Genomic DNA, 129,539 nt, shown 5'->3' with positions numbered 1-129,539 from the left:
GAGTTTTCAATGTTAGGAAGTAAATCCAATAGTCCATGTTCAAAGATGAGTCCAGTCAGCCACTGTGAGACCTCAGTGTAGTCACAGAAACTACACAAAATTTGGCATCAGTGCAAAGCAAACCGTGGTGTTTACCTTCTACTCCCTGCTGATCATCACAGTGTTAGCATTTCTCTTGGGATCTTTGGTCCTCAGATGTTAGAAGAGAGGTTGGTCATTTTTAGAGTCATTCTAAAATTTGAAGAGGTTAAGCTTTTTGTTCCCAATATGCTAACTGCTTTACACAAGGTGTCAATGGTTCCCACAGCACCAATTTGCAGAACCAGATTTGGCAGAAATGGGAGTAGAAATATATTCTAACTGCTTTACACTACAAGGCCAAACTCCAACATCATAATGCAGGCAGAGTCTCATCAAGAGCTCGGCAGAGCTGTTTTCAACTGTCCTTGTCCCTCTGCAAGCCGAATTAAGAGAAGAGTTTAAATAATGGATATTCCTGGGAACACTGTGTTCCTACCGTCTTGTTTTCTTGCGTCTAGGTTGCTATGATTGCTGATTTACATACACTTTGACTTCTTGTGGCCTCATTGAGTATCCTCTCAGTCTTGTTATTGAGTCCTTTAACCATCCCCATAAACCAGTAATGAATCATGCACGTCTGCTCTCACACAGGGCCAAGAGGCCCTTCTTCCATCCTGTTCTTCTTAAACAGAGCCCGTTTACTAAGTAGGTTAGATGCTTTCAGGTTTTTTGCAGAATGGATGCTCTTAAAGTTTTTCTAATGGAGAACCAGACCACAGTGCAGCAAATTTAGGTTTATTCCCAGTAGCTATGCCTTTCCCAGTCATCTTTTGTAGGCCCTGGAAACCAGTGTATGACTCACCAACAGCCTGTGTTAGAAAAATAAAGCTGATTTAGATAAAAACATCCATACACAACCCCATACACACTGAGAAATTATTTTCCTTCTTTGATCCAGTCACATACAATAATCATAACCCGTTATACCTCACTATTCTCTACCCTTTATACAGAAATTCTTACAGGATGTGTAACACTGCTATTCAGACAATGGAAAAACTACTCCACCTCCACAGAAGATAAACGCCTTTCTCCCTGCTCCTGCTATCAGCTTGGCCTTCTAGATCAAGCAGTTATAGATCAGTGAGAGCTCTGGGGCAAAAGATTCCAGCTTCTAACTACAGATCCACAGCACTGTATCTGTATTCATGACTGTTGGTCCCTGGTCTTGGCCCTGTCCATGTCAGAGAAATGCTGAAGTATTCAGAATATATTTCTGAGGAAAGGCACTCAAAAGCAACATTTCCCTGTAGTCAGTTTGCCCAGTGAAGAAACTGGAGAGGGTCAATATTCCAGCCAGCTCTTCTGTTGTTGAAGAAATTTATGATCAGTACCTGGAGTGGTGAAGGGGAGAAATGGACTCCTTTGCTGAAGTAAGTAACTCCCAGATTAAAGAATATGAGATAAAGTAAAGATTTTACCTCCCTCTGCCAGGAACATTAAGGAGTATCCCAGCTGTTTGAGGAGCTGCTCTGTTGAAGGCTTTCACTGGTTTGACTTTAAATTTCACATGCTGAGTTTCTTTCACCACAGATTTTCTTTGTATCTGACTTCTGGGAAGCTTTACCTAACCTAATCAGTCCTCTTTAAAATATTCTCCTGCTACTTTTGAAACTTCTTGTACTTGTTTCCTTCTTAGAGACTTCTCTTTGGCTTTGAATTTTTCTCTCTTTCAACAATTTGGAAACTATTATTTTGTCCTCTTGTAGAGGCAACACAGTGCAGGTGGGAGGGTGGATTGTAGATAAAGAGATTTATATTTCTCTTGTGTCAAGCTAGACTGTTACAGAGCTCAACAAAAGCCCCCACATAATATAACCAGCCCAGAGGTCGCTTCGACATTACACCACTTTCTAAGGCAGTTTGGTAGAGCAAGCTTCAAGTGGTTGTAAAGTGCCACTGGGTGTAGCAGCTATGTCAAGGCCAGGAGATTCTTTATAGTGGCCCAGTGCAGGGTCACTATGAGATGACTTTCTGCTCATCCTCTTGCATTCTCACAGTCTGTGCACAGTCTGTGGATGCACAGATGGTGCAGAGGAGGGACGAGAGGACAAACTCAGGCAAATTATGCATGTTTCTCTCTCCCATTCCATCTCTGACAAAAATTATTTGGAAAAAAAGCTTCCTCTGCTTTGAATTCCCTCCAGTTTGTCTATTTGTATAATAAAATAATTTCCTATTCTTCAAATAATAAGTGACAGGTTACAGTATTTATATCTGTGAATATGTCTGGCAAGATTCCATCAGACAAATGTCATCTCAGATGCACATAACATTTTAGCTCAGCTGCTGGACAGCAAAGTAATGTCAGTCAGAAAGTAGAATAGTTTGTTTAGTTAGGTAATTTAGGGTCAAGTCTCTGTAGCCATCTGCCATAGGGGCTAGATTTATGAAAACACTGTGGCAAACCTGGAACAGTGTTGCCCAATATGAATTCCCCCTCCTGTATAAATATTGCTTGTGATGATTTGTGTCCTGTCTGTATTGATTTCTCTGCTTGAGCTACGCTGCATACAAACGGGCCTTTTCTGTTTGGTTAGAATAGTTAGCATTGCCACAGAACAGTTGCTGATCATCCTGCAAACTATTCCAGTTGCAGATCCTCCTGGAAACTGTGCTAGGGCACACAGAAAATACGAAAGTGATTGGTGACAGCCAACATGACTTCACTAAAGTCAATTTGTGACTGGCTAATTTGGTGGCCTTCTATGACAGGGTTATAGCACTGGTGGGTAAGGGAAGAGCAACTGACATCATCTACCTGGACCTGTGCAAAGCATTTGACACTGTGCCACACAACATCCTTGTCTCTAAATTGGAGACACATGGATTTGATGGATGGACCACTCGGTGGATAAGGAACTGGCTGGATGGTCACACTCAAAGAGTTGTGATCAACGGCTCCATGTCCAAGTGCAGAGCAGTGACAAGTGGCATTCCTCAGGGGTCGGTGTTGGACCAGTGCTGTTTAACATCTTTGTTGGTGACACAGACAGTGGGATCGAGTGCACCCTCAGCAAATTTGGTGATGACACCAAGCTGTGTGGTGCGGTCGACACGCTGGAGGGAAGGGATGTGCCATCCAGAGGGACCTGGACAGGCTGGAGAGGTGGCACCATGCAAACCTCATGGAGTTCAACAAGGCCAAGTGCAAGGTCCTGCACATGGGTCGGGGCAATCCCAAGCACAAATACAGGCTGGGTGATGAGTGGATTGAGAGCAGCCCTGCAGAGAAGGACTTGGTAGTATTAATGGATGGAAAACTGACTATGAGCCAGAAATGTGCGCTCGCAAACCAGAAAGCCAACTGTGTCCTGGGCTGCATCAAGAGAAGTGTGGCCAGCAGTCCAAGGGAGGGGATTCTCCCCCTCTATTCTGGTCTTGTGAGACCCTACCTCCAGTGTTGTGTCCAGCTCTGGGGCCCCCAACACAAGAAGGACATGGGCCTGCTCAAGTGGGTCCAGAGGAGGCCACAAAGATCATCAGGGAGCTGGAGCATCTCCCTGTGAGGACAGGCTGAGAGAGTTGGGGTTGTTCAGCCTGGAGAAGAGAAGGCTCTGGGAGACCTTATAGCAGCCTTCCAGTACTTAAAGGGGCTACAGGAAAGATGGGAAGGGACCCTTTATCAGGGAGTGTAGGGATAGGATGAGGGGTAACAGTTTTAAACTCAAAGAGGGTAGATTTAGATTAGATATAAGGAAGAAATTCTTTATTGTGAGAGTGGTGAGACACTGGCACAGGTTGCCCAGAGATTCTGTGGCTGCCCCCTCCCTGGCAGTGTTCAAGGCCAGGTTGGACGGGGCTTTGAGCAACCTGGGCTAGTGGAAGGTGTCCCTGCCTGTGGGACTAGATGAGCTTTAAAGTCCCTTCCAACCCAAACCATTCTGTGATTCTATGATTCTGTTATCATGCGGCAGGCAATACAAAATTCCCCCTTCCATTACATGGCTGCATGAATGACACTACATGACTTTGGCTTTGTTTTCAAAAGGGGAAAGAATATTCACTTTTATTAGAATGCTAATGCACATAGCAATGGCAGCTATCTTATGCTAGAGATTCTCGGTGCTCATGAAGATATTTAAAGTAGAGAATAATTTGTGGAAGGAATATGCTTACCAATAAAAGTGTGCAAGAGTTTGATATGAACGATAGTTGTGTATGTAAGACCAATAACACAGTACTTGGAAATGTGCAGTCTCAAAGGTGTCTCCTCTGTGTGTCTCTGGGTAGTTGCTTTCATTTCACTGTCCTTTCACTTCCTATCCACAGGGAGAACAGTATTTCCATTATCCACTTAGCTTGAGGCTAAGAATGCACTTGTCCCTAACACAGACAATTTTTTGAAAGTCTCTATATCCTGCCATAATAATAATGAAAATTTTACACCATTAAGGCTCCTTTCAGAGGATGTCCTCAAAGATGAATACTCAAACAGTACACCCAGTACTGCTAAGTTGCCTCAAAAAGATTAATTTGGTGCACATATGTGTGGGGTTATTACTAAAAGCACTTACAGAGTCTTGACAGGGTGCTTTGAGTGGCTGTCTATGGGCCTCTGTCAAAATCTTTTTCTTTTTTTTTTTTTGATAAAACAACAACAGAAGCAAAGAAATGAGACAACCACTTATACACTTTTTGCCTGTGCTTAGACAGCTGTAGAATCAGGGCAGCTCTCATCTTGCTCAAAATGAAGCCCAGATGTAATCCTCAGAAGGTAAAGGATCTCTCTGTTGACTGTCCTTGCCTTCAATTTCCTTTCCTTTGGGGACAGTTTTAATTTTAGAGTCCTCCAACAGACACTGAGGAAAACTTTCCTATCAGCACTTGCTAGGTGTACTGCGATGTTTCTTGACATGTTTGTAAATGGCTTGCTTTGCATCTTAAAGCAACTGAGAGCAGCCAAATTCTTCATCAGTCAGCAGTATAACTTGTTGAAACCAATTATAATCACTTTAACCAGGTATATTTGTCAGTATACACAGTCTAAGCCATGTGCCTGTAGCACATGTAGCATATTTGTACCTGTAGCTTGTTTCTGCCTGCTGCAATGTGATGCTCTGTGAGCACCTTGACTGGAGCAGTTCTACTGTAGCAGGGCTACTCAGATGCTCCCACTCAGTTCTGGGGGGAGTCAACCACTCTAAAGGGTGTTGCAGCCCACCTATGCTCTGTTGTTCAGGCAGACTTTTATTTAGAAATACAGCAATTCAAGCATCAGTGCTTGCTGGCTAAATCTTTAAAGATATGCTCCTGTTGTGGATGGTTCTTCAGGAACACCACCTCAGTCCTGCTTAGTGAATCAGCACCTTTTCCACATTGTGTTTCCTTCTTGTTGGTAGGTCCAAACACTGGGTTCATCCCTTATAAAACAGTCAAACCCAAGCCCTGAAAACAGGTTTTCACATCTCTCATGCTTTTCTGTGGTACCTGATCATTTTGGCTCAGCCTTAAACCTGAGATCTGTTGAATCTGTGATGGTCCTTATACAACCTTCTCCTGTTCTATATTCTCTCAAAGAGCCTCAAGTTGCAGCAGGGGAGATTTATATTGGACATTAGGAAAAAATCTCTTCACCGAAAGGGTTATCAAACATTGGAACAGGCTGCCCAGGGAAGTGGTTGAGTCACTATTCCTGGAAGTATTCCAAAGACATGTAGACATGGTTCTTAGGGGCATGGTTTAGTGGTGGACTTGGCAGTGTTAGGTTTACAATTGGACTTGACGATCTTAAAGGTATTTTCCAACCTAAACAGTTTTATGAATCTATGCTTCTATGTCTTCTGATCCCTGTCTCCATTTGGCTCTTTGAGTCACCTTCTTCTCATCAAGGTCTTCCCTCCTATCATCCACTCCCTGATGCCTAGTAGAAGTCCCTGGGACACAAGAGAGCTCATGTTCCCATGCTCAGCTGATGGCAGTCATGAAGAGAAAGTTCCAAAAGAAGTCTCCACACACTCCAGCAAGTCTGTGCTGGAGCACATTCTGTACTGAACAAATATTTCAGGTTTTAGTTGCCAACTATGTCTCTGCTAAGGATGTTAAATACATCTTTAAAATAATGTTTGTAAGAGCCAAAAATCGGAAAGTTTTCATTCAGCTCATAAAAAGGGATACATCAAAGCCAAGAAGGACACCCTGACAAACTCCCTCCACAGCAGAGAGGCCTTAGGTCTTTTCAACAAAAGGTTTGCTATAAAATGTTTTTTTCTTAAGCTGGGCAAAATATTCTTGTGCTGTCATTTATAGAAGCAATTGGGCTGTTCAAACTGAATTCTGTGTTTCTTGCCCCTTCTCTCCCCTGTAGGACAAGAATAACTCCACCTGAGACTGATATCCAGCATGGATATTTTCTGCTCAAACAATTCAGGATTTTATGATGCAATCACCAGCACAGTAGTACTGCTAGTACAGAAGCAGCTTTATGTACACAATGCACATACAGTGACAGGAAGACAGAGGGACGTGTTATCACCCCAAGGATTTGATGGACAGCAATGATGGTTTAACAATGTAATTTTATTTTAAATTATAAATACTGGGTTCCTTTGGTTTCTTAGCCTTTACGCTGCATTCATACACTGTATCACCCAGTTGTTCTTTGCATTCTTGATGTCTAGGCTTTGGCATGATTTGAGTGACAACTGAGATTATCTCATGATCTCCTGAATCCAGCAACCAAGATTTTAATAAAAATAGCAAAAAAAAATCAAAACTGAGATTCAGCTATGGGAAACGGCAAAACAGCTCTTTGTAGTAGGGCAGTCCCATGGGTATGCATAGCAGAGTGCAGACTGTAGCACTGACTAGCTACAGGGTGGAGCTTCTGAGGTCAGACCATTCTGTGGCATTGATATTATTATTTGCAAATACTTGGAAAAGCCTATTGATGTTGAAAGCATCTTCAGCGATCACACAAGCTGCAAGCGATGCACTTATGGTGTCAGTTCTGCTGCATTCCTGACCTTTCTCCCCCTCCTATCATTGGATGCTAAACACATCAAACACTGTTAGTTGTCCAAAATTTTAAGGATACATTGTAATTTGAATTCATAAAGGAATGACAAGTGTCCCAAGTGGCCTTTGAAGCAGAAAGAGAGTGATTGAGATGTGTAGAAAATGAGAGGAGTGGCTGAGAGGGAGTGGGTGAAGGCCTACAAGGAGCGAGTGTATGATGTCCACCAAAATTATGGTGGGGTGGGGGTTTTGGAGGCTGGGGATCATCCTGTTCTGCATGTAAAGGCTTGGGCTCGTGGAGAGAAATGTAGAGATACCTGCTTTCCTGGGAGGCTGTTTCTGACAGAAACTTTGCAAACATGAAAGCCCTATTCAGGGGCCTGGCAGGACTATTGATGGCCTGACACATGGAGCACCATGATTTCTCCCAGCATCCAAGTCCTAACCTGTAACGTGCTGTCCTGGTTTCGGCTGGGAGAGAGTTAATTTTCTTCTGTAGCTGGTACAGTGTTGTGTTTTGGATTTAGTAGGAGAATAATGTTGATAACATACAGATGTTTTCACTTGTTGCTAAGTAGTGTTTAGAGTAAGTCAAGGAATTTTCAGCTTCTCATGCCCTGCCAGCAAGAAGGCTGAAGGGGCACAAGAATTTGGGAGAGCACACAGCCAGGACAGCTAGCCCAAACTGGCCAAAGGAATATTCCATACCATATGACAACATGCCCAGTATATAAACTGGGGGGAGTTGGCTGGGTGGGGTGGATCACTGCTCAGGGACTGGCACCCAGCCAGCGGATGGTGAGCAATTGCACTGTGCATCACTTGTCTTTCTCGGGTTTTATTTCACTTTTTTTTGGTATTTTCCTTTTCATTATTTTTTTTTCAATTATTAAACTATTCTTATCTCAACCCATGAGTTTTACTTGTTTCCGATTCTCAAGTGAGCAAGCAGCTGCACGGTGTTTAGTTGCTGGCTGGGGATAAACCATGAGACATGCCCCTTGTCAAGAGATGAAGAAGTAGAAGTGAAGACAGATGCTGCATATGGAGCAAAGATAAAACAGGGTGTGGTCATGGGGAACCTGAGAAAGAGAGAGAACCAAGAGCGTCTAAACAGAGAGACAGCAGTAGCACAGATTACATATGGGCACTTTCAGCCCTAAAGAAGTAACCCTAAGAGGATGACAGAGCTCTTGACAACCCATATTCTTATTAAAGTTTCATGTACTGTTGAGTTAACAATGCCTGAAGCAATTCCTCCTCTAGGTATCTCTTTGTGTGTAAGAACAGCTAAGCAGGCAAAAATTAACTGCCCCAAACAAAAATTTTTCTAAAGTAAAGCTTAAAGTGGAAAATGCTGCAAGACCCCAAATTGAGTGCTTCAGGGCTTATACATGCTTTATCCAGAATAGAAATTGCAGTTGGAATTTCATACTGTACCATGATTCAAAATCACTCTGAGCATAGACAAACATGTAATCTCAGAATTCAGAATAAAAAAAATGTAAGTAATCTAAACCTGTTACTCCGTGAGAAAAGCATAGAGTTGAAATGGGATGTTCTGGTCTGTTGTGTAATGATACTATCCAAAACTTTGCCTTTATTAAAATTTACATGAAAATATATCAAATGGGAAAGAATACAGTACAGCAAGAAAAGATACCATATTGGTAGTGAGAAAAAAAATTTTCTGTAGAAAACGTCAGGATTATTAAGAGATTTCTCTGAGGAGGGTTTTTTTGTCCTGTTAGAAAATTGGTCTATCCATTTTTCAAACAGTCCTGGTACTAATGAACTGTTTGTAACCACAGATGAGTATTAAAAAAACTTACCTTCTACAAGTTACATTACTAAATAAACAACAACCTCCTACCCATCCATCAGAAGGTAATAGAGACCAACAGCAGGGAGCATAAGCCATCCCTGTCTGTCTGTAGTTTAATAATAATTTGTGCCAACTGTTTTGCTTGACTTTCTTAAATAATGCCATTAAATGTTTCTGTTTTTAAATAAGGTACATCCAAAAAAAGGAAGCAAATGTGGAGGATAAATAATTCTGATGATATATCTTCTATGCAAACAGTTTACCAGTGTGCTCTGTATAATGACTTCCCACAGATTTTGAGCTGTGGAATAGAATCTGCTTTGCATAATCTTTTGCCTGTATTGGTAAACTGTGTATCAGGATAGTTATCATCTTAATTTTTCCAAGAAAAGTTGTAACTGAAACTCAAGGACAAATGTGTCATTTGAACTGCATCAGCAATTCAGATTCATGGCCTTATGTTCTAAAACTCTGCTTGTATCAAAGCAAGAAACCAGTCTGAGATGACTATTGAAGCAGGACACTTTCTTCTTAATCTCAGGCAGCTAATATTTGTTATACCCTGAGTTTCTTTTTATCCAGTTGTAGCTCACCTCTGCTGGAAAAAGGGGAGCAGGGAGGGAGGCTATTTCTGTGCAGGAACAAGCCCACATTTTTCAAGCCTGTCATTTTGATCTCTGAATCCATAGTGCATTTTAAAGAGGAAGCCAGGTATTTTACTAAAAAAGAAATTTCCACCTTTGTTTAGAGCTAGACTGCCTTCTGGTAGAAATGAAGGCCTGACACCCTCACAAAAAGATTGCTGGGTTGTAAAACAGGATCTCATTCTTCCATATGGGGAAGGGCTTGATTTCTTCCTCCAGCAGCCAAGTTGCAAAAGCAAAAACGTGGCAATCATCTTTACTCACCTCATGTCAGGAGACATCCAGTCCCTTTCAGCTGACAAAATGGGGTAGGAGGAACCCCACTCAACTGGTGAAGGGGGAATTACATTCCCTTTTGCATCTTTTGGACTTCTTGCCAGGTATAGAGCAGAACTTTCAGAGGACCGGAGCATCCACAGCTCCTTGTAGCTTTGCGTGCCCCAAATCCTTTGAAAATTGTATCTTAATGTTTTCTTTCACTAGCTAGAAGGTGTTAAACAGCGTGCTCCGTTATCAGAACTCAAGGACAGCCTTGGGATACTCCTGCACATTACTCAGAGAAGACCTGGAGGAGTGTGAAAGGGTGTGAAGAACTGTGCCTACCTGCTCTTGAGCTACAACAGGTTCATGAGAAGACAAGAAGTATAGCTCTGCTTTTAGTGAAGGAGGATGGACAGAGGTATCCCACCATCTTCCAAGATCACATCTCTACACTATAATCCAAATACTGAGTCTGCAGAGGGACAGGTGATACCTGCATTCTCCCTCTGTATACGTTTCCTCTGTTCTGAGCCTACTTCAGTGCTCTGCTTGCAAACATACAACTCCTCAGTTCTTTGCCTGGTTACAACTCCCCATGCTACACAGACCTCTTGTTTCCTGTGAACTGCTAACTTGGCACTGCCCTGACACCCCTATTCTAAATGCCTGAAGTAAGATCTTTGTTCATAAAGTCTTAACCATGTTCCCCATTCTTCCTTACAAAAATACTTCTTTTTCCCTCCCACTATTACTGTCATGTGGCAGTCAAGCCTTTTACCTGTTACAAGCATAGATCTCTTCAGAGAGACCCTCTTTATGATAACACTGTCAAACCGCTTCATTGCTGTCACTTGCTGAGCAAGTGTGACTTGATATGTCCCAACTCATTCCCAAGCCAGACTAAAGCTCGAAGTGAGCCCCCCAGGTCAGCAGTAAGGATGGAGGTATGTGGTGGAGCTGCTGCAGGGAGGACATCAGAATTCTTTTGGCTGGGGCTGGTTATAAGCCCTACACCTCAGCCTGCTCACAAGCAGGAAAAGGGGGTAGATGGTCCTGTACAATATCCAGGAACCTCTGATTTAAAAATGTACAATTACTCACGAAAAAGGTTTGCAGAGGAAGACACTGGCAAAAAGCATGGCTTTCTCCTATGGAAATGCTGCTTCTGTTGTACTGTTCCCCAAGAGCTGTGCTGGTTTAAAACAGAGGCATAACAGGAGCATGTCTTCTGGGGGAGGTTGTCAGTAATCTTTATTACAGAATCATCTAGGTTGGAAAAGACCTTGAAGATCATCCAGTCCAACCATTAACCTAACATTGACAGTTCCCGACTACACCATATCCCTCAGCGCTGTGTTGACCCGCCTCTTGAACACCTCCAGGGATGGGGACTCCACCACCTCCCTGGGCAGCCCATTCCAATGACTAACAACCCGTTCTGTAAAGAAATACTTCCTAATATCCAGTCTAAACCTTCCCCGGCGCAACTTGAGGCCATTACCTCTTGTCCTATCACTTGTTACTTGGTTAAAGAGACTCATCCCCAGCTCTCTGCAACTGCCTTTCAGGGAGTTGTAGAGGGTGATGAGGTCTCCCCTCAGCCTCCTCTTCTCCAGACTAAACAACCCCAGTTCCCTCAGCCGCTCCTCATAAGACCTGTCCTCCAGACCCTGCACCAGCTTCATTGCCCTTCTCTGGACACGCTCGAGTCATTCAATGTCCTTTTTGTAGTGAGGGGCCCAAAACTGAACACAGGAATCGAGGTGCGGCCTCACCAGTGCCGAGTACAGGGGTAAGATCCCTTCCCTGTCCCTGCTGGCCACGCTATTTCTGATACAAGCCAGGATGCCACTGGCCTTCTTGGCCACCTGGGCACACTGCTGGCTCCTGTTCAGCCGGCTATTATTATTGGATGATGCTGCTGTGTAACTTGTTCTGTCTGTGCCAAGAGCTGGGGGTGGACTTTCTATCCCATGACACAATTACCTATATGCTCCCACCTGTCTGAGTCCCCTGTATACAGTGCCCCAAATTCCATAAACTTCAGTGTATGTTCAACTCCTATACAGGGTGCTCTTGCTGTGCCTTATTGCAGTGCCCTATTGTCTTCTGCTTTGTGTCTAGTGTGATCCCCTACCATTTTTTCATCAGCTCCTGGCAGAATGCAACTATTCTTCCTCAAGGTAAGTCTCCATGCTGTCTCCTGATAATGGGGATGAGGACTGGAGCAAGACCATGCCCAGTAGTCCTTCAGTGCAAGTTCAAGTGGGCTGAACTGAACACAATGTGATTGCAGGGTGGTTTTCTTGCTGTTTGGAGGCTATAGCTGTCCAAAGAGAAAGACAGTTCAGTTTTCTGTTCTTGGACAGGTGTGCTTCTCTGTCTTTCTTTGACTCAGCTAATTCCTGCAGAGCAGAGGCTGACAGCGATGTCAGTGCTCAGCTCTGAGCACTAAATGTATGCTTTTGTATAATGGAGAGGATGGTGGCCTTAGGCTCAAGAAGTTGTCTACTACACATCCAAGCTGACTGCAGAAGAATTTCTGTCCTGCTTAATCAAGTCTCTGCCCCTATACCTCAAGTTCAACAACTGGCTCCCCATGGTCCAAAATAATGCTTTTGTTTCTCACACAGTGTTTTACTTCTGCCTGGCAGCTCCATCATCATGTTGTTCTAGCCTTTGGTTTGTGACAAATCTTTTCAAAACATAATACTCCTACCCTGCAGCCCCTCTTCCACTGCTCCCACCATGACCTCACTGCGTATGCCTCCAGCACTTGCCCGAGAGTACAAAGTGCTTGAGTTCCAGCTGTCTTACTTATCTGTCACTTCACTTCTGAGCAATGGCACCCGTGAACAGTCCAGTTGCTCAAATATAGGATACCTAAGCAATGACCTCCAGCAACAAACTCTGCCAATTTAATCTGACATCCTCCAAACAGCTGCTTTGCTGAGCTATTAGAAGTGCAGCTCCCTGCTTCTCTGCCTTATGTTTATCTGCTTTCCAACACCTGATCACGTTTAATCTTGCGGATCTTCTGCGGGCTAGGCCTGGGATATTAAGAGCACGTGTCCTTCTCCCTCTGTGACAACAGATGTGAAACTCCTTACAGCTAAAGATGCAAATATCCATGAGTTCCACACTCAAACAACTTATCTTCGTAGTAGTTTACGTGCTGCAACGACCAATTCCCATAAATAGTGACATATAAATACCAGCAGGGAAAGAACAGAAGGAGAATCCAAAACTAACAATTTTCAACAAGCTGGCTGCAGTCACTCAAACACTGGTGTGATGACTTTATAGCTTTTTGTACAACTTTACAGTGGTGAATGTAACAGGATGAAATTAAGGAAAGGCAGAATATCAGGCAAATACAGATAAAGAGAAATAAAGTAGTCTTCCGGAGGCTTGTAATGAAATCCTCACCAAGAGAAACTTTGAATTATGTTGAGCAAAACACTGGGAAATCTGCTGTGGGAGCAGTAAGTAGGTAGGACTGCTTAAAATTATTTTTTCTGTTGTTCCTTCCACCTTTTTTGATATAACTGCCTTCTAGCAGAGTTCTCACTGGAATACTCAGCAGGAGGGGAAACGAGTCTTTGACACTACTATGTTCACAATATAGTGTGAGGTGGCCATCAAAGCACCTCAGCTGACTGGGACAGCAAGGGATCACCTGTCTAGAATTAACAACATCCCATCATCCCAAGGACAAGAGCATTTCATAATTCACTGGAGACATGATCCTCAGTTAGCTGGCTCCTGGATGTCAGTTGTGTACATGCATCCTCTCAGGAACAAGAAGTGAGGTGAAAGGGAGAGATGATGTCTTGAGAAACCCAAGTAGAGTGTTGACAGCTGTGTAACACATACTAGCAGAAAGCATGCCACAAACCACAGAGTGAGCCTCTTCTGCAGCCTCATGACCACAGTCTTGCCTTCTGTCTGCATCTCTTCTTCCCCCTGGGCCTAAATCTAGATTTATGGCTTTCCCCTCAGCTCTCCTCGCTGAAGACAGATGTGCTGTGTAGCTTTGATCAGTTTTCACAGCAGTCTGATACAATTCCCTGATCAAAGAATGATTATTTCAATCCAGGCTGGAGGAACATGAACTCCTTACTAGAGAACATTTGCAGAGAAGGAATCAAGACCTCCTGCCCTCACAGGCAGTATTGGCAAATCAATCCTAAACAAAATATACACTTAAGAGGCTACTGGCACACAATAGTTCTTAGTCCTAAAGCTTTCTGAAGCCCTTTCTTATTTCCCGTTTAAAGGCAAACAAACCCTGACACTCAATCAGAAGTGATGGAACTTCAACTTCTAATCACTGTCAAAAATCTGCTCTGAAATTCACATGGCAGCCTGGTAAAACATTTTCTCTGGTGGCCCCAAGCTGAGCAGTCATTTGTGCTAGGCAGACAGAAATGCAGATCAGGGAGTCCAGTAACCCTCCCCAGAAAAGCTGAAATAATAATCATCAACACAAAGTGCTTGAAACATCTTCCGAGAGCAAATGACCTTTAACAAGCACCCAAGAGAACGGCCATTCTGAAAACCACACACATCTCAGTCTAGTTTTGTGTTTCTAGGGGAAGGCAGAAATACAGATTTTTTTTTGAGTGAGACTTGTTTTGCATTTACAAAATAAAGAAACTAGCCTGCTGGGGGTATTCTGATGTTTTACACTAATTTATTATGTTTCTGACTTGTGAAGTCAGCATTTACCCATGAACAGAAGGAAAAAATATATTATTTGAAGAGGGGTTCAGTAACAACCAAGCCAAGATGGCCTGAGGAATACTGAAAAAGTCCTAATGATCACTTACTCAGGGATCACTGAAAACACATATTAGACAAGCAAAAATTGGTTGTTCATGCTATGGCCCAGCCTGAGCATGCTGCCAAAAGTGAAAGCAGTAAAGACTATACTCAGCTGTGTTCCCACAGAAGCTTTATTGAGTATGTAGATACATGAGCCATCAGTTGTCTGTAAGCAGAAGGATCAGGTCTTTTCCATGGCAATTTCCTCTCTTGATACGAGTTTTAGAGAATTGGGATGAGCTGTCCTATTGCACCAAGAGAAACATACCTTGTGTTTCCAGAGGTCACTTTCTGGTGGAAATATCAGCATTTGCTTTATAGGTTCTTTTTTACATTTTCAACTGTGTATTGTAATGAGGACAGCTTTAACCATTGAACAGAAGTCCATCTTACTGCAATAGTGACTCTACCTAGGCTTCTAGGTACATAACAATAGGACTCTGGAATCAGAAGAGCTATACAGCTTGATCCAAGGTCTTCTCCACTCCACCCTGGGAAAAGGAAGCCAAATCAACATTTTATGCTGCAGTAACATGTTTCAGTTTGACTTGAGTCACATATAGGTGATTTTTCAGGTCTTTGCCCCAGCAGCCTTCAGAACAGCCTAGACCAATGTGTTTCTGAAGTCAAAGAAGAAAAAGAAGTATTTTGGCCTCTCATCTAGGGTAAAATACAGAAGACGTGGAACATATGGACAATATTAGTCAAACCCTTTACCAGCTCAAATATTCCCATAATCCTACAAGAATAAAATTATTATTATAATTAAGGGCTAATTTAAGGAATGTACAATATTTACAGCCATTAAAACTACACAGAGGATACTAAGTAATAGGAGAACAAAGTAAAGGGAAGTAAGGACAGAGCTAGGAGGAGGTTCCCAGACTCCTTCCTATTGTACATAACTGAGGAGTACATCCATTTCCTCTGATACCTTAAGTAGCAAATGCCATTCAGGGCCTACCTAGATGTTCTCTTGATAACCTCTCTCCAGGAACTCATCTTTAGCACAAGGTTAGAGATTCTATCTTGTTCCACATAAAGTGTATTGTAGCTTAAAAAGAGAACTTATAGCAGCCAACGGGCCTGCCTCCCAGCTTAGCAGGAGTCAATAATGCCCTCTGTTCCCATGGATGTGGGAATTAGTCACAAGCAGACAGTCGTCTTGGACTATGTGACCAGATCTCAGAAGAGTAGAGTGCTTTCTGTAATATCAGAACAAGGCAAATTCATTCCTCAGGCCAGTTTACTTCAGTTCAGGTATGAGCTGAGACCAACTAATGTCCGTTCCTAAGTTTTCATCCTCAAGACCAGGAAAGCTGATATCTAGAAGGATTTTGCTCAGACTGTCATTCATTGTGTCCAGGATAAGGCCCTCCATGAGAGATCGGTTTTCAGTAAAACCAGAGGCTGGCAGTTCAACAGATGATTGCTTAGTAGACTCATGAATAAAAGCTGGAGAGCTCGTGAGGGGGGCATGCACCATGTCACTGGATTCTGTATTGAGCAGTTCCCGAGGGGACTCAAAGAGGGGATTTTTAAGGGGTGTGCTGTTAAAACCCAGCAAGTCCTGGTTCTCCCGGAGGGGCGTGAACGGCAGCTGAAGGGTTCTCACTGGACTGAAGTCCAGCTCGTGACTTCCCTTTGCTAAGGGTGCAGACTTCCAGGGGTCAAGGCCCCCTAATGGCGGGCTGGTAGTTGCTGAGACTTTGCTGGGCGTGGAAGAAACTGGTAATTTGCTGAACATCTCCTTGACTGGGGTTTTAAAGGGCCCCTCTTCACCCTGCGAGCAGTTGAGCTGTGATACATTCTCAAGAGGCTGCCCTTCCTGCAGGAAGGGGCGGTCTGCCCCTAACCGAAAAGGGTCAAAGCCGTTGCTTTCTGGCAGAACAAGGACAGGCTCTTCTGAGCAAGGCAGTGCTAGGCGTTGTTTCCTTCTGGATCTGCCTATTTCCCGCCTTTCCCTCCTCTTTATAACTAACGTGTCAGAAACACCCTTAGGTGGTGACTTCAGGATGGTGAATTGTTTCTTCTCCTTTGTGGATGCGACTGGGAGGAACAAGCCTGGCTCTTCCTTTACCATTAGGGTTGAGGCAAATGGGGTCAGCCAGTCATCCAGCTGAGAGCTTTCTTCCTCCTTTATACAGACACTCTCAGGGAAAGAAGCTGATTCCTCACCAGGCTGGGAGCTGCTCTCCTTTAGGGAATGGGTTGAGGAAAATAAACCTTCATCACATTGACTCTCCTCCTTGACAGTGGCCGTGGGTAAAGAGGATGATTCTTCTGCAGAGAGTGACATCTACAAAGAAACACAAGCGACATGTCGTCAGCAAGCAAGCATCTAACCTACCCAATATCCAAAGGACAGTGGAAGGAAGAAAAGACTGGCACTTAAGGACAGCAGAACAGGTAAGAGGAGGATTTTCAGAAAGCAGTAACTGTAACAACAGTCAGAGATTGATCTCTGCGTGAAGTTGATACAAAGGAGCCTGAAGATCACATCGGAAGGATTTTAGCTACATGACTGAAAGTCATGCCCTTCAGAGCACTTCTGCTGTAAGGAACTTCTAGGAGTACAGGCAGAAGGAGAGCTGAATATTTCTGGAAAAGTGTAATCCCTTTGATTCTTCCTTACACTACCTACATGTGAAATAACAAAGTGAATGAGGACAGATTTCCCAGAAACCAAGGAAAAAGAAAAAAATTGAGGTTATCAAACGAAAAAGAGCACAGGGAAAAGATAAATCACATCAGGAGAGAACATAAAGCAGCAGGCACACAAAGGAAAATAGGATTATGGTTAGACAGGATGGAAGAAATTAAAGCTTTACAATGTCTAAGCATCCAAGAGCAGTCAGTGAGATGCCAGGAGAATGACCTGTTTAATAGCTGTTTTGCTTGAGCCCAGAATAACTGGGAACTCCACAGAATTAGCAGACAGCAGGTACTGAAAACCTCTGGGAAGAGACTACATGCAAATAAATGCCTTTCAAAAGAAGTTCCCTATGTTACGTGTCTCTTCAGAGCTATCAAAAATCTGAACGTTTTAGAGGCAGAACAAAGTCATTTCTCCCATTTCTTCATGTCCAAGCAATAGGGAAAAATTGTCTTGACCAAATCATAGGGCCCTCTCCTCTAGTGAATTACAGTAACATCCTTAGAGCAAGTCAGCTAGCAGGTAATAGTCACCCTAGAGACAGAAAGGACAGCAAGGATTGTCACTGGCTAGTTCCTTAATATGAGCTTAGAGTTTTAGAGCACCTAATAAAGATGCATGAAGGAACCATATGAAGAACAGTGTCCATAGAAGGCAAGAGCTATAGAAAAGAAAAGACACAACCAAACAAAAATCCCCAAACGAAAACACCACCCACTCCCTCCCCCAAAAGAACAAAAAAAAAAAAAAAGACCCTCAGAAAACAAGAAACAAGAATCCAACCTTTGGAGCAATGCGCACACGCTTATTGCTCCGGAAAGTCTCTGAGCTGCTGAGGGATGCTCCCTGTGCCATGGATAGAGGAACCTTCATAGAAGGCTGCAAGACAAGAGGCTGACTCAAAGGAAACTGGATCGGAACCAGGTAGGAGTTGATGCGAGGAAGCAAAGGCTTCATCTTTCGGCCTGGAAGGGAAAAGAATGGACTTGCTAGCCTCTTACCCTTCCTCTACTACCTCTTGAAACCCAGCCATCTGCTAGGAAGTCCCTTCTAAACACCCCAAAATAAACATCCGATCAGAGATAGGCTCACTTGTCTTCGCTGCTAATTTTGAGGATACAAATCCTAAGCCAGAAGGCCTGATGAACAGGAAAAATAGTCCTTCATACAGATCTTAGCCCTCAGGATGGGGCAAGCTCTGCTCTCACTCCATTTGAGTACCCAGTCCCCTCCATCTCCCCATCACACCCTCTCTGACACAACAATACTGCCTTCGCCTCCAAACCTGACAGTAGGAAACTTAAAAGCTGGCAAACAATTTCCACTTTTATTCCTAAGGAATCTGAGAGGGCCCCAGGTTTATGGGACTGATTTTCTTTGGCCCAGGCTGATGTAGACACTCACGTGCATTTTGAGGTTCAGTTTTGCTGCTGCTGTTGCTTCCCATGTTCTTCTGGGTATCTGGAGGATATCTCTTCTGCTGCTGCAGTCATTGTGAAATAAGAGAAGGAGGAAAGAAAGAGATTTAAAGAGAAGAATCCATCTTTAGTCTGCTGCCTCACTCAGAACTGCTAATCCAGAAGCCTGTGCTGTGCTAATACAGAGAGCAGCAGTTAGCACTCAGCACTCACACCAGCTCTATCACTGTGCCACTTGCTGTTTTGCAGCCATGCCATCTCAAAGCCAGCTGCCAACCAAAAGCTGCGTAGAAAGAGATGGCATGACAGAGCTGCTCCAGCTGCGGACTCTACTGCAGAAGTGACCTGGTTTCAGTGTCCTCAGTGCCTGAGGAAAGGTGAATAGGATAGCTTTATTGTATACTGGATCTCTATACAAACCATAGACCAGATAGATGTTCAAGTGGAATAGCAGAGGCAACAGAAGAATCAGAAGTCTAAGCAGATGGAAAGAAGGCCAGAGCTGCAGTTGTGACAGAAAAGTGTTTGACTGGCTGCTTGCAAATCTGTCCTTGTTAAAACTGCTGAATGCAAGAGAGACAGCAAACAGGTTCATCCTTCTGAGAGTCGCAATGCAGCTGGGTTCCAAAATGGAAAAGGAGCACAGGGAGATCTTATTCTCTCTGGATCTGAGCCCCAGAACAGATCGGGGCTGCTGCCATGGAGATGAGGATTTTACCAGAAATCTGTGCCTGGGCTTGTTCTCTGAAGCCTGCTGGTGCCCATTGCAGCCTACTTCAGCAGCAGACTTCTAGTTGCTCAAAGCTGTACAGCTCTACCAGCTGTAGAGAGATATCATCTGAAGGCAATTAATCCCTGGCTCAAATCCTTTCCCCAGAAAGAGTGCGCATGGAGCTGTATGACTAGGTGCAGCAGTGACCTAGTCCCCCTCCCTGAGCCTCTTCTCCTTTCCTTCAGTGACTGGCAAGAGGAGAATGGAAGCCCAAGCCCCAGGCCAGAGGATAAGTCTTACTGATTCAAAGTGCTCAGGCGATGTTGGTGACCCCAAGTCCAGTGGCTGGTGGCAGCAAGGCATTGAGAGAGAGAAAAATAAGATAAAGTTATCAACCAAAAGGGGAACAAATGGGACATTTTAAACTTGTAAAGTCTGAGCAAACAAGTCAATCTGCCCACCCACTGCAGAAAACACAGAATAGTCTAAACACACCTATACCAGGCTCACAAGATCTGTTTCTCCCACAAAAAGGTACTATAAAATACCTAGCTGGGATAGGGCAATTGCATCCTATGACTGTCTAATCAAACAGCATAACAACTCCTGCTTGACTTCAGTGGAAAAATTCTCACTAGGAATTCAGAAATTCCTAGTGAGAAGGAAAGAAGTTGAACAAACTCGCTATTACATTTGGCACACCACCTGAAGAATAAACACATCCCACAGAAGCTCCAGTTCATATGCACAGCCACAGCACCTTCTCTTTCAAATACAGAGCTTGTCTACTTGTCAAGAGAAGTGTCTGAATCCAGCTTCTACAAAAAGGCTGATGTCAAAGCAGCTTAAATTTCCTGTTAAAATAAGGTGCATCTGGCTAGTGTGGCATTTAGGAACTGGATAGCCTGTCCCATTTTCTTTGCATGAGGCACTCACCTTAAATACCTGGTCCAATGTTAGGCAACGGTTTGCATCAGGGTGAATAGTCCAGAATGAGATTTTACCATTAGCAGATGTCTCACGGACAAACATATCATGAAGAGACAGGTTATGCCGGATGGAGTTCTGCAGAGAAAGGAGTGAGGGGGAGGTTGAAAAGTAGTGTTGTTTTTAGCACACCAATGCCTACCTCAGACATGACTGCCCTGACAGAGGGGTTACATTCCAAAGTGTAGACAACATGGACCTTCATATTGACTGCATACTCAGCCAACCCTGTCATCAGTCTCTTATTCTATTTACTCTTGAAATCCCTATTCTTACTCCAGTGAATATATACTGTCATCTTCCCTAAGTAGAATCCAAAAAGGGGTACAAGAAGTGGGACAAGAAACATCTGGAATGAGAGGGTATTTGGGGTGTGGTTCTTAAATTAATTTCCATCTTGCTCTGCAGGCTGGGGAACAACTTTTCATTGTCATCCAGAAGGCTTATAATTTCACCCCGTGGCCCCCAGCAACTTGAGGGCCTGCTTGTTACCTTCCAACCTGGCTTAGCCACATGCTTAAAATACGGGAAATGATCCTCAATCCAGGTATAGATGTCCTTTAGAGTCATACGCTTCTTCTCAGTGCTGTTGATGGCAAACTGGATCATGGCCATGTAGGAGTAAGGAGGTCGTTCTGATACTGAATCCTGCCATGAGGAGGCGGCGGCAGTGGTAGAAATAGCAGCAGCAGCAGAATCTTCTTCAGTCTGAGAGACAGAAGGAATGATACATGAGTGCTCAAAGTTGACAAAAAGAGCCACGGAACATCCCTGGATCCTCCAGGTTCTGCTACTCAGGTCAGTAAATGCCAAACCCAGGTTACTTAGAGATAGTGATGTCTAGTTCTTGCAGGTCTTCTGATCCACATGGATTACTTCCCTACCAAAAGTTTTAGCACATGCTCTGTTGTCTTCTCCTACTTACCTTGATTGTTTCCTGCAGAGGCATCTGGTTCTCTTTTTCCGTGTCTTGCTTCACAGAACAGGGACTTAGCCCATCAGATCTCATCTTCCCCAGCCACTGGATGTTAGTTAGACTATTGTCCAACACAGAGCTCATTGTCTCGCCACTGCCTGTTGGGATAACAAGCCCATAGCTCTGCTTACTCACAAGTAACCCTCTTCCCCCCTCATCTTGAGTGCCAGAACAAAGGCACTAGTCACACTTCTAAAAGAGGTGTCCCTGTCTCAAGATAGGGGCAAGGTGGTATTGCAATGCTAATGTTTCTTGTGGAAGGAATTCAACCCTGAATTCCTGATTTCATGTGAATCTGCCCAATTTATGAAAAAAGCTGCAGCCTTAAAAACAAACATTCAAATCAGACTATGGCTCTCAACCAAAATAGGACAATGTTGATCCAGTACTTCAAGTATTTTTAGCTAGAGGATGAATCTAGCAAGCAGAGGCCGAGGAAGGTGGTGACAAACTCCAACTGGAATACCTATCACAAGACCCAGTCAGAAACTCAGATATCTCCAGGTTTTTGAACTGCAGCCATGAAAACTAACACTGTTTTTGTTATTCCTGGTGAGGCTGGTTGTAGTGATGCAGCTATTGCAGTCATCTATGGGTTCCTGTCAGGCAGTACCATGCCGTGGGATAAGATTTACTAGAGTCCCAAAGCTACATAGCTATTTTAAGTTGCAAATACAAATTTGATCCAAGCAATGTTTCAAAGTAAAATCCATCCCCTTCTAACCTTTATTCAGCAGCTTCATGAAACAGCCAAGGAGGAAACAGACTTGCCACTTAGTTATTAAAGGATGTGAATCATCTCTTTTTCAAAGCTCTAGGCCTGTATGCTTTGTCACTGGTTAGGGTACTCTATGTTAGTCTTGAATTCAGCCACAACCCTTTTGCTAAATGAAACTTAGTCTTTTGTTCTTCTAGACTTGATTTCCTCAAGCCAGCCCTTTTTTTCCCAGCACTAAAATTTTGCTATACAACTTCATATGTCATCTCTTCCACCACAAATATATTCAACAAGATCCTTCAGTTTTCACTACATATCCACAGCTGTGTTATTAGAATCAGATCCATAGCTATTTTTGTAATTAACGGAATAGTCTTCATTACTGCGTACTGAGATCCAAGCACTACACTCATTGGCCCACTTCATATCTCTTTGTCTATCTGTCAGGACCAAAAAAAAAAAGAAAAAAAAAGGGTAAAGATTACATACTGTTGGTCTCCTGTTCTTGTCCAGCCACAGAATCAATTCCTGAATGCCAGAGCATCTTCCCTCCTGCAAGACCAGGTGTCTGTGTAACATTCTTCTCTCTTTCTTGATCATCTGCCGTCTTGGCTGCTGTACTGGGTTTCTTCTCTGATGGAAGATGCTGCGATGGCGTTGGACCTGCTGAACGGGATGTGCCCCCGCTGCTAATGAGAATGAACTTGTTGGGCCCATTGTTGCCACATTCTTTTCCTTTTGCTGTCAGTGCCTCTATGATGCTCTGGATATCAGCATTTGTAGGGATGGCCACCACTTGCGTATTGGGCATGGTAGGATGGTCAATTATCTTTATTCCTGCTGGGAATGTCTGCAGGCCACAGTCTGTTTTGTCTCTGGGTTGGCTGTTGTGTTGCTTCTCCTGGCTGTGCTCCTGCTTAGGAGTCTTTTCATCTTGACCACTGTCCTCATCTCTTGCTGAAGTACTGGATGCATTCTTCTGTGGGAGGGTCAGTTTCCGTCTTTTGAGAATTAAGGGCCTGCGAGGGCTGGTCCTCATTATTGATCTATACAGTCACTCTCCATTGAAAGGGACAAGAATAAATCCTGCAAAACAAAAGATACAGCATAAGAGTGCAGAGGGCAGGAACAGCTTGGAAAGGTGCAGCAAATCACCACAGGCCTCCCACAGAGGACACATTCTCAGGAATTGCTACAACACTAGAAACAAGGAAGGAAAAGTAAAAAAATGAAAGCATTTAATAGGGTTGACAAGGCCATTGGAAAATAGTACTGTAGCTCCTTTATCCCCACCTTGTGTAAGCAGGACAAGAGAGATATTTCCAGAGTAGATAATTTGCATCACAAGTTGGGAGCCACAGAGTACATAATAATGAGGGAAGTATGCATATGTGCTTTACAGAAAGGGAAACTAGGACTTAAGTGACTTCACCAGAATCAGACAGCAAGCTGGAGGGAGAGGAGAGAAGCTAGAGCATAGAAGTATCAGTCCTAATTCTTGTATCCTATTGCTGTAACCAGCAGATCTCACGACCTGGGAGAAAAGGGAAATTAACAGATGGTTTCAGATTTGGGAAGCAGAGATTGTCCCAAACACTAGAAAGGCACACAATAAATGCAGCATTTAGGTGCTTTAAACTAAATGTAAAGTAAATGCTTTAGTCATTCCTTCTGTAGCTTTGTCAAGAACCAGATAAATTCATCATTAGGCAGCATGAAATTTAAATGTCAAACTTTTGGACAACGATTTAGACTATAAAGCAGAAAGCAAAGGAGAAAAATCAGAGATACCACTTTCAGGGTAAGATGCAGTGTGTCCCTTCTGAAACCACCACTTATAAGATATCATGCCGTACAAGAATTAGGGGGAAGGCTGTCTCTTGCAGCAAACTATAGCAGGGCAAGAATACACAAATTGTACTTATTGTTTATCATTAGGGATGGCAGGAGGAACAGAAACAAATAAAAAGAGGCCTTTTGCATTGGTAGATTTGACTAGGCCAGCTAGTAAACAAGAAGATTCTCTGCAGGTATCACCTACATCGATACAAACCGGAAGGAGTCCAGCAGATAGAGAACTGAGTCGAGGCCCTACGTGCGAGGAGCAGGCGGCCCTGCGACCAGGGGCTGTCCAGCGGCGAGGCCACCGGCAGAAGCGTTCAGCATTACACCGGGACTGCAGCACCCAGGTGCACACATGGCCCTTCGCGATCTGCTCCGCTCCCTTAAAGAGAGATCCCCGTGACACAGCGATGAAAGAGAAGCCTTTAGCCAGCCCCCCAGAGGCTGCGATCCCTGCAGGAGCCGGCCACTTCCCAAGAGGGCCTCGAAGTGCTGCCACCGGTACAGGCCTCGGGGCAACTCCGTGCACGCACGGCCTCAGGGGTGCCAAGGGGGGCGGCACAGAAAGGCTCCTCTCTCCTTCCTCACCCGCTCTGACCCCAGCCCCACCGCGCTCGCTGCTAGCCCGGCTGCTCCCCCAGAGCCCCTCCGCCCCGGCCCGGCCCGGGCCTAGACACTTCCCTCCCCCAGCCGCCCTCCGCTCCTAGCGCAGCTCTCCGGAGGACGCCAGCCCCTGCCTCCAACGGGGAGGCACCGGGAGGCTGCGGCGGGTGCCGGGCGCGAGTCGCGACTCACCACCTCCCCGGCCGGGCAAGGGGTACGGCGGGAGGCGACACCACCAGCGCTTCCGGGCTCCGCCGCCACTCGCGGCAGAGAGCGTTTCCCGGTTTGAATTTGGCGCCCGGCGACGCGTTGGCGTCACGTGCCGGCCTGGGCCAATGAGATGGGGCGGGGGCGGGGCGGGGCGGATCGGACCAATCGGCTGCGGCGGCGGGGGATACGGATGTGCCGGCAGCCCCTCCCACCGGCGGGGCTCGACCGCGGCCTGTGGGCTCTGTCCCGGGAGAGCCGCTCGCATCCCGGCGGGGGCAGCCCCCAGAGCTTCCCTCAGCTGCCTCGCCTCGGGCCGAGAGCTCTGCCCGGTCACCGGTCCCCCGTGAGGAGCCGTGGAGTGCCACTGTTGAGCGGGTGTTAGGGTTGTGTCCGGCTCGGGGGGCTGGCGGGGCTCGCTCAGTAACCAGCCAGGCTGCTGCCGTCTTGTGCGTTTGGTAAGGGAAGGCATTTCTCGGAAAATGTGCTCTTTAAGAGTCCTGATCTGTCCTAATCCGTGTTTGAACGGGAAATTAAATTCAACATCATTTCGCTTAATTTACTATTCACTTAGCCACTTTATGTAAGAGATGTAGAATACAGGAGGGAAATGCCAAGTATGTTTTGCTTTGAAAAACTTTAAAATTCTGAAATTAAAAAATATAAGTAATTAGCAACTAGAAACTGAAAGACTCTGGTTATCTTGGCGTCACATACCAGTTTTATGGATTAAATTAAAAAACCCAAGTTTTTCAGACTTTGAATTCCTAAACCATTCTTTGACTCGACTAGGTATTGAGCTAATGTTAAATTGTTTTTCTGATAGCTGACTTGACATAGCTGCTTCAGTAGGTCAGCTACTCCCATACCATTTTTTTTCTTCTCCCAGTGGTTTGAATTTCCTTAAAGTTTTAGTGACCAAGCCTATTTAAATATAGTTTGTTCTGTATTTCAGTATTTTAGTCAGGCCTTATCATAAATGGGTGTCTTTCAAATTACTTCTAAAATATTTTTATGAAGATAAATATCTATGTGAGTTTGCCTGTCTTATGTATTTAAAAAATGCATTTTCATAAGAAACTATTTTTTCTAATAATGTTGAGTCTTGCCCAAAGGTCAGTTCAGAACTCCTGTAGCTGGGACATTTGTTTTGTTTGTGTCTCTGTCTCCTCCAATGTATTTCGCTATCAGCTTCGGAGAGTTTATCTATTCTGCTCTGCATTTCTAAATCTACCTGAAATTCAACAGAAGGTTCAAAACCTGCTGGTAGGAAAAAGTCCGTATAGAGATGTGTAAGCTGTACTGTTGCATAAATGTTTTACTTCTGCTAAATGCTAGATTTGAGGTTTCCAAACAAGTTTGTCTTCAAGTCCATTTATTTGTCTTCTACAGGTTTAAGAGCACTTTGGCATCTCCCTGGGGTGCTTTCCTCTTTGTCCAATTGGCTCTAGCAAGCATCATGAGGTTTTTCAGTGGTTTTACCATATCTTTTGATGCCTCCGAAGAAGAAATGTACCCACAAGGCCAGGAAGGCAGAGCTGATATTCCTTGAAAGGCCGCGAGAGGGACCCGTCCAATGCTACGAAACTCCACTACATTCGGCGGAGAATCCAAGACGTGCTCCTGCAAAACCTGTAGACCAGAACACCTCTGCTGCCTGGGTTGGTAGAGATTATCCTTCCCCCTGCGTCCCACAGCAATGGTTTTCAGGTTTCTCACGCATGTCTCGAGAGAAAGCTCTCTGTTCTGGATTCTGAAAGTTAGTAGCACAGACCTGGATTCATTGTGACTGCCTAAAGCATAAGTAACTACTTCTGAATTGCTTCCCATTCTAACTACAACCATTGAGGTCTTGCTTATTTGAAGTCATAAAACTGTGTGCAGTGTGTACTGATTAATATGACTATTTTCCTTCTGAAAAACTAATTCTGATCAGGAAAACGCTGTTTTCTATGGCAACTGAAAAGCCTGCATGTAATAAACATTAGAGGGAATTTTTTAATTGGGTTGCTGCTTGAAACAACTGCTGAACTCCAAGTGTAACATGTTAAAAGTACTAGGTGTTTTGTTTAAATCTGGCACTGCTGAATTTAGAGAACATGGGCTTTCACTTCAGGATTATTTGTTCTAACCTGCCCTCTTTTCCATTCTGTGCATTTTGAATAGTTTCTTTCCATATCGCTCTTCTGATGGACTCCTTTTCTGGTCTGAAAAAATATTCCAGGGACTGTTCAGTGTCCCAAGATAATCCTTATATAATGTAATGTAAAGATTTTTTTTTTTTTTTAAGCAAACAGGCGCTGCAGAGGCAGACTGTTCCCATACAACATTAGACATCACCTAGGGGAGCTCTGTTGAAGCATTTTTGCTGCTTGACACTCTGTTCTTCACAAAGCAGGCTCAGGAAGCGTGGTTTCAAACCTGCGTGAAACATTCCTTTGTTCCTGGTGACCTGCAGTTACTTTTATGATGCCTTAACCTTGAAGTAGAACATGTTCAATTTTTTCCTCTTCATTTTTTTTTAATGTGCTTGAGGCAGTTAGCTCTATGGTTTCTGAAACACTAAGTAAAACAACTGCTGAGAATAAGCGTTCCTTTTGTTTGGAAGAGGTGGAAATACACACACTGGTACTCGGCTCTTTGATTCCAAACATACAATGATTCTAAAATTCGAAGCTATCAGCACCAAAATGGTTAGATATTTTTCCATTTGAAAATCCTGGTAGGTTTGTAACTTCCTGAAGCATCCTCTGCAGAGTTTCTGTCAACTTGTTTCAGTGGCAACTGATTTTCTGCTCCTCTCTTCATGATGTTATCTAAGTTTTTCATACCTTCTTGACTGCTAGGTGCCTGCATTGGTAAAGCCTGCCCTACATGTTCTCTGAAGCCAGGAAGTCATAGCCTCAAAGTCAGTGGTTCACCTATGATCTTTTAAGTATGTGCCAGGATACAATTATCAGGGAATCATTTCTCCCTTTTCCGACATGAAGGCTTTGCATTCAAACAGTTCAGTTGTACGGCAGACAATCACTGTCCTTAATTAAATTGCACTTAAATTTTTTGAGGGACTATGGAATGCTGAAAGGGATCTGCAGTTATCGTAGCTAGAACCCAGTTTGGTGTGCTCTAGGGAAAAGCAAATTGCAAGAAATGGAACCTGACTCTTTGTTGATACTCAGGAAGATTAAAGAATACTGTAATAGAAGGATTTCCAGGTTTTGAGTAAGAGTCCAGAATCTTTCAAAGAAATATAGGTTGTTGAGCCTTGACCCTCTTCTATAGAAAGCCAATTTTAGAAGTGGCTTTTGGGTGATCTGTTACTCCAGAATACAGATATTAACTATGTTTTGAAGTAAAGATGTTCAGGAGGAACAGTGTGAAAGCCGTATTAATATAATCTAAGGTGACGGAGCTAAGTGGGCATCCTTTAAATAATTTTGTATTGCTCTCAGTTCAACCTCTACTTGTACAGGGAGACTGAGAATGTAGTTCACTGAATGTATTCAGAGTTATACTAAGACACAGAAATAAACAGGATCCAGCTCTGAACTCTTTTAAATCTGCAGGGGTTACAGGAGTAGACACCAGTTAGACTTTTCTTTAAAACCCAGATCTTGAATTCTTTTGAAGTTGTCAGAGAATACAGCTCACTTACACCCCAATCACTTTTCAGAGAAGAATGGCAGAACATGATGTTGAAGTTCAGAGGCATCTCCTGCTTAGTAGCTTAGTTAGTGACTGATTTATTTGCTGCAGACCAGATTACCTACTTAATGAACACACTGAAAAAAGATGGGATAGATGGGGGAGTAGAATCAGGTTGACATTCCTTTGTCTGGAGAAAATTGTTGGTTTTTTTCTTATTATTACATCTTTCCATTCAGGTGTGCCCACAATTTGAAACAACTAACTCAGTGGTGTTGAAAACATGCCAGAAGAAGCATTATGGTCCTCAGAAACCCCATAATCAGGATGCCGACCACAGTTTGCTCCATGCAGGAGGAGCTTGTCGAAGAGCTACAGTCCGCAAACTTCCTTCTTTGACTTTTGAGAATCCAGAAGGATATGCAGTCCACCCCTCGGATCATCCGAGTCGCTCCAGGAAGAACACACAGCGCTCTCACAGCCAGCCCAAGAAAGGGACAGCAGCGACAGCTGACATCCAGGTGAAGAGCCTGGGGGGCTGTAGAGAAATACCTTCGGCACCTGCTCCTCAGCCTGTGGAGCCAGAAGTCTTTACTCCAGACACTCCACAGGTGCCTTCTGTAAGGAACTGGAGATGCAGCAGCAGTGCCTGGCATCCAGAAACAGAGCTGGCATCGGGGACAGATCCCTGTGGGAGCGGGGAGGCAGCTGCAGTACTGGTTACAGATACTCCTGAGCATGAGTACGGAGTAAAGGTTACTTGGAGGCAGCGGCCTCATCTCATGAAATACCTGCAGGAGAGGGGGAAGCTGAGTGCTGCCGACATACTGGTGAAGGCGAACCCCGAGCTCTCAAGGAGACAGGCCAACGTCTGACTTGGCGGCAGCAGTAGTTTTGTTACGTTCAAAGACACGTCCAGAGCGACCATGTCGCTTCCAAGGATGAGGAGGGGAGAGGATTCAAGCCAAGCCCTGCGCTGCGGCCGGCTGAGCCTCCCGAGGAACGCCGCAGAGACACGGGGGGTGTTTTCTGGGGGATGCGGGTGTGTCTGGGGGACTGGGGGGCTCTGACAGGCGCTTTCTGACCTGCGCGGTTCCTCGGCGGGACTGTGGCTCCCAGCCCGGCGGAGGCGCGGGGCGGGGCGGGCAGGGCAGCGCGTCCTGCGCATGCGCGTGTCTCGCCCCGCCCCGCTGAGGGGCGGTGCTGGCCAATGGGCGGGCCGGGTGCTGCGCCCTCCACCAATGGCGTCGCGCCTCAGTGCCGAGTTCCGTTGCCAGGGGTAGCGGCGGGGCCGGGCGTGGCGACCGGGGCCCCATAGCAACGGCGGGACCAGAGATGGAGACCGCCAGGGGCCGGAGCGGCCCCGCCGGCGACAGGTGAGAAAGGCCCGGCGGGGCGGTGGGCGGCCCGGTGCGGCTTCCCCAGTCCGGTTCCGCCTTCTGACGGGCGGGCGCGGTTTCGGGTAGGCGGCGCCTCCGGGGGCAAGCCGACCTGGGCCGGGGCTGCCTCCCCCCCCCCCCCGCCTCCCCTCGCCTCCCCCTCGCCTCAGAAACGGCGCCCTGGGCTGCGCAGCGCCCGGGGCTGGGTTGAGCGGGGGCTGGGCGGGCAGAACCGCGGGCGACCCGCCGTGCGAGCCCCCGACCCGCGTGGTAACGTCGCGCCGCTCGGCCGGGAGTTGTGGCTCCTCTGCCCTGGTAACCACTTCCAGCAGGCGCCCAACAGCTGTGTAAAACCCGGCTGCATTTTGTGTGCTTAACTCTTCAACATGACATCATGCGTCATCTAAATACTTGTAGATTAAACTGGTTTTGTGGGGTCTTGGTCCACGCTGGTTGTTTCCAGGTGTTGCTGTGAAGCATTTTTTGAAGTGTTTTTCAGCCTTTCAGTTCCTAATGAAAGTCTTGGTGCATGTTGGTAACATACTCTGTACGCCGTTGCAAGAAAAAGAGAGGAATAACTGAAAGGAACTTAACTGATGTAATACAGAAAAACAACCGTGAACTTGGGAGAAGAGATTTTTGGAAAGAGATGATTCCCGTGGCACCTGAATAGCTCAAAACAGAAATTATTTGAAATTAAATGTGAGGATGCAGACAGGCAGCGAAAATGAGTTCTGACAGAATTAGTGTGATTGTAAAAACACAGGAAAAAAATACCTTTTGTGCCTCTGATGTTCGGATGGGGTAAGGAGAAGCAAGTAAAGAGAGAAACCTAAACTTCTAGCAGCTGGATTATAATGAGCACAGCGGAGAAGAAAACCAGTATTTGTTTATGACATACGCTTGGTAATTTTAGTTGAGGGTGAAAAGAGGCCATAGAGTTAGAAGGGGTCCCATAATCTCTTGAGTCCACCAAATATGCCATGAAAAATTAGAAGATGACTTCTTTACCCAGACTTTAACGGCTGAGGTTCGTGTACCAATTCTGGAAACAATGTTTGAAAAACTGAGGACCAGATGCACATAAACTTCCTTGCATAGATATTAGATTGTTTAAGTTTCACAGAGTTGAAGCTACAGGAAATTATGCTCCTTTTCTGATAACAATTGTACTAGTATAATTTCTTTCTGTGAAGAAACTTGTTTTGCATACTTTTATGGGTGCCTCACAGAAATAGCCTAACAATAATGACAGTTCATGGGATAGCTGCTTCCCTCCCACCCCCAGTTTATTAAACAAACAATCCATTTCCTTCACTTTCTTAGTCTCCATGTTAAAGTAAAAAAACTAGAATACATGAACCTAAAGAAAAGTACGTAGTTTTTAAATAGCTACTACAGGCCTATTATTTTTAGGGGTCTGACTCTGAACTTAGAATGTTCAGCAGCATTATAATAAATTGCAGGAAGGCAAAAGATGGTATTCTTAAGAAGGATCTTCTTTTACTGAGAAGAGAATAGTAAAATTATCCATAAATCACTAGTTTAGTCATTAGAACTCTTATTTGGTAAAGTAATTGTCAGTTGTCCAAACAGTGGTTTGTATAGAAGTAAACGTGATACATGATAACTGGCAGTTCATAGCAATGAAGATACTGCTTGTAAAGTTTAAAAACGCTGTACCTGAGAACCAGTTGGCAGCTTTTTTTTTTGCTTTTTATTTTTTCTTTTCCTGAGGTTGAATACTTTCACTATTGAGCAATATGTAAAATACACATTAAGATATAAAAAGTATTTTATTTCTCATGGACAGAGGTGAAGGAAACAAGTCAAAAAGAAATGTCTATATTTTTATAAATGTGCTGGGATACTTGATGATGAATAGACATCTGAGATCTTGGCTTTAGGCCATCTCTGAAAAGGGTTGTCCCTTGAAACTATGGCACTGTGTTAACCTATCTTCCATTTGAGGTGGCTGCGACTGAAAGTGCTCCAGTTTGTTTTGAAGTTTGATTGACTTTCAGGTAGACATGGCACAACTGTCTTAATGCTTTTGAAAATGATAAAGTTGATAGTGCTATTTCATACTTTCAGTAAGTGCTATACCTTCTCTCTTCATTTGGGAAAGTCCATTTTGAGACTTAGCATGAAATTAATAATGTTGAATGCAGTAGAAACAGTCAGATAAAAATTATTCCAAATCACTGTAAGCTTTTAAAATATTGAGAAGGGAATTTGGTTCATACAGTGGTATGTATTTTAGAATCTTGGAGACTGAGGAACTTCACCTTGTTGCGCACTAATTATACAATATACAGGAATACTTAAAGCTTCCCACATGCTGCCGTCCAAATGTGCTTCAGCTTCTGACTTGCAAATGTCGTGTATAAAGAACAGAATTTTCAAGGTGCAAAAATCTTGACTGAGTCTGCAAAGACTACAAAACTGGGTGTCAACTACAGTGGTCTATCCCATAATTTGGATGCTTCTTGGGTGACTAGACATGTATGAGTTAGTGGTTTTCAGTTTGTGAACTCAGGAACTCTGGGATACTTCCTCGGGGTCTTCAAAGGTTAATGAAGAAAAAGGTCTGATTGACAATAAGCTCAATTTTCAGAAGATTATGAGCCCACAGACTGAAAAATGTTCAAAAGTCATTTCATATATTGTTGTCCAGCCAAGAGCCCTCTCGATATTTGAAAAACCTCAGTGTGGTTGAGATTGTTAGGAATCTTGGTGGCTGCTGAGCTTGACTGTTTTGTATAGATGCACCTTAATTATAATTTTGGGGAAAAAAGACACACTTTTCTAATCATTTTAGCTCTACTTATAGTCCAGAGAAGACAGAGAAGTTTAAATTTCCTTTTAAAAGCCTATCAGCATCTCTGTTAGTCCTTGGGTATTTTTATTTGGCCACGGGTGACCTTGAAATGAACAAGCAGTGTTTTGTAAATTCCAGGATTTATAATTCTGCCAATCTTATCCTTAGATAAGAGAATTGGTTTTCTATCTTGTTTGCTTCATTCCTTTCAAGTCTAAACATTATAACCAAGAAATCTGTCCAAAATGGGATAAATCTGTAAATATTTTATAAATGTGGTTGACATGTACTCCTAGGAGTGCAGTTTCAAAAGAAAATAAAACCCTTTGCGACTGCAATATGATGCTGTTGCTGTCAGCGAGAATGAAGGAGGAATCTCCTCGCTTCCTGTCATGTAGACAGCAGTGCCAAGAGAGAAAAAGTAGCAACGCTGTAACACCTGTCACTAAAATTTCCAAATACAGCTTGAAATGCACTTGGTAACTGCAATTGTTAGAACAATGAAAGAGTTGTCTTAAAGTTGAACCTCGTTTGAAATGTCTCTTCTTCTCCCATCTCTTACAATTTAGAATTTCAGGTATTGATCACACTTCTTTATGAAGACAACCATTATTTTTCTCTTCTGCTTTTTTTTTTTCCTCTTTTTTTTTTAAACCACTGTTGGCGTGGCATCTGTAGGAGGGACTAATGCCCTGATTTCAACATAATCATGACTTTGTATGTGTGAAAACTTTCTGCACCCAGGCTTGCACTGGGATAGCTCCAGACTTGTTTTGTCACTGAGGCACAGTTGGGTGATCTCCAAAATAAAACTTATGATTGTGTTGTAATTGGGTCATGCGATGAATTCTCTTCTAAGTGGATTTGCTCATATGCTTAGAGCTGTTGTCTTAGTCTACTGCAAGACATTTACCCTTACTCCTAGTGTTGTTTAAAGCATATATTCTGTGGGATGTTAGAACTCTAACTGCTTGTGTTATTGTTATAGAAGTCTGTGGTCACTTCTGCCCTCCTCTCCCATTTAGCATTCTTATGTGAAATCTGAGGGGAAAAAAAAAAAAAGAACAAGAATCTGAGTCTAACAGCAGTATCTTGCTGAGTCACCTAGTTTGGGATGAAAATGAAATTTTGCTGTTTCTATCTCTTTAATGGCATCCCCTTTCAATCTTCTAAAAATAAAAAAAACTGGACTGGGACTAAAAGTTCACAATCAGTTCTAGAGTGTCAGTTCAGAAAATTTCATTTATTCCTTCCCCAATTTTTAGTTTGAAAAGCTACAAAACAAGTGCAGTTTGTGGCATGAAGTGTGATACACTTATTTTCGGGGAACGTTGAGTTTTGTTACCTGGTCTGGCTTAAGCATAGTGTGTGCTATTTAACTGCTTTGTTGCTAGGAGAGAATAGCAACTGCTCCACATTTCACTGGTTTCATGTTGTAACGGGGTATGACATCAACAAAAGTGACAGGCAAGGTTTAATAATTTACAAACAGAAGATCATAGGAGTCAGAATTCTAAGCCCCATGGATCTTGCTTTGCTCTTTCCTTGGGTAGAGCAATTTCTATAAATGAAATGACCCTGGGGGTTTGGAGTGTGTAGTTGAGAGGACATTAAATAGAAAGCTGGTGTGCTGCTTATGGAATAAATGTCTCTTTCTTTTCCTTAGCAGAAACCTAAGATGCATTAAATTCACCTGAATAAACATTATTTTGGAAGCATAACATTCTGTAGTTATATTGGTGGATAAGAGCTGAAAAGTCCTTACTCAAGGAGTCACCAGGTGTGAACTCTTGAAGGAACGTACGTGGCAGAAGATTCCTTGTCTCCTTTTTCATTCAAACATTGTAAGAAAAACCCAGTTTAGAACCCCTTTTTTGGCTACACACTTAAAGATAAGTTTATGAGCATATTTTTATTCTTATGGTTGTCTTCTTCTGTGTCAACTTCCCAGCATCCATGATGGCTTTAATGGTTAATAGCCTGTGTGGATTTCTGGCTTCTCTTGGCCTTCCTTCCAGGAAAAGAATACTCCTTTCACTTTAGCTATCCTGTAACAAATTATTTGAGACTTTTCTGGCTAAGGAAAACAAGAATCTACTTTATGTTCTTCCAGTATAGTATAGTAGGGAATGACACAGGCTTTTGTTTGCACTCTTCTTTGTAGTCCAGACAGATGATCTATTAGCTTCTGTCCAGAGGGTGCTGCTTTATTTTCATTGCTCTGGTCCCTTGTTCCAAGTAGGGGGAGCTGATCTTTGGTGCTTGGTAAATCAGTTTTTGAATGGTGTATGAAGCACTAAGGAATACAGTAGTAAAAATAGTTCTGAGCTCAGAATTTAACCTTTTCACGATGCTTGTGTTCCTGTTGCATTTTCTTGTAACAGGCTGTGTATTATTTATTGTCATCTAGTTTCTCTCAGACTTGGGCTTTAAACGATCTCCATTTATCTTATGATCTCCAGAACCCAAACAGACAGAATCACAGAATCATGGAGGTTGGAAGGGGCTTCTTGAGATCATCTGGTTGAACCCCACTGCTCAAGCAGAGTCAGTTGGAGCAGGTTGCCCAGGATGATGTCCAGTCAGGTTTTGTGGAGACTCCACAACCTCTCTGGACAACCTCTCCCAGTGATTGACCACTGTCTCCGTAAAAGTTTTTTTTCTTGTGTCTGGATAGAATTTCATGTGTTTTAGTTTGTGTCCATTGCCTCTTGCCCTGTCAGTAGGCATTACTGGCTTCATCTCCTTTATGCCCTCCCATCAGGTATTTATACACCTGTATAAGATCCCCCTGAGCCTTCTCTTCTCCAGGCTGAACCATCCCAGTTCTCTCAGCCTCAACTCATGCGAAATACTCCAGTCCCTTAATCATCTTTATGGCCCTTTGATGGAGTTGTTCCAGTATGTCCATATCTTTTTTGTACTGAGGAGCCCACAACTGGACGCAGCACTTCTTGTGTGACTTCACCAGTGCTGAGCAGAGAGGTAGGGTTACCCCCCTTGACCTCAGCCCAGGATGCTGCCAGCCATCTCTGCCTTGAGGATGCATTGCTGGCTCATGGTCAACTTGTTGTCCACCAAGACAACATCAATCCATTTCTGAAAAAGGAATCTCATCAGACAGCATATGCTTTATTCTTTGTTTTGCCATAATTCAACTTTTCTCCCAATCACCCTTCAGTTCTGCATGTTCTGTTACTTTACTAGCAGGTTCCTGTTTAGTTTGCTGACAATCTTCTGACGCAGTTAGTTCTTCCTATTTCAAGGTGTGTTTGTGTAGGTATGTAATAGTGTGGAGCATATCCCGTTGCATTTGCAAGGTGATAATTTTATACTAAGGTTTTGTGCTTCCACGGATACCATTTTGAAACAGAAGATAGGGGTGATTCTTCTGAGTGGTCCTTTCACCTTGCTTACACTGTTTCATTTTACCTTAAAAAATCACTGGAACGAGCACTGTAAAGAAAAGAAAAGTTTGTGTCTTTTCTGCATTAATTTAGCTGCAGTCAGTCAGTACTAGACTGCATCATTATTTACCTAGTTACATTTGGCATGTGAACAGTCACCACAAAACGGATGCATTTTCAAAGGATCTCCTTTAGGCCAAATGAGCTCAGCTCTTGCCGAGCTGTTTTAACCTGAACAGCCTGTTACTTTCAGGTACACTGCACTGAACTATTAGGGCATTAGACGTTTAATGGCATTATTGCATTATGCAAGTATGGAGAACATGGTGCTGCAAGGATAGATTTGGATTAAAATCACTTTCTTGGTTTTAGCTAACAAAAATAATTACTTTATACCAATATTTTTCTGTAGCACAGGTGTATTGGATTGTTTTATCTTGAATTACTTTCTTCAGCATAGTATTCCTATTGCTCTGAGTTGTTGGAGCAGCTGTTTTGCCACAACAAAGGCAAAACATATCCATATATTTATATATGAAGAATATATAGATACATTCTTCATAGCGCCAGCCTTTTCAGGCTGCCTCTAGTCTTGACATGCCTCTAGTCCATGTGACTTTGAAGAAAAGTACCTAATAATTCCACAGTGAAGTTCCATTTTTAAACTCAGAGGTAGGTAGAAGCAGAAGTTTTACAGGACTAACTTGCATTTGTGTTTCTTTAGGATCTTCTTTAGTAAGTTGTAAATCGTTCAGATAGTTGCCACAAGTTATTGGCAGGAACATGCAGTGCCTAGAGGATTCAGGTGTGTTTTAAAGTGGAGTAGGACATACAGATCTAGATGCTTGTCTTGCTGGTCCCACACCCCACCCTGGTCTGGCAGTTGACTTTAGTGTTCTTAGTTCATTTTACACTTCTTTTCAAATATTTTAAGTCTTATTCAGTCTGTATCATGTGGGACATAATTTGTGTGTTAAAGCATATCCAAGACAATCTTTATTCACAGTAATACCTTCACTCATTCAGAATTACTTCCAGAATGAAGTGTTCACTGTTGCCATGTCATTGTTCCCATAATATGTCCTGTAGGTGAAAAACTTGCCACACAAATCTTGTGAAACCTGTCTCAAAACAGTACGCTATTGGCATTAGAAATCTGTGCGTGTTTCTTTTGGGTGCAGAATCAAAGGTAAAACTGATTTCACTGGAGAAGTTCATTTTTGTAAGAAAGCCAGACAGAGGCTAAAACTTGCCCTTGTTGAAATACCAACTGCTTGAAAATATAACTGAAATGTTGACGCAGCCTGAGCTGTGTCAGTTAGAAATGGGTGTGGCACTTTATGGCTGATTCGCAGCAGATCCAGGTTACCTTGGAAGACTTACTGGCAGTTAATTACGAAGGAAAGAATATCCTGTGTTTGCCAAAAAAAAAATCTCACTCTTCTGCCTTGGGGAAGGCAGAAAAATGTGATAATCCTCACTCCTATGGATGTGATGTTACACATTTTCCCAGAAATGAACAATTACAGTTGCGTCGGTTGTAAGGAAAGCAGCTGGGACTCCTCCCTTTTGTGGATTGGAAGGTGCATTACAGATAAATTTTGCTCTTCAACCAGTTTCCAGAGATGGTATTGCAATTTTGTCTGGAATATATCTTCTTCAAATGATCTCTTTTCTACAGCTTCTGTTTTCCTTCATAGCTGTAGTTCAGATGAGGAGAACAATTCCCAGGAAAGTTCTTTGGAGAGTTAAGAGTGAAAACCCTTGCATACCAGCTGACTCCACATTTCTTACAGAAGTTGCTTTTACTTGCGCTCCTACAGCTAAAAATAAAATCTAGTGGACAAAGATATGTGCCACAAGCCACGTTCTTCTCATTCCCTGATTCTTAAGTTCTGGGAGTATTGCTCAGAGGCATAACTGCTGCTACCACATTAATAAACTGTCCTGCGAAGGAAAAAGGAGTTACGTGAGCTTTGTTAGACTCCTGATGGAAGCAGCCCTCTGTAGAGTGAGAAATGGAACATAAGGTATTTGGGACACTTGTAGATGAAACTGGTGTTAGTTTATTGTGCCTTGGAGTTCCTTTAAAGGAAGCAGAGCAATGGAAACAGCTACAAATTTAAGGATCTTGATTGTTAATGTATAGGTTCATATTCCCATCAATACTGAAAGATTGTGTTTGTTAAAAGAAGGATTTATGTGTCAGACTGAAATAAAATACCAAGCTTGTTTGTAACAGGGTGCAGTAAACTCAAAACCTAGTCCACTTTAAAATAAGGTAAAAGCTTCTGCTGCACATTTTCCCTGAATCTCTCTGCCAAACTAAAGAGTATCTGAATTTTTAGTACCTTCCCTAGAGCTGTGCACAAACAGGTGATATTTCCTGAATTTCTCTCACCAAGAATTCAGTGTATATACAGTGCTAATATATGCTCTAAAGAAGCTTAGAACAGTTAAAAAGCAAAACAAGCTATCGTTCCTTCTCTTGAGTCAGATTTTCTTTTAAGGGTAGGGTGGGGTCTGTTTCTGTTAGCTAGTCTGACCTTCTGCTTAAAAGAACCTCTGCAAGAGAACCTTACTCTTTATCAAACTACTTAAATTGCAGAAATGCTTTAGCTATCTGGGAAACTTTTCAATCTGCGAGACCTTGCTGCCTTGCTTCTTTAGGAGGAAAACCTAAGTAGAGTATTCCTTTAGTGGACATATGAGGAATTTAACTATTTTGTTGAGTGCAGGAAGAACTATCATGAGGTTTTTTTCCTTTGTTCAACATATTTCAAATTTATCTTTTCAGTGAATTCAGGATCATGTAGAACATTTTCTCTCTCTGGGCTGCTCTTTCTGTGGCTTTTCTTGCTCCCTTTGCTTGTTGCTTCTCACTCACAGCTGCAACCAGTCAATTCTTTGCAAAAACTAGTCCATAATAAAGGCAACCTTCTATTTGCCTCTTTACAGCTTCAACAGACAGTATATAAAGGGGACTTAACTGGTCCATTGGTATAACTTCAAAGAAGATTGCTTAGCTCTCCCATCTGGGATAACTGCACCTGAAATCTGAGGTAGACCAAAGCCTTACTCCATGACAGCAGTTTTTAGTATAATAGTATTCAACCTTGATTAAAACCTGTCATTTTCTGTTGAAAATCCACAGCTCTGTGACATATCCCAATGGTTAGTCACAGTTTTAAATAAAAATTCTATTTGCCTTCTGAATTTGTTTATCTTCAGTTATGTCTGTCTGGATTTTGTTGTCTTCTTTCATCAATAGCCATTTGTGGCCTCAAATCCATGGAATAGAGTGGAGTGTATTGATTAGTTTTCTCTTGAGTAAACTGCAGGATGCATTCAAATCTTGCCAAGAGGAACATTTTCCAGTGCTTGGTCAAATTGTTCAGCTTTCTGCTGAACCCTCTTCAGTTCTTCAGAATCCTTTCTCTTGTGTGGACCTTGGAGAGAATGGAAAGACCATTTTCAGACTGGGTCACTGCTTTTTTGCCCTATTTTCTATGTTGTTCTGCTTCAATATCAGGGTTTTTCATTATTCTCAGAGTTATATTATACTGTGGGTTTATATTTGGCAAATTCAATGGTAATTATTGCCAAGTGCTTAGAACATAACTATTTCATTTTTTTTAAGTATAATATGTTCAGGAACACAGAGAAGTTGCAATGAAAGCAAGAGTGTTAACTCTGCCTATCGTATCTATGCTTTATGACATAGTTTGTAATTCCAAAATCTCAGTGTGTTCTTGAAAAATAATAAGTCCATTCTGAAAGAACTGTCACAGATGTAGTGTGCCATTTTTACTGAAATGAAAATAAACTGCATAAAAATGAAGCCTTAATTCCATCTATGAGCATCTGTTAAATAACTTGTGAGTTATCTCTTCGCTGTGGTTAGTTTGATATTCTGAAAATGGTTAGGAAAGACCAAATAAACACATCTATAATAAATTTGTCATTCATATTCCTATTGCAATACTGTAATTTCTGCTTATGATATGAAAACAAGGCTAATTCTGATTTCAGCAGGAAATTGAGGTGGTATCTGTTAAAAATAAAACATTTTACTTCATATTGGTCTATGTTGAATCTGGAGATGGATCTGTAAACCCCTTTATGTGTCACTGTCTTCTCCCCCATTCCGATATGCTGTTGTATCATCTCAATTGAGTGTTTTTGATAAATAGTTGTTTTCCCACTCTCATTTTTGTTCTGCATCCTGGATAATCATTAGTTTTCATGTCTATGTTACATTCTGGGTCATTTTTCCTTTGTGACATGTGTCCATTACCCGTCACACAGCTTTAGTAGGAGAGCTGGTGGATTCTGGTTAAAATTAGCAGAGGAGTTGGTGGGCAGGATCTTGCTTTATACATCTGCTCTACTGCAGCGACTGGGAAGAGGAAGATCATGACAGGCTACTTGAATATTTTCAGTTCTTTTCAGTAAATGGGTGACTGGTTTGGTGGTTGTGGGTTGGTTTTTATTTTCTGTTTTGATCTGTGTTGTTGTGGCTATGGAAATGCTGCTTATTTTTCCTGTTCCTGCTGGATATTTAATTCCACTTATTGCACATAAACCCTTCAAATAGAAAAGCATAGCAAAGAGTATAGTGGTTTTGCGTGGGCATGTCTGAAGAGCACTTGGATATACTGGTCTGTGTAGCCAGTCTATCTGAAGGAGGATTCGTGTTTGAAGCCTGCAGCTGTATTAGCACACTCCTTGCATTCCTTAGTGGTGAGCTGTGGGAGTGACTCTGGCACAGCCTTTTCCTCTAAGGTCTGTAATAACACCAACCCCGCTGTGGTGGGTAGAAAAAAGCTTGAAGTGTGTCTATGCCTGGGAAGCTCTTTTTTTGTCTGGTTATTATGTTACACTTTCACGATGACCAAGTGCTGGAAGGAAGGTTGCAGGAGGAGTTAATACCTAGTGTAGGGTTTTTTTTCTTTTAGTTACTACTTACAGTGCCACAGTGCTCATGGCTTTAATTCTTTTAATTTGCTCCTTGTGTGAATCCTTGCACTTTATAATGGAAGGATTGATGGCTGCTTTCATTTTGTGGCACTACAACGTGATTTTGGTCTGTGTTTAACAGTAAATTGTTAAAGAGAACACTCTTTTTTTGCTTTATCAAGCTGTGTGACCTGTTAGAATCCATGTATTTCAACCATGTTTGAGTCTCAGTTAAGTTGTTAGAGGTGAGGCATTGTGTAGTCTGTGTTACCGTCCTGTTCCAACAGTCTTCAGACCTGTCTTTGATGCTACCTAACTTTATTCCAGTGTGGGTAGAAAATAATCTAAAAGTACAAAGTAAATAATTTTTATCGAGGATTTCTGCAAGGTGTGTATGCAAGTCCTAATACTTCAGCATTTTGCCATCTTCCAGGTAAAAAGGAAAACCTGGAAATTACTTTCAAAATTAGTCATGTTTTTGTTTCTTTTTATTTTCTGAAGAAGGGACTCAAATTGCCAGGAATGCAATTTCTGTTAGGAAAAGCAACAAAATCACAGACAGTAGCTTGTGTCTACACAGGACACCTTTGTAGTTCTTTTTAATTATATAGCAATCTGTCCATAAATCTGATATTGATCAGAGCTACATAGATTGCTTCATAACAAATTCTTGACTGCAGTTAACAAATGTCATCTATTAAGTCAGTAGGTGTATGAAAAGGGATATTTCTCATAACACACACACGCCCTTTTTTTTTTTTGTCATTAATATTTTTACTGGAACTTTCAAGCACTTTTTGGGCTTTGCCAAAGATGGTCTATTCCATTGCCTATGCTTTAAATAAAAGCATGGCACGTTTTGACTTTATGTTGAAGTTTCATGTGGCAACTAATGTATATCTTGCTGCACTCAGTAGATATGTCTTTGCGTGTTTCTTTCTTAAATTGTGGATGTTTTCAAGAGGAGATGACTGTATTACTGTAACTGTTGCTGTGGGGACACGGAGTAGCTCTCCATCCCTTTTCAAGACAGACATTAATTTTTCCAGGCCCTGCATTGCCTTTGACTCCACGGTGCTATGTATTACTGGTCCATGTGAGGAGTAACATCAGTTTTTAGAAGCAAGGTCTTGTCAAGGTCTTAGGCCTGTTATGTGATGATACTTGAAATGCATTAGAAAAACATTATAGAAATAAGGAAAACTATAAAGTGAACAACCGTGGTAGTGATAACTTGCTTTAAAATACCATTAGTTGGGCAGTAAGCATCAATTTTAGAGTATATAAACTGTTCTATAAGATGTGCATATACAAAACTTTTTTTCTGTGCGTTTCAGCCTTCCAGAAGAGGGCCTGTGTTGGCTAGAGTAGTCTGTCTGTAAAGACCTCTGATCTGTTGTCTGCTTGCCCTGGAAGTGGAGTCACATGTAGATTCACTAGGGGTTAAGGGGACTCTGGGCCCTTTCTCCTCATTAGCTCCATGTGCTGTGATCCTATTTCCATGGCATGTGTTTTGCAGAAACCCCACCCCACCTGTGTCTCTTCATCTCTCCGGTTTTCCTGGTTAGGGTTATGTTCATCACTGTCTGCTAGCTTGTGACTTCACATCATTAGACATCTCTGCATACCTAGACCAGACAGAGAATTTCCTGTTTAAATTGAAATTTTGGCTAGCCCTGCTTTTCTGCTTGCCATCAGTAAAATATATAATGTTTATCTGTTTCCTGTATTATTCTTCCTGATGCTTTCTCACTTCTAGAGAGGTCTTTGTCAAAGCTGTGTGGAAGGAAAGTGCACAACTGTGGTAGGCAGAATATATGCTCGTTTGTCAGTTAACCTTTCCCCTTTGTAGGGTTAACTGCTCTAAATCACACTTTATGTAATAATTCATTATCATACAAAAGGAAAAGGGAAGTCTATATAGAACACAACTGGGAATGAAAAGCTAGAGTTCTTATGAAAGTTATCTATGAAAAACTTAGAGTGAAATAATTATTTTTTCATCTCCAGGAAGTAATATCAGGTGTTGCAAATACAGATTCTCTCAGGTATTGACAGTAGTTCTGGGAAGCCTGACAGGAGGAAAAAATGGTGTGGGTTTGACTCCAAGACAAAACCTAAAATTCTGAGTTAATTTGGAACTGGGTATTTTGTGAAAGAGCAGGGACTTTGCTGAATTGGTTTGAACTGTATTAAGCCTTCAAATATAAATTGTCTCATAGCCCACCTCAACAGTGGCTCATAATCCATCCGTCAGTAATGAAGCCTTTTTTGCTTACAAAATGTTTTCAGAACAGTTTATTTAAGGTAATTAAATTACAGTTTGGTCCTATTTATGATGGAATATGAAGTATGCTTTATTTTTTAATGCTATGTAACTTGGTCTTCTTGTGGGATAGAAGTTATGTCTTACAGTTGTTTTAAAGTCTTGACAGTGAAGTTGTGGTCTGTGAATATCCTGTGCTCTTACAATGCAAACTATTAACTAGCAATAATTAATTTGTTTCTTTCTCTTTCCCAGCATCTTTAAGGATGAAAGCATGAAGCTACGACAGCTGAAACTAGAGAATCAGGTAAATGCTAGTGCTTGAAGCTGATAAAAATAAGTATAGGCAAACAAACATTAGCCATCTAGAGACTTGAGAAACAGGGGTGAAATGTTAAAAATGATTGGTCTAAAGAATACAAACAAGAACTCATTGCTAACATTTTTCTTTAAAGATTTTCATGGCTTTTGTTAGTTTGTCAACCTTGCTATGGCTTGTAGGCTTGATTTCTTTGATACATTTATTTTTCATACTTATTTCATTGGGACTGAGTCACCACAGTGCAGGAATGAATCAAAAGAGAGGAAGACGGCAGGGAATTACCCATTTTAAGCATCAAAGGAAAAGAAAAAGTTTCCCTGAGCTATAGAAAGATCTCCTTAACACTGCTGTTGAGAAAGATTTCCGGCATTTTTTGGCTTTTTGTGTTTCCTACAAAGAAAACATTTACAGCCAAGCATTTGTCAAATATTAGGTCTCAGTTTTTAAAGTGTTGTTGGATGCTTACATCACCATATTCTTCAAAATAATAAAGTAACCATCCTTAATATTCTTCCTCTGTGAAATTTTAAATGCTTATGAATAGATTAGAAGATGTGAGATTATTATGATTCTCTAGCTGGCTGCTTCACATGGACCACAAATCACTGTCTTGCATTAAATTAATCTGTGTTCAAATTCAAGTATGTCTTTTAGAAAAGCTCTTTCTCAGATGAGGATCTCTAAATCCAGACATAACAGTCTTCAGGGAACTGCTGCAGTGGATAATAACCCTCTTTACCAGAACTTGTATATTATTTCTAGTCTGAGTTTGCTTAGCTTCTGACAGTGGATTTATCACCAACTTTATCTGTGTGTCTATAGGTGCTTATCTAAAATGCTTCAGAGTCAAGGAGTAAAATTTATCTTTGGTCATATTTGTGGAAGCTAGGATGATCCTTTTACCTGTAGGCTATCCAGTAACACTTGTTTAAAAAAAAAAAAAAGGCAAGCATTAGTTCAAATAATCAGTAAAAGAACATTTAGTGCCAAATGCCACTCAGTAAGAAGTTTCAAACTAAGGATGGTCTGACGGCTTGGTGTTGTACCTCAGTGTCTGTTCTAGGACTGTTGCCTTGGGTCATAAGCTGGTGGTAATCCCTGGCTCCTAGTGCTAGGCACTGTGGTCAGCGTATGCCTAGTTTCAGACCTTGTCATGGGGATGCATTGCTGTTCCACCAAAACAAAGCTGCTGGGCTGGGTGGAATTCCCTTGGAGGAGCTGTCAGTTGAATCATGAAGAAGTGAGTTTAAAGAATTTATGCCCTCTTGCAATTTTCTTTGAGGCTTTCTTGGATTTGTTTGAGATTGGTTTTGCAGATGATTGCAAAAGCTAGAAAATTTCACAAAAATGTATTTTAACACTACCATCCCTCCTTGCAAATGAGATTTGTTGAGAAATGCTAACAGTCTCTACTTTAGGATTGTATGTTTAGGTTTGGATGTTAACTTTTAAAGTCTGCTTTTAACTTTTATATGAATAGTACCATGCATTCTGAAGAAATAGAGATCAATACGAGATCACTATCAGACATGATGGGCTCATTGCTGGTTGTAGCCAATGACCCACTTGATTAATTTGTCCTAAACATTTATAGGAATTGGGATAAAAATGCAAAATGTTTTAATCCCGCAGGATCACATTTAGAACCTTTGGCCATACAGAGAATCTGGAATAAGCATTTGCCACAGCAAAGACATATGCCTGCCATCCATCTTCATGACGGGTTTGGAAACCCAGTAATTGCAGTACAACCTTATTTCTAATAATGCATGACATCAAGTTCCATCTGTGGGCCAGCTCTGCCTGACAGGCTGCTTTTATCTAGACTAGTGCCTTTTCCTTGAGGAGAGCATGTGGCTGCTTGCAGTGCTCACTTCCCCAGCAGTACAAGGTGTTCCTGCAGCTCCGGGTGCAATGCTGCCATCTCCCTGGGGGTGGGGAGCACAGAAGATGTATTTCTGAAGGCACCTGGTATGGTACTTACTCTTGACATGAAGTTTCATTAATGTCGTCATCACTAGCATTGTCACTGCTGCCTCAGCATGAACTAAGGGGGAGCTGGAAGAGTGGAAAGGATGTTTCAGAGGTAGGATCCATCCCATATGGCCTACTGAGGTAGGACTGTGCCAAATAATAATAGTATGGTATTGCACCTTCAAGGGTGGAGTGGTTGGAACATTCCTGTATACCATCTTCCTGCTCATCACAGTTGTAGGAAGAACACTAAAGTAGTTGTCTTATTAGCATGCTATGACACATCTGACTTAGCCTGTTGGAAACTCATAAGAACCAGAGTTGGTGGTTTGTGATCCTTTAATCATCCTGTATTCTGTGGTGCAAATAAAATGTTTCTGAAAGTATTTAATACTTGCAGTTTACAAAATCCTGAACAAATTATAATCTGTATCTGTTATTTAATGGGTTATGTGTTCTGGTGTCCTGTTCATGAAATATCTAACATTTTTGCTGTAATATTATATGAATTTTTACTGTAACACAGAGCTGGAGGAAAAGGCTAGTTAGTAGACAAAATTAAACAAAATACAGTTTCCTTTTTTCTACTTCATTTTAGCGGAGTAAGTCTGAGAAAACACAGTGCTGAAGGTAAGGCTGCTCTGCCACCTTATGTAGAGAAAATGAACTGCTACTGTCTGTCCTGTCAGTGGACTTGTAGATTTTTTTTCTTTCATTTTAATAAATACAGTAGTAGAGAGAATTACTGTCAAGTTTTGTCACTTTAATTATCCTGAAGTTCTTGCAAAAAGAAGATTGGTCACATCTAACAGCAGTAAAGTGTGTGTTTCAATATAAACCAATATGATCCCGTTGGATTGGTAAGTCCTAGAAACTCTTTGATGAAACAATGTACTGTAATAAGAAAAAATAAATTTCTCAACTGGTGAGCAGTGAAATGTTTAAAAAATCTCATCTAATAGAACAATCAGTTAAGTAGCTCTGAAAGTTCGTATATCCTATATTGATCCCAAATTCAATTCCCATTCTAGCAGTAGCTGTGTACTTTCGTATGTCTTTAAGATGTGTCTGGTTTATTTTTACTTGTCTGTCTATTTGTCAGGTAGAGAAGCACTGGCAACAATTTTTCTCAAATCCTTATTCAGAGTATAATGTTTGGATTCTTGTTTTCCTCTCTCTCCTTTTATTTAAACTATTAGAGACTTATAAACTGTCATTAAATTTTTTTACATTTCCTCAGCATTAATTTGAAAAACAAACAAACAACATAATCCGATGTAAATTCTTCTGGAGGGTCTGACTATCTTTCTAGAAAACAAATTTTATCTGTAATTAGCATTTTTGAAGAATTTGACTTCTACTGCTTATTTTTCTTCTCCTAGACCAATGTGATAATTTCTTTGGAATTCTATGTAATTTTTGCTCTGCAGGAAAATCCTTGCAAATAATTCTGCAGTAACAAATGCTACCTGTACTGCAGTCCAGTCTTCAAAGTGTAATTATGAGTTTAAATAAAAAAGGTTGGTTTGGTTTGGGTTTTTTGGTGCTGGATAGGGTTTTGGGGTTTTTTTTTTAGGTAAGTGCTTGAAAAGCAGAAAGAATAAAGGACCAAGGGCTGAGTTGTGTTGCAATTTCTCAGGGAGATGTTGCCTGAGAAACTAACCTCACTTGAGTTAAAAAGCCCAATAGGAGAGGAAAGAACCAACAAGAGAGAGAAAAAGCAGAACAGGAGAAGAAAGGGTTTCAGAGACGTCTGTGTCTCAAGTGGATTGAATTGTTGGTACTGTTTATCTGATGCATCCTTGGAGACTGGAAAGAATTTGGTGGAGAAAGGATTTCTGTCATCAAGAACAATTTTCAGGGGTTGTACAGATACCTAAGAAGCAGGCATGGATAAACTCCCTCTATGGCAAGGGGCTTGCACGTCTTTTGCATAGTGGTGCCTTACAGAATATCAGAAATATGATTTTTCCTCCTTCATCCATTGCCTTAACTTTTAAAGGTTAAGCATGGCTGTCTTTAAAATGGTGCAGTGTCCCCATTTGCCTTGATTTAAGTCTAGAAGTTGTTTCTGTTCTCATTTAGTAGGAAATCATAAACATCAAATGTATATGTATCTTGGAAAAGTAATGTTTTATTTTTCAACGTTTGCATTTACCGTTCTTTCCTTTCAAGCCTGAATTACATGGAAAATTTTTGCAAGGTAGATAAATTTTCCTTTTACTGGATTAGTCCTATTTTAGTGACTGTAACTTTTAGAATTCTTTTTAATTTGTTTTTTTTCCTCTCTAAGTCTTATGTCTTAACATTGGTTTCTGGGAACTATTTGTTTTGAGATCTCCTTATAAAATGATAGCTTTTGAGACAAAGACCTTTTCCTTTGCTAGTCCTGACTTTTTCATATTGGGTTATAAGTGACTGCTGAATTTGTCTATTTATATTAAGGATTGCTGCAGTTTAGATTGGATGGAAGGAGTTAAAATTATCTCCTGATGGTCTCAGGATAGATCAGAAAATAAGCAGGTGTCCACATCACCCATCAACCACTGATGGAGAATCAAAGGGAATGTCTCGCTCCAAAGACACAGTAATACCTGTGTCCAGGATTTTTGGAAGAGATTACCAGAGTATTCCAGGTTTATTGGAGATCCTGATCAGTGACATGTCATTGACAATGGCTGAGGTATGATTTCTGCGTCTCTGGATGTGATTACTCATCCTTATTTCATGCTGCTTCTTTATTTCACAGAGAGCTCTTCTAGAGAAGAAGCAGAGGAGGAAACGTCTTGACCCCTTGATGGTACAGCCAAATCCTGAGGCAAAGCTGCGTAGGCCAAAGCCCAAAGGGTGTGAGGAGCAGACTCCTTTAGTAGAAACTCCTACCCCTTTCCACGGTGATGTTATTTTACATGGTAAGTAATCAACCTGATTGCAACAACCTTCCCCAAAATGTCAGTGAGTGCATTTTAAGTCACAGATGGGCACCTACATTGCTGTGACAGTGGTCAAGTGATAACCAAGTTTGATTACATACCTTTCTATGTAACAGAAGTAGAATTGTAGTACAGTACGGTTGAGCAATACTGAACTGTAAAAACAAACAAAAACCTTAGCCTGAATTTTGTGACAGCTGAGAATCTTCATGTGCCTTTGAGTAATCTACCTTGTGTTAGGTTAAGAACTGTAGAAATGGGTTAGGAACTTCTATACAGGTAGGGAGATACAAATCCAAAGCTATAGGATAAAGAAAAAGAAATAATCCAGTAGTATCTGCGTGTACTTTTCTTCATGGTATTATGGTATACTCCATCTCAAGATGGCGTATGACCGAATGATAAAGTAGACAAGAGCAAAACAAATGTCTTATGAATACTGAATTAGGTTCTTGCTGGTTTTTACCTCATCTATTGTTTCCTCTGGGCTTCAGGGAGACAACTGAAACATGACAAACAAGCTATAGTGGTCCGGAAAGTCACAGAGCCAAAGGGAATAACTCATTGGTCTCAAAACATTGCAGTAAAATAGTGACTATTCTGTTAGGGCTGCAAAGAAATACAGTAGTGAGAGCTTTAAGACTTTCATGTCACATGGAGCAAAAAAAGAGTGGCAGTGAAACCCCTACATTCCAGTGGAAGTGTCAGGAAGTAGTTTGAGAGCTAGGATCCCATCAGCCTGTCAAGAAAGTAACAGGAAACATCCTCAGGCTTTGAGATGCATGCTATTGCAGGATGATAAAATACCACCATTATATTAATAGGGAATTAATGTGTAGAGTAGAATTTAAAAAACCCAAACAAACCAGTGTTACCTGGTTTGAAGATCACATCTAGAACTATGTTATCCCCTGTCTTTTGAGTGTTTTTCTTGTTCTCCGGATGTCTTTCAGGATTGTAGGATGGGGAGGAGAGTGGTGATGTGGATGGTAGCATTTATGTTTATAATCAGGTGGGAGAAAGCTGTTAAAATACACTTTTAAGTCAAAAAGAGAGTGAGATAAAAGACTGATGTAACTTCTAAGTTAGGAATTTTCAGTAATGCTGAAACTATAAGAAAGAAAAATGAAAACTAACTGCTCCCTCACTAGCATCCATAGTTCTGAAGCTTCCTCAGTACAAAGAAATCCTGTTAAGAAGTGATAGCAGCAGTAAATGTGTCAGAAATCTGATGGCTAGATAAAGCAGTAAAGTTTTACGAAGGAAAACAGTGGGAAAGCAAGAAATCTAAAGATGGAACTACACTTATATATTGTGTGCTACACAAAAATGTATTAAGTGTTACACCAGACCCTGCCATCAAGACATCTCCACCAATTACAAAGTGCAGTGCACAGCTGTGTTGCCTGTTTAAACGTGAAAATTTCATTTCTACCAAAAAGACAGAGGGCATCCATTTACAGGTTTTTTTTCTGCCCGTGACTATAGATATTTTTATCAAATTGATTTGTAATGTTCACTGTAGAGCACTCACTCATTGTCACAGGAGCAAAAAAGTAACCTGAAGGAAAGGAAAATAGAGTAGTTGCCCATAAATAAATTGAAGGATATCAATGTGCATGACAAGTACAACTCATTCTAATTGCTTAAGCCCTTGTAAAAAAGTAGATACAGTCACTATATTTATAAATGGAGAAACTGATGCCTGATATGTTTATAGGACTAGGCGGTCCATACCAGAGTCAGGCCTGACTCCTCCCAAGTCTTCTGACAAAAGTTGAACAAGTATACATCAGTAGTTTAAAGCAATGCTTGAGCAAGGGAAGATGAAAAGAACCACCATCCTGGGATGCATCCTTAGCTATAAAAAATAGACTTTAGCATTCTGCTTCATTTTGGCCTGCAGGCATTGATGGACCAGCTGCTTTTCTGAAATCAGAAGTGCAAGATTTGGGGACCAAGCTCCAAACTCTCTCTGCTGGATCTTCCAAAACAGAAGACAATAAAGATCAGGAAAATGATGGAGAGGCTCTAACAGACACAGCAGGCAAGCCAGATCTGCAAGAAATCTTACAGAAACGAGGTAGGAGTTGATAATGGGCAAAGGTCTTTTTCAGGGCTCTTCTTATAATTTTTTTTCCAGCCTAAAAAATATGAGGAATCATGAAACAAGTGTCTGTAGGATATTTTAAATGCAGAGCTAGTAGATTCTACAGCATGTAGAAATGCAGAACTGCAGTTCCTTCTTCTGATATTAATTGGAACATACCAGTTATGTTTTAAAGGTTTATCAATGTGGTATATAATTTCTGGCCTTTCCAAGGAAGTTGGTGACAAAATGCTATACTTCACATTTTGCTAAAGTTCAGGGTATTTTTATTCCAGATGTAATATATCTGGATATGATGCTCGAATATTTTCACAACAGCAGAATCCTCTAGAGCCAGTAATTTAACTGTTTAGGAGACTAACAGGAAAGGTGTTCTTCCTGAGTCAAAGGCTGTCCAAACTGACCGTTTTAGAGTTTTATGTTCAATAGGTATATCCTATTGAATAGTTTCCCAGTGGAGTGTCTGTCTCTGTCTGCCAAGTATCTTATAGTGCTGCCAGTACCACAGGAAACCTTTTTTTGTTGCATGCAGCCTAAGCACTTTGCAGCAAAATAATGGCTAGTGTTTAATATGGTACACAGCTTGGTTTTATTTTGCAGAGCCTGCCTCCCAGAATGTTTCCAGTACACTTTATATATAAAGGTACTACCATATGTAGAAATACTTCCATTCAATTGTCAGATGCAACAGCTGCTTACCTATGGATAGCAACATTACGCAAGAGTTAGGAAAGGAAGCAGGAGAGAATATCCAGAAACTTCAGGGGAAATTAGTGGAGGTAGAATATAAACAGTGAATTTTGAAATTGGCCAGAGTACTAGGGTTAACGCCTTTCCTCTTTCCAAATGTGCTTTGGGAAGTTTACTGACAGGTTGTTAATACTACGTTTTTATGTTTCATCTGAGACGAAGAACTTCCAGCAGTGCCCCTTCTATGCAGTAGCATGTTGGAGCACTGTTATAATATTGGCTGTCAGAAAATAATTTGGCTTAGCAGGCTGAGTGTGTTCATTTTCTATAGCACTTTATGTGCTTTTCCATTCTACAGCCAAATTAAAGAATGGAATCACAGAACAAAACGATGCAGTTCTAAGTGGAAGGAAACACCAAACAGTGATGTGTACGGAAGCTCTTTATAAACATCTTTATCCACAGTTATTTCAGTTATATACCCACAGTCATCTCTACATAACTGTGCTTAGGTTAAGATTAAATAACTAAGTCCTGGAACTACTCAGTGTGCGCTTCTGTTTTAAAAATCAAACCATTAGTAGTATTCACGAGACCTGAGTTATTGCTACTGATGTAAGAATAGGAGGGGGTCTTACTGAAAAATTATCACACTCCATTTCAGTGTGTATAAGACTAAAGGGAAATGGTAAAGGATGTAAACTGTGCATAGTCCAGTTTACAGGATAGGTGTCAGCATATTGATCTGCATTTCCTTTTTTTGTTCTTAAGGCATGGAAGGCTTTTTTACGTGAAAATAAGCAAAATTAATTCAATGACAGCTCATACTAAGCAGTATGTTACATCATGTAATATCATGTCAAATATGTATTAATAAAAGCCTGACAGCTGCTTAATTATCTACACAGTGACAGCTGCAAAATGTCAGTAGGGGTTTGAATTACAAGGCTTGGGAAGCAATTCAGCACATGAAGAAAATCAGCAGTTGAAACAACAGGTATTAACTAAAAGAGCGAATAGCTATGCAAGAGTCTATATGTATTAGTGATGCCATGAACTCATGACACCTTCTTTCAGAAGTTATCTGCTTGATTCTGTATTCTGACAGGAATTTCAGGCAGTTTGAATTTCGATGAGGAGGACACAGAAGAGGAAGAGGCTGGTAAGAAACCAGCATCTCATTCACCGTATCCTGAATCTGAGAGGCCTCATTCTGCAACCAGCCTGAAATCTTCTGCGGTAAGTGTCTTGAAAACCATTTCTGATAAGGGCTGGGCATGTGCTTCATTTTAGTACTAACCCCTTGAGCACTGGGTTAAGTTGCACCTACCGTAGCTAGCATATTAATCCCCGAAGGCAGGGGAAGGTCATGATTGTCAGGTTATGTGACTGTCGGGCACAGAGTTAAACACAAAGACCTAGTAATGATCAAAGGAACAATGGTGGGCGGAGGAACCCAAGTAGCCTAATCAGTGAGGATGGGAACACAATGAATCAGCTACTCCTTGTGTCCCTCAAAGGACACAGATTAGGCCATTATCTCTGGTGTAAAATCCACCAAGATGACTCAGAGAAAATCCGAAATGCCATTCAAGTTTAAGAGGGATCACTGCCTGAAGGTTTATAGCATTTATTGTGGGGTGCAAGGGGGAAGAGAACCTTCGGATAGAACAGAGAATTCTGGGATGGGACAAAACTTTTTATGGGGTGTTTAGGGGAAGGGACTCAAGAGGGAAAAGAAAGGGGTCAAGGTGGATCAGGGAGTAATAAACATGGGAAAATAGGGAGTAAAGGGGGTAAAAGGCACCAAATGCACATAAACAGCTGCAAGAAAATATGCTTGTCTGTCCAAGCCTTGTGCCTGATTACTGCAGCATGTCCTACTAGCTTCTAAAACTTTATTTCCTGTGTGAATGTGTTCTCCTGTGTGTGTGTGAGACAGACAGACATACATACAAACTATATGCTGGGTTAGCCAGTGAGTTGGAAGAGATGGGTGTCAGGAAGACCCAGGGGCTGAGCTAGTGACCAAGTGAAGGGCATAGGGTTTGGTCATGGATGCTGGACAGCCTTAAAAGTCCATGCTACGATTCAAAAGACCCACCTGAGTGTATTTGTGAGGTGATTGTGTGTATGTTGTGCTACCTTAGTGGGTGAGTAGTACAAGAGGTCTGGGTGTTAGCTACTTGGGAGACTGGGCTATGGATGCCAACTGCTGGAGATATGGGATGGGGGGTGCTTGAGGCGGGAAGGGGTGAGAGCCACTAGTGAATTTTGATTCTGTGTGTGTGCCTCCATGTGTATTCACTCAGACTTCCTACTGGCTGTACCTGAGAATGGGGATAAACCAGCAACCTCATCTCTAAGGCCCAGTAAGGGAGGAATCTCCTGGGTTCTACAATCCACAGGATTCAGCTACCGCGAAGAAAAAATGCCATTAGAATTCCAGTTCCTTTGCTGACCATAACTTGCATCCTGACTGTATACATTGTTCTAAGGTTCTTCCAGTATTTAGTTGAGATGGTTCCACTGTCACTTTCTTCTGTTTCTGCTACTGTTCTGAATCTCAGTGCTCGTTTCAGTCACAAAAATCCCAGCCTGGCTTACTGCAGCATCCATCAGTCCTGCTTATCATGCTGCCTTATCTCACACAGAGTGTTTGAAGTTCTAAAAATGGAGAGGCTCTTTGCTTAGAATATTTACAGTGTCTCATTCTGTTTTCCCCTTCCTAGCAATTCACTCATCTCTGGTTAATGAGTACTTTTTCTCCCCTTCCCTTGGAGGGCTAGTCTTTCCTCAGAGTAAAAGTCTTCTACCACTTTCTTCAGAGAAACCCAGGTGGTCTCTTATTTAACTTCCCTTTCTCAAATACCTTCTTGAGACATGAGATCTTCTGTTTCAACACACCTTTCTTTTCTTGGGGAATACCAGAACCTCTGATCTGATATTAATTTGCTAATATGATGCTGCTTCTTACAGGAAACAGGTGCTTCCTGTAGTCCATCCTCTCAGGCAGATGCACAGCTGGGAGAAGTAGAGAACTTGGAGGATTTTGTATTACGCCCTGCACCCCGTGGTGTTACAGTCAAGTGTCGAATCACTAGAGATAAGAAGGGAATGGACCGAGGCCTCTTCCCTACTTATTACATGCATCTGGAAAGAGATGACAACAGAAAGGTATTGGAAACAGCACACAGTATCTTGATTATTGTGCTCTTACCACAGAATATTTTTGGTGTAAGAGAGAGCTTCTGGTAAGAAACCAGAAGCTGAGGAGAGCCAGCACGCAGATGAGGACAGCTTATATTTGGCCAAGGCACTAAGGGGGGAATTGTCAGGTTTAAAAGCCATAACACAATAAAAGATTAAATTTAAAAAGGATAAAAATTTCATGGATAAAGAGCAGCAGGGAAACTGAGCTGTTCCAGAAGAAAAGGAGGGAACACTAGAAAGGACAGTTGCATTAAATCTAGACTGCCAAGTGAGCTGATTGGAGGAATAGGATTTCAGGGTGTGTACTTGTGGAAGAGATCAAAATTGTGGAGACAGTAACAACAGCACAGAACAAAAAGGGGAATGGATGTGGGAAACGGAGAGATCACAGTTTGGATAGCAATGCCTAGCAATGTCTCTGCGTTCTTACAAAGTTCCAGTCTTGATCAAAGTTTTGTATTTCCAGACATTCCTTCTTGCAGGGAGAAAACGAAAAAAGAGCAAAACATCCAATTACCTCATATCAGTTGACCCGACTGATTTATCCCGGGAAGGGGAAAGTTTCATTGGAAAACTCAGGTGAGAACCACAGACAAAAACTACAGACAGACAGGAGAGATTGGATTTTCCTTTTTGTTGAGTTGGGGTTATGAATAGCAATCTGGTATCAATTCAGAGAGAATGAACTCGCATTGTCCTGCTTAATGTAATCTGTATTCACCTGGGTTGGCAACCTTCCTTCAGCGTTACCGTTCACCATGGCAATTCAGAGAAGGAATTCTAGCCTGATGCTTTTCCAGGATAGGTTACAGACTCAGTTCACCGTGGGAACTTTGTGGAAGCTCCTTACTGAGCTGGAAATTGGAAGATTCAGATGGCAGGAGATGTGTGTTTTCACTGTGCTGTACAAACACCTTCATGAGATGACAAAACTTTCCACTGATGCGTCTCTCTTTCTCTGTCTTTCCATAACCTGACATTAGGTCAAACCTCATGGGAACTAAATTTACAGTCTATGACAATGGAGTTAGCCCACTCAAGGCACGAAGTCTAGCGGAAAAGGCTCGTACAAGACAGGAGCTTGCAGCTATTTGTTATGTAAGTAGTGCCTCTCCCCTTTTGTTCCTTTCTTTTTTGTCACCTGGTTATTGAGGAAACAGGGCTTGCAAAGCCATGCTGCCTGGCAGCCTTCCCCACTTAACTTGGGTTGAAATTGGTCAGCTGGTTCCAGATACAACAATGGGCAGAGGCCTCAAGGGTAAGTTCTTACAAGTTTAATAAAAAAAAAAGTATTTAAAAAATCAATGCCAGGGGAGGGAGAGAGACCCAAACTAACATCCTGATGACCTTCTTACCTGGCCTGTCATTTGGCATGTGGCCAGTCAGCATATCCTTTACGTGGAGCCAGCCACAGCATGAACTGCCTCTTGCCCAGCTGGTATCTGGTGGACAGTAAGAAGGAACTGGGAGTACCCTGTGAAATTTTTTGCAGAATCAAAGGCATTTTGGTGGATAGGGAGGAGCTGGTATTATTTCAGCAGCAGCTTGTTGTTGGTAAGGATGTGGTTCTAGGGGAAATTGTGATTTGCTAGCTCTGTCCTAGAGATGTTTTCTACTTCTGGTCTTGTATATCACCTCAGTCTAGGCTTCAGAGTAAGGAGACGCTTGTGGACACTAGAATTATGTGAGGGTTCTCACATCACATCGTTTCATGTTCCAGTCTTAAAGTTTGAGTAAAGTTTGAGGTTCCTTACAAAATGATGACCAGTCAAGTGGAAGGATTTTACTTTTATCACAGGGACAGCAGCAGAAATTTAAAGGTGCATTAGTCTACTGGAGCATGATCTTGATTTTTTTGGTGTTGATCTTAATGGCACTTGGGAAAAAAATTGATGTAATAATTCCAGTACTAGCCTGTTTACAGAAGTATCACTGGATATTGACTTTGTTTACAGTATTCTTCAGTTCCCTACCTAATTGTACAGAGCAAGGTGTTAAAATGAGTACAGCAGATAATAAAAAGTCAACTTTTCAGTTTATGAACTTCTTGTAGATGAAAGTTCAGAAAAGCTTATGTATGAATAAAATCAGTACCCTCATTCTCAGATGTGCCCCTAGAATTTCTGAAGTGAAATAGAGGTTGCAACTCCAAAGACCTTTGTTCTGTGTCTGCAGAATGCACTAGCGTATTAGGAGAAGCTGTATCACTTCTATCCATCAATTCAGTACTTTTAAAAGATTTTGGCTTTTTAGTTGGTCTTCGGGAATTTTAAAGGTTATCACTGATGTTGTTACAGAACACTTTAAATGGACCCTTGGATTTTGGTTGACTTTATTAAATGGATGGTCTGAGAATGCCAAGACTTTTTTTCCTTTGCTTTTTATACTCGATCCACTTTGGAGCAGTCTCCTGCAGTACTCTGGAAAAATCTGCTTGTCTTAAGATTGAAGCTTGGACAGATGCTGAATACTTTGCCTTCTGGGTCTGTTCTTAATCATTTATAAATGAGCATGATTTGAGAGAAAATTGTAGGTATGCTCTTAAACACAAATAACAGCACCTAAAGAAGAATGTCATTTATTCTTCAGGAACATTTTAGCCTATATGGTGATATACAGGTAACATAGACTCAGGCCAAAGGTATTTTTGCCTTTTATCATACTTGTTTACTAGCAAGATTTTAGCATGTTTTTTGCCTCAGATACAAAAACTTATGCCTGGAAATTGCACTTGTCTGATTTTGTTATAAAGGTTGCATTAGGGTAGCAGATGCACTCTAATCAGGTAGTACCACGTGTGTGTTTTAACGCAGTTCTCAAAATGGGAAAGTAAGCTATTCTCAGCGATTAAACACAGTTGCAGTTAGATAACTGCTACTACAGTTGTAGCTAGGAAATCTCTAAAAAACAATATAAATGTGGATTCAAGTTCACTTTTGCTGTCTTTTCTTTACTGAAAGTAATGTCTTTCCTTGTCTTTCAGGAAACCAATGTGTTAGGATTCAAGGGTCCCAGAAAAATGTCTGTGATCATTCCAGGAATGAATATGAAGCATAAGCGAATTCCAATCCGTCCACGAAACGTGAGTTATGCAGTTTGGTCATGTTTCAGATTGGCGGAAGAGGTTAAAACTTTCTTGTAGAGGTCTTGAGTGTCTGTGGTGGTCAGGGTTTTTAGAGCAAGGTTGTTAATACCCAGGACTTTAGCAAGTCTAGTGGAGAGTAAATACAGAGTAGCCTAAACGTTTTGATTAATTTGTTCTTGTCTTTTACCTAATTTGTAGCCTTCTGGATAGTGCTTGTATCCTTACTTGTCCTTTGGTCTGCCTAAATATTATTTACTTAGCTGTTGCAATGGCTAGTGGCTAGTGTATGTTGTTGCTGTTGCACCTACAACCCTTCCTCGTGGGTGGGACCACATTATGCTGAGAGCTGGGTGAACACAGAGCAAACCACCTTCTCCCAGGAGCTTACGTTCTTAGCCAGTACGTGAATTACAACAGGTAGAAAATATGGTGGTATTCTGGTGTAGTAGAAAGCAAGTAAATACATTTTTGATCAGAATGTTGTCAGTCTCATTGTAGGAATCACAGAAAAGGAGGATTCTTTAAGGACAAAGTAGGATGAGGAAAGGGATGGAGTTTTGTGTTGACTATTTAGTGAGGATTTCTCATACATACAGGGGATGCTATAGCTAAAAGCTTGCAGAACTGTATCTGAAGATACATTAAGGTGTATGATGAAAATCATTCAGTTCCCTTTACGTGGGTTTTATGTTTGGTCTGATAGAAGACCAAAAAGCAGAAAGGACGGGTGCCGCCTGAAAGACATGGTCAGTGTTTTAAGCTAGAAGATGGTATTTGTAGCCGTGTTGTGAGTGATATGAGTAGGACAAATGGGTATTTGTTGAGGTCAGAGGAAAAAAAAGTTTCAAGAGTAGAAACTGAGTCATGAGAGCCTGGAAAAGAGGTTTAATTTTGTGAATGGGCAGGAAAATTGTATCTGGAGTTGGTCATTTATTCATATCTTGGTTTTGCCATCTCCCCCGTCAGTACAGTAGTGATTCCATGGCCCTGCCTTTATTTTTCTCCCCTATTTTCTCAACTGTTTTGCTAGCAGGCAAGCATACTGACAGTGGACAAGGCTGAAACACAAAGCTGTTGTGAAAAGTCGGCAAAGCTTTCAGCGTAGGAGTTTGTCTCTGGTTTTGTCTTCTTTCTCTGTAGTGTGATGCCTCCAATTAAGCAATACTGCCCTCACTTTAAAGGAGGAAAAATTGCATCTAAATGCACTTTGGTGCCAGTTCTCAAAGTTCTTTTTGCAATAAAGTAACTAGTTTTAACTGAACAGTAAGCTTTATTTAGGTTATCCTCAAGAATCCGCTATCATATCTGTGTACAATACTAAAACAGTTACCACAGGCGTATCAGTCAGACCTCCACAACAGGTTGTTTTCTGCTCATTTTTTCCCCATTAAATAACTTAAGTTTGGATTCTTTTTCTTGGAATTTTTAACATATATTATTTCAGTTTGGATTTTATTTGTTGCAGAACTTGTAAAATTCAATCATATGTCGTGTGTTTCACTCACTACTATTTGCATGTCCTTGTAATTCAGTTTGTCAAATTTAATGTCCTGATTTACCTCCTTTTTGTATTTCTTTGGTTTTATTTCTCTCTGTTTTTCATATTGTGCATCACTTATTAGACCCAATAGGATGTCATTTAACCTACTTAAGGCATACTTACAGCCCACTGTAGCCTTTGGACTTTCTACTGAAGCACCCCAGGGCCTGGTGCTGTGCAGTTAATTGCAGATTATTTTCTTTTGTTTCAAAGTTTAGAATGTTAGAAGTGGCAGTTGGATCCAACAGGATCAGAGAAAGCTTTTGAGACTCAGAAGGGATTCCTGCCAGCAAAATGGCAGTCATCTGTGGCCTGTGAATTGCTCCCTTTCCTGTACACACACTTCCTTCTCTCTCATGCTTTTTTCTTGTTCGGGTGGAAATATGGTGCTAGCTCATTGAGTGGAAAGGAATGCTTGGACTGGGAACCCATGGAAGTATCTTCCTGGTTCTTGCAGGCAATTTTCAGTAGGACTGAGTTTAAGAGCTGTCACTGTGTTTCATTAAACAGGGAGTGACCTTCCAGTGACAGAGTGCACACACACGAGAGAGGCAGAAGTCAAAAGCAGAGCCATTCCAAATCTGATAAATATATTTCTTTCTTCTGAACAGGAACATGAGAGTCTGCTGTCAAAATGGCAAAACAAAAATTTAGAGAATGTAATTGAGTTGCACAACAAGGCTCCAGTCTGGAACGATGATACTCAATCCTATGTTTTGAATTTCCATGGGAGAGTCACTCAGGCCTCAGTGAAGAACTTCCAGATTGTCCATGACAATGACCGTAAGAGTCTGGTGGAGAGTGTGTGGGGCTTATTCAAACAGGGAGAACCCAATTTATTTAAGGAGGTTTGGGGGTAATAGGACATCCTTCCTGGAGAAGAGAGACTGGGTGAAGGAATTCAGCTGGGGACTTCTCAGCTGTCAAGAGAATTATATCAGGCCTCCCTTTTTCTGGGGTGGCTGCAGAGACTGCTGTCCATAGCTGCAGCAAAAAAGGGGGCAAATGCAAGCTTCCTGAAGGGAAAGAAAAGGATTAATACAGCACCTTCAGCCCAGCAAAAGAGTGGCTTGAGCTTTGGTTCTGATAAGGTAATCTCTAGAACAACACAGTCGCTCTAGAGAACAGATTTCAAGGCCACTCTGGTGAGAAAGGATGGATATTTGGGACTGCCAGACATGTGTGGGTTTTTGTTTGTGGTTGTTTGGTTTTTGTTTGTTTTGGGTTTTTTTTCTTTGCTTCACTGTGAAATTGTTCATCTCTGAATCTTTCTTTTCTCCCCAGCTGACTACATTGTGATGCAATTTGGTCGTGTAGCAGAAGATGTGTTCACTCTGGACTATAATTATCCTCTCTGTGCTCTTCAGGCCTTTGCTATTGGACTCTCCAGCTTTGATAGTAAATTGGCCTGTGAATGAGAGACAACAGACTCAAAACATGGAACTCACTCGCATCCCTGCATCTTGTTGTAAGAGTTCCAGTGGAAAAGCACATTGGGGATGGAAGGGAACTGGAAGACAGACTTCTGCAGGCTTATTAGAAAGCAAATACCAGGTCTTAGAGCATTATAGTAGTTGACAGTAGACATCTTAGGAGACTGTCCCAAGACAGATCAGTCTCTGTGTGCATTGTGGAAGAACAAGATATATGAGTGATGTTTTTGTTGTCGGTGTTGATTCTGCTTTCAGAATCTTTGTAACAGATGCTGCATGAGAGCAGGCTAAGGAATTTAGCCCGCTAATTAGAACCCATTGCAGCTAGGATTGGCAAAATAATGGGTTTGTGTTCATATACCTTGGAACTTCCACAGTGCCCCTGAAGATGATGCTACTGAGGAATTCAAAAAAAAAAGGAGGACGGTTATTGGCATGCGTTCTCTTTTGCCCTGTGTAGCATTTTGCTGTCTGTTAGAACAGTCAGACATGGAAGGATTCAGGTTATGGCTCTGTGCAACTGTAGGTAACGTTCAACAAATACAGAGCTGGAACGAGACATTGGCTCTAATAAAACACTTCTACTCTGTGGGATGATTCTCTGTAAAGGTTCATATTCCAGTTCCCTTTCATTATTCTAATTGCTCCATATTCCTTGACAGTTGTTTTACCAAATAAAGAACAATCCATCTCAAATGCTTCCTTTTTAGTTGGTGATGTCATATCTATTACTGTTTCTGTTATTCTTAACCATGTGAAAAATGAGACTGAATAGATGATAGAATCTGACTGAATTTGGCAGAAGGTAGTATTGTAACAATATACAGTACTATTCCTGAGAAACAGTGTTCTGATTGATTGAATCTAAACTGTAAGCTGATCGGAAATATTTTTAATTTGTCCATTGTTCGAAAAATTTGCTACATTTTTAGGAATAAGTTAGTGACCGATTTTTTTTTTTTTTTTTAAATGTGAGATTATCTCAAGTCATGACATATTAAACTAGATTTTATATAAATAATTTTAACCTGACTATAAGAAGGAGTTACCTCAAAAAGACATTACAGGTGTTTTCAAAGGATCAGTAAGTTTGAAAAATTTAATAAATGTATCACGGGGCTTTGCAATGTGTCCTTGTAGTGTTCCATTTTTAATGCTGGATGTACAATATGGAGACTGTAGGTCACAGCATGGAATGCTTCTTGATTCCTATGGCCTTGATTCATCAGAGCGAGTTGCTGCACACTGTGACATGTAAGCCTCGTAGTGTAGACATCTGCTGTGTACTACAGCAGAGAACAGTTACTGTCTTGCCTGTGTCATGGCAGTAAGGCATATTCATGATGATCCTGGAAAAAACTCTATCCCTCTACTGAGGCAAGAATAGGCGTTCTCCAACTTTGGGTATTGTCATTGTCAGCAGACTTAACTCTGTTTCAAGCTCCAAAGAGCCAGATTTATTGCTTTTGGTCTCTGGAGTCTTTGCAGTGGTAGATATCACTTGCTTTTTTGAAATAATGAAACTTTGTGAAGACATTTTCTGATATTGCCAGGAAAAAAAAATGATGGTAATCATGTGTAAACTCTGTATGTAACTGTAAGTTATGAATTGATGCTGAGAACTCCAGCTCATTTATCTCTCAGATGCCCATTCTGCTTTAGCTGGTGAGCCACTGCCTTGAGATGATCTCATCAGCAGAGCAGTCCCGAAGAGAACTTGAATCATGGATCTCTTTTGTGCCTTCACGTACTTCCTGCTCAGCAGGCTGAAGATAAAACCTGGCAGAGTTTTCCAGTTGTGCTTTTCTGAGTTCTGGGCTGGTGGCTCTGCATTCTGTCTACGCATCCAGAAAAACCAAGTCACTTTGTTACCTGTCTGATTATTTTTCTGACTAGGACTGTGTGAAAGAAACTGCCTTATGTTAGTTTGGGGTGACCTGAAGGTAGAATGCTAATTTCCAATTCAAGGTGATTTTCTCTGTTTTCAGAAGGCCACAGTAGCAATCCCTTTATTCACATTTTCAGTTAGGCTTGTCAGCAGGGGCTCTTCGAGCTGTTTGTTGACATCAGATGATCCTACCAGGGTCAGGGTCTCTGGTCTCAGCCAGATTATGCAGACAGGTGAACTGATTCAGTGCTCTTTTATCAGATACTGTTTTACATGGATTTGTATTTATAACTTTTATATCTAAATGAAAATAAACTAATTTATATATTGAAAAAAATCCTTAATTCTAAATGAGTTTTTTTGTAGGATTTTTGCTGTCACTTGTGGGTGGTCTTTGTTCCTCCTGTACTAGATACTACCTCAGTTTCTTCCTGTCTTGTATCTCATCTCTCTTGTTACTCTCTCTTTCCTTTGAAATTCTTAATTCTCTTCCTTTGTGGTGTTTTTCTGATCTGATCAGCTTGCCCAACTCCCTCTGTTTTCTGTTCTAAGCAGAATAGTTTGCTTCTACATTATGACCAGTAAAGAAAAAAAAAAAACCCAACACTTAGAAGTCTGGGAATAAATATAAGTTTGTTTCTCTAATGCATTTTTTTTTTCCCCATCAGCAGGTCTTCCTGTATAATTCTTAGTTTCCATTTGATTCTCTCTTTAAGCTAGTTGCATTTCTCCACCCCATGTTTTTAATGTTTCTCCCAGCATCCTGTTAGGGCTTTTGAGATGGTTCTTTATGCATTTTTCTACCCTCAATCTGAACCTGTTCTACTGTTGAAGTACACCACCATATATTTCTGAACCAAGAACTGAAATAATACAAGGCTGGGAGGAACACCAAGTTGAAGTGGTTATTTTTTCCTATTTCCAGTGGGAGATGTATGAACCGCAGTAAGATAATCAGAAACTGATACAGCTCTCAATGTGTAGGCTCTATTCTTCCTGCACCTCTTTTTTTCCCCACTATTTCCATCTGAGCCAAATTAGGTTTAATTTGGAGAGAAAACCAAGCAGGAAATATTACTGGGCATTTGCTCTTAGTACAATAATATTAATTGCATACATGCAAATGTAACATTCTTGAAATCCCAGAGAGCTCTTAAAACAAAGAAGGAAATATATTGAACTGTTAAATATGAAACGTAAAGGCAGGCCTAGCAGACTAAAACAGCTTCTAGGCTGCTTTGAGCTCCTCGGCTCACAAAAATAAAAGATAGTGGATAATTTCTTGCTTTTAGGGGTCAGTCCCACTCTCATTGAAGTTTTGCTTCTGAATTTGGTAGCAGTAGGACAAGGCTTTTTGTTTCTGTTGGCATAATAATTATATCTACTTGGCGTGCTCCTCTACTTGCTGGTATGAACAGCTCCGTAAATCATTTGACATTGAATCAGATTTCCTTTTCCTGGTACAGAAGACAAGCAAAGCCTTCCCTGTGATTTACAGGTCAAGAGCTAAGAGTTCGTGCAAAGTCTTGTGAAACTGAACTGCGGGCAGATTCCTTCTTCAACAGAGTTAGGAGTCTCATCTTCTCTGCCACAGTGTCAAACTGCTGTACATAACTGCAGTTTGGAACTACTACTGCTGAAACCCAAAACTAAGACAGACGCTTTAGGTATCCTAGGGCCAAGAGATTTGGCCCAGCATATAGTTATGAAGGCGAGTAGAAAAACAACACTAGTGTAAGGGCTTTGTTAGTGCCAGGGAAACAGCCTGTGACGTGGTAAGAACAGAAAGCCCTGCCATGAAAGAAGGCAGAGAGCCTGTACCCGCTGTTACTCTTGTATCTCTTGAACTGTGCGGTCTGTAGAGTTTTTGTCTTCTCATTCCATCCCTTAACATGTTCTATATGGATCTATTCTTTCCCTGCTGGAAGCTGGAGGTCAATTCTTTGGTCCCAAAATGAGAAAAAAATCCAGAAGCCAACTAACTTTACCAAAACCCATTAAGGTAAAGGCTATTATAACTGTAAACTGCTCGGGTAATTTAACATTTAATTTAGAGAATACATAAATGGGTGAATGTATTCTAGAGGATGGAATTACTTTGATTAACATTTCCAAACAAGGTGAACCGTTGCACTGTCTGCAACAAAACAGCTTAAGAAAAAGGATGGATTTTTTTTAAATGCTTAATTGAATTGAGCCCTTTATTTATTAAAGGGAAAGTAATACTATTTTACTGTGAAAAATGACTATTTTAAAAGCTGCATATCAAAATCATTCAGATAGAGTACAGATAGTGTTGGGGAATTAAGTCTGAACTAACTCCCTCTGCTTTCTGTTCTAAGCAAAATAGTTTGTTTCCACATTACGACCAGTAAAGAAAAAAACCCAACAACGCAACCCACCACCAAAAAACCTCTGTTCTCTTGAGTGGGTTTCCATCTGTAATTGACTGGAGTCCCACAAACAATTTGTGTGATGATTCACAAGAAGGAATAGGTTTCAATTCCTTCTCTTTGAGCTATGTTGATTCTGCAGGGAAACAGGAGCAAAACAGTATGTTAGTCACATCATCATAAGACCTGGCCTAGAATTCACAGTGAACACATGATGAGAAACGAGCTACCTTTAATATCTGTTTGGTTTTCATTAAATTACATGTTTTTAAATATGGCTTAGTAGAAACAGTGGCTAAATGAGATCATTACAGGGCTTTATACAACAAAATAATTTAATCTTTTAACTTCATCTTATTTATATTGTATATACTCTTGAATCCTACAGTTGTATCAGAAAACTTTTTTTCTTAAGTATTCATAAAATTATTGCTGCATTGCCTTACAAAGAAAAGTAATTGTAAGTGTATTAAAAAGGATGACCAATATCAGTTATCTTCAGCACTGCCAAACTAAAAAAAAAAAATAATTAAAAAAAAAAAGTGGAATTGGCCTTCCAAATCCCAAGACTACGCTTATGAAGTTGATGGGTTTTGCCACCTGGTTTCTGAGGCCATAGGACACATTCAGGTCCCGTTTTCAGGTTTTTTTCTCAGCAACTTGAAAGAGTTACGAACTTTTTAAGCTTTGTGTTCTTACCACAAGCTGATACTCTTCTTAATCCGTTTCTTCATTATACTGAAGTTTTAAACAAAGCCAACTGTTTCCTAACTCTACCACACGTAGTTATGTGCACACCAACCAGGCATCTGTGCCACAGTCACCTGCTGGAGACGGGAAGAAGTTTATTTTGCTGATGTAGCTGCATTGCCCGGAGCTGCTTATAATAGGATGTCGTTACGTTTACTAAACTTGCTGGTTTACTACTGCTTTTGTTCAGGGGATGAGGCTCCATCCCTAGCGCAGCTCCCAGTCCTGTATCAGCATTTTCCAGCGCAGCATGCTGGCGTTCCGCTGGGAATGGACCCGAGAAGAGAATCGGTCTGAGGCAGAGGAGAGCCCCCGAGGACACCCTTTTGCTGTGAGGTGAGTAGTTTACTTTCTGGGGTGCTCTCGGGCCAATTAAACTGCTGTAACCACTTCTGCGGGCTCGGGGCTGGTTTGGTTTGCAGGGGCTCGGCTATGCCGGGTGGAAAGCCCAGCCCAGCCCTCCAGGGCTTCGAAGTGGTGTCCGCGGGCCGCGCCTGGCTCGAAGGGGCCCCCAGGGGAGCCCTGGGCGGGGGCTGGGGGTTCCCCGGGAGCGGAGCCACCCCCCCCGCCCGCCGGGCTCCGGCCCCGGGGAACGCACCGGGCGAGCGGCGGCTCTTCCCGGGCGCTTTCCCCGGCTGAGGCCGGTCCGGCCGCGGGCTCCAACTTCTCCCCCGCTGCTTCCCGGCGGCGGTGCCGTCCCTGCCGCTCCCGCCGCCCCTTCCCCCGCTCCCCCCTCCCGGAGTTTCCTTCCTCCGCTCCCTCCCGTGCGGGCGGCCCGGCCCGCCCCCCCGGCCCCCTCTTCCGGCCATTGCCCGCGTTCCCTCCGCCCCGGCCCCGCTCAGGAGCGCCCGGCCCCGCCGGGTTTTGTTCCCAACTCTCGCCTCCCCCCCTGCAGTCCCCTCCCCAGGCCGGTCCCAGCCCCTGCGTGAGCCGGCAGTCCCCTCCCTCGGCCGCGTTCATTTCATACCAACTCTCATTCCTCGCATTCCTCACTTCCTCCTTTCAAACTCCAGGGGAAATAAAAACCCTCCCTTTTCTTCCCAAACTCCTGCCCGGCCGCCACCCCCCCCCCCCTTCCCCTCCCCGACGTCCCGCTGGCCGCTCCGCGCTCCTCCGGTGAGTGTTCGCTTCGCTCCTCCGCTCCCGCCGGCCCCGCGGCTCCGCTCCGCGCCGCTCCGCGCCCCGGCAGCAGCGCCCGGCCTGGCCTCGCATTGTTCGCGTCGTCCCCGCCGCTGCGGGACCGGGGGGCAGGGGGAGCCCCGGGGGTAGGGGGAGCCCCGGGGGCAGCAGCGGCTCCCCGGCAACTTTTTTTTTTTTTTTTTTTCTCTTTCTTTCTTTCTCTCCGCCTCGGCGGTGGCGATGCTGAGCGAGGAGCCGACCCGCCCGCTCCCACCCCTGCGGGCTCGGGGGTGGGGATCGGGCGGGAGCGAGGGGCAGGCGCGCAGCAACAGCCCTCATCTGCTCTTTTGGCAGCGAGTCCTGGAGCAGAAGGAGGATTTGAAGCCGGTCCCCGCTGCCCCCGCGGAACAACCGCCGCGCTCAGGTCAGGACACGCCGTTTCGCGGCCGCTTTCCCGCGGGGTGAAGGAGCGCGGGTGCGCAGGATAGAGCGGGGGAAGGGGGGGTTTGGGGCCGGTCCCGGGAGGCACAAGCGTACAAAGGAAGCGATGGGAACATCCTCAATGGAGGCTCCGGGGGCTGCCCCCGCCGGGACCGCAGGAACTCCGTGGCACCGGCTGAAAACTGCCAGCCGCTTCTCAGGGGACAAAAAAAGGTTTCTGTACCCTTCGTAGAGATGTTTTGGGGGAGGCTAGAGAGGAGAAACGGTACTTTCTGGAATAAATTTTGATGTAAATTATAAAAGATGTTTTGGGGAAAAACAGAACAAAAAAAAATCTAAGCGAACCCGTCCGTGAGAAGGCGTGTGGGTTGTTACAGAGCGTTTACCAAAAGATGAGGGAATGCTGAATATCAGCTATTCTGAAGTTAGAATTGAGTTTCGGTGGCCTGCCTCGGGAAAGGATTTAAATTAAAAAAAAAAAAAAAAACCAACAAAAAAAAACCCCAAACACCAAAAACCAAACAAAAAGCTTCCCCAAGGAATCTTTTATCCTGTGTAGATAATTCCGTTTAAACAATTCCTTGCATGGGATGCTAAAGACGGGGCATTTTTGTAGAAGGGAAAGGGGTTTAACTTTACGTGTTTTAAGGACTTCTGTAAAGTACTTTATGGTGAATGGTCGTATATAAGTAAAAAGTAAAAAAAACCCAACCCAACCAACCACAACTAATCTACCAAAGCTTTTTGGTTTGTTTTTGTTTATCCTGAAGTTACACTCATGCGACTTTCTAACGTTAAGACTTGAGTCCTGTGAATCCTCTACAAATAACACAAAATACTTTTCAAATGCAGGGGGCTGGGTGGGAAGGAAGGAGATTTGGAGTTTGCTGGTTTTTGGTTTGGGTTTTTTTTTTTCCCTTGTTTCTTATTACGAACAGATCGTCTTTCCCTAGACTTGACTGGATTGTCTGTGTGCATAGTGAGTGGAGCAGGCGTTCACCTGTCTGTCCATCTGTCTGCGGAGATGTAAGAGGTTTTATTGTTCTGCTCCTGCAGAAGGAAGTGGGCAGCAGGACAGGGCACAGAGTAACGGGGAGGGGCGAGAGGAACAGAACAAGGGGAAAGCAGACTGGGTATATAACAACTGCTGTACTAACCCGTGCAGTCAAAGCCTTTTGGTCTTGATAGCTTTTTCTCACGATGGAGAAGAGCCTGGATCGTGCTGTAATGAATACTGAGGGGCTTCTTTACCAGGGCTGGTGGATGCTGAGGGACTCTGTGGCTTTCTTTGGAACTTGGGTTGGCAGTGAAGGGCAGCCAGACGGTGGGTCCAGTCACCTTATGAGGTTTTCCCAAATCCCGATCTGGATGGCTCCCTCAAAGTCAAGCATGCCACAAAGTTTATGGTCTCTAAACTGGACTAGCAACTCATTGTTGATACCCTCTCAGAGGTGATCTTGGGAGCAATTAGTGTGCCTGAGAATGGGTGTTAGGAATTTCTCCACTGTCTTGGTTCCTGCTACATCTTTTGGATTTTTTAAGATTAATTTTACTGATGGCTTTGAAGTATTGCAGGTTATTTACTGTGATAAGTGTTTCAGTGTTAGTGTATTACAGAACACCTGTGGGAAAATGGTATGAAAACAGTACTTTCAAGCTCTGAAGAGAAAAAGGGCTCCATGGCACCAGATCTTGCTTGTGGTTTAAAATAAAATCACAGTTGCTGTTTGTTTTCTTACTCAGGTATTTGTTTCATGGAACTCAAATACAATAAGTAGAGTTTTGAGAAGGTTGCTGAAAAGTACCGTTTCTGATAGATGCTGCTTGCATCTCTGTTTGGAGTGACATTATACTCATTCACAGCTTTCCTTCCTGAGTATTACGTGTCTTTTTCTGATTGTATCTTTCAGCTCTTGGTTCCGTCACAACCTAACTCAAGGGGTGGGTCCACAAAGACTTTAGGCTGGCACTGCTGTAGACAGAACCTGTCCGCACAGCTTCAGAGCGTCCGTTTCCGTACTTGTCACACCTCTTCCCTTTGTCGCTGGCAAGGGTATTGGCACTGCTGTTCACTGACCCAGGGCAGGGGGCTCATCCAGATGAAAAGTAACACTCTCTTTTAGCAAGTTAGTTTTCAGCCACATCTGTTCTCCGGTCCAGTTAATCATGCGGTCGCATAAATGCTGGTGTGCCCAGAGAGGGGGTGCAATGACTAGTGGGTGGGCAGTGGGAGAAGAAAAGGGCTATTTTCTTAGCAACATTGCCAACTTTTCCCACCTTAAGAAGTTCCCTGAAGCATGTCTACAGTTGCTCCTGTGATAGTGAAATGATTTTCTGTCTTATCTGGCCACAACTGTATCTTAAGAAAGCAAAAATTCAGCGTTACCTTTTTTAAAAGACCTATTACACTTTCCCTATAGCTCAGATTTGACCTTTGTTAATTTGTGTTTTGTTTTTTTGTTTGTTTGTTGCCCCCCCCCCCCCCCCCCCGCACCCAATACATGCAATGGATCTTCCAGTAATTTTCCTGGGCAACTTTTCCATCACTCAATGTACTTTAACATCAGAAAAGCTTTCATACTCTACTGCAACAGTTTTTGCCTTGGTGTATATTTCTCTGAAATGATTGCTTCTTCTCTCTCTGTCTCTGCATTTCCACCCTCTAAGTTCTTACAAGCTACTAGTAAGACTGAACTTTTAATATTATACAATGTCTATTATTCTAGGCCTAATGATTGTTTTTTATACTCTTCACTTTCCTCAATTTATCTGTGTTCCTTTTGCAGAATGAGATCTGATATTCCGTGTGTTGCAGGTGATTCATCTCTCTTGCCTGAAGTGATATCTGAGCACAGGCAGACAAAAGTTACACTGGTCATTTTGTAGAAGTATTTGCTTTGCAGACAACTCTCATTTGTTCAGCATTCTCACTCTTGCATGTCTTTAGCTCCTGCTTCTGGCAGAGCTTTTTCCTTGATTTAACTGTTGGGTTTTTTTTTTTCATTGCTGTTTCTTTGGTTTCATTACTTTTTCCACATAGTCTTATTTGTCCCCCTTGCTTCTCTTGTTTGTTTTTAAGCGGTCTGAATCCCTTTGAGTTGTTTCTGTCCCCTGGTGTTTGTAAACTTCATTCTGCATCATCTGCAAGTTTCATTAACAATGTCTTTATTCAGTCTTGGTTCTCTAATTAAGATGTCAAAGAAAACTGGACTGGCAAAGATCCCTGCAGCAACTCAGTAGATGCCCCCTGTACCTCTTGGTTCCATTGGTATATATCATTACACTTAGTTTTGAAACCATTAGTTAATTTTTGTAATAATATGAGCAGTACTCTCCAAAGCCAATTTGAAGTGGTTTTTCCACTGTGATTTCCTTGGAGAGTAGCAAATGGTATTCTAAATCTAAGCCTATTACATCATGCGCTGTATTCTTTTCATTCCCTAACTTCATGGCAATTCTATCCTCCTTTGAAGAGCAATCAAGTTTATTGATGTTTACAGTAGTGTATGCTCCTCTCTCTCTCCCCAACGTCTGCATTATGCCCACCGCCATGCTAAATAAATGCCCAACACATTCCTTTGTAGAGCCTTGTAAAAAGTCAGGAATTTGCATGTATGGAGCTCATTACAAGATCTGAGACTAAATGATTAGAAAGAGTTCTTTGGGGTTTGGAGGCGGTGTTTTGGGTTCTTGGGGGGTTTTGTTTGTTTTTTTGGGGTGGGTTTTTGTTGTTGTTCCTGCCCCTTGGGTCCTCCTTTTTCTGGAGATGATGCAGTCACTCCTCTTTGTTTTTAACACCATATGAATGAGACGTTTTCCTGCTAGGGAGGGGCAGGTTTTCCAGTTCCCGGTGCCACTGGCTGAGTCACTGGCTCTGTTTTTCTGTTCCGTTGTAAGTTTATAATTACCTTGTTCTTACCTTCCTTAGAATATGATTGCCAAAGGGTAGGTGTTTTACTTTGCTGTACTTCAGAGACATGAGTGCCAGTGGCTTTCAGAGCCTGGATACAAGCCTTTGAAGCATCTGCTTTGCTATTGCCAAAGAGAAAATAAATTAGCATAGTCCTCAAAGTGCCTCCCTTCAAACAGTATGGTAACCATTAATGACAGATGTCCAGGCAAAGTCTAATCTCTTGTAACCAGGAGCGCTTTAACCGAAGGGGGAAAAGTCAAGAGAGCACTGAGCATGTGTATACTGAAATGGAAAGGGAGGATTTGCTGATGTGTCTTAAGTGCATTTTAGCTGATCATACTTCTCCATAGCAGATCCTTGAAATAAAGCTCACTGATACCAGACTAGCAGGATTTAGAAAGGTTCTCCTGGTTTGAAAATCTTGTCAGCTTAGGGAAAAAAGAGAGACGTGTAAGAGAGATGTTTGCATAAGAAGATTTTCTCCAAGTACACTCACTGCTCTTTGATTTATCTTTATAAAAATAAATAAATAAAATCCTGTTTATTTTCCTGCTCCCATTTGTTTGTGAAGGATCTACCCAACCAGAAGAAAATAACTGTGCAGGGGAAACAATGTAAATCGCTGTTTCTATCCACCTAGTAAGCTAACTGAAAAAACAGAGAAGCAGCATCTTTTTCCACTGTTTTTGATCACAGGTTTTATTTGTAAGTACATGCTTTAAAAACTGGTGTTGTTTGAGGTTGGCCATGTCCCTTTAAGAATCTAGTTTTGCTTGGCTAGCTGCCCTTTTTCTCCTGTAGATTAATCCAGCAGAAGGTATATAACCTGTTGACCTTCCTGGCGAGAAGGGTCTGGAAGGGCAAAGAGATAAATCAGAAGGTTAGTGCTTTCCTGTAATATCTGGGGGCAAGTTTAACCTGTGTTTTTCAGGTTTTGGCATTTCTTTTTTCTCTTTTGCTTAAGTGATTCCTGTTTGAGGGTTGGGGTTGTACTTACTGATTCTCATTATTTTCACTTGCTTTCTGTGAAATCCCCGTATGTTCAGCAGTTTGGAAATGACAGTGTTTATGCCACAATTGAGAGGGAAGAGTTCTGATCTCAAAATCACACTAGTCTGAGTTGAGGACAGCTTTACTGTCTCTTGTATCAGAATCCAGCTAAAATGGCTGGCGTCTGTTTGTCTGCTAGGCAATTTCGGACTCTTTTACAGGGAAACAAATCTGGTGGACTTTCCTCAGTGTCAGCCCTCAGGAAGCGATCTTCTTAGCTGTAAGCGGTGAACGTTCACCTGCTGCATGTTCCAGGTGGAGCATGTACTCCAAAACTGAGCTGGAGTGGTTTCTGAGTACTCCAGGAGAGTGCAGCTCGGTGAGTAGCCATGAGTAGGGTTCATTCATATGATGCAGATGTTTCATTGTTGTTCTTTACTCAGACATTGGTTTATCAAAAGTATCAAACACCTTTAAGCTCCCATCTAACTGCTACTAAAATCAAGACACATGGTTAATTGGTTGACTGAATTGAGGTCCCTTTTTATATACCTGTTCTGCCTGTTTGTGGTTTGCTTCCATCTTGAGGCTTTAGTACAGGGCTTAGCCCTGGCCGGACAGGTTGTGCCCGCAACACAGACCACCCCAAGCACTGCACATGCGGAAATCTGATTGTGTTCGTGGCTTGTGTGGTCAGTGCTTCTGTCTATTCTGTTTTAAGTCTCTTAGCTCAGGTTCAGCTATTTCTTTTCTTGGAGATTGGCTATAGTTTTGGAGCTAAATGTTTTCATTGATTTGGATGAGATTTGCAAACATCTGTCTCCTGAGTTCATGTGAAATTCTGCCATTAGTGTCATGGGAAGCGAAGTGTGTCAGCGTTGTGAGGGGTTTTGGGACATCGACCCTTGAGTCCTAGACAAGAGGCTGATGTCATGAACAGGAGACAGGATTAGGAAATAAGAATTCTATTTAGATATTGTAAAATGGGCATTATGAGTCTCTTGATTTCATGTTACTTGTCAGGAAAGACTCAAAAGATGCATGATTTCCAGACAGTGTTAAACATGAGTCCCTCCGAAGTTACACACCTTGCAATTGCAAATCACTTCTGAAGTTCATCTTTTCTTGTCTTGAAATTCTTGTCTGGATTTTGCCCCCAATCTGGTTTGTCATTGGGTGGTTCACTTAAGTCTTTGCTCTATAGTCTTTTCCATAGGTAAAATGGGGGCTTTTGAGTCCGATGGTGAGATTTTCAGGACAACTGACTTTCAGTGGGTTTAGCAGCAAGGTTTTTTTGGGTTGCTATTAAAGGTTCCTTATCCTTTAATAATTAAGTGAATAATACTCTTAGGGAAAATGCTAAGCATGATTAATTTCTGTCTCTAGCTTGGTTTGGTAAGACCCAAGTCATTTTAATCAGTCAATGTCTACGCTCGTCTATACTTGAAGGGACAGTTGTGATTTAAACATGTTAGCTAACACTACTGATGATTCTGCAATAGAAAAGGGACATAATTATTGAACTTCCTCCTGGTTTGGTGCTTTCTAACCAGCTCCATGCTTGTTGGGAGAACGACTCCTGGTGACTGCTGCTGCTAGCGCGAGGGTGGCTAACCGTTTTCACCCTGCCACAACCTTCATCTGCTTGGGAAGCTGTGAAACACATGCCACATGTCTTGGAAAGTCAGGGAGAATGGGAGCTCTGGGAACAGCTCCCGCGTGGGAGATAGCGGTGACTCCCCAGGAATTGCACTGTTCCTTTGAGGGCTGGGGCCAGCCCAGTGTGTGGCTCAATCCCAGGGCAACCTGGCAGTGTCAATCTCTGCTGCCCTCTCTGGCTCATTTTTCTCTGCCAGATGAGATGTTAAACACGCAGTAGTCATTTTGTCAGTCCAAGGCCAGTGGCCCTGCGATGTAGCCTGTACGTGGGAGCTGTGCATGAGTTGCTTGTGGCCCAGGATCGATCCCCAAGTTGGCCACCCCTGGACTAGCAGGAGCAGAACCAGACTTTGGGTATTTATGTTGTTGGGTTGTGCTGGGCTTTTTTCTGCCCTCCTTAGGGCAGTGAGGCTCTCTGTTCTGTTTCCTTTATCACAAATGTAACTGATTGGATGGTGTGCAAGGCCACACACAGCCTTATCTCATCACATCCTGTTTGACTGCATTATCCAGGGCTGTGCTGATAGAAGTTCTCCTCTCTCCTTATTTTGATTTATATCACTCTCCTGGACACTACATCCTCTCTCTGTTTCAGCCAGAGCTCAGCTACTGCAATAATTTAAGAGTGTTGTTTTGCTTTGCTCAGGAAGTCAGGTGCCTTTTGAACAGCAGCTGCTGCAGGCGGTTTCAGTGTAGCAAGCAAACCAAGCTTGATTTTGTGCTAGGCAGTGTGATAAGCATTCAGCTGGAGCCCAAGCTTGTATTGGATATGATCTAAGGCTAGTAGTGTTTGTCCCTTTGTAAACCAGTCTTAGTGGTGAGACGGGGACAAAAATCTCACGATGCAGCCTGTAGATGTAATGATTTTATTACCTTGCCTGGTCACAGAGGGAAATCTCAGTTCTCCTTTCTTCCTTGCCTGGTGCGGCTGCCTGTTAAGAGCTTTTGCTTCACCTACAGCAAGTAACAGTTACCTTAACTGGTTTTATTCAAAGGATTAGGCAGCATTACTCTGGTGTCCTGGGTGGATAAGGTTGTTCACAGGGAATAGCCAGCATTGCTCAGGGATTGCAGGAGACCCAGGGCAAAAGGTGAGATTGCAGCCAGGCTCACCACTTGGCTAAATTGTTATGTCGTGCTTGAGTGGAGCCCCCTCAAAAGGCTCAGTGAACTGCAGCCACCCATCTCCACTGTCTCTGGATCTTCAGCTGAAACTCAAGAGTTTCTCTGGCTCAAGGCTGGTTTAGTGCCTGGTGTGCAGCTCCTGAGGAGCCTGAGCAACTGATGGCTGGCTGGTGCTGCAAAAGTGCTGTTACCTTCCTAGATATAGTTCAGTGATAGTTGGTCTTGCTACAGTTGCATCTTTATTTTGCTCTGTAGAGACCCTGTAAACATGTTCATGATTTCTGTCCTCTTGACTGCGAGCTTTAACAGACCTTAGTTATTGTTGAATAGCTGCTTTCCCACCTTTTCCCTTTCCAGTACGTTTTTTTCCTGCAGTCTTTGAGTTGCACCCCCTTGGAGCTACTCATCTACTGATTGCACTCATTCTTCTCTTTCAGAGGAACTGAGCTATTATTGTAGTGTCCTGTAGAATTTCCCAGCCTTCTTCCTCTGGTAAGTTTGAATGCTATCTTCCATCATACCTTGTGCAATAGATTTCATAGTATTCCAAACTGTTGCTTTCCTCAACCCAAATCTCCTTGTATGACTGCATTGTGTAAGCTCATTTGTTAGCGTGTTCTGGATGGAAGTAACTGTCTGGTTGTTGCTATTTCCAGGTTTTCTTATTGTTATAAACTACTCTAAAGTTACAGTTTGAGCAGCAGGACATCTTCTCTTCTGGCCAAACTCATTGTTTTTTGAAATTCTCTGTTTGACTGCTGATGAGATATGAGAATGTTGTGGTTCAGATCCTCTATAGTAGCAGAATTTGGCTCATGTTACCAAGGTAGTGAATACCGGGATTGTTTGCTTTTATTTGCGTTACAATGACATCAAGGAATACCTGTAATGGGAAGCAGTCCCTGCCCCCATAGCTTGCAGTTCCATTAAATGAGACCAAGGATGAAGCAATGTCCTTGGTAAAATGAAGTGACTTGCCAGCTCAGAAGCAGGAGTGGAACTGCACAGTCAGACTCCACATGGCTGTGCTGGCAAGCGCTCCTGCCTGGGAGGGGTGAGTGAATAGGGACATCTCTGGTTAGCGTGTCGTGCTCAATACCGATCCCAGCAGAGAAAGAGGGTGGCCATGGAGTGGGGGGAGTCTTTTGGACAGAGCAGCTCTAAGAAAACTGAACAACTGGAGGCAGCTGGCTGCAATTTTTCAGATCCTCAGGAAAATATGATTTTGTGTTGAGCAGCTGCCACAAACACTTAAGAGGGAGCTGTTACCAACAGTAATGACTGAGGGATTGATATTAGAAAGCAGATGTGTCAGACTACAGAGTCTGTTAAAGATGAGCTCCCTGTCAATGAGACCTTGCTGAAGGGCTCTTGGCAGCTGTCTAGCCCTGCAGGATCTCTGAATCTCAATGAGATACCATGTGTGAAAGGAAAGGGAGTTAGTGTTGAAATTACCAGCATCAGAACAATTAAACCAAAGCTGCTGGAGCTGAAAGATTTTTGTGCTTTCCCCATGGTTTTCCTTTCCTCTGACCCAAAAGCCTGCCTTTGTGAGTGACTCATTAAGAGTTGGGCCATGGCAGAAAGAAGAACGGGGACCAAGAGTGAATAAGAAACAGTATTTGGACAGAGGGAAACAAGAAGGAAGTAGAGAGACTGTGGTGAGGAGGTGGAGGTGCTGTGAGGGGCTTGTGACTTTGATCCTGGGAGAGAATCCCTGACTGGACTCGACAAAGAAAGGTAGTTAATCATCTCTCTCAGTAAAATAAGAGTGAGATCACAATAAGAACAACTGTAAGGTACAATACCAGAAATATGAGAGCCAAGAAGCGAAGCGTAAGTTCAAACTGGGAAGAATCTGAAGTGAACAAACACTAATCTGGGACCTCTGGCAAAACTTCCTGTTATGAGAATGGGACAACATCCTCTGACTTCTCTGATCCTAAGAACTGTGCCTGGTGAGGAGATTCAGATAGGGAGGGAATTGTCTGAGCATGCCTGGGAACTGGGATGTCTGTTTAGTGATTTCAGAATCAAATTCCCTTGACATCAGAAGAAAGCTCTGTGTTTACAAGCTCTTCCACAGGCAGGAGTTGTAAATTTTTTTTTTCTACTTTTTTTTAAAGTACTAGAGTATTTACTGACATTAGAGCACTCAGTAATACAGATCAGCATTAAAATTACCAAGCTGTATGTGAATAGTTACTGTTGATTGAATGGGAAAACAGAAGCAAACTGAAAGCTAGGTGCTAACGGAAACATCTGTATTTTGTTAAAGTAGTTACTAATGAATATTTATTCAAACCTTTCGTATAAATAACAAATTCAACATTAGTATGTTTCTGAAAAATGCTCTGGTTTTGACCAAATTGCTTTTTCAGTGGGAAGTGGTTCCACTGACAGTTTTTCAACTTGCTATACTACTAAAGCCATTTACCATAGAGTTTAGCCCATAGCTTCTCTACAGTTTGCTTTGTTGAGTTTAATAAATGGCCACTTTGGCCACCAGTGAGTTCAGAGTTCAGATCAACAGTGCAGGAAACAGAAGGCCTGAACTGTTCAGCCAAAAAAAGAGACCCACAGACCAGATAGCACCTGACCAGAACTCCCTGTATTACTGTGTACTGCCTCTGAGCACAGAGTATCGCCTGGGATTACACGTGGAGCTTACTATTTAAGCAGCATTATTTAAGAAAACTTTGCAGGCCCTTTAAGCCCTGGGCATCTTACTGAACTGGAGACATAGAGTTATAAGGATTTGCATGGTCTTTACAGTCTATGGAATTTCTTCGGAATTTCTGTTAATGTCTGGGTGATTACTGAGCTTTCAGCTGGAGATGGCCAAACACCCTTGATTTTATAGTCTGTACAATTCCACTCTTCTCATCATTCATCAGGAATAGCTTTAGTGCCAAGAAGAGAAAGCAGAACCGGGCCCCAAGGTGTAGAAACGTTGGGATTGGCCATGATAGCACATTTCAGTGCCTGCTGACTTAGCTGTAGCTTGGGATAGGACTAACATTGCTGGTCAAGGCACAAAAAGTAAGGAGCATTAAAAAAAAAAAAAAGTGTCTAGTCATTTCAATATTTATATAATTTCTTCTCTCATTGCTCTTATGTGCCACATCTCCCTTGATTTATACCAGTAAGGCTCACATATTCTGTCTCTTGCTTTGTGGACTTCCCTGAATATACAAGTGACATCTGCTCAAACTGGCGCAACTTTTCCTTCCTGTTTGGAGTAGAAAGCCTTGGGAGTTGACATTGAACTGAATACAGCGTGTTTGCTCCTCCACTTCTTCTGGAGCTTGCACCAAAAAGAACCCAGAGTTTCCTTTGCAAAGGTGCTTGGTGCAGATGTGAAGCCTTATAAAACGTGAAATGATCAGGCAACAATTCCTAGGGTTTGTATGCAGGGGTGGGGGAAAGTTATGCTTCAGATATATTTGTTTAGTTTCCAACATGTATGTGCCATGCTGAAATCATCTGCGAGGTAGTCATCTGTGTCTGCATGGACATTAAGGAGATGAAAATAACTGGATTCAAAGTAGGTGCTTTTTATGGTTATGGTGGCTGTACATTCCCTAGGAGATGACTTTGCTTGTATGCAGGGCTAGGGGATTTGTCTTGATAGCAGAGGTTGTAGCTTCCAGTGGTTCTGGGAGTCATACCACTGAGCAGTTAGGGTATGTTCTCATTTGGTGTGGAGCTTGCTGGCTGTTACGAGACTTGCAGCTCCAAATGAGGGGGGATGAGCCTCTTTAACCAAGTAATAAGTGATAGGACAAGAGGTAACGGCCTCAAGTTGCACCAGGGAAGATTTAGACTGGATATTAGGAAGCATTTCTTCACAGAAGGGGTTGTTAGGCGTTGGAATGGGCTGCCCAGGGAGGTGGTGGAGTCCCCATCCCTGGAGGTGTTCAAGAGGCGGGTTGACATGGTGCTGAGGGATATGGTGTAGTTGGGATCTGTCAGTGCTAGGTTAATGGTTGGACTGAATGATCTTCAAGGTCCTTTCCAACCTAGATGATTCTGTGAATTCTGTGAAATGCAGGTGGTACTGTGAATACCCTCGCTGTTACACCTTGGGCTTCTTTCTGAACCCCTCCATTTCCCAGGCTGTCAGCCTAAGTTAAAACTAGTCTGTGCCTTGTGTCTGTGGAGATTTTAATGTGTGTTAAATACAGAAGGTCTTGACAGCCTCCAGAGACTAGGGATTCTTGGGGAAATATCAAAAGAAGAACAGCTGGAACAGAAAGCTTCTGTTTCTCTGTCAGAGTCCCCCTGTGGAAAGCTTGCTCCTCTATGCCGATTCCCCAGCAGAACAACCTCTTGAATACCCGTGTAATTTTTTTATTGAGCATCTGCCAGTGAAAGGGGATGTATTGGTGATAGACGCTTGGTGAGGGAAGCAACTGTTACTGTTCATTTCAGGGTCTCTTAAAGTCACATTGCCTGCTTTGGTGCCATTCACAGCACGCTTGGGATGTCTGTCCCAGTGGTAAAGGCCCCATATGAGATCCTCTTTCTGCCCTCTTCACCTCTCATTTTATTCTTTCTTCCCATGTTCATTAGAGCTCTGAAAATGTGTATCATGGGTCAAGAGGGTTGAAATAATCTAATGTAGAGGCTGAAATGGATGGATGGGCAGTGGTAGGCCATTCTAGTGGCTCATGTGTTCCAGATATTCTCATGGGAAATACGTTGTATACTGGGTTTTCTAAATGTCTATGTAAACCACTTGTTAAAATGCTGCACCATAGCATAAGAAGTATACTATGTCTAGAAATATTCAAATACTCAGTATTATCTTACTTGTTTCCTGAGCTTTTGGTGGGTTATGGAGATGTAAAATAGGTATCTGCTGCTGTCTAAAGTTACTAAGGAGCAGCGAAACCTTCTGAGAGCCAGTGATGACAACTCTTTTTACCACTTCAGCTTTTGAAATGATAAAGTTTTTAAGAATTTCAGTTCTTATTAAAAAGAATAAATCTAGTCATCGTGGTCTTGGAGCAGATTTTGTAAACATGAAATCCAAAGAGGTAAGAAAACAAAGAGAGACTTAAAAAGCAATGTATGATGTAATGCTTTTTTAAGTTGATGTCAGAAAAGTTTCTGTGGCCATGAGCCCTGAATTTTTGAACTCCTGAAGTTGAATGAATGGACCTGCTTTTCCTATTTACCAACTAGGGCATGGCATAAATGCACAAATTTTGTTCTAGCTAGTTTTTGGCATATACCAGGCCCAAATTTCTCCTCTGTCCTCGATCACATTATCACTGTAATAGTTCTGAGTTAGTCTGACTTGGCATGTCAGAGCTCTCTCCTTACTCTCTTGTTCAGTATAGGTTTGATGATTCTGTTGCTCTTGCAAAAAAAAAAAAAAAGCCTTATTCTGATTTCTTGATACCTAGCTCAATGTGGTTATACGCCAGGGAAGTTTTGAACTCTCTCATTTAACTGGATTCTCAACTGGTGGCTTGTGAATATTACTTGTAGCTCAAAAAGGTAAACAAACAGCTTTGGGGTTAAGGCAGGGGAATGATCTGTGTCTTTAGAAGGCATTTATCTTCTGTGAGGTTGACTGGAAGTGTCTGCATGGTCTGAAGTTGCTTTCTGAACGTGTCTTTTAGCAGCTCCACTCAATGACTTCAGCCTTTACTGCAGGTGTTTATAAGCAGACTATAACTGTAGTTTTCAAGAACTAACAGCTGCCTGCTTAGGTTTGAAGAGAAAACAGTTTCTGCTCCTGCCCAGTGGCAAATATAATAGCCTAGCTGGTAAAGGATGAGGGGGCAGAGAGGCACAGAGAACTGAAGGAATTTGCCCAAGGTCATTCTGAAGATAAGCAGTAGAAACAATCTAAGCGCCTAGGATTCTTGACCTGCAACCTCGTGCCTTTTTCCTTTCGGTCATGGTGCCTTCTGCTTCTGCCAGGATAGAGTGCTGAGATTTGGGAGACATTGCATTAAACTGTCTGGCTCCAGGAACTGCTTTTTAGAACTGCAGCTGATCCTCGAGAAGAAGAAATGTCAGTGTTAAAAATGACACCGACTACTAACTCTGATCCAGTGAAACAGTATCTAAGAAAATTTCAACCCCAGTGCTCGGTGATGACTAGATAATTCATCACTGCTTTATTTTGTATAGTCTTTCACACGGACTGAATCTCTGTATGCGTGCTTCAGAAAGTTAAATAACAGTTACACAGATAATGACAGCAGAGGGAGAAAGAAATTAGGAGACAAAGACAGAGGCAAGAAGATATAGGTCTGAGGAGAATTTGGAAGTGATAGAGAGCTAATGAGCCAAAGAGCTATGGGAGCAGGCTGTTTTATCAGGAGGATTTTTAGAAAAGGTTTTAATCTCAACATAAATAGAAATCAAGCACATGGTTGAGTTACCATTTAAGGTAAACTTGAAGTAAAAACCCTCCTCGCTGAGGTTTTTCAACTTTTTTTTTCTTCCTGTAGTATCTCCTCATTTTCCTAGAGAGGAGGATTTCTAACTGACAGATGGGATGTGTTTGTCATCACAGGTTCTGAGTCTGCTTCTCCGCGTGGCACCTTGGAGTTTCTAGCTGGCACCATTACCTCCAACGAGTGGAGTTCTCCCACCTCCCCTGAGGGGAGCAACGACTCAGGGGGCAGCGAGGCCTTGGACAAACCCATTGACAATGACGCTGAGGGTGTGTGGAGTCCGGACATTGAGCAGAGCTTCCAGGAAGCGCTAGCCATCTACCCACCATGTGGACGGCGGAAGATTATCTTGTCAGACGAAGGCAAGATGTATGGTAAGGAGAAAGAAAGGGCACACACAACACGCCAGGCAGCCTGCCCTGCCCTGTGCAGGCCACTTGTCTTGTACCAAATGATGTTCTGAATGAACTCTAGTCTCTTGGGCGTTCCCAAGTTGATGTAGTTGGCCACTTCAAGTTGTATTTAGGAAAATCAGAGAAGATTTTAACACTCACAAGTCAGAAAGAATTATAGATGGCTTTTTCTGGAGAGCATCAATAAGGTAGATCCCAGAGTTGGGCATGCTACTGAGCTAATCTTTGGATCGATATCATATAATGGCTTCATAGTGTGACTAAGTCTATCTTTTATGGCATCTGTTGTCGCTGTCTCCAACATTCTTGTTATCCTAACAGGTAAAGGTCTGCGACTCTGGTGCTAAAGGGCAGAAGTTCAGTCCCTGAACCCCTGAATGGTTCTGCTGGTGGTGTGCAAACACCTACAGTTTGTTAACTAGCTATGCTTTTCAGATCTTAAGAAGGACAGAAAAAAGACCTCTCTGGCTGCTCCCTTTCATTGTACTTCTCCTTCTTATAGGCCTGGCATGAATGTCTTTCATCTGCGGGTTCTTCTCAGCTAGCTAGCTAGATACCCAGCCCTGGATGCAGAGAAGTACTGGCTTGCAGCTGCAGTAGGTGTCAGCTTTTTAGGTGGTAGACACAATTTTGAATTGGATTTTTGACCTATTCCACAGCTAAAATGTCTCTCTTGATTTTGTCCACAAAAAAGCTGGTCTGGTCTCAATTCTCTAGCTCAGTATTGGAAGAAGCCGCCTGGCACTTCTGTGACTAGACAGCAAAGCAAAACCCGAGAGTGCGCAATATTTAGTTAAAAGTCCCAAGGTGTTAAAACTGTTTCTCACCTTATGGAAGGCAGTCCTCTTCCTACCCAGTCAGTGCTTGCCTTTTTTCCTTTACATTGGAATCTGTGTGTCTTTGCAGTCCCCAGCCAGGGAGCACCATGCCCTGAAGCTTCACACAAAGCACTTCACAAGTCATTCTTCAGGTTTCTGTCCACCCATCGGGCCATTGTTCCCTGAGCTAGGGAATAGATCCCTCTCACAATGGGGGCATGGGTGGGGCCTTATCTACAAAGGGTGATTTTACTGGGTGCATACATCATTGTACCTGTACAGAGCAATACATGTTGAGTAAGGCTGATCACCCTGAGGCTCAGCAAGTGTCAATATTCCTATGTAGACATCAATTCCTGCTGTGTGCTGGCACAAACATTTTTGTGGTTGTGCTATGGAACCAACCATGGAACTGATCCAGCTTAAAACTAACACAGCCAGAAAGGGGGAAAAAGTTAACTTTAATTCTCATATGCCCCTTGATTTGCTTTGCTGCACAGCTGCTTGTGCTGGTACTTAGAGAAGGGATGATGAGTGGGAATGAACAGCCATGGTTGAGGTGAGGGTAGGACTGCTTATTTCAGAAGCAATGCTTGCTTAAAAGTGTTATTCAAACTAAAATATTACTTGAAAATCCACCCCATGGTTATTAAGCATAGATTAGTGACATGCTCCTTGCTGCTCTAAGTCTGCACTAGTTTTGATGACAGGTGACTTTTAAAATTACTGCTGAAAAATTACAGTTGTGTTTTAAGACTGTCTTCATTTACTAATCATTCTCCACAGTCCCTGAAATTCTTCAGCTTTGGAGTGAATATGTCAGAGAAGAAATAAGAGTGAGAGCAAAAGTGAAGTAGAATGGACTACAGAAACCAATGAGTCTTAGCTGGGCCTGACCTAGCATGGACTGGTGTTAAGTGGAAAGTCTCTAGTTAACTGCACTGGTGAGCTGAAGAAGGTAAATAATCCCCTCGCAGGGTGGAAAGTTTAGACTAGGCTCTGGGAGAAATGAACAGCTTTCCTGCAAGCCCTCCCCCACTACTCCAAATGGGACAGTGTCCCTGCTTGCCTTCAGTGCACCTGTTCCCAGCGTGAATATTTGGTTCAGTGTGCTCCTGACAGAACTCGAGGCACTGATTTATGCCCTCCTTTGCTTACTAGTCTCCAGGATCCATGCCAAGGAAGCAGGGCACAGCCTGGGATCTATAGAAAGATATGACCGGGCAGAGAGAATAAATATAGTCCCTGATTTCATCTTCACCGCTTACGAGCCAGCTCACAGAACAGGACAAGCTCTATGTGGAGCTGGCCCTGCCTCTGCGGGACGGTTGTTCAGCTGTCCCGTGACCGACTTGCACAGACCTCACTGGACCAAGGGGCGAGGTGTTAGAGACAACTGTATATGCCCCTTTGCCTTGACAAAAGTGGAACCATTTCATTGTTCCCGCTGAGGAGCGGGTGGTCTGGTACTGTTCTTTTGGGCACAATGTTCCAGGTCCCAGGGTCTCTTCTATGTGCAATTTATATACTTCTCACCTGTTGTGAGGCAACCAATTATGAGTTTAGAGTTAGTAGCTTTTGCCAGCAAACACGTTGACTAAGCTAAAGTGCACCAAGCCAATATGAAGAACTTGCACTGCTTTGTTTGAATACATTTAAAGTTGCACAGAAAGGTGTGTTTCAGCCCATACACAGGACTCATGCTCATGTTCCCTGGCGCTCTCCAGAGTTGGCTTGCTGCTTACAGCTCTTTAGATGACACTGTTGACTGTCGAGTGAACATGATTCCTACTTCACCCAAAAGTCAGCCAAGCTCCTCTCTGTACATTGATGATCTGTGTCTTGATGCCTTTGCTGCCTTCTTTTCTTTCATTATCTTTTTCCTTCCTAGACATGTTCCATTACTGGAGGCAGCATTCTGACAGAATAAGCTCATACCACAACACTGCTTCGGGTACAAGCCCTCACTGTCCTTTCCAGCAGTCTCAGCTCACCACCTGCTTAAGGCAGGAAAAGCTGTCTTGTCTGATATGAGATGCTATCTTTTCTCCTAATCATTGTGTTGACATTAGAAGCAGCGAGTCCAGGGCACCACTAACTTACTGGTACCACTAAGGTCCTGCAGGGTAATTTTGTAAGTGTTGCCTGCTAGAATACTATGGGGGTACAGCATTATAAATCTGTCTCACGTTTTCTAATTATGTTTTTCCATGGGAGAAATAATATTTGTAGCGTTCATACCAAATAAGCAATCACAGGGTTCAGTGCTAGAGTCAGTATCTCCTGGCATCTTCAGTACTGGTCTAGAGAAAGGAGAGGGAAAAAGCTTAGCACTTGCGTGTGATTTGCATGGAGATTGTAAATAGAGCAAGGTCTCCCAACACTACTGAGGACAGAGAAATAAACAATAGTAACTAGCAAAGTGATGCTTATTTTGACAAAACACTGCTGGAGCCTTGATTTGTCAGTGAGGAAGTAAGAGCTTGTAAGAAATGAGCTACTGCCTTAGTTGTCCAGTGTTCCCTTCCTCTATGCAAACATCTGGCTTGGAGCACCTTTTTGTAAGAGGAGCTAGAATTGGTGGCTGTTAGTAGCTAGTTTACAAACAGCTCGGCCATTTCTGTGCTGAGCAGGGTGGGGCAGAAAGCCTGGGGGCAGTCATGTATCTCCCAGACTGGTGAGTCAAAGCCCTGATATGGCTGATAGGAAATACCTAAAGATGTCCGAAGATCAGAGGCTGATGGAAGAAGGATGATTAACCATGTTACTAGTTAAAACCCGGAGCAGACAGTGAACTGCAAAGACTTGAGCATTCAATATCAATTAAGCTGGCATAAAAGGTCAGTCTGATGCTGAAAATTACCAAGTCACAGGTGATGCCTCCCACCCCTGTTCTGTAGTAACTAGGTAAATTTGCAGGATGTTGCTTTCATCTCAAAGGATATGTTATCAGTTAATGATTTTCCTGACCTCAGAAAGTCAGTAAAACTGAAAAGCAAACCAATAAACCCAAATAAGAACAAAACATGCACTGCCTGTCCCAGTTCATAAACTAGGGAATATGTGGGCCCTCTCTGGAAGGAAAAAGGAGACCTGTTACCCAGGATATGGAGAAGGCTGAGGTACTCCATGACTTTTTTGCCTCAGTCTTCACCGGCAAGTCCTCCAGCCACACTGCCCAAGATGCAGAAGGTAAAGGTGGGGACTGGGAGAATGAAGAACAACCCACTGTAGGAGATCAGGTTCGAGACCATGTAAGGAACCCGAAGGTGCACAAGTCCATGGAACTTGATGACATGCACCTGCGGGTCCTGGGGGAACTGGCGGATGAAGTGACTAAGCCACTATCCATCATATTTGAGAAGTTGTGGCAGTCCAGCAAAGTTCCTGGTGATTGGAAAAGGGGTAAAATAACCCCCATTTTTAAAAGGGTTAAAAAAGAAGATCCAGGGAACTATAGGCCAGTCAGTCTTCCCTCTGTGCTTGGCAAGAACATGGAGCAGATCCTCCTGGAAAATATGTTAGGGCACGTGGAAAACAAGGAGGTGATTGGTGACAGCCAACCTCACTAAGGGCAAGTCATCACTGACTAGTTTGATGGCCTTCTACAATGGGGTTACAGTGTTGGTGGATAAGGGTAGTGCAACTTGTGCAAAGCTTTTGACACTGTGCCACACAACATCCTTGTCTAAATTGGAGAGACATGGATTTGATGAATGGACCACTCGGTGGATAAGGAACTGGCTGCATGGTCACACTCAAAGAGTTGTGATCAACAGCTCCACGTCCAAGTGGAGAGCAGTGACGAGTGGGGTTCCTCAGGGGTCGGTGTTGGACCAGTGCTGTTTAACATCTTTGTTGGTGACACAGACAGTGGGATCGAGTGCACCCTCAGCAAATTTGGTGATGACACCAAGCTGTGTGGTGCGGTCGACACGCTGGAGGGAAGGGATGTGCCATCCAGAGGGACCTGGACAGGCTGGAGAGGTGAACTCATGAAGTTCAACAAGGCCAAGTGTATGGTCCTGCACATGGTTGAGGCAATCCCACGCAAATACGGGCTGGGTGATGAGTGGATGGAGAGCAGCCCTGCGGAGAAGGACTTGGTAGTATTAATGGATGGAAAACTGACTATGAGCCAGCAATGTGCACTCACAGCCCAGAAAGCCAACTGTGTCCTGGGCTGCATCAAGAGGAGTGTGACCAGCAGGTTGAGGGAGGGGATTTTCCCCCTCTACTCTGCTCTTGTGAGACCCCACCTGCAGTGCTGTGTCCAGCTCTGGGGCCTCCAACAGAAGAAGGACATGGACCTGCTCAAGCAGGTCCAGAGGAGGCCATGAACATGATTGCGGGGCTGGAGCACCTCCCTTATGAGGACAGACTGAGAGAGTTGGGGTTGTTCAGCCTGGAGAAGAGAAGGCTCCAGGGAGACCTTATAGCAGCCTTCCAGTACTTAAAAGGGGGCCTATAGGAAAGGTGGGAGGGGCTCTTTATCAGGGAGTGTAGGGATAGCACGAGGGGTAACAGTTTTAAACGGAAAGAGGGTAGATTTAGATTAGATATAAGGAAGAAATTCTTTACTGTGAGGGTGCTGAGACACTGGCACAGGTTGCCCAGAGAAGCTGTGGCTGCCCCCTCCCTGGCAGTGTCCAAGGCCAGGTTGGACAGGGCTTTGAGCAACCTGGGCTAGTGGAAGGTGTCCCTGCCCATGGCAGGGGGGTGGGACTAGGTGATCTTTAAGGTCCCTTCCAACTCATACTATTCTGTGATTCTATGATAAACACTTCTCCTTGAGGGGAGGAAGAAGCATGGCAGCTATTATAAATATGAAAACTTTCAAGGTGTCAGTCTTCAAACGCTTTTTTCTGTATCTAGTTTAGAATCTCACCTGACGATGTTTCAGTCAAAGGAATTGGAACATGCTGAGAATATGCTCAGTGTACACAAAACTGTCTGGCCCACGTAATTGCAAAATTTGGATTTCAGTTGTGATATTCCTCTGAGAGATTCTTCTGCAGTTCCTATCCCTTACATTATTGTGACCTAGTGAACCTTAGAACAACCCTTTTATCCCACAGTTTTGGTAACAAAATTGAATCTCCCATTTTAAACACTAGAAGACGGACAAAACATAGTTGTGTGGACAATCGGTCAGGATGGAGGCTTTTCCCTCCTCTCCTCTTTTCCTGGCGGTAGGTGTGACGTTTTTGGAGTTGCTCAATAACAAAGTTTTGTTTCACTTTTGTGTGGTTCTAGTTCCTTGTTGACTAGATGAAGCCAGATTTCTGGAGACATTTGCAGCAGGTTCAACTTCTGCTGGAGTTTGTCAGGTTTTTCCTTCTATCTGCTTTGTATGCCAAGTTTAGGGTTCTTCTTGTTAAACTGTATGCCAGTTTAACTGTTTTTTTTTTTCATGTAAACCTAAAAAGAAATATTCTTCCAAGCATTTCCCGAATATTGAGGAATTAACAGCTTTTGAAATGCCAATCAACCAGGAAACTGCTTGCTGTTGTAATTAATAGAGTTAATAGTACTGGCTGTCACATCCTTCCTTAACGTGCTTAGTACTGAACAGAAATATAATAGTAGGGGTTTTTTGTGTATTACATGTTATCAAAATTATTGTGACTACTTTTGGGGGGTTTTATTCTGTTGTTTCAACAAAGGTTACATACTTTTTCCTGCCTCTTGGTTTTTAGCAGCTTTGTAGTCCCACTTTTATCTGTCAGGCTTAAAACCAAGCGTGTTGTGTAGGATTATGTTTTTCTCACTGTGTATGTCTGCAGCCACGAGGTTTTGTGTGTTCAAATAACTTCCTTCATTAGCAACATTGCATTACCCTTTTGGCTCTTCTCTGGCTTCTTAATTTCTAAATTTCAAACATTTAGTAATTCTCCATGATAGAGTTGATCTGTAGTGGTATATTATCAGCAAGGCACTTGTTCTGGTTTTTTTGCATTGTAAATAACACACCAGTTTAACTGATTTCTGGTTTAATAAATCAGCTTTATGCTTTGTAGCTGTATCCATTTCTCTGCCTTGTATCTGAGAGACTATTTCAATTTCATTTGTCAGCCTTTTCGCTTGTTGCAAAGTCATTATTTTGCTTCTGCTGTCCTTATGGATAACTACACATTTTCAGTTGTTTTCCAAAAAGTTTAGTAATAGAGCCTTGGTGGTTTTTTACAGTTTTAGAAACACGGCATTCTTTCACAATTGGATCCTAATATTTATGGTTGCTAATCTGCTCTTAAATATAAAACCAATTTATTTATATTTAAAATTTCAGATTGAATTCAAAACCTGGAAACAAAATCAGACATGGAAAATTAAAATTAATAATGTCCACTGGCTTGGGTTTCTTTTTTCTTTAAAACAAGTGCATGTAAAGCTCTCTTCTGGACACTTTTTTGTGAACACATTACCAGAAAGATCTCAAAAACATGGCGTGAGTTCTGAGAAGAGCAACAAGCATACCAGACTTAACACTGAGCTCTGGGAGTTGAAGGGACTGATTTAGGAGGAAAGATTAAAGTAGCTAAATATACATAGCTTGGCTAAGCGATGACTGAAAGGTGGAGGGTGGGGGGACACATAATAACAGTCTAAAAATATTTGAAGGGTGTTAACATTTAGGAGGGAGAGGGATTTTATGTGGAACATGTGAGCATGACTAGGATTAATGGGAGAGAAAGAAGGAATATAGGATGGATATCAGCAGAAGCTTTGTGACAGCATAGTGCTCAGTGCTGAGGAATCTCTCTTCTGTGAGGAGTTAGAATGGAAATGCTGTTGTTGGGGGCTTTTAAAATTGTATCAGACAAAACTATAAGGAATGTATCTGCAAAACTTGTCCCAAGGAATGGTGCACATATGTGCGTGTGTTGTATGAATGAGAGGTGGATTCTAGATTAGATGTACTATGGTTTTACACAGGAAAGAGAGAACAGTGGGCATTAGGTGGTGACCAAATATGGCTTTCCACTGTAAATATCTGCAATTTTTTCCCAAATTTGTTAGTATTATGATTTATACTGTCTATGGTTTTATGACATGAATAAGTTTATTAGACTGATGGACACAGAGGCCCTTTCTCAGGTCTGAAACAGGAAGAGCAAACTTCAGGATAAATACTAGGAATGCTTCTCAGAATTTGTCTTCTGTTGAGTAGTCAGACACTGGGTAGAGAAGGGTGATAGCGCTTATCAACAAGGGGGTGCACGTACATAGAGGAAGCTGCTAAGTGTCAATATGCAAATTGTGTGGAGACCTGGCATAGGAGAAAAGGAGCTTTCTTATTTCTATTTGCAAGTAAGCAAAACCTATCACATGAAATCTCTTTAAGTCTCGCCTTATTGCTGGAGGGCATGTATGAAATATAATTTAACAAAACTTTATTAAAGTATCCCTATACATCTCTTAAGCAAAACTGGTACAATACAACATAACCTTTCCATGTTCTAGTGCCTTAAGGGCTGCCCCAAAGTGAAGGAAAGCTGCTTGATCATAAAAGGCAATATTACAGCTAGAAGAAAAGGCAGTATTCTCATTCATGTAGGATCCAGATAATAAGCGCAGGAGAACTAGAACCGTCTATTGGTTTAAACAGTTGCTCATTAGCTAATCCATAACAAGCCCTGTATTGTCTGTGTATGGTGAAGATCTGGGCAGTGAAACTGGGAAGGCTGTGTGCAGTTTGTGCCCAGACAGATGGTCTTGTAAGTCTGTTGGTCACTGGCAGAGCTGACTTAAACCTCTGGGGCCTGGGTACACCTGCTGCTGAAGGGTGCACAGCCAGCAGCTGTTCCTCATTGCGGTCACCTTGAACTTGTGACCCATCTTCTGGGTACTCCTTCAAATTCTCTGAGGCTCATTGCCTGCACATACACAGGCATGGTCTTTCTCTGTCTAGCTTCTTGAACAGGAAATTACTCTGTTCTCATTGAAAATTTTTCCTGTAAAATGTCTTTAGAATCACTCTCAGTACAGTAATTGCAAATCTCTTTTCAGGAGCTTAGTTTGGAGTCTGCGGACTAGAGTGCCAGGAGTGTAACCAGTGCTTGATGAGATAACCCAATAGGAATGACCCAAGTTGTTGACTACAAGGGCTGTAGACATAGGCCTATTTCAAAGCGTGTCCGTATTACAGGGAAACACATGTGCATGTGTGGTATTTAGCACAACGTTGCCTTCAACCTTGACTGGGGATTTTGAGCATTCCTGCATATGAACACTGCATCATCATCTTTAGTTGTAGAATCATAGAAAATGGTGCTGGGACAGACCTTCAGAGGTCATCTCATCTTATGCCCAGAGGCAAAGCCAGCTCTACTTAAGCTGTTCAGGTCTAGTCTGATCCTTTATGGCTAAGATTTGAGGAAAGTGATTTGGCAATTCTAGATACAGCAACTTTCAACTAGAAGGTAGTTGAAGCACCTAGGTACTTGCAAATTTCCTTATGCATTTTTAGGTATCCCTGCAGCTTAAATAGTTTTGTCACCCTCTTGTTCCTGCTCTCCTATCACAGCCTGAATCACGGTTGCCCAGCTATCTATCAGACTTATGCTGTAAACTCAGTCAGGGAACAGGCGTTTAAAGAATGTAGAACAGACTTGCTCCAGTGTTAGGAGCAGAAAGAGAGCGGGGGGGAAATATCACAAGCGACTCTAAGGAAATTTTACGAGCTTGGCAGAATTCAGCTATTATCCAGACCAGTTCCTGGGTAGCTACACGCTTATGATGCCTGTGTTTCTTCTAGGCTTTTCTGTCCACATTCTCTTTTCACCTGTTGCAGAATATGACATCTTTAACAACTATTTTTGCTAATGCTGGGATGGTGTAAAACTGTTGAGACCAAGAGTGTATTTCCTTCAGAAACAGTGAGATGACCTAACAGTTCATTGCAGAAGAAAAGAGGGAGTTGCCACTCCCGTTTCCTTGCTCCCCTGCTCTGCTCTCAGTTTTGTGCTCCCACTTTTTAGGCGAACTTCAGTTTCCAGCAGACTCCTTGCTGATCCATTTTAGCTTGCTACAGTGATAGCAAACTAATCTGGCAAAATGAGCTGGACAGATTTCTGCCGCGTTAGAGTTGAAGTGACCTGTGGAATGATCTGGTGAGAGGGAGTTAGGAGAAAAAGGCAACCACTTTTTCAGCAGTAGCTAGCTGTTTGTTTAAGCTGGAACTGTAACTTGATGGTTTAAATCATGGACAATGACTGCACTCTAAATTATGATGGCAAAAACTGAAGATGGGTGAAGCCATCCACTTACAAAGTCAGTATTCATTTATTCATAAAACAAAAGAAGAGTCTCTGGATTGTTTTGCTGTCCTTGAAGCTGCTGAATAATTTCAGTCAGGATGGGTGCTGGTGTGGCCTTACATGTCAAGTGAAGCAGTCACAACTCTTCACAGGACTAAGCCAGACCCGGCCAGATGCCTTGAGAACTGCATGGTTCTGTGCTGGACATGCAGCAAGTGGCTGCATGGATCTCACAGACCTCTTTTTAGCTCCGATTTCTGTGATAGCTGAAGCTTTGAGTACTTGGTCAGCCTGTCATCTGGGCACATGTACCAAATTAGCACTTGGGCAGAAATCTGCATGAAACAGTGTAATATTGGTGCCAGCAGAAGCAGCTGACCTCAAAATGAGGAGAAGGAGAGGTGCTGAAGTTTTTGCTGTCCTTTGAAGCAATATCACTGAAGTGCTATTGAGAGTTGCTTTCAGATACCCTGGAATTATTGAAACAAGCAGACAAGATGTTTATTGACCTAAGGAAGAATTTAGCAGATGTCTGGGTCTGTAATGTAGAACTTGGACTCATGGGAACTGGAGGATGTTGTTACAGTTAGGCATTAGTTTCAGTGCTACCCTCAATGGTCATGTTTTTCTGAACCTGGGCCTTAGTGAGTAAAGTATGTTTGTGCCTGTATAACGTTGTCATTCTCAGGTGTCCTAAGAGACTGAAAGCTGTTAGTTTGACATGCCTTTCTGTGTAGGGTTGTTACTGGCTGTTTCAGGTGTTACCTGGTACACTCTCTGGGATATGAGGGACTCATATTACTGTATGCAGCTGCTTTGATGTGATTGTGGGATTTCCCAGCCAAACTGAATCTAAACAATTTCTGTAAGATTCTCATCAGTCTTACTCTGGGAAGCACCGGAACAAGTCCCAGCTCTGTTCCTGTGGCAGCCCTTAATTTGTGTATGAAGGAGTACTTATTGGATGGATTATTTTACATTTCTATGGCCTGAGGTGATAATGTGGGAAAACACAGCTGATGAGGACATTCAATTTATGCACTGAAAAACTGTATTAAAGGCTGAGGGGTGGTGAAGAGCTGTGTAGCCTGGAGCTTCCCATTAAGCTGATGGGGAGGGACTGCTGCATGCCTACAATGTTGTACCTTAGTAAAAGCTCATCTTTACAAGGAATAACTCCACATGCCTTTGGGGCAGTAATTAGGAGGCACTTTAACTCTGTCTAGCCTTTAGACAAATGATGCAAGCACAGGAAAAGCCTTGCCCATTTTCTTCTTACCAGTCTGTATATGTGTTGAGGGTTAGGTGGAATACAGTTCCAGGCTACAGTTTCTCTGGTGGCAAAACTGGTTTAAGAAGTCCTGCCCTTATTCTTTCTCTGTTCTCTCTGCTGTGCCAGTGCCGTGATTAACGTGGCCACAAAATGAACTAGTTCACCAGTCCAATTTAAAATAGGCTGATTGGGAAAAACAAAACAAAGCCAACAACAAAATCCAAATGGGGGGGGGGGGGCTTATTTTAAAATATTTAGTAATTAGAGTGGTGTGTGTCAGTCCTTCCCCCCCCCTCCATTTCTTCCAGCAATTTAATTGGTACAGCTGCATACAGGAGTTGATGGAATATTGCAGGAGGAGGAATGACCAGCTGAGGAGAAGGGAACTTCTTCAGGATGCTTTGCTGATGAAGAATTTGTTGCTATAACTACACCCATGGTGACTGACTTCGTTTATCTTCATTCCTTGTTTGGAACCAGTAAGAAGCTTCCCAAAACCTGCAGGTTCTGTAACTATCCCTCCCAAGTCATGTACCTTGTGTGAAGTGTCTTAAATTGGCCATCAAAACCCAGCAGTTTCTAAATGGGGATAGAACTTCTGGTGTTTCTAGCTGTGAATTTAGGTTATACAGTGGAAAAGGAGAGGCGTAAACACTAACCTTCCCAGCAAAAGGCCTTTTATGCAAGACAGGGGTTCGGTGTTTAGACCAGTTAGTAAACGAGACAAGTGAGTTTTATGACCTCAGACAGGTTGATCACCTGGCTGCTATTTCCCCACATGAGGTGCTTGATGGACACATCCTGCCCAGCAAATAAAGCTTCAACTTCTTTGTCATCTCAGAAGAGGAAGGGGCTCAGCACTTGCACAGTCAAATGATGAAAACGGGTATGTTGGGGAAGAGCTGACGATGCGGTGATGCTAATCACTTCAGTATTGTGGTTTCAGGGATCTGATTGATTTTTTTCAGACGTACTGGCTCAGCTTTCTTTGAGACTTCATCTCAGAATCCCCTTATTGTAGGGACTGCATGAGCTCAGTGAATCTTCTTGTGCAAGGTTAATACTGAGCAAATTCAAGCATGGAATAAATGATCAGAGTGAGGAAACCTTACAGCTGAATATAAAATTCCCTGGTATGTGTAACTGCTATGGGAACTCGAACCTGACTGTTAAGCACTGAAGTTTTGCATTAGTGGGGGAAGAGATGTCTTCGTAGGATAGGCCAGTGCAGTAAAATGCAGTATGGTTTTCTATGGTCTCTTTCATGGGAAATGATCCCAGTATGATGGTCACAGTGGAGTACTAAGTTATTTTATTGCCTTCTGAATGCAGTTTTCTGGATTCAGTGTCGAAGTTAGGAATAAAAATACAGGTTGTTCAAAAAAAGCTTTGAAAGGGACTTGATCAGAGTGAACTTCATTGTTTTTAATATATCATTTAAAGTGTTGTCTCCAGCTCCTAATTAAAAATAAACATGCCGCTCTTGCGATTGTCCATTGCTGTCGGGGATACTTCCCACAGGGATTTGCCACAGTTGTGGTCCAGATAAATGGTAAAAACAAGACACCATGCTGCAAATAATGTTTAGTATGTTTAGTTTATAAGTAACAACAAAAACTGAAGACCAGTGAAGAGCAAACAACAAAGGTTAGAGATTAATGGTGGGGGAGTGAGGGTGAAGGTTCCCAAGGAGGGGTGGAAAGATAGGGATGAATAGGAAGATGGTTATCGTAGATTTTTTATTGATTTTGGGGACCGCCTCAGCTCTGGTAGTGGAATTAATAGTGAAAGTAGGAGCTGAAACAGAGAGGGAGGGAAGGATTGAGCCTTTGAAAGTGTTTGGGTGCTAAACATCATCACTGCATTATATAAGTTGTATACCAAGACAAAGCTCAGAAAGGGGGGGAAAAGGACTTATAGGAGAGGTAGAGGCCAAAGTCTAAAACTTCATAAATGAGTTTCGTGAAAAGGAGATTTTAAGGTTGAAAGCAAGCATGCTAAGTAATCAAGAAAGATGCAACATTAATGGTCGCCAAAAGTCAAGGAAGATAGGAAGGGATGAAGGGAACCCAGGCCAGAGAAGGAAAGGTCATGTACTGCATTTTCTCTTGCCTTGAAAAAGCTGGGTTGGGAAACTGGGAAGCTAGCAGAATCTTCTCACCAAGGCTTTGGTGAAAAAACATGGCTTGTGATGAAGGGAAAGTCTAATAAAGATAGCATTACTGCTTTTGCCTTAAGTGTCATTCTGGTAAGACTTGCTTGGCAGTTAGTTTTGCTTCGTATGTATAGAGAAACATTGACATTTGGTGGACAGCTGAGGTGTCCTTAAATTCCCTCTTGTGTCTCAATTTATTTGTCATGCTGTCTGATGCACACAGTTCATCATGTTTATGTTGATTGTAATAAACCATTAAGTTAAATGCTTAGCAAGTTCAGGAGACAGCCATGTCCCAGGAGCTATCATTAAGTGACACAAAGAGATTGAAATGATAGTTGAGATGGCTTCCTTGACCTTGCTTTGATTAACCTTTCACTGGATACAGCTGGATAGTTGCTTCTGTAGTTTTCTTATCTTTGCTGCACTTCACAGGTAGGTGCATAGGTTTGCTTTGGGTACAGAAAAGGTATTGCTACCAAAGAAAGGGGATACTTCCATGCAGTTTCCTATTGGAAGGATTTTGCAGAAATCACTGAGTCTTTGCTTTCATCCATCACAGAAGAGAGGCTTTTGGTGGTTCTAAGTTCTTTGGCAACAGGTGTGCGAGGAAGTATAAGGCTTGAAGAGATGCTTTATCTGCCTCTTGTACAAGCAGTAATATACCATTACTAGCAGAAAGCCAGCACAAAGCTTTGAGGTAGGACTGGGAAATGCTTTCTATGATTGTGGGAATTCCCTTGATTTTCCCCCTTCCTTACAGGCAGACACTTCTTTCCTCTTACATTGAAAGGCCTGCAGGTGGAGAATGGAGAATCAAAAAGCCTCTTTATTCACTTCTCTTATCAACACCTTCCTGGATAACTACTGAATGCAAAAATTTTGCAATTTATTGTAAGACGGAGTGGGAGCTAAATTGATGCCCTTGGAAATGTATCGGTTAGGAGTGAGAGGTGAAGAACATAAGAGAGTATCTCTGCTTCTTTTTTCGTGCCACGCTTCCAGGGGAAGGCTACTGGGAGGATAAAGAGCTTTTGGGTGCTGCGCTGCAGTTGGTATGTTGGCTAGAGCTTCATGAAACCCAATGCGCGGTTTCGACAGAGGAGGCACAACAGTTGGCAGGTTCTGGTGACCATGGCAGGCCTCAGCGGGAGTTATTCTAAGAACACAACATATGATCAGATCACTGAGGGACACTTTACATGGCTCTAAAAAATGAACCATCTGACAGTTTATGACAGCTCTGCCTGTTCCAGCCAAGGGAGGAGGGCTAGTCTTTGCTGACACTGCAGCCAGGGTTGTGAAACAAAGAAAGTGCTTTCCAGAGGCTGCGAACCTACAGGCTTCCAGCTGCATAATACCTGCTTACATCTAACTTCTGATAAGAAAAAACAAAAGACATTTAGGACTTGCGGTTTTGATTCATGGTAATTTAATACCTTCTTGCTGCAGTTTACTGGGCTTGGCAATTTGCATAGTTCTATATTTAGTCATCCCTGTGATGCTAATGTCTTTGTAGAATGATCTGGGGTTTTTTGCTACCAGTATCTTTATTAGCTTAATATACCCTGTCACCTGTCTGTTTTTCCCTGGCTTTGTGGGGACACACTTCTGGAAGAAGACTGTATGAGAGGTGGTGGCAAGTGGGAAGTGAATTCTAAAACTGGAAATTTCGAGGATCCACATTTGAATGCTCTCTCTAGAGAATTTCCATATCGGCTTCTAAAATGTGCAATTTGCACAAGAATTTCCCTTCCCTCTTGTCTTCTCTACCGAAGTACATGGCCTGAGAGAGCTTTGCAATTTTTGCTGATGTTGTCAAACAGCTAAACACACACTTAGGGAAACACCTCCCACTTTCCCAGGCTTGAATACAGTTTATTGCCTCTCCTCCCCCCTTCCTACTCTCAGCTTCCCTTGTTTTATTCTCTATAACACTCAGGACCTCCTAATTCTTTGATGAGGTGCTGGGTGGTGCAGGAGGTTGGGGTCACTGTGTAAAGGTTTCTTTCTGCCAGTCCTTGCAGAAAGAAACCAGAGGGTTTTTTCCTCTGGTACTCCTTTCTTCTTGCTGCTCCTCAGTTCCTGCATGGGTTCTTGATGGGCTGCAGGCCTTTCAGGGTTGTCCCTGCTCTGGCATGGGTCCTCCATGGGCTGCAGTTGCCTCAAAGTGTACTTGGAGCACCTCTTTCCAAGAGTACTTTTCCAGCCATGTTCCCAACAATGTCCCCCACCACGTGTCTCCTTTTCTCCTTCCTTTCCTCCAAATGTGTCTTTTTACATATCTCGCAATTCTCCTTCTGTGCATCCTCATGTCTCCTTTTTGCAGTTCCTTTTGTGTGTTTCCTGCCCCTAATGCCTATTGCCCTTTCCAAAATGTTTGAGCAAAGGTAGCTTGTGCTCCTCTGACTGGCTGAGGTTTTGAATGATTGTTGTTTTCATCCATTTTGGAGATAGCTGGAATCAACTGTGACTGGCACAGGGCTGTTCATGGCATCCTCTCACACAGGTTATCCCTGCAGCCCTCTACTGCTGAAGCAGAATGGTGCTCTGTCAGATTGCTCAGTCTGTATAGTTCCTTGACTTTCATGGAAACACCACAAAGCTAAATTTGCTCCATTACATTTGTTATATCTAGCTGAGAATCCATAGTTTTGCAAGGATGACCCATATTTGAGCCAGTCTGGAGAGTTTCCACGTGTTCAGATTGTTATTATAGCCCAATATGTACCCTTTAAAAGTTTGCCTGAAATTCTCCACATCCACTTCTTCTCAAGGCTAGTTTTTCCTCTCTCTTCCATTAACTCATTCCCCTTGCCCCTCAGAGGATCCTCTTGGTAATATATAAATTTTCCTGTTTCTTTATAAATAATGGGATTTGAGCACCTTGTTTTGTTCTGCACATTTCCCACTTCTGACGTGTGTCAAACTGTCCTTCTGAAATTTCATATATGCTGGCATCTGTGTGAGAAAAATCACTTCAGTTGTTTCTTACCTTTCAACTTAGATCCATGTCCAACAGATGGGAGCTTTGAAAAGCCATAAATATTATTCTTGGCACTAGAAAAAGGTGCTGTGGGTGTGTGTTGCTGGTAATTGGTCTCGGCTTTGTAAAATGGTTACATTGGTTGGAAAAGCAGCCAGGTGGAAGGTAACATAACAGCATCTGCTCACATCAAACTCTCCTGGGCATGTCACCGTGCTAATGCTGAAACTGTGGGAACCGAAGAGGTCAGCGGCCACATGCTGGGCATTGTGTTTCTGGCACAGAAATAGTTTCTAATTTGTGTATAGAGGAGCTGGAGCTGTTTTCTTTTCTCAGCTACAGACCTGATTCTTCTCCCAGGGGAATAAGGAGAGCTTCTGTAATGACACCATTAGGAAAAGCTTAAGATCTGTAAATGTAAAATGCTTTCCCATCCCTGTGTGTGCTTTGGTTATGTTTCATGGACACAGCCTAAATGGAGTCATGGACATTTACATTCTTCTGTTTCAGAAACAGATGGAATTAGAAGCTTTGCCAGCCCTTCCTTAAAGGGCTGGGTGGTCAATCTCTAACATAGAGTCTTTCCTTGCATTCATTTTTTTCAGGGTTGAATTAAACAAGGGTTTAAAATAAAAACAAGTGACAACTTTTTCATGGAATATTACACTACTGGAATAAATATTGCATCTATTTTCACTGCTTGCTTTTTCGAAGTCCTAATGTACAAGTTCTCCATTCAGCCCATAAATTTTCCTTAGAAAACGCTGTGTTTTTATAATTTTGTTACAAATAAACTCAACAAGAGCTGTGGCTTTGCTTCCCAGTTTATTCCTACTTCATTCCTCAAACACTTGCAGCCATATAAGATGTCTCACAGCCTGGCACTTCCCACCCCCAACTTCTTATCGAGGTACTGTATCGCTGCTGGTGTGGTCACCACAAATATATGATTTTGCAGAGCCTGCTCTTTCTGTCATGTTTTCTGCCTTGAACCAGCCTAGAGTTCAGATGTATAGCTGCTGCTTTTCTGTTCCTGCTCTTTATTCCTCCATCTCCAGGAGAATAAAATCTGTGTGTCTGCTTAGATTTGATACATGGGAGCCAGTGTATGGCACCTGCATAGTCTGCCTCATGTCTTGGCATCCACTCTCAAACAGTTCTGTGATGCTAGCTGGGAGTTGGGTCTAAGCTTGCTTCTCCTGTAGCTCAGCCTTCTCTGCTTCTCTTCCTGATTTTCAAATCCTGGACCCAAGTCTTCTGCAGTTTCCTGCTCTCATTCCAAGCAATTTCAAATTCTGTGCCAGTGACCCTGTAGCTTCATGTTTCGTTAGCCATTTCATTCATGTAGCTGTTAATACCATTACCCTCATCTATCACCATGACCATCTTTTCTTTGCATCTCCACACTGGCCTCTCCTCTCACGTTGAACATAAAACTACTTGCCTTCATTTCCCTTGGCCCTGAAGGGCATAGTCTCACTGTGTCATCTCTCAAAATCAAGGTGTAAAACCTAACTGGTTTCAGTGCCTGCAATGTGTGCTTGTTCCATAACTGGACAAGGATTCCTTCACCTCTCCCAGCCAGTGCCCCACCTTCACGTTTATGGGAGCTTCCCATAATCTTCCACAAAGCTAAGCTCCTTTCTCTATATCTCTTCTGAAGAATGCTCCTTTTTTTTGGGATGCCTGCAAGACCCTGAAAGCACCTTTAGTTCACTGTATCATGTCACACCGATAAATCCTGTGTGACTGTTTCTGTATAATTCCCCATTGTTGTTTATTTTCTTGTACTTAGATTCACAGAATGAAAGACGCATTTAGGTTGGAAGGGATCTCTTCAGATTGTCTAGTCTGCCCCTACTGCTCAAGCAGTGTCGGCTACAGCAGGTTGCCCAGGATTGTGTCCAGTCAGGTTTTGAGTTATCATCCAGGGATGGAGACTCTACAGCCTCTCTGGGCAGCCTGTGCCAGTGCTTGACCACCCTTACAGTAAAAAAGTTGAGTTTTTTCTTTTTTTTTTTCTTGTTTTCAGATGGTATTTAATTTTTTTAGTTTGTGCCTGTTGTTTCTTGTCCTATCACTGGGCACTATTGAGAGGAGGCTGGCTCCCTCTCATTGCCTCCTGTCAGGTATTTATATGCATTGACAAAAACTCCCTCTGAGTCTTCTCCAGGCTGAACAGTCCCAGCTCTCTCAGCTTCTCCTCATATGAAAGGTTCTCCAGTCCCTTAATCATTTTTGTAGACCTTGTGCTGGACTCACTCCAGTACGTTCACATCGTTCTTGTGCCAAGGAGTCCAGAACTGGTCACAGTACTCCAGATGTTGCCTCAGCAACATCTACTGCTGAGTAGAGATGAAGGATCATCTCCCTTAGCCTGTTGGCAACAATCCTCCTAATGCAGCCTGGGATGCTTTTGGCCTTCTTTTCCATGAGGGTTCATTGTCAGCTTGTTATCAACCAGGACCCCATCCATTCAGACACTTTTCAGTCCACCTCCTTGCCCGCTTATCTAACCTATACTTTGTCAGGTTGCCTGTGAGGATGCTATGGGAGACAGAGTCAAAAGCCTTGCTAGAGTCACAACATATACAGCTCTGTACTCATCCACCAAGCCAGTCACCTCCCTCTAGAAACTATCAGGTTGGTTAAGTATGTTTTCCCATTTGTAAATCTATGTGGACTACTTCAAATCACCTTCTCGTCCTTCATGTATCTGGAAACAGTTTCCAGGATTACATGTTCCATTACCTCCACCCCCACCATTGGGGTGAGGCTGACTGGTCTGTTATTTTCTTGATCTTCCTTCTTGCCTTTCTGAATGTTTTAGTGTTAGTGACTTTCCTTTTTCTTTTTTGTACTGGCAATCTTGATCCATGTTTACAGCTTCTACCCACTATGGTAATGTAATTATTTAGCAAAACATATGATTCTCCTTTTTATTGGTAATTTTAAGCTATACAGATGCAAGCTGGGAAATAGAATGTGCAGCCCAAAGTTCTGCTCCTAAAACTAAGACCTCTACCATGTGAACTAATGAGTATCTCTCTAAGACAGAAAATAGTGTGACAGAGTGTCATCCCAGTGCTGATGTCTATAGATAGTTAATTCCACTGTGCACCTTTTTCCTGGGGTCATAGCTTTCTAAACCTGCATTTGCATTATTTCTCTGTTCCAGGCCGAAATGAGCTGATTGCCCGCTATATTAAGCTGAGAACAGGGAAAACACGCACAAGGAAACAGGTAAGTGTGAAGTTTTCCCTGTATACATTAGCTTATTTGGACCACTAGACGTGATGAGGGCTTATAAGAACAAATCCCTTGCTCTTCACTTGCTCTTCATTTCTGCCTTTGCTGGAATAGGTTGTTGTGCTGAGCTGGTTAGTAAGAATGGTGGGAACAGTCAGCTCAGGCATTTTACAGTAGGACTGTAATGCTCATGTCTCCCAACCACATCATGACACCCAAATTTTTCTACTGGTAAATGGTGTGTGATTTTATGTGTTTGGCCTACTAATGAACATTTCAGTGAATATCAGTGGTCCTCTATATGAAGGTTCTTTGCTCAGCCCAGACAGATGGACAGCAATGGTGATCTTGAAAATATCTGGCACACAGGATAAAAAAGGAATCTTTGTAATTTGGAAATGACCGTTCAGGCTGTGCTGGACAAAGCGCTGAGCAACCTACACCTGCTTTGGGTAGGAGGTTGGTGGATGACATCCAGAAGATCCTTCCAACCTAAATTATTCTATGATGCATTTCGGCCCACAATAGATATGGTGAAGTTCTGAGAGTCATTATATAGTGGCCATGGGTTTCCCTTCTTCCAAGAGGACACCAAGATGGGGAGCAAAGAGATCAGAACTCTCAGTCCCTAGATTTAAGGATGGGTTCTTTAGTCTTAGAGGAGGTCTCTGTCTCAATAAAGTCAGTTGAATTGGAAAAGGCCCATCTTTGCTGGCCCCTCACCTCATTTCATGACACTTAAGTCTTGTTCAGAAAAGCATTTCATTGCTACATCAACCCCTCTCCCCCAACCCTAAATAACTCCCTGTTGCACAAGGTGCCTAAAGTATGTTTACTTCCCCAAGCAGCTACCAAGTACTCCTGGAATGAAGATGGATTTTGTCTTTTAATGCAGGTATCTAGTCACATCCAGGTCCTGGCAAGGCGGAAAGCTAGAGAGATCCAAGCCAAGCTCAAGGTATGATGGGTATCCTTTAACAAATCACACAAGACCCCTGAGTCAGCCATTCCCTCATCCATTCCCTCTTTGAATAGCCTTAAAAAAGGGTGAGATTAGCCACTGACCTGTAGTAAGCTGGGGAGGAAAAGGTATTTCCCAGGAAGTGTTGTGCAAACACTTGTATTGTTGTAGCTCTGTGACATCTGGAGCAATTCTATTTAAAGAATAAAGAAACAATAACTTTAAATTTTATGTGTCTGATTTCTACCTCCAGTTTATGCTGCTGTCATCCAAGTCTGAATGACCCTTAGACTTGGGAGTATGTAAAGAGTGTTTACCTGAGAAGGAGGGGTTTATGGTAACAAATGCTGACCAGTAATCAGTCCCTGGTGTGGTGGTGGCCTTGGGAAGGGATGGCATTACGGTTAATGCAGTGCGAGTTCCACATCTACTAATGGTAGTGATGAGGAGTTGCCCGTGAGAAAGTGTTCTGAGTTGGCATAACCGCTGAGAGGAAGCAGTAAAGCCAGCTGGCATCTTCTCAGGTAAAGTGGTGCCAGCTGAATAGACTTTGCCCCTTGATTAATTCAGACCCGATTTGAAGAGGCCCAGGCTAATGAGAAAGAAAATGGCTAACTACTTGCTTGAGCAAATCTGTGTTTTCCTTTCTATAGGAAGAGCTCTGAGATCACACTAATGAACTGATACCTACTGACATTTATTTCCACTCTGATTTGAAGCAGGGAGATGGTTTGTGTGCTCAAACTGAATTGCCAGAAATGTCAAGAAGGTCAAGTTTATGGGTGACAATTGCACAAAAGGGTGTCCCCTGTTACAATGTGAACCATCCAGGAAGGGCTTGCCAAGCAGGATGTGGGGTCTGGTCCTTGTTGTGTATCACTGAGACAGCCAGAGAAGGAAAGCTCATGTTGACCTTCCTGATTTGGTATGGCAATAAGTGATCTGGAGGGAAGTGTGTTTGCTTCCCTGATCTTTCCATGCTTCAGGTGATGATGAGGATCTTGACAGCCCCATCCAGCCCTGACTGTTGAGTGGACAGACAGCTGTTAATATGTACTGCTTCTTAGCTGTCTGGACAACTCCTTGCTGGACACCAGGAGAAGTGGACTGTCTGTGAATGAACTGCTGGCACTCAGTCTTGACCAGTGCTGAAGCGCATGCATCTCTACTGCAAGCAGTGATTACCTCTAAGTCATGACTGCACCCCCCACATCCCATCCCCAGCTCCATTTTGTAAAGTGCTGTTGTGTCTGTCATTAGCCTGTTGTGTTTCCAGCTGCTCAGATAAAGAGAAGGAGCCACACATTACAACTATCTAATTCAGTGCTTCTAGGTAGGGCTGCCTAAGCGTGAAACCTGCGGTGCTGTTAAGTGGTCAATTCAGGTGGAGGCCTGCTTGAGAGGCAAGTTAGAGCGAGTAGGAAACAACAACTGCCCGGGGTGTTAAAAGATTTACTGCTGCTTATATCTGTAACCTTGATTCCGTTCCTTGCATGTCACAGCTCTGGGATTTGGCGTGATTGAAAAGCCAGTCAGCCGAGCCTGTTTCCACTTAGCACACAGGAGCTGGCCGTCTTCGTTCTCGGGGAGCGAAGGTGTCTCAGGGAGCTCCATGGAGCCATTGGTTGTTCTCCTTTAACACCACGCCAGGCCATGCTGTGAGCTCTGCCCAGCTGCCTGCAGTGAACCATTCCCCAGTACCAGACTGTTCCTTTGTGCCTGCAGAGGCAAGTCTGTAGCACTGATTCAACTCATTTACTTCTTTGCTTTCACTAGTCATTTTCATAGGGCAAGGAAATGAAATCATAAAAGCTGCTGCCCTTCTTCCAAGTTCCTGCTGATAGCTGTGTGTTCTTCTATCACTGTTCATTTTCCATAGCGAGTATACGTTTTCATACTTATATCCTAGAGATCAGAGCAGCTACACGCTGACTTTTCAGAGCAGTTACTATAATACTATAGTCTCCACACAAACTGGGGTGTCTTCTCGAAGTGTGCACTGTGCATCTAACAGATAGAGGTGAGAAAGTAGGGTAAAGCCTGAGAAAAATCTGTTTCCAGAAGTCGGTAGTTTTCCATGTCCTGGGTGGCTAATAGATACCACCTGTACTAAGGAAAAAGAGGGAAATTGTGGTGGTGGTTGTTGTTGATATTATTATGATGCGTTTTGAGAATAATACAAATAGTGTAAATGTTTGGTAAAAGTTTTTGTTGCTTTCTTTTCTTTTTTTTTTTTTTTAATGTACTGGAAACACGATACAAATGAATACAGAACTGTTAGCTGAAAGAGGAAGGAGATGTCTTTTACAAAAAGATGCTTTTTCCAGCAGTCTGTCAGGCATTTAAACAAAACAGAAAAACACAACAGGGGTTAATAGATAAAATATTTTCCCTTCATAATTGTTCAGTTATTTTACTTTAATACTTCCACAAACAAATGCCTCTTCCCCGTAAACTCATGTATAAACTCAGGTAGACAAATACAATTTTTCCAGTGAATCCAGAAAATCCTTTTCTGCAACGGCAACTGGGAAAGCATCTTTATGTATGTAATGAAAAAACAGAAGAGAATATTTACCCTTAAAAAATGTTTTAGGTAATCCTTATAGTATTCCCATAAGCATCATTTAAACTGGATTCTGAAAGCTTTGGAAAATCTTAGGAACTTTCTCAGCAATTAAAATGTTTCCCTTCCATTCACTTGAATGGTACTAACAGGACTCACAGATACTGTAAAAAAGAAAATATGTAAGCTTTGTCCATTCCTACTAATCATTCCACTTAAATGTTTATTCTTGAACTTTTGTTATTCCTCCTCTGACTGTTTTTGTGTTAGACACACCAGAATCCCTGAGTTTTGAACTTCAGAAAACCTTAGAGAAAGCGGAGGGGTTAGAGAGAATGGAGACCCAAGGGTGAGAACTTATTGCAGTTCAATGAATGCAAGTGGGAAGTGAGAATTCCTGAAGAAGACAGCAAGAGCTTACCTCTTTGTGCAGTTTCTCCAAGCCATGAAGTCATCTGTGGCATCGCCATTATAATTATAATGTCACAGTTAAATGTGGAGCGTTTGAAGGGTGAAGACTAATTGTAGGAGATGTAGGAGGAAAGGCAGAATGTGGGGAAGTGCTGCTGTTTGTCTATTTATTCCTTGGAAGAAAAAATTAAGAATGTTATTTGTTCTAAGTATACATCAGGTCCCCTAGTTGTTGCACTGTCATTGCCTGTAAAAATGTGTGCAATTCCACAGCCCTGTTAAAACACAAAAAGGAATGTCCTTGCATTTGTGCCCTGGGAGATTAAGATTTCCTGTTTCCCCAGGGATGGGAATAAAATGATCAACTTTACCTGAGACTAATGCAGTCCCAAAGTGAGGTAGTCTTTTTGCACCGATGATGATGAATTCCCTTTGTGAGTTTGTTTCTAGAGGGTTTTTTTGATAAGCAAGAGTCTTTCCTATTGAATATTCTTACCAATGATTAAAACACCAGAATCCGTTAGAGTTGTACTTTCCATAACAAAACATTTCAGCTGTGCGGCTGAAAGCCTTCAGACAGAAAGGATAAATGCTTAGCAGTCTCTAAACCAGTGATCCCAGCATTTCAGAAAGGATGATTAATCACATCTGAAGCTATAGTAACGGGTGAAAGACTTACATGCTTTGAAGAGCTCTTAGGACAGTTATTGGCAAGTCTGCTGCCCAGTTTTTGGAGACGCTTGTTCTCTAAAAGAAGCTGATGGGAATCCTGGTTATGCAGCATTAGACCAGGCAACTTCTTTATCATTATAATAATTCTGTTTTTTCTGTTTCTACTCTTGCCCATAGGATCAGGCAGCTAAAGATAAAGCCATGCAGAGTATGGCTACAATGTCATCCGCCCAGATTATCTCTGCAACTGCCTTCCATAGTAAAATGGCCTTGCCTGGTCTCCCACGACCAGCCTACCCTGCTGTTTCTGGGGTGAGTGAATCAGTGTCTTGGTGGAGTTGGGCTGAAGACACTTGAGTATTTGAAAGGGTGTTGGGACCTGCTTAGGAAAATCCTGAGAACATCAGAAAGAATGGGCCAGAAGGCATTGTCTTTGTAGAACAAATCTGTCATATGGCTTCAATAGTTTGGGTCTGATTCTTTAGTCACACTGATGTAAAACAATAGAGTTTTTTTTTTTTAAATGACACAAGTGAGAGAACAATCAGATCCTTTAGGTTTTCACTGCCTGAAATACTTTCAGGTGTCTGTATCACTTTCTTAGTCCAGGATCTTGTTGGATTAAAACTGTTTGGGCCATCCTGACCCTTTCTCAAGTTTATCATTCCCAAGCTCATCCTGAGTGCTTAGATTACAAATTGATGGCCCTTATATAAAATCCTTAATAGAGGAGGCCTGTCAGCATCCCCTAACCTTTGAGTTGGGCCTAGTAAGCTTTTGCTGAGCATTGATTTCTGCCAAAATACTCCCATGGAGCTGTCCTGGGGAAAATGGTCCCTCCAAGAGATGAGCATCATTAAATCTTTGGAGACAGAGGCACAAGGTGCATACGTAGTATTTAACATTAAAACCCACTTGGGTCAGTTGCTTGCGTGTCACCAGTAGTAGTGTTTAGAAAGAAAACAAAGGCCAGTCAGCACCTACACAAAGATGAAACCAGGAAGGTAGAAAGAAGAGGTATAACTCTGTCACATCTTTAGAAGTCTGTGAGCTTGCAGTTTCTTTCCTCAGGAAGAAACAAGCCTTGCTTTTCATCTCTGTCCTAAAAGTGGTGACTTCTGCATGTATGTTGTTCTCTTGCAGTTTTGGCAAGGAGCTTTGCCAGGCCAAGCTGGATCTTCCCAAGAGTGAGTATTCCTTCATGTGATCATCCAAAGCACATGCTTCTGCTGCTTCCTCTATGCTGCCTGAGTAATACCATTAGCTATTACAGGATTTATAAAATGCTAAGATAACATAGTCTTAGCTCTTAGACAGATTCCCTGACTGTGGATCTGAGACTTAAGGCACATGGTTGAAGACAAACTGAGAGTCATGAGAGAATCTTTAATAGATAAGACCCTATGTCTTCATATGGTACCTTCAACGTGGATTACACCACTTTAATGTGTGCCATGACTCAAGCAGCCTAATATGGGTTATTTTAGGGAGCTGCTGAACCTAGTAGCCTGATACAGGGGAGGCTGCTGCAGCTCCGTGCTCCCAAATTCAACCAGTAGCGAGGCTGAGTGTGTATCCCCGGTAGGCACACACACAACTATGCGTATATGTTGTACACACACACATATACACATGGCTGGGCCCACAGAACAGCACAGACAGATAACGCCCAGCACTCACACAAATACAGATGGCACCAACAGCCTCATCCTGTAGCCTCTCCCTCTGGCTGATGAGGGTGAAGGTGTGTTAGTGGGAAATATACAGGCACTGTGGATCCACCCAGTAGCTGCCCGGGGATCCTTTGTCTCCCTGTGTGCTGGCATCCAGGCAAGGGAGCTCCCGAGGCCACAGCTCTGCTCCAGTTGCTGGTGCTGGCCTCTCAGTCACACACACATGCACATCACAAACACACACACTCTGAATGTCTCCAGTAACTGGGCTTAGATACAGTCCACTCAGTAGCTGGATCTTCACTTTCCCCAGTTTGCCTCCCAAAGGGATGATAGATAGACAGACAGATAGGCAGATAGATAGATAGATTGATTGATTGATTGATTGATTGATTGATTGATTGATTCTCTCTCTCTCATATCATTCAGTCGATTTCCAGACTCCGCAGTTTCTCAGTCATTTAGCCTGAACCTCTTGGTCCCTCTGAAAGCATTTTTACCCCTGGAGACACGCACAGATTGCTCCCAAACCATCTACTTGCTGGCTAGTCTGGCTTGATAATCACTAGTGATCACACCCTTGCTGCTGGCACTCCAGAAACAAACACACACGGAGAACTGAGAGCTCCTCATGCAGGAAAAGATTTAGAAATAGAATTTAGTGAGAAGATAGGACAGACTGCACTGACAAGGTGCAGAGCATGGACAGACAACTGTACTGATGTTGTAACATGCAACTAGCACCTTTTATCGTCATATTCTCCCTAAACATCCCCATAATAAATCTTGTGCAGTCCCAAAATGCTCCCCCCTTGCACTCTGTAACATGTCCCATACCATCTATGCAGTAACCCCCTCAGTCTGTAAGGTGACTGGTTTGTGAGCCTCCCCAGCTGGCTCACTGGGTTGGTTTCACACCTGGACAATGGGGCTGATGGCTCTGCCGGGACAGCCCTGGGAGGGGCAGAAGCTCTGTTCCTTTGAGGCATTACTGCCCCAGGGTGGAGATGAGCCTTTGATGGGCTGATCTTTCACTAGTGATGGCCCTGGGTGTTTTTGTGTCAGAGTATTATTCAGGTTGCTCCACCTGCCATTGATCCTCTGTGCTCCTTTGTTTGTATGGAGACACTTTTTATCACATAACCTAACAGGAGCAATTTAAGGCAATTTAAGGACAAGCAGCTGGAAGGTTGTATGTTCTTCACCCAAGCCATTGTTCCTGCCCTCTTGTGGTGCTATTGCTAATGTTTGTGGAGCAGATCAGGGAACAGATACTATTAAAATATCTTGTGAGAAAAAATGGCTAGTAAAAGAATGGAAGCCATCCTAGGAGAAATAAAAAGTAGATTTTATGCCTTTAGCTTGAAAGTGAACGAGGCAGATTCAATGTGAGAGGTTCTTTTAGAATCTTGAAGTATCTGCTGCCCCTGATGTCAGATGATTTTTCTTACAGTGGTATTAAAATGGAGCTGAGCTGTCTTGAAAGCTAGGTTCAGTTGTGAGTGTTGAACATCTCTGAATCTGGGCCTAAAAGTGTGAGAGGCATCCAGCCCAGATGTATAGCCACTTGCATAAATTTAAATCTATCCATGGTTGAAAGGAAAGGATAAACGAATGGGCACCGGTGTATTAACAGGCTGATAAGGATCTCTGAATAACAAGTCTGTGGGGAGAGCCTGCTGAACACCTACAGGGAAATTTTATTCAGTCCAGTCCTGACCCCTTACTGTTTTTTTAAGTCTTTCTCCATGACCCTCTCTTGCCCACACAGAAAGATAATTTCCCAGAGACACTTATGCCACTTTCTTCCTCAGGAGAAATATTTAATCTAATCTGCACAAACAGTTTGTCAAGAATCTATTTTGTTTTGATTTGGTTTTTTGTTAACCATCTCTCTTTGTGTACTTCTGTAGCGTGAAACCTTTTTCTCAACAGCCGTACGCTGTACAGCCACCGCTGCCATTACCAGGTAGGTAAGGAAATGTACTTCCTTGCTTTGAAATTATTTTCCAACTTCAGAAATAGCCAACACTTTAAAAAGTTTTAAAATTAATCTTTAAAAAGGATTTTTACTTATTAAAACATTTCAGTGAGCCCTAAATTAATTTTTATATGATTTCTCCTTATTACCCGTTCCCATCGTTTTACTGAGAGAACTGAATCTTTTAATTTTAAGTTTTGTTTTAATTTAAAAAAACATTTTTTCCTGTTCTAAGTTGGTTGTTTTGGGGTTTCTTTTCCTCCTGGCTCAGCAAAAAATAAAAGTTTATGTATCTCTACTGTTCTTTCGCCATGCTACATGTACTAGAGCACTGTTTTCCATCATAACTTGATTGTCTTTCCAATTTCTCACTAAGTGGAACAACAAATGTATTTCCTGCTCAGTTTCCCCATTTTGAGAGGTTAATGGTCATGTTAATGGTGATGCTTCATTCTGATACTAAAGTAGTTTATTTCACTGCTTATTTAGGGCTCAATAATTTAGGTCCTCCTAAAGGTGCTGAACATGTTTGCTCTAGTGTCAAAACCAGGCAGATTGTCTTTTACATCATTACCAGCCCTGACAGTGCTGTCTTAGCAGAGAGTAACTGACAAGCCACTCTAACCGCAGGTAGAGTGAGGACCTTATGAATGACATTTTTGCATGATGACTGAAGTCATAAGAAAATGTAATTAGTCAGCTTTGACAACAGGTGCTCTACTGGAAAACTATTACCAACTTTTATCTTTCTAAATTTTGTTATATAAATCCTGTGTGCTTAGGGTTTGAGTCTCCCACTGGCCTCTCACCTTCCCCATCAGCACCAGCTTGGCAAGGACGAAGGGTTGCTAGCTCCAAACTCTGGATGTTAGAATTCTCTGCATTCTTGGAACAACAACAAGACCAAGACACAGTAAGATACACACCTGACTTCCACCCTTCATTAATTTTTGGTCTTCAGGTAGCTCCTGTTCATTGTGGATATTTTATACTACTGTACATGTATGGGAATACTTGCTTCACCACTCTACTGAGAATAGAAAGCCATCTTTGGAAAACACAAGATACCCTTCATTTAGAGGATAGAATTGCCTATAGTGATATAGCCAGCTCTGTGCCATGTGCTTCTGGCCTCCCTTTCCAGGGTCATGGATGTTCACATATCAAAGCTCAAAGCACCGAGGTCATAAGACAGTGGTACAGCTCCTGCTGGGCTATTCTAGCTGTCTCAGTCAGCCTTGGAGGATAGACTGAGAATCAGATGATCACATGAAACCAGTCTGGTGTGTCGGGAATCTAAATTTGGGGGCAACTGGGATGAATTTGCATCAATGTGTTTCCATGGTGCCACCTCTAAAATGGAAGCAGTAAGATATGCCTGTCTCACTAAACCTTGTGATACTGCATCTTGAGATGTACATTGGTGATGGACCGGTTACATGTCCTCTGTCTGAGATAGGAACGTTCGGAAAATTTGGCTGGTACCTTACTGTGAGATTTCAGGCAGCTCTTCACAGGACAGGCGGATTGATGTTTGACTGAGTGACCTGTGACAGGTAATACTCTCTATCTCTTGTTATTTCAGACTTTATAGCAGCAGCAAGAGGCAATGGTTTAGGAGTGAATATAGGAAAAAGCCCAAAAATCATGTTTCAGAAGAAGCAGGAAGCATGGATGTATTGATAGGATAAAAAGAACAGCATGAGCTGGTATTAGCAAAGATATTTCTGCTAATACTTCTGGTCTTTTAGAAAGTGCTATCAAATCTTCAGTGAGTTCCGGTAGTCTTCTGTGAAGAACCATGAATGTTCAGTATGTACTGAATGGTACTGAACAATTTCCTAATTCCATCTTTTTCCTCTTCTTGCAGTATAACAAACACCTGTTTGTGCACATTGGGCAGTCAAGCCCCAGCTACAATGACCCCTACCTCGAGGCAGTGGATATCCGGCAGATCTATGACAAGTTCCCTGAGAAAAAAGGGGGCCTGAAGGAGCTCTTTGAAAGGGGGCCAGCTAATGCCTTCTTCCTTGTCAAATTCTGGGTAAGGGAAGGACCCTTTGTAGGGTACCTATTTGCTATGAAGTTCTCACTTTAAAAGTGGTGGCCTCTCTAGCTGTTAGAAGACTGCCGCCTCCCAACAAATTTTCCCTCTGCAGGCAACTTAATACAGCCACGACTGTCACTGGAGATCTTTCCTTGGCTAGACAAAGCACTCATTATGTCCTGGAGCAAGATGTATCTTTCTCAGTGTCATCTGCAGAGTTGTTCTTGACTAGTGCCTGGAGATTTTATTTGCTAATGGTAACTTGGGCCCTTTAAAATTTTTATTTATATATGAAAGAAGATTTCAGAGGAAATTATTCTCTGTGTACTCATATGCGTTCATTTCTCTCAGTGTTGAGTAACTTCTCAGAGACATTTCTTCCTCTTTTCTCCTATATCATTAGCTGCATTTTGTGTTATCCAACTACTAATAATTCACAGATGCATATTTACTGCACACACAAGGACAGACAAAAGATAAGAGAGACATAATGAAATTGAATTATGCTGATAATATATTACTGAAATGACTTCTGGTAAGTTGGCAGAAATCAGCTGGGCAAAAGCCTACTCACTCAATTTGGATTTTTGTGAGTTAGCTGAAATTTGCAAAAGCTGTGCCATTGTGCTGCAGGGTACAAACAAAATAGTTTTGGTCATCGATATTATCATAGGTATTACAAGATTAAAAATAATAGCAGCTTGGGGCAGTTGCACGCTAGATGGCTGAGGGAATGTGTAATGGGATTTGGAGCCTTTCACCTTGAGTTTACTGCTTATAATTCAACCCCAGGTCAGGAGTGAGATGATGAGAAATGAACTTTCATATCTCATACTGTTCATACAAACTAGATAGACTCTTAACTGGTCCTTTCAGGAGAAGGAAGAGTTAAGTGCCTTGAGATGCAACTTCCCAGCTGTCACAAGCCTAGCCTTTCCAGAATTGAGTTGGAGAATGTTGGCTGGGAGTCTGCTGTTCAAGTGTCTGGTGTTTAGGGTGTTAGTTGCTGGTGATTCTTGGAGGTACATCATTTTACTACCCACAGACTGTGTGCTACTGAGCTGGGCCCCTCATGGGATTAGCCTCTGTTAGAGTACAACAAAGCCTGCTTGGGAAGGTCAAAACAAAGAGTAAAAGACCAGCCCTGTTCTGGGTGGAAGAGAAATACTTGGGAGATACAGCAGCACCTTGCTAAGAAGCATATCCTTTGACAAAACCTGGGTAGTGATTGTCCTACTAAGAATTGTCTGGAAAAGGAAACAGAAGTCTGACGTGACAAAAGAAAGGAAGGAAAAAGAGTAAGAGGGGACAGGGGATAGCTTCTAAGAAATGGTCCTTGGAGGAGTAGGAGCTGCAAGAGCTGCTTCCTGCTGTGGGATAGGATGCCAGGAAACTCTTCATGTCAAGGTGAAGAGCATTGGCTGCTGTGTGGTATCCCTCTGAAGTGCTTTAGAAGTTTCAGGAACCAAACGGAAGAGCATAGAGGGAGATGTTATATAGAGAGAAGACAACACTTTGAATTCCTTGACTTAAGGAGAGAGAAATCATAATGAAATTGTGATCTAGCGCAACTGTGATTTTATTTATCAAAACTGTTAGTGTGCTTTTGTGCTTGTGGGGTTGGGTTCGGGGATTGTGTTTGTTTTTTAATATTAGAAGGATAAATGTGGCCTATGCATCGTGTCAGACCAACCTAAGTTAGGGTTTTGAAGGATTTGTGTAGTAGGATGCCATTAAGTTGGACTTTTTCCGGGCCCACATGAGGTGTCTGGTGTTCGGAGGGTATCAGCTCACAGAAATTTGGCTTACATAAAGAGATGTGACACAGGATTTGAAGCACCTTTACTTCAGCGTATACATGATGTCCTAGGGCCCTGCATCTGTACACTTATAATGACCATGATATTTCTGGGCTTGGTTTAATATTTTGACTTTCTGATTCTTTTTTTGATGCTCTTGCATTGTTGAATCCCATCTAGAGTTAACAACAGGTTTTTTTGGTGGAAACGCTGCAGGCTGTCACTTACAAATAAGATAAGTTTACAAGTCAAGTAATTGATTGAATGGAAGCTTCTAAGGCTTCCAAGAAGTAAATCATTCAGTCTGGTATTTGTTTCTCAGTGTAGACAGTAGTAGGGGATGAAAACACCATTTCTGATGCCATATTCTGGATGAGAAAGTTTTGGGGCACTTTTCTGATTTGCGCTGTGTTTCACAGGAGTGCTTACATTAATCCTGTTGTAAGATTTCAGCTAGGATCTCTAAGGCAATATAACCAAAGCAGTTAAAAAACCCTCTTTTGCTCCAGAAAATTGGAACCTTTTTGAGTAGAACTCAAACCTTTTTGTTGCAAAACTTTGTATTCAACATTCCTGAAATATTGTGGTAATGCAGTCTTATACGTAAACAAAGCATGTGAGACATGCCTGTAATGCACCATGCTGCATGTGTGAATTTGATATATTGAAATAATTGTGTGTAGTGCAACCCCCTCACTAATAAAGACTCTTCACAGATAAGGCAATACGATTTAAAATCACAGTTTAACAGAAGAAAACTAGATTTCAGCTGAGATTTTTATACCCCTCTGCATTTTTATACTTCTGTAACAGTATATGCTAGGGTGCTTTTTCATTTTGTTCAGAGCCTGATTGCTCTGGACAGATATACAAATATACCGTTGATGTCCAAAGATGTGCTGGATAAAGCAATTACTACACTGTTGAATTTATAGCATCATTTTAGGATAAAAGTATTATCCAAAAGCAAATTACCGATAACCTTAAACTTGCTGGGTAGAGTTAAATACTTGAAGGAGTGTTTTGAAACATGAGGGTATGATTGATTTTTCAAAGGTTCTGAATTGAAATGGTGCTTGCAGGTGACAAAGACATAAAAAATCAAGGCATTGAATAAGTTGGTTTTGTGTACATGTAGTTTTCAGCTTGAAGAACCTGGGGCAGGAACCTGCAATTACTGCAGTAAACATTGAATATTCCAGATGATCTGTTGTGCACCAGAATACTAATGCTACACTAGGGATGGGGTTTCTTGACATCACTGATAGCACTTAGGATCTAGTGTGACTGAGAAAGAGATGTTAATATTTGTTCAGTGGTGCTTTAAATTATTTATACAATAGCTAAGAGTCAAAAATTGATTAGATTGAAACATAAGCAGTGTTTGCAATTCTTCCTTGATTTTGCCACTGGGAGCTTGGTACAATGAATTAACTCTTGGACTTGGATTGGCAGGTTGTGTATGACATCTGTGTGACATTTCTCTGTGCTCCAAGTGCGTTCTAGCACACGACAATGAATGTGAGACATTAGCCTCCCAACACATGGGCAGTGGCAGCTCTGCTCTTTTCCAGTGCAATATTATCTCTACCACCTGTTACTTGGTTCTCCCCATGAACTCCTATATGCATCGTTATTAATAGTTTGGGGAAGAGGCGTTTTCAGGGCTTTGCACATTAGTAGAATGGTGCACTTGCATCTTAAAGCTTTCAGAAGTTGTGAGACTCTGGGTGGAAGACAGAAGGAAAATGACAAACCAGGAATTCAGAAGAGGCAGTACTTTGTCCAGAGCAGCCATCTGCAGAGGGGTGGATCAGGAGAATTGCTTGGGAGACCTCTCCTGCCAATGATGAATATTTGTAGTAATTTCTTCTCAATAATAGGCAAGCTGAACCAGTCAAATCACTGTTTTCTTTTCAGTAAATTAATTATACTTTTGTGGAAGGGGCTGAAGGGGTGGGGTGGAGACTGCTGTCCTGCACTTTGCTTCTCTTCTGTCCCAGGTAAATCCAGTCAAAACAGCAGCAGTGCAAATTCCCCTCAGCACCCTGCCCTGCCCATGTATGCCTTCAATCCTGACCTGGCAGAAACTGCTTGGAGAGCAAGGAGATGGTAATTTGGTCTCCATGTCCATTCTGTCCTTGGCACTCCTTCTGAGGCAGCAAACAAGACAGCAGCTAGCAAGAGAGATTTTTATGATCTTTGCACATTCTTTCTGAGAATGGATCTGACAGCCCATTAGTTTCAGTTGCAGTCACCAGCACCACCTCCTACCAGTTATTACCTTATGTAAGGGGACTCTGTCAATGGCACTTCTTTCAGCAAAGTTATTCCCCACAGTGTTCAACAGTATAAAGATTGTTGGCAGCAAAAAGCAGACTGAAAGACTGAATTGCAGAGGGAATCTGTCTGTTGGGTGTCAAAATAACAGTCTAGATATTAGACTAGATATTAGGAAGTATTTCTTTACAAAAGGGGTTGTTAGGCGTTGGAATGGGCTGCCCAGGGAGGTGGTGGAGTCCCCATCCCTGGAGGTGTTCAAGAGTCGGGTTGACATAGCACCAAGGGATATGGTGTAGTTGGGAACTGTCAGTGCTAGGTTAATGGTTGGACTAGATGATCTTCAAGGTCCTTTCCAACCTAGATGATTCTGTGAATTCTGTGAGTCCTGTGGGGCTAGCTAAGTTGCAGCTACCCGCACTGTTCGCAAGGCCTTCTGCTTGCTATCTTTGGCTAGCTCAGAAACTTTCCCCTTCCCCCTTTCTTGGAGGCTGAAGCTGCAGTGGCACAAGTTTTGGACTGTTCTTAAAGAATTGTTCAGCATATGTCTTTCCACTGACCGCATGGGACCTGTGTGCAAGATACCGACATGCTATGGTTTCTCACAGCATTTAATGTCGTTTGGACTCTTGTCTAATCACTGCTTTTCAGGCCTCAGATAAACTGAAGACTTATTCTCAAAGGTCACATTTCCCTCTGTGAAGAGTTTCAGAGAAATTTTGAATCACAGCCTCATCCTAGTGGGAATGAGGCCTTTCTCGGTAATCAGTTGTGAAACTCACTCCCACCAAAGATCAGACAAAAATCTTGGCTTAGTATATGTTTAGGACAGCGCACAATGCCAACTTTTCTGTAAGTGTTTCTTTCTTGGGGCTGCAGAAGTTGAGTGGTGCATTCAAGCTCATCAGAGCTGTTTTCAACAGAGCTGCTAAGAGACTCAGACCACCAATATGATTTAAAAAAAAAAAAAATAAGAAAAAATACTAGCTTGTTGAGGTTTACTATGCTCTTCCCTGAACAAATCCCTTCTCTTCCATCTAGAAATCTTGTCTTGTAGGTATTTAAAAATTCTGCTTACTTCTGTGGAAAGGAGGAATTCTCAGCTGTTTGCCCCCAAACAGTCAGATCAGCTCTCTTACATACAATATGTAGATCTCTGAGATGTGCTAGATCACAGATGCCTCAGTGATTGTAGTTTCAGCACACTTTGAAGTCATCAGACAAGCTATGGACAAGTATGTCATCTGTGCTCAACTTGCACAGTAAGTTGAATGCATCCCAGACACATCAGATTGCTGTTATGGTAGAGTGTGCACAGCTTTTGCATCTAGAACTTCTTGGACAGAAAGAAAGAACCCTGACTTTGTCAGATAAAGTAGTATGATCCGGTTGGTGGCTCATAACTCGGATTTATCTTATAATATGTCTCATCTACCTGATCTTCTACCTTTGCCCTTGAAGAGACAGAGAACAGCTATTTGTGTGCTGGATACCACCCAACCAGCTGCATGCTGCTGCTGCCCCTACTGCAGTCCCACCCTGTTGCTAGCAGTGGCTAGTAGGAGCCTGTGGGGCAAGGCAACTCAGCCCATTGGCTATGGACTTTCCTAAATCCTGACTATGTCTCTTGTGGCTGCCTAGGCTGGGGTAAAGAAGAGTTATCTCAATTGTTGGACATACTAGTGCATTTGCCAGTGAGGAGCTGAGGCACCTAGGTTCTGGTCTCCAGGTCAGAATTACATTCAGCTATATATGCAACAAGTCCATGCATTCCCAGACTATAAAGTGAAGATTAGCCTTCCTACTTGATGAAGTGCTGGGAAGATGAATTTCCTTTAAGTCAATAGTCACTATTATTCCTTTGCATCTTTGAGGGATTGAATGTACTGGACAGAGTAAAGCAGACCTTCCTCTGCTCACCTTGGGTGCTCACCCCAGAACTGGATGTGCTTTGACACAAGGTTTTCTTTAGAGAAAGAAACTCTGAAGAGAAAGGAAGAGTCCTTTTCCCAAAGCAGCAATGTGGTTTCCAGTCCTGATGGCCTAGGTGTTGTGAGGCGCTCATAGGAATCTAGGCATAGAGGCTGTAGCATTTTTAGATGTTAAGATAAAAGCAGTAGCTCTTTTGGCCATTAGAGACCCCATGATGTGCAGTATGATTTAGTCCTGGTGCAATCCTGGGAAGTTTAACGGCATCCAGTAGTGATTTACTTCAATGTCCAGTTGACATTTAGAAGTTAATTTGGCTATGGCAGATAACAGTGTTCTTCCTCAATTTTCTGCTTTGTGTCCCTTCAGGAGATATAATCATCTCCATAGCAGGAAAAGCTAACAGGTTGGAGTTCAACTCCTGAGTGGTTCTTTGGTCTCGTATTCATGTACATCATTGCCATTTTCAGTTTACATGAATAAACCAGGTTGCAAATAACTCAAGAGCAGATATATGTGTGCTAAACAATCTCTGGAATGGGGGCTGTAACTTCCATGAGAGGGTGGGGACCAGCAGCTGTAAGTAAGTAGATGAGCTGTAACTGTAAGGTCAGCAGTATCTGTCTGAAATGCTACAGCCCCATTCTCCTGCAAACGTGGGCTGGAGCCCTCGGTAAGCTGCTACTGTCATGCCCTGGAGTTGCTGAAATTCCCTGTATGTATGTTTATGGGCTGAGATTTTCAGAGGTGACAGAAGGAGATGGGTGCACAGCTCTTGTTGACTGACCACCCTAAGACATGTCTGACAGTCCTAGTCCATAATGTGGGACAAGCTTTAGAATAAAAGGTGCAGTATAAATGTCAGGGAGTTCCAACATGACCCCACTGCTTCACTGCGACAGGGCTTCCAGAAACCTGATTGTACATAATGTTAGTTGAATGGCAACAACTGCTTAATTCAAACAGTATTGCCATAATTTTGCCTACTGCCAAATATTTTAATGTTGATTAATTAGATGTTAACTAGCTGTGAAATTCTAGTCTGGTCTTTTGACAGGAGACTTGCCAAATTGTGGACGTATCTACAGTGGCTTCTTAGGGCTAGTGAAACTTTTCTAATTAAGTGGAACTAGCACCTTTCTTCTTTGCCTCATATTGACTGCACTTATTTTTTAATTTGTCATTAAGAATTTAGGGGAATGTAACCTTAACTTTACTATTGAGACCCTGAAAATGTTTGTCTGGTTCTGCAGTGAGAGCCTCCACTATGTTTATGTTGCAGTGGTCCAACCAAGTTTCTGTAGCCTTGACCCTTTGTTTTTTGACTTAGTGGGACAATTTCTTTGGGAAAGTGCAATTGGGTCCATCCATTGTGTTTATCACCACCCCCAAGGGAAATAGCTGAACAATACTGTGAAGGACTCCTAGTCTGGTTCCTCTTTGGAGAAGGGAAGGAATTAATCTTTATTCAGACAGCTGGAGTATGGGTCAAATAAACAATACAGTTAGTTGCATTGACATGTAAATTAGTATTACAGTAACTCAATAGAAACCTAAACCAGAATAGAGTAACATTGCAACTCTTTAATACATGTACATTTGTGGTGCAGAGTAGCTGCATAACTATAGTGAGGAAAACTTGATAGGAAGGACTTCAGCATGACCATAATAATTCACTTGGCAACCTGTATTATGATGTCTGTAATGCCTGTGCCTTGCCTTGTTCCTATTAATACCTGTGCTACCAGGTTAAAGCTAGCCTGGATTTCCCCACATATGCTACTCCAGTGTAGACAAACCATTGGAGCATAACACTGCATTGCAGTTGTTTAGGTGGTCAGGACAATTTAAAAGCTTCCAATCTTCCTGCAGCTGTTGTTTCCAAGTCTTGTGCAAAAGCTATTACTCAGTGGTGCAAATGTGAATGATGTAAAGTGATTTTTAAAAAAGTTTTGAATCCAAATTTTTTTACCGATGAATTTTAACAAGTGTGCCCAAATCTGTTTTCAGCTCAGTGAGGAGGCAGGAAACTGTGGGGGCAAAAAGGGATAAATTGTTAAGAGAAGTCAGGAAGCTATTCAGCTGGATACATTGTTTTGGGAAGCTATCTTCTGAGGAGAAGCAAACATGAGAATAAAATATTGCCAGCTTTGTACAACTATCTCCTCATAAATCAGAGGATGCTCTTGAATATATAGTATCCAGGAGACGACAAATTAAGGAAAACACAAAGGTATGAGTGCGCAGCTGGTGTAAACTGGTATGAATGTATTATGCATGTAGGGCTGAGCATATACACAAGGGTTGGAGATCTGTCACCACTTTAGAAGGAGGAATTCTACTTAAAAGGGGGAGTCATAGAGAAGAAGACAAGCCATTCTGACAAATGAACTTTCTTTCATCCATAATCTGTGGTGAAGATGGTAAAACTTTTAAGGATTTTTGTAGAAACAACACAGTCATTTTGAAGAGTAATTTGTGATCATGTATTTAAATACTGTGCTGTTATGCCCTCATTGTGAGCAGAGTGAAGGCTGTATGTCCATCCCTAATGCTGTCAGTGTTGATGCAAACATTGGAGCATTCTGTCATCTTGCCTGGACTGCATCTTTGTCCCGCTAGAATTATGTGAATGCTACAACTGTTAGTTTAAGAGATACCCCAGGAGATGCATTGCCCACTGTACTTCATGAAAAACCTATCCTAAATCTGTCTTTCACTCACTTCTGACTTTGTACTTAAAAAAAAAAATTATTTTATTGGTTTGTTTGCTTGGACTCTCTGTGGCATCATTTAGCTAATGCAGATGATAGTTTTTCTCTAGGTGGAAATACGTGTGCACAATGGTGCAGTGGCAGCAATGCCCCAGTTGTGCTAAGTGGAAAATGGAACTGAATTTTCTGAAATAAATGTAGAGATGGTTCATTTTATTTCCTTTACCACCTCCTCCTTCACACACCTGAAGTGGCAAGTTAACAGCCATGGAATTAGATTGAATGGAAAAACTGCACGTGATTACACGGCTGCTTTTCTTGCTGGTGTTTTTGGCATCACTACTGGCAAAATGAATTGTTCTGTGACAATAACTCTGTGCGACGGGATCTGCTGGTGAGTGTTGTGGTGCAGAGATGGCCAAGCCCGATTGTCCAGGGCCAAAAATTTTAACTTGAAAGGAACGACAACAAAGCGTGGCTTCTAGCAGGTTACCAGTTACTGCTGTAGTTACTCAAACCCTAGAAGCAGCAGCCTTTCTGCTTTTCCTATTGCTGCCCATCCTCTCAACACATGTTCTTTGTCTGAACACACACAAGTGCTTCTGAATCAGGTCAGGGAGCTGATCCCACTGAGAACTAGCTGAGCACTTAGTTCCTCAGTGAGTTTTGTAATACAGCTACAGAAACATTTGTGTCAGTACAGGAGGAATGGGGAGGCACAAACTGCTCCAGGACAGTGAGACTGTTCTCTTGCTGTCAGGACCAGCCTGGTGTTATCAAACTACAACTTTGAGGTGCACTTTCCCCAAGAGGCTCAAGCCAACCTGAGTATGTGTTACTATCAAAATAGGCAGTCTTGGTGCCCACAACTTTTGTGTGCGTTCTCACCTCTTCGAGCCCCTGCAGCTTTGTGGAGATCCAAGTGAGCTTTCTTGTGTGACTGAAAACTAACTCACCAAAACCACAACAAAATTTATTTTGGCTGGGATCAGCTTTCTCATCTGGCTAACCACAGAGTTGTACCATTGCTAATGGTGGCACAAAGGCAGCAGCAAGCTTGTGTGGCTACAGATGGGGAGAAGGCTGGACTGACACTTTCTAGATTGACTTAAACCTCTTGTGAAATTGCTACTTAAGAGAAATAAGCTAACAGTATTATCTCATGGCAGAGACACGTATTTTGTATGGCAAAGAAAAGGGGAATTAATTATTGAGATAGTCCAGTTCCAAGGCTAGCATTGCTTGTCCTAAGCGCTGCTCTAGATCTCAAAATAAAAAAATTCCTGACATCTGCTAAGAAAACTATGCTAGGATGGCATCTAATGCACACTGTATACACTGTAGCAGGAATACACTTTTCTTCAGTTTCCTGTTTCCCTCAGCTCAGCAGGAAGAATAGAACAGTCTGAAGTAGCGAATGGGAACTGATCATGACTTTTCTGCTGATATAAGTTAACACCTCCACTTGTGAAGTACAGAGAAGCTCTTACCCTTTCAGTTTTGAAAGGGTGGAGGCTGGGCTGGGCATTCCCACACACCCGTTGCCTTTTCTTTCCATAAGTGTGATTTGAAGGACCCCTGGTGGAAGCTTCAGACAACCAGGATTTTTAGGAGTTGGGTCCCAACATGAGGCTTCAGTTGGCCAACCTTGGTCACCCGCATTTGAAAACTGTGGCTTCTAATGGAGATGGGTTTGTATTCAGGTGGAACTGGGCTGGATCCATCAGCAGCCTACATTCCTTATGTTGCATCCTGTCTGACATAGTACCTGAGCCTAATGTGTGTGTACTCACATGTTCCTTCACTCTGTCTCTTTCCCCTTACCTGCATATCCATGTAAAAAAAGCTTTATTACAGTTGCTGTACCCTTATTTTTCCTCCTTAGTGAGGCAGCCCAGTCTAGCCTTGCTCTGTCTCTACAGTGCCCTCCTGTCTGCTCTCCGCATGCTCTGTGCGTAGCTCCATGCTGTTCTGACACTGTTCAGTTATGGTAAATATCAGCTAAGGCAAGGGGCTGTATCATACGTTTTTAATGTTAAGAGGATATTCCACCAGATTTCCCCAGTGTGTATGCAAATCCCCACCACCATCTTCTAAAGCAGGAACTGGATTTTAGTGCATACTCTTCAGATTTTCCCTGCTTGCTTGATGCACATTCATCTGCTTAAGGAGCTTTGGACTCTCCAATACTTTACAATCTTGGCTACGCAAGGAAATAGTGAAAAAACCACCACAACCATATACTGATAACCACCTATTTTTCTTGCCTTTTTTTTTTTTTTTGGCAGGCTGATTTGAACACCAATATTGAAGATGAATCCAGATCTTTCTATGGCGTTTCCAGCCAATATGAGAGCCCAGAAAACATGGTCATTACCTGTTCCACCAAAGTGTGTTCCTTTGGAAAGCAGGTGGTGGAGAAAGTGGAGGTATGGAGCAGACACCTGGGTGCAAGGTTCTCTCTAGCTGCTGTTTTGTCACTTCAAGTATTTGCATCCTGCGTATATCTCAAGCCAAAATATATGCCATGCTTGTTGTCAGGGAAATGAATGCCATAGATTATTACTTCTGAGACATGCAGGTGTAAGATTGCTCCAGCCTGAAACATGGCCTTGTCGCAGGACTTCATTGAAGGTCTGGTAGTGTTTGCTAATTTTTCTTTAAATCTCAATTTCTGAAGACAGGTGAATATGTAAGACTCTCAGCTCTGGTGAGTCTCTGGGTTTTTTTGGGGAGCAAAGAAAAACTAGGAAACCTGGACCCTTGTTTTATAGTCCAGAAAGGTGAAAACAAATAGGCAACACCTCACTCTCATCAGTGGTTTTAAACAGAACATTTATAGACTATAGCCATTAATTAATAGACTGGAATAATTTACAGACTTACAGTTTTATGAGGCATATCTTAGTGCTTGTACACTTACAGCTCCAGCAACAGTGGAGTTGCATAATTATGAGTATATCTGGCATTGAAGAAATTCTTTCTGATGCCACATTCAGCTGCTAAGAGAGCTGTTCTGACACACTTCCTGCTGCTCTCTTGCTCAAGGAGCCTTTAGATGCAGGAGGAGCGGTTACATACAGAACACCAGGTGTTCTTGTGTCAGCAGTCAGCTCAAGCTACATCATTCCCCAAGATCCGTCTCCAGCCATATGACAGACATGCCTGAAGTCTGGTTATGTGTTTGCATGATGTGATGAAACAGGCCAAAGAAAGGTGTTGTGGTGCACAGGAAAGGAGAGCAAGCTCTTGGGGTGAAAGGAGGTAATGGGCATTTAAGGGTCTGCTGTGAAATGATAGAATGCAGCCTCTGCTTCTGTTCAAAGGAAGATAGAACATACAGCAGCTAAAATGTGAATATGAACAAAAAAATCCCTTTGTGTAACATTGGCCAGACTCTCTCCTAAGGGGGAGCAGAGATACTATGTTCTCTCTCACAGGTACCAGAAGGTTTTAGTCCTTTCCAGCTGTGAAGCATCCCAAGCATACGATTATCATCATTACGAGGAGTTTCCTGGTCTTGCTAAAGAAGTAGCTTTTAACTTTTTCGTTTTATTCACACCTAATATTTTTTCAGTAGAGATGCAGACCATAATAGAGCTGACAATTGGTCTGCTCCTCTTAGTTACCTTTCACAGCTCCTTGGCAGTTTGCTGCTCGTAAGCTGGAACTCACTGTTTTAAAGAAAAAAGAAATAAAACCAAAGAAATTGGAGGGCTCAAGGAGACTGACCTTGTTGCGAAGTACTGTAGAGGAATGATTAATCAGCTCATTACTGTTAGTAAAATGACTTGAAAATGCCATTGTAATTTTTCAGTTCTGAATGGCTTCATGTGATTAATGCTACTAACGTGACATCATTAACCCCATGTGCCACTTTTATGTTTTGCATTACAGACAGAGTATGCACGCTATGAAAATGGACACTATTCCTATCGCATTCACCGTTCCCCTCTCTGCGAATACATGATAAACTTCATTCATAAACTCAAGCACCTTCCTGAGAAGTATATGATGAACAGTGTGCTGGAGAACTTTACTATCTTACAGGTGGGACTTTCAACTGTTTTCATTGGAGCTTGGAAACATGTAAGCCCCATGCAGGAGTTCACTGTTGTGAGTCAAAGCAGATTTCCTTTTACATCTCAGCATCTAATTGAACTTAGAATCTCTCACGTATATTGCACCTCAAGACCATTTACAGAGCTCTAGAGCTAGTAACTCATGCAGAGAAGCAGCAGAAGAATTTGAGAGACCTGAGTAAGAGAAAGAAAAAAAGAAAGATAAAGGGAGAACTCACGAGGCAGAGAGATAAAGGAACGAGAAGGATGCAAAAGTCAGTGAGGGAAATGCTCATTCCACTATTGGACAAACGTTGAGGTCCTTTCTGTGCCCTGGCCCTTTTTGGAAGGTAAAAAAAATCAAGAGCACTGTTAAGTGACTATATAATTTTGTCATGAGAAGAGTTCTTCATCGACAAGGTGGGGGGGGGGGCGGGGGGGGGTGGAAGTTGTTTTCCTAGGACCATCCTGAACGTGGAAAGAATATGGAGGCACATAAAGGAAGGGGCATGTTGGAAGAGGCTCTGTGACACCTTCACGAATCACTGCAACCTCTAGGTAGGGCAGTACTACAATGCTACAGCAACTAGGTTTGCATTAGTGTCTATGTTATACCAGGAGCCTTTCCAGCCTCAAATTTGGGAAGAGGGCAAAGACAGCTTAAAAGGTGGATTTTCCTAATGGACTGAGTTCTGTGCTCGCCTCTACAAGGCGTGTCACAGATCTTTGCCCAGAGAACCTGAGGTTGGGTGAGTAGAAGAGATGCTAGTGGCTGTATGAAAGAATGGAAATCAGGTCATCTTCATTCCATTCTCTGGAGATCTTGTGGGACTTCAGGAAACTCATTTCACAGTTTTGTGGCTCAGGTACCTGAGCTATAAAACACAAAGTTAATAATATACCTCACAGGGCTTTAGGAGGCTTTACTCTTTCATGTTTGTACTAAGATCTTTAGCATCTGAAAGAAGAGAGAAGTATAAATGCTAAGAGTCTTTTCAGATGAGCAAAAGCATGAAGGGGGCAGGAACAGAGAGATGGAAGGCCTGCGTGCTGTAATCCATACTGAGAAACACTGTAACTGCCTTCTGCATGTTTCATTACTCAGTCAGGCCAGCGCTTGCTATAGATTTTATGAACAAAGTTGTTATATAGTTATACTTCCTCTGGGGCTTTTTGTTTAGAGTAATCTCATGTCCTTCCCTTACCTCCTGTCACAGAGAGGCATGTCTCACATGGGTGCTGGCACATCCTTTTATATATTGCCTTTCAGTCCTGCTTCCTGAGCAGCAGGCTGAGCATTTTCCACTCTCCACTCCCCACTGGAGACCTGAAAAACAGTCGTGCTTAATGTAAGGTGTGCTGCTAGTCTTCAGTCCCCACCATCAATTTCCGAAGCAAGCTTAATTACATTTTTTCTAGACCCTTTCATGATCTTAGATACTCCTAATCTCACTAGGATGATTTATCTTGCTTTGCACATTGCTCTGGATCTAGCCCTCCAAGATTTCAGAGCCCATTTTTCAGAAAAGGCTCTGGTGCCTTACCACACCTGGATGCGTGTAACTTGCAATGGCCTGCAGAAGAAAGGAGAAGGGTTAGTTCAGCTGCAAACCCAATCATGAAGTAAGAAAAGAAAACACAGTAGACCAAAATCAAGCTGCTAAAATTAATAAGCAAGTTTGAAAACAGCTGTTTTCTTTCTGTTTTCACAACAACAGTTAGGCTTTGGTACAGTTCAAGTCTCCAGCTGCAATGTTTTTCTTCTGCAGTTGAGTTGGTGCTACTGCTGATAAAAAGGTATCTCCTCCATCAGGAGAGAACTGCTTGAAGCTTTAGCTATGGCACAAACTCAGATGACAAGAATGTGCAAAGTTGTGCAGTGACAGAGAGAGGGAAACAGAGCTAGGAGCTCTGGGTGCAACATTTTGCTTGTCCCTGCCATGTAGTGTAGGCAGTGCATGCTTCTGAAACTAGGACAACACTGTTCCATCACTGTGCTGGTGACACTTAGTCACACTGCAGACAAGCTAAGGTTCCTCTGATGGACCACAGAAAAATGAATGGAAAAAAAGGAGCTTCCATAAGAACGCATGAGTGTAGCAGCCATCTTTCTCCTGACATCTACAGCATGTGGAATGGGCGGTGTAATGGAGTCAAACCTGTAAGTCTCCTGTAAAATGAGTTATACTCTAGAATTCTCATGGTCTGTGTCTACCACTGAGCAAGAGCAAATGGAGGGAAAGAACTGTTCATGGCTGTGATATATCAACACATATGTGAGCAGGAGTGGATGTGCCACAAGGGGTGGCCTCTTTATACCCAACAGAGCAAAAAGGTTTTCTGTGAAACACCTTCTCTCTGCTGAAATCCACAACACCATGGGGTGGGGAGTAGAGGACCTAGTGGACCTGCTTCCACTTATGTGGTCACTGCTTGGTCACAGCTATCCTTTCTCCACAGTGAACTCTGCTCACCTCCCTGTCTCTTCACTGCATTGTAGTGATGCTGTGAAAGTGCTTTGCTTGGGTGTGTGGGCACACAGACTGGGGGTTGTGGTGGCCGAGCTGTATATCGTTCCTGTGCTTCTCTGTTCTTTGCCTATTACTCATGTTTTGGTCTGTGTTAAATGTGTTGGAATATGTAAGCAGAGAAACAGCAGTTGCCATCTCAGCTTCTTCTCCTTTTCTGTCTAGGTTGTGACAAACAGGGACACACAGGAGACCTTGCTGTGCATAGCATATGTTTTTGAAGTGTCAACTAGTGACCACGGTGCCCAGCATCACATCTACCGGCTGGTGAAGGACTAGAGACTCTCTGCCCTGAATTGTCCATGGGATGCATGTCTAAGAAAAAAGCCTGTGCTTGAACAACCCCTGCCCCCTCCTACCAAACTGAAGAATAAACTGCAGATATTGTGTATTTTCAGAAAAGCACCTCTGAGCTGTTTTGTGATTGACAGGGTCAAATAAGTTTGTATCTCCAGGTTTGTCAAAGAAACAGGGAAATAACTGCTTAAGGGTTTCACCACAAACATCATCCTCTGGAATGTATTTCCCACAGAGTACACACAGGGTGTGATCATACACATAAAAGGAGTCAGGTAGGGCAATGGCAGCAGCTTCCACAACCACATATGAACAGGTTGGAAATGGTCATGCTACATCTGGTCTGAGTGTGTGCACTCCTATACATTCATTTGTAGGTCAACACATGCACAGACATGCTTACCATATATTTATATAGATGTCAGTTAGACATGTGTGGGCACGTGCATGTGTACAGAGATTGCACATATAGCACACACATCTGCCTGTCTAGCTGTCCACCTCAGCAGGTGTGCAGTCAGAGGCTCCTTCAGCCTTCCTCCTATTAGAGGCTGGATAGTGTTTTCCTCTCTTTTGTGTGCGATAGAGACCAACCTTTTGCTTTTTAAATGAAGTTATGCTTAGAAAATTGGGTATGTTAAATCATGTCTTGTGCAGCAGATTTCCTCCATGTATCAGGTCTGCTGACTTGACTGACTAAAATAATGCTTGCTGCTTTTGCTTCCATTCTCTCTGCACAGTTAGCACTGCTTGGGGAGCTAGACTCTCCTCTTTTCTTGAGCACCAGTAAAATAATTGTTTACTGGGATCAAATTGTTCCACCTGTTAGTTGCAGTCAGTGAAGTGCACAAATATTGCTAAGAATGCCATTTGGCCAGTAAATTGCAGGAAGCGGATGGGCGAGAATAGTGAAAAGAGGTTAGCTTTCCATGTTTCCAAGACAATCAAACACAGTCTCTCTGCTTTACTTGTAAACTGAGGTTGTTTACTCGAGAGTCACTGAGAGGCAATAATCTTGGTTCCCACAATGCTGCTGATGTGGGGGAGGATCCAGCCATTCATGTTACTCTGGGAGAAGAGGTGGGTCGCATGATGCTCTCTGGCAGCCACTGAACAGGCCATCTATTGTGTGGCTAGGGACAGTCCCATGGCACGGATTTGGATAGATGGTGTTACATCTCCTCTTTCCATAATGCATCACAACACCTTAGGAAACACCTCAGGAAACACCTCTCACGCTTATTTCAGACATTTCCATCCTTGCATTTTTGGCACAGAGAAGAGTGCTCATGGGTACCTGAGGAATCTGAGATGCAGTCAGAAATCATGGGTTTATTAGAATGCCAGAAGGTAAGGGCTTCAGCCACACACAGATGAAATCTGACTTCTTTCAAGAACTCATGAGCTTGTTGGTACTCCTACAGCTTTCAGTCTGATGATTAAAGGGCTCTGTGGATTCCATGAAGATACTGTACAATTCTCCACAGCGCCTGTAGAGGCCTGCAGACTTAGATATCTCCTCCAGCTTCTTAACCATCTTCCTGTCCTTCAAAATATTTCATTTCTGCATTTGAAGTTGTAAGTTGTACTCATTTAAATTGTACTCCAGGAGTCTTCTCACAGATTGATGATTTTGACTCCTGCACATTTAAAGCTCAACTCCCTTCAAAGTTTCAATCTTTCACTCCCAGAGAATGTTCTTCCCATGTTTTATGGACTCAGATTAATCCTTTGAGTACTTGAAGATCTAAGTCTCCACTGGGCTTTTTCACAAGTATTGTTGAATATTCCCCATCCTCTCATTGAAATTAATGAAAGATTCTCAGTCACCTTCCAGTGTACCATCAGCATCACTTCCATTTGGTATATTAGATTGGGGGGGGAGGAAAGGAGGGAAGATTCCCTTACTGGAACACATTCTTTTAAAAACATGATCTATTTTACTCAATTATCTCCCCCAACCTCTTCATTATTCTCAGAGAAAGCACTGGCATCTTTCACATCAGTTCTCAGTTCTTTCACTTCCCAGGGGTTCTCAGGCTCCTTAGCTTTTCCCCACAAGATGTTTTGGGCAGTCTGCTGCTTTAGATGCTTCTTTCAACATTCTAATTTTTCACTAGCTCTTCCACTTGACTGTGTTCATGAATTTCCTTGTGTGTGTCATTAGCTGTGCTTTCTCTTACCCAGCTTTAAACAAATCCTGGTAAACACTGAACTTAGCTAGATAATAGTAGCTTCAACCACTCTGTGCAATACTTCTGAGGAAGAGCCTTCTGAT

General features: G+C 42.5%; 4 protein-coding genes and 1 long non-coding RNA gene across 5 annotated transcripts; 4 read left to right on the top strand and 1 right to left on the bottom strand.

The window, feature by feature from the left end:
- Positions 1–15,841: 15,841 nt before the first annotated feature.
- On the bottom strand, positions 15,842–23,101 carry FOXM1 (forkhead box M1). Its single transcript, XM_074869492.1, has 8 exons — positions 22,552–23,101; positions 21,294–21,442; positions 20,861–21,076; positions 20,318–20,446; positions 19,682–19,726; positions 18,656–18,734; positions 18,035–18,216; positions 15,842–16,894 (listed from the first exon to the last, which is right to left on the bottom strand). The coding sequence occupies exons 1-8, from the start codon at positions 23,099–23,101 to the stop codon at positions 15,842–15,844; spliced, it is 2,403 nt and encodes an 800-aa protein (XP_074725593.1).
- A 3,106-nt stretch (positions 23,102–26,207) lies between these two features.
- Positions 26,208–29,406, top strand: RHNO1 (RAD9-HUS1-RAD1 interacting nuclear orphan 1). Its single transcript, XM_074871952.1, has 2 exons — positions 26,208–26,375; positions 28,599–29,406. Exons 1-2 carry the CDS (start codon positions 26,208–26,210, stop codon positions 29,232–29,234), a joined length of 804 nt encoding a protein of 267 aa, XP_074728053.1. The 3' UTR covers positions 29,235–29,406.
- A 235-nt stretch (positions 29,407–29,641) lies between these two features.
- Positions 29,642–62,718, top strand: TULP3 (TUB like protein 3). Its single transcript, XM_074871951.1, has 11 exons — positions 29,642–29,735; positions 43,447–43,498; positions 48,237–48,399; positions 50,327–50,503; positions 52,329–52,459; positions 54,200–54,397; positions 54,900–55,012; positions 55,417–55,531; positions 57,417–57,515; positions 59,670–59,841; positions 60,343–62,718. The coding sequence occupies exons 1-11, from the start codon at positions 29,695–29,697 to the stop codon at positions 60,474–60,476; spliced, it is 1,395 nt and encodes a 464-aa protein (XP_074728052.1). The 5' UTR covers positions 29,642–29,694; the 3' UTR covers positions 60,477–62,718.
- A 3,862-nt stretch (positions 62,719–66,580) lies between these two features.
- Positions 66,581–81,397, top strand: LOC141944782 (uncharacterized). Its single transcript, XR_012629323.1, has 4 exons — positions 66,581–66,638; positions 66,996–67,065; positions 75,207–75,261; positions 81,308–81,397. It is a non-coding gene; the product is annotated as an uncharacterized LOC141944782 (long non-coding RNA).
- Positions 81,398–81,425: 28 nt separating this feature from the next.
- On the top strand, positions 81,426–127,369 carry TEAD4 (TEA domain transcription factor 4). The gene is made up of 11 exons (XM_074871949.1): positions 81,426–81,562; positions 101,272–101,336; positions 102,238–102,300; positions 106,130–106,264; positions 107,096–107,139; positions 109,539–109,594; positions 110,389–110,519; positions 111,477–111,650; positions 122,664–122,804; positions 124,273–124,425; positions 127,130–127,369. Exons 1-11 carry the CDS (start codon positions 81,556–81,558, stop codon positions 127,241–127,243), a joined length of 1,083 nt encoding a protein of 360 aa, XP_074728050.1. The 5' UTR covers positions 81,426–81,555; the 3' UTR covers positions 127,244–127,369.
- The last annotated feature ends 2,170 nt before the right edge of the window (positions 127,370–129,539 follow it).

Source organism: Strix uralensis, chromosome 5, assembly GCF_047716275.1.
Source record: "Strix uralensis isolate ZFMK-TIS-50842 chromosome 5, bStrUra1, whole genome shotgun sequence".
NCBI lineage: Eukaryota > Metazoa > Chordata > Aves > Strigiformes > Strigidae > Strix > Strix uralensis.
This window is presented reverse-complemented; position numbering and strand designations above follow the sequence as displayed.

What these genes read in the sequence shown, in the direction of transcription:
- FOXM1 (XM_074869492.1), bottom strand. Translation starts at nt 23,101, where the DNA reads ATGAGGACCAGCCCTCGCAGGCCCTTAATTCTCAAAAGACGGAAACTG. An exon ending in CATTGGACCAGGTATTTAAG is followed by an intron (nt 19,727 to 20,317) that starts GTGAGTGCCTCA and finishes TGCTGCCACCAG; the next exon opens with CCACTGGACTTGGGGTCACC. An exon ending in CGCCTGAGCACTTTGAATCA is followed by an intron (nt 18,735 to 19,681) that starts GTAAGACTTATC and finishes CAATGACTGCAG; the next exon opens with CAGCAGAAGAGATATCCTCC.
- RHNO1 (XM_074871952.1), top strand. Translation starts at nt 26,208, where the DNA reads ATGCCTCCGAAGAAGAAATGTACCCACAAGGCCAGGAAGGCAGAGCTG. An exon ending in AGAACACCTCTGCTGCCTGG is followed by an intron (nt 26,376 to 28,598) that starts GTTGGTAGAGAT and finishes CTTTCCATTCAG; the next exon opens with GTGTGCCCACAATTTGAAAC.
- TULP3 (XM_074871951.1), top strand. Translation starts at nt 29,695, where the DNA reads ATGGAGACCGCCAGGGGCCGGAGCGGCCCCGCCGGCGACAG. An exon ending in AGCGGCCCCGCCGGCGACAG is followed by an intron (nt 29,736 to 43,446) that starts GTGAGAAAGGCC and finishes TCTCTTTCCCAG; the next exon opens with CATCTTTAAGGATGAAAGCA. An exon ending in AGTTTCATTGGAAAACTCAG is followed by an intron (nt 55,013 to 55,416) that starts GTGAGAACCACA and finishes ACCTGACATTAG; the next exon opens with GTCAAACCTCATGGGAACTA.
- TEAD4 (XM_074871949.1), top strand. An exon ending in TCTTCCTTGTCAAATTCTGG is followed by an intron (nt 111,651 to 122,663) that starts GTAAGGGAAGGA and finishes TTTTTTTGGCAG; the next exon opens with GCTGATTTGAACACCAATAT. An exon ending in AGGTGGTGGAGAAAGTGGAG is followed by an intron (nt 122,805 to 124,272) that starts GTATGGAGCAGA and finishes TTTGCATTACAG; the next exon opens with ACAGAGTATGCACGCTATGA.